The sequence below is a fragment of the Enoplosus armatus genome, chromosome 12 (assembly GCF_043641665.1).
Source record: "Enoplosus armatus isolate fEnoArm2 chromosome 12, fEnoArm2.hap1, whole genome shotgun sequence".
NCBI classification, from domain to species: Eukaryota; Metazoa; Chordata; class Actinopteri; order Centrarchiformes; family Enoplosidae; genus Enoplosus; species Enoplosus armatus.
The window spans coordinates 1,666,175-1,810,353 of NC_092191.1; the positions used below are offsets into that span (position 1 = coordinate 1,666,175).

Consider the following 144,179-nt stretch of genomic DNA (forward strand, 5'->3'; position numbering starts at 1 on the left):
ATCATTTTCTACATCAAAAATCTGACTATTATTTAAGGTTTGCAAAGGGATTTCTTGTCCAAAACAGAAACTAAGACTTACAAAAAATCGAAATCTCAGCATCTGTCTAAGTCACTGTAAAGTCACTCCACTCCAGATCTGTTGTGGCCATTTACATTGAACCTTGTTTTGTATTCAGTATCATCAAATGTTCGTGTGGACTGCCCAGCCCTCTGGATCAGGCAGCAGCTGAGTCAGAACTGAGCGAACTGGGATTATTTTCAGGGCGTGATGGGCACCAGTGCCTGTAGGCTGAGTCAGCGTAACAGAGTGTTTTTGATCAAGACGTCTTCCAGCTCTCGTTATTTAATACTCCTAAAATGTTTTGTTAGACGACATGACTCAGTCTTTCTCTTACAAAGGAAAACACACACTTGTTCGCTTGTATATACTCAACCGGTTTTGCTGCCACGGTCAAACACATGATCTGGTATCACCGGTGACTTATGGTGGCTAATTATAGAAAGATAAGTGACATTGCTGAGTCAGTTTTCTGACTGTGAACCTTCTCTACTTGTGTTACTGTTACGCTGCATCACAGATAAACATTAAACTTTTATCAAACACTGAAATGAATCACAACGTACCTCACCCGCAGGAGGAGGATGTGGTCCTGCGTCACTCACATCGCCTGATGATAATGACTTCACAGCAACTGACTCGAGAGAGTTTTGGGACAACTAAAGGTGCCCTGTGGTGTTTCTCACCCAAACTCATTCTGTGTGTCCTTGAGGTCCAACAAATGCGTTGAACATGTTTTCTTCCTCCTAAATCATTTGCAAAGCCGATCTCTGGAAACCAGCTTTGTTTACATCCGTGTTTTCTTATCTTGCAGTCTTCTTCTTTACTGCCTTTTGCTGGCGCTTTGCTGTGTTTATTGGTGTGTTAGCGCCACCTGTGGGCCAGTGGAATGGTGTGAAATAATTGGCAGGATTGTGTATCGCGTTACCACATGCATGTGGGAAAAGTTCAGTGTGCCATTAGCCACAGAGGCCTCTTTTTAGCTTAGAATGTAAGTTTTTCCTTACTTCAAAACATCTCAAATAGAATTTAGAAGTTTATATATTTTATATATTCAGCGTGTGTGTTTAACTTGTAATCAGGTCAGTCAGGTTTCAAGAAATAAAGGACAAAATGAGGAATTAACAGGGTTTTCTTGTTAACGGTTCTTATGTGGCTGAAATAAGTTTCCACTGAATGAACATTTTCTCTTCATTTTGTTGCTGAGAATACTTTGCAACGAATTAGTGATGCTTATGGAATTCCTTAGACTTAAAATGTGTATTTCTTAAGGACATGACTTCATAAAATTAGTCCAACTAACACAAACAAAGAAAAAACTAAACTCACTATATCATCTGTCCACGTCTCTCTTCTTTGTAGTAGTTTCAATGTGTTCCCATGAGATTATTACTGATAAAAAACAACAGACAAAACTATGAAAATGAATGAAGTTGGAGTAAACTGGAGTCCTTCAGTGCAGATTCATGCCACGTGGCAAGCGTGTTTCTCTGGCAGTGTATTGCTTTATCCTTCTGATCATTATTAGCTCTCCCCTCCCTCCCTCCCTCCCTCCCTCCCGTCTTTAACCTTGAACCTGAGGATCAGCACTGATCCCTCTGAAGCTGCTGTTTGGTTTCTGCGAGCATTTCCTCACCACACGGCCTCTGACGCCCCGTTACTGCGCCCGCTCCACCTGTTCATGGCGAGCAGTTGGCATTCTTGTGGACACATATCCATGAAACCCCACACACACATACTGCACACACAAATACATGCCACAGGATTGCTGCCTCTGTGTCTGGTTTAGCGTCAGTATCTGTTCACAGCATGTGGAGCGGCGACGTAAGTGAATGTTGCTACAATATCAACGCCGAGCAATAAAACATTTTTTAAAGGAGAGGCCATATTTTAGGTTTTCTGGCAAACATAAAACGCTGCTGCAAATTGCATGTGAGTGTAATTCACAGGAGACATGCTCGGATATAGACATGATGTATACTACACAGGGACTCAGATTCAGATGGTCTTATTGAGTCTTTGTTGGAGTTGTTGAGCAGTTGATGACCTATTTTCCTCCACAGCTGGACGTCTCTTTGTTAAACTGCTCTGTGTTGTTGCAGAGAGGAACTTAGTTTGAGGCGTGAAGGAGATTAGAGGAGGATTATGGATTGTTTATCATCAGAGGTGTCAGACAGAAATAACTTGTATAGGGTGTTTGTATGTGTGTGTGTGTGTGTGTGTGTGTGTGCCTGGTTCCAGCAGGTGCTGGTTCGCTGCACTTGACCTTTGACCCCACTTTTATGAGGAGGATCACATGTATACACGTGAAACCACACACACACACACACACTCTGATAAACAATATTTATGGGTGTATTAATACACACCGAGATGCTTCACTCTATTAGCTCTATTAGCGCTCACGCAGGAAGTGTTTATGTGTGTGTGTCAGGTCGAGAGGGAGTGACCGACAGCTTGTTGTGCCACAACGTCCAGCTGACCTCCTTCTCACACTGTCATGAACTGTAGCATCAAAACAGTCTGCGTCACACACACAGTCCATGCATCCACAAACACACCAACCACACTTATGTAGGATAGAGGATACAATACACAGTTTGATTTTATCATATTAGTCCTTTCAATAAATCTAAATGAAATCTGTTTTCAATGATTCACAAAGACCCTCGGTTTGAACATAACCATACCAAAGGAGGTTTTACACAAAGCAGGACATGATTGTTCTTTGTGGCACTGACTGAAATCTGCAGCGCAACACTATAACCCATATTAGCATCCAGCTAATGTCACCTTTTGAATTCTCTGTAGGTTCACAAGCGACCCCTTTCACATTGTCTTCATATTGTCAGTTGATTGTCATTATAAAAATATTGATTATAGCCACTTTAAGTAGGAAATCAGGGTTCAACCATTAATGTGTCAGCTTGCCTCTTGTCCTTGTTGATCTTTGTAAAGAATAACATAAATGTGAACCTCTCGCTCTTTTTTCTACTCAGGAGTTTCTCTCTAGCTTTCCTGTGTCACCAGCGACCCACTGATGACCGTGTTAATAAGCATGAGTCAGTTCACACTGAGGACCTCAGCGTTGCCCAGAGGTTCCCAACATAGCCAATAAGAAAATGTTGCTTGGCAACAAATAAGTTATTTTCCAGTAAACCAAGTTTTGGCCAGTGCTGCCTAGCAACAAACTTTATTTCCTGGAGGGAACACCTGAACCGACAGGTCTTGAAGCATCTGTGTGCACCACACTAATGCAGCTCTCACAGTGTTGAGTCTTTTTATTAGCATACCATGTGGAGAGTGTGAAGTAGGCCTGCTGCCGTAGAAGGCTGAGGTTGTGCTGGTTGTAAGAACTACGAGTTACTTACTTAGTTATCATTTCAACCTCCAGAGCTCCATTATTGCCTTAGCTGTTGCCAAATGCCAAAGAACAGACGTAAAGACGAGGCTTTAGTCCCCCCGTCAGTGTCAACATCAGCAGAAAGAAAGAGGGAGCTTCTCTAGTCGTCACCAACAATCAGCAGGTTGAGACTGTTGTCCAGAGCTGTATTTAAAAAGAGCTGGTGAGGCTGGAGGTTAAAACATTTGCGATATTACAAATTTTCTTTTTTCTTACGACCGGAACTGAACCCAGAAGTTTCGGTTTCACTTTGGTTCTCTGTTGTCAGTCACTTCCTCCTCTCTTGATAAACAGCATGTAACTGCACTGAACGCTGACAATGGACATAAATCACACGTACAATATGAATGTAATTCCATAGGATACTGACACACGTGCTACAACCCTTCATCCAAAGCACCAGCACGAACATGACTGAGCACTTTCTTTCTACCAACCGTGCTTCATGTTACGTTTTTATCTCATCCCATCTCTGCTGTCATTCGCCTTCTTGTCTAATCTGAAAAACCTGCAGTGTGACAAATTACCTTTAAATTGTCAGAGTTACAGCTCTTTCAGACAGATGGATGGAGGACGATCGGGGGGGCAGCGGAGCCCATCGACGCTTGTCAGAAAGCAAACAGCGTTGTGAATTACGACCGGACGGTTTGTCTCTCTGAGTGAGGGATTATCTTCATATGATGACACACTCGTAAACAGTGCTGAGGCGTTGCAATTGATCTCACAGATGCAGTGACCCCCCTCCCCGTATGAGGATACCGGGTGAGTGGAGGATTTACGCGGCTAATAATAGAGTAAACTAGATATATTTCCAGAGAAGGAATTCTGCACGCGGCCTATTTATAATAACAGAATCCTATGATGTATCCCTCTGGGTTTAACACCAAACCCGTCTTAGACTACCAGCATGCCGCTGACCAGGCTGCACAGGAACATAAAGATAGTGTCATCTTGACAGTCTCCTTTAGACTGAGAGAAGGATATGAGGTGTGTGTTCGAGAGGTGGGAGCGGCAGCTGAAATAGGCACAAGGGACTTTTCATTTACTTTATTTTGGTCAACTGCACCTTTTTATTTAGCCTCTCAGTTGGTGCCAAGTGCTCATTGCAACGACATGATGTTGCTGCTCCTGATCGAGCTGGCGGCAAAGCAATCACAGACTTCATCACAGAACTGAATGAAAAGTTGTCTCTTTTCATGCCATAATCAATGCTCAGTGTCGCTGCTGGCAGAGGATACGTAGGAAATATGGAGTTGTTGTGATGTTGTGTTTGAATCAAATGAAACATCACCAGCCCCAAAGTGTCTGTTACCACTTCTAAATGATCTGCAAATGAAACCACAGCTGAGCCAGAACGCAGTGCAGCGGGATCCAATAGGCATAATGTGTACGCAGCTTTTTTCACATGTGCAGCCGCACTCCCCCACACCTGGAAACTGACTTTGATGTGTAAAATCGGTGGAGTTCCCCTTTAACCAAGCTGTGAGCGACGAAACATAACCACAGAAGAAGATGCTTTAGTTGCTACAAGCAGATGTTGTAAGAAAAACTAATGAATCATCAGTGAACATTTTGCAGGTGCTGTCTGTGTGAACGTTTTTTCCGATCTTGTAATTACGTTCATTGAAAGCATTTCTTCATTTTGTTGATAAAAAAAAAGTAATTCAGGTAACAAGTTCTCTCACAACGTATTCACTATTGCGAATGAGTTGTGTATATATGTCATTTCTAGACGAAGCCAAAAGAGAAAAAGATGCATTTTTAGATTCAGCCATCTTTGCGTGAACATGATTCAAACACTTCAACTCCTTTCATCTGGATGTCTCTGTCTCGATTTATAAACTGATGACTGTAACATCAGCTGCTAATTCACAGGGTCACATTAACTTCCTGTTCATAATTCCTTCAGTTGTGTCACGGCTGCAGGTTGAGCTCCACACACCCTGACCTTCCTGCTGTAGTGCACTTGAGCAAGACACTGAACTTCATTCTGCTGTGGCAAACACATCTACGACTACATGTGAAAGTAGCGTGCGGCATCTCTGAAGGTCCCCGTCCAAAACCGTTTCCCCCTTTTACCATCTATTTCAGTCACAAGGTCAGTTTCAAAAATAGCTCACAGCTATAAATCCACTTTCAGAGGAATTGAAGGGTCAGAAGTGGACGACGCAGCTGCAAACAGCGAGCAGTGACTTGACGTGAAAGGTCTAAAGAAGGGCAAAAAACAACAACCGCCGTTTTTCATTTTCGCCTTCTTAACCTTTTCAATATACACTGATAATTATAATGTGTGCATTTTTATTTTGAAGTTTCTGATACTGACACGTTTTGTTCAGCAAGATAATCTTCATTAATGAGCACCACTTCATGCAATCAACAGAAGTAAAAAGCTAACGTTCGGCTGTAAACAAAGTAGACCGCGGTCGCGTCACTTCAGCGTCACCACCACTAAGATTCCAACTTGTAATCTGATTTTGCGCTGACCTGGTCTAGCTGGAGGTCGTGGCTAACACGCCGAGGCTGTAAAGGACGACTAGTAAGTCGATGAGCTTCCGTGTTCAACGTGATGACACTTAATGTCCGCGACAACCTCTGTAGTCTCATTTAGCAGCCGTCTTTTTTAAGACGCGTAAAAGCTTCTAAATGTATGAGTGGGGGTATCTACTGGCGTATTTTATGTCGTAGAACAAAGCGTGAATATCTTTTAAGCTTGTGTTTACCACAGCGAACCAGGCAGCTATTGACAGTACTCTAGCACTATGGCCTTGGGGGGGGGGGGGGCAATCATATTTTGGGGGGGACACGGCCCTGCATGGATTACACCTGACATCTTCACTCTCTGGCTTCTGATTGGTGAACAGTGAGCTCAGGCAGCTCGTGGTGTCCTCACTGTCAGAGTATGCCCTGTACACTGCTCCGACATGTGGAATATGCAGTTTAACAGCAGGACAAGAAGCACCTGACATGACGTTACCCGCTGCCGGCTGTCAGGCATCCTGCCGACCTTTGACCTCGATCTGTGATTGGCTGCAGTGCAGTGACTGGATGTTTGGAAGTGTGACTATTTATTTCTCAGCCACCATGAACCTGTCTCCTCTCGGTGATATCACTGCATGTCTGTGGCCACATGCCGGCGTGACGAGACGCTGCCAAAGACTGTCTATGTTTCAGAAGATGAATCACTGCGGTTAATAGAAGAAGGAAAAACTGCTTTACTATAAAAGGGCGTTAACCTTAATTCTCCTTCTGCTACTGATCGACATCAAAAATGTGATTTCTTTTCTGTAAAATTACATAAATGTTTGTATAATTTCTTTCAGAATTTATCCTCCTTTGCTCAGTTTACTGGAAATGTAATGAAAAAGAACATTAAACATTTTTGCTCTACAAACTGTGGTGGTGAGTTTGGTGCACTTAACAATTTGGTTCATTAAGGACACAAGTCAACAGGGGCTGGTGAACCAAAGTCACATGTCTCACAGGGTGAGAAATGCAAGTAACATTTCTCCCATGTTGTTGAGGAAACAGCTGAATATGCGCCTCAGTTAACTCTCTCTCTGGTTTTTGGAGTTCTAGTTTAAGCCAACAAGGTGTGCATCTTTGTTATCTTCAGTGTCAAACATGCTCAGTTTTCCATGAATGAAGATTCATTCATTGTCGGACAAAGATGCAGTTTTCAGCTGTCTACGTTATTTGGTGGCATCATCGTCAATGGCGTCGTTCTCACATGGACGAAAGGAGTATGTCAAGCTACTCAGCACATTACAGGAAGCTTCCCTGTCTTGTAGTTGAAACAGTTTTCTGATGAACTTCATGCTGATTATTTAGCATGTGCTGTAGGTTAAAGTTGAACCAGGAAGTAGCTCTACAACATATTATGAATATTGACTGATATATCCTTTAATTTCTGCATTTCTTTGACATTTCATCCCGTTACATCTTCATTGTCTCACAGCCCACAAACGTGAACACCATCAGAGTGTGAGGCGGAGTAACACCTCTTTTGTCACTTCCATCTTTGCATGGTGACATAGAGAAGCCAGCCAAACGGGGCAGAACTGATGGTGGGAGGGGCTGGCTATGAGACACCGGTAATGTGATCTGAGGAGAGTGACAGGAGCTCAGAGGTTTGACAGGGCTATAAAAGAGAAGACACTGACCATCACAGCAGAACACCAGTGGACTTAACTCCAGTGACCCACAGCGCTGTTAAACTACTTCACATCCAGGAGAAGGATGGGACTGCTCAGTGTCGAGGAACTGGTAAGATCTGCCGATGTGTGTAAATGTAAATGATAACAGTTATGAGAGGCAGAGAGAGTGACGAAGAGCAGCGGTCGGATTCTTAAAATAAGTGGCGGAAACCCACCTGAAAAACACATGAAATGGAATTTTGCTTCACAGGAAAACGAGAAGCTACAGAATTGATTTTCTGTTTTCATACAAAAAGATTATTTTTCTCTGGTTTCAATTTTTAAAGAATTCTCAAAATGTGTTGAACCAAGACATCTTGTTTAAGAAAAGGAGTTCTTCTGTAAAGTATGTTAGTGACGCTCTGTTGGAAACTGATGATGCTTAGAATAAGTTGACTGTGGAGAAGTTGTTTTAAATAGTTTTTGCATCTACGTGTAAATCATCTATCAGCTCCCACGACAGTCTTGATTTGTCTTAACTTAAGTTAAGTTGAAACTAATTAAACATTAAGATACTAAGGATCATTACCCAGTATTAGTTCCTGCACATTTCATCTCAATACGTCTGTCTTAATATCTGAAATGAGGGGTTCTCTTCCCCGGTGATTAAAGTTCAAGTAGGATAAACTACAAGCAGTTTGAAGGACTACATGAGTGATTCAATAACATACAAACAGTTGTGACTCATTAAAGAGTTGAAGTGTGTGTGTGTTAATGTGTTGAAGCTGTGGTGTGTTTACATTCCTCCGTTAGCAGCAGGACGCTGAGAGCTGCTCATGTGTTCAGCTCTGGACACTAAACTAAAGCTCTCCCGCTGAGCCGAGATGGAGACGTCAGTGCGCTTCAGCCTTTTTCCCAAACTCATTTTCTCATGATCTTTTTTAGGAAGGCTCTGCTCACCTTTTAGCCGTTCAGTTACTGTATATTATTGCGCTCACCTACTCTATACTAAGAAGTTGACTAAATTTATAAAACAATGCTCACTCACAGAGAGACGCATTTTAAATCAGGTTGTCTTTATACTCAGAGAGTACAGCGCCTCCATGTCTTCTCTCCTTCAGGTGTCCGGTAAGAGGTCAGAGGGCAAAGCGGCGGACGACTTCCAAGGAGGCGTGTACGAGGCGGCTGTCAATCAAGAGAAGCGGGATGACCGCAGGTCTCACAGGGAGCTGGGGGGCGGAGGTCTGTCAGAGGAGAGCGACAGTGGCAGTGAGCAGGAGGAGGTCAGCGTGGCAGCTCTCAATGTAAGAACAACAGTGCTACAGCCCTGAATGTATATATTATTGATTTCAGGAACAGTAATTAATAACATAATTGACCTTGTAGGTGTAACGGTAATAATTAGCAGAAGCAGCAGTAATAATATTAGATGCAGTATCAGTAAAGTAGTATTGTTACTAACCGTAGAAATAGCAGGAATAGTAGTTTTTCAGTACTCGACATGCAGAATAGATCCTGTCTATGTTATATTATTACATTATTGGATCATTGAGGCACTTTCAAGTAAAAGGTTCATTATTTCCCCAGAAACCTAAAGGTATAAAATAACATAAAACAAAAATACACAAGTACCTCAAAACTGTACATAAGTACCACGCTTGTGTAAATGTACTTAGTTACATTCCACCACTGGTTAGTTACAGCTGAAGTTGTAAAATATTTGTAGTAGTATTCTCAGAAGCAGTAGTGATGGTGCCGTTAGTAGTATAAGAAAGTAGAACAGAAGTACAGTATAATGTATAGTAGTATAATACTACACATAGTATTAGATGTAAAACTATGAACTATCCATCACTGTTCACAGAGCTCACACTGTAGTTTCATGTTGGCTTTTATTTAATTACAAGCTTTTGCCTCAAAGCGTTGGTGCAGCAGAGGTGATGCAGGTGCAGATGAGGCTGACACAGCACATAATGTTGAAATCCAGCTCTCACACTGGGACCAGGTGACGTTAGTCTCTGGGTCTGTGGTTACATCCTGGGAGTTTGTCTCTTGGTCAGTGCTGCCACCTGAAGGCATTTAGGAGTATAACACGTCTTCCTTGATAGCGATCTGCTAGCAGAGATTATATGAAGCGATGGTGATATCAGTGGCTGCATTGAATGTTTATTAGACATGAAAAAAATAAATAAACACATCAATCTAATTTTCAGTATTTTCAGCATGTTCATTAATTAGCCATATTATTTTTTATTTTGCCAATTCTCTTGATTATTATTCAGTGAATAAATAAAGATTTAAGTTTCTTCTTCTGTTGTTGTTGTTGTTGGTTTTGTTGTTGTTGTTGTTGTTGGTTTTGTTGTGTGCTGAAGCCCTGTGTCTTGTCGCTGCCCTGTCAGACGGATAGAAGCGGAAGGCTGAAGTTGGAGACGGTGGATGACCTGTTCAACATCCTGCAGCTGAGGAAGAGGAGAAGGGAGAGGAAGGCTCCCATCACCAAGAGACAGCAGCCGGAGCCTGAGACTGTGGTAAGATTATATTTCCTACATTTCGATCTCCTAGCAAACATTTAACTTTGCTTTTCACGAGAGGAACAGACACACACTGTTATTGTTTTGTTTGGGATGATTTTCTTCAACCAAAAGGGTTTAATATGTTTTATATTGTAACTCTGAGGATGTTTGAAGGCTAAATAAAGCTCCGCTGAGCCCACATGTGGCCACCTCTGCTGCAGAGGATTCCAAGAGAGTTGAGGTGCTCGAAACTGGCCATACCATAAATTTAAGAGCTACATGTAATGAATATAGTACTTTGTTTTCATGACACTGGAATTATGTTGGAGTTGAGATGGAGCCAACTCTCTCCTGAGCCAGGTACACTGTTCCTTCACCCTCAGTTTATACAGATGTTTTTTTTGCATCAACCTTGCAGCCAGAGACTGTGGATGAGCAGCTGTTTCTGACAGCAGCCATGGAGAACAAACTGCCCGTGGTGGAGAAGTACCTGACGGATGGAGGAAACCCCAACGTAGCCGACCACGTGAGTGTCACACAGCGGAGTCTGCTGCATATGGACATGAAAAAGAAATGTTAACATCTGACAAATGATCATATTTTCAAGAAAAAATACTTGAGGAGCTAATAGTACTTTAATTAAATCTATCTTTTGCTATCTTATCATTGATTTGCTTTTAATTCATCAACTGTTTTAACTTTTAAAATCCTGTCCAGTTCCAGAGAACAGCTCTGCACAAAGCCTCGTTCAAAGGACACGTGGAGGTCATGAAAAGACTGCTGGAGGCCGGAGCTGCCATCGACAAAACAGACAAGGTGAGAGTTTCTTTGTATTTTCCTTTCTTTTTTGTGTCTCTCATATACTATATATATATATATATATATATATATATATATATATATATATATATATATATATACTGTAAACCAGCACACACACACATTCACACTCACACAGCATCAGTCTAACAGTTCGGTGTGTGTGTGTGTGTGTGTGTCAGCTGGAGGCCACAGCGGTCCACTGGGCCTGCAGAGGAGGCAACCTGCCGGCCCTGCAGCTCCTCCTCGACCAGGGAGCCAAGTTCACCTACAGAGACAAGGTCGGTACACATACTGGATTTGGAGGAAGGCTTACTACAGGTCATCTCTGCTGCCAGACAAAAACACATGAAGCTGCGTAGAGTTTTTATTCCCTCATGTGTAACTAAAGGCCAAACAATATGTGCAGCTTTTGAAAATTCTTCCTTTTGGCTCCATCTGGTGGTGGTATTAAAACAGACAGCAAAGCCAAGCCCAAAGTAACACACAAGACACAAGAGGATGCATTAATATGTCTACAGTAGTGAGCGCAAACATACCAGATGTTTTTCTTGCGTTAATCAAGACAACTGAAATCCTCTCGTCTCCTCAGCTGCACAGCACTCCTCTCCATGTTGCTGTGAGGACCGGACACTGTGAGTGTGCTGAGCACCTCATTCACTGTGGAGCAGACGTCAACGCCAAAGACAGAGTAAGGACTCAGACAGACAACGCAGCGCAGAGATCACCAGTCCTCTTACAGCTACATTAGATCACCTGCAGCAGGACATGAAGCGAATTCAACAACACAAACTACTGCAGCATAAATGTGGTGCTACAGACTCATGTACACTTAAAGTTTTATCTCAGCTTAGAGGTAAAGATTTGAACAATTTGTGCACACAAAATAATTGTGTTGTCTCCATTTAGTGCCAAGTTATTGTAGCAGAACTGAGCTGCAGCTTGTTCGGTCTGGAGCAGCAGCAGCGTTTTAGAATAAAGGTGCCAACAAATAGGGAATTCTTTCTGAATTCAGAGCACAAATAATGAAAACATTGGCCCTGATACCAGATACCAGTCCCACTCTGTGAGATGCTGTTGATGAAAGAGTGAAAGAAACACAAGTTGAGCTTCTAGCCAAAAGGATAAATCTCATCACAAACGGTTATCTATGCTGAATATCTGTTTTCCTCCTGGCTGAAGGACGGAGACACGCCCATGCACGATGCTGTGAGGATCAACAGATTCAAGATGATCAAGCTGCTGATGATGTATGGGGCCAGTCTCAACACCAAGAACTGTGTAAGTACAGACCTCATGTATGTTAATAATCAGATTCTGGTATCAAAGCCCACATCTTCTGTCAGAAACTCAGTGTTCACTTCAGGGTCCCTCTGACCATCAAACAAATTAAGTTTTCAATTAAACATGCTGTGGATCCTCAGCGGTCCCCTGAGGCTGAATCCTGATGGTTTTGATGACCCCCTGACTTTTTAGATATCGCAAGATCAAATCTTGACTGTCGCACAGCGCTTTGACACATAGTACTGTGGGTTCCAGTGGTAAAAGTATTCAAATGATTTACTTAAGTTAAAGTAAAATTTTATTAAAATACTGCATTCACAATTTTACTTTGGCAAGGCAAGAAACATTTATTTGTACAACACCTTTCGACAGCAAGGCTATTCAAAGAGTTTCACATTAAGGCAGTGAGACAAGATATAGAAGAAACAAGACAACATGAAAAGACACATAAACAGGACTTATAACAAAGTAAAATAGAACATCTGTCAAATACACGTAGTGGAGTAAAAAGTACAACATTTCTGTCTGAAATAGAAGTATAAAGAAGCATCAAATGGAAATACTCAAGTAAAGTAGAAATACCTCAGAATTGTACTTGAGTAACTGCACTTTCCTCCACTGGAGGAGTGTCAGTTTTGACAGGCGGTCTCGTGTGTTTATGTCTCCCTTGCAGGATGGAAAGACCCCGATGGAGGCGCTGTATTCGTGGCAGAACGGAGCCAAGAGCCTCCTGTGTAACTTCAGCCAGGAGAAGCCCGACCAGTAGAACCCAACACATTCCAGTAAAAGCAGGAGTTCTGCTGGCTTATTGGGGGGAAAAAGCGGTAGAAAAAGAAAAAATCTTCTTTTCCAGCCCGTTCTAGTCATTTCCATTCTGCGGTTCATGAAGCACGCGAGTCTTTTATCTACGACTGTTGATCCAGGTTTGGCTTTGTTAAGCCCCTCAGGAAGTAACTGTTAAGTTGGCTCAGCCGGAGTTTGGAAGCTGGAAGAGAGCATTAGTCATGACCTTCCTCCTCCTGGATCAGGGATCTGAGGGATCTGAGGGATCTGAGGGATCTGAGGGATCTCAGGGATCTCAGGGGGACGTTTCTCATGACATGTCAATTAAACATCTTGTGTACAGTCACGTCAATAATAACTTTATTTGTATAGCACTTGAAGGAGCCTTTGATCAACAATGTGAAATCTAATCAGGATGTTGTTAATAGTGTGATCTTTAGCACTGATAGATTCATTGATCGCCAAATGTTGCTGGACAATGTCTCGGCTGACAACATGAAGATGTTTTTTTTCTTTTTCCTTAATTTTTACTTCAGGCTGAGGTGAAGTCAGAGACGCTGCATCGAGAAGATGACGTATTTATTGATTAATGGCAACTGTCAGTGATCGATTTATTGGCTTTGATTGATTTATTTCAATACCATACACATAATAACTGAGTGACTGTCCAGAGTTCTCGTCAGAGTAAAACTGAAGTTATTTATTTGAATAAAAGTTAGAAAAGGGAGGAACTAAGCGTCCTCTTGCTGGCAGATGATGTGTTTTGTTGTACTTAAACATTCAGATGAGTTTAATCAAGTTCTTTGGTCTTGTGCGTTTTGAGATTGAGAGGTGAGACAGGATGAAGTAAGTTTGTTGGTCAGGAAGACGAATTTGTCCACTTGCACTTCTTCTATTGATGTTGGTGATCTGCAGATTTACACAAGTCGCCTAATCAAATGTCCTTTACAAAATCTACCTTTGCTTTAATGTATAAAGGGGAACTTACAGCTGAGCAAGTGTGCTTGATGGACCGGACTGTGGAAAACCACATCAAGTCCAGTCTCAGTCCTTTTGACTCATCTTGCTCTCGGCTGCAATACAACCTTTTCCTTCAAATTCAAAACAACATTTATCATTTCGAAAATTAGTTTTAAAAGAACACATACACCCTGTGTATCTAGTTTTCCTCAAACCTCAAACATTGATTAGGCATTTGTTGTTAGGTTTAGTCTGGAAAGCCTTTAGACAAATTTGGACATCTGGGGGACCAAACAACAACAAAAGGTCTCCTCAGTGATGCAAAAAGAGCTTCATCTGGTGGGGAAGAGGCTGAAAAGTTGGTTTAGAGGATGTTTGACAAGCGTTTATGTGGATAAAACTTGTCTTGATATATGAATGGTAATCAGATTTTTTATTGTTAAAGATGTATGTAAATTATACCTTGTAGTTTGAATAAAACTGATTTTGACTTGAAACTTTCTTGTATTGCGAGAGAGAGAGAAGTGATGTAGCTCCAGACTCAGTGAATACTGAGCTGCGCTCTCACTGTGACCTGCGAGATGTTGACACAGCTCCACTTAACTCACCGCCTGAAGTAAATATTGTGAAATAATAATAAATAATAGTAATTACTAATTCATGCTCTCAATTTCGTATTGCCTTTGGAGACAGAGCCTGAAAGCAGGAGTCTCACGCCATATATAATAATAATAATAATACTGAAGCATGAATGATTCAATTGATTGTTTTTTTGCCGAATTCACTATTAGTGCTTCCTGTTTGCTGTGTCCCTTTGGCTGTACTATCACTGAATAACTTTGATACTGAACAAAACAAGATCATAACTAATCATATTTCAGTCTGTTACTGAGGACAAGGATACCAGTCATAGAGTTTATGGTCATGTACAAACTCAGGATTGTGAATGACAGTCGGCTCAGTTTAGGTCTCCACTGCTCTGCATGGTAACAGCAGCTGGAATACATTATCTTAAAATGGCATGTGGTCCAAATGCACCGAACAGAGATATCTGGGCACATTTTAACATGTATATCCAGTCTTAAGTTTTCCAATTTTCATTCGTATACAACTTTTTTGCATTAGGGGTGTTTTAGGAATAGGAAGTTCTTGCAGATGTCAGGCCAGGTCCTACAGTATGTTTCAACGTAAAGTTACAGAGGGTGGATAACCCTAACCTGCTGACTTATAACCACATGCATCTCATGCTGTGAGGGTGTTTGTTTTGCCACTCGGGCAGACACATCTTTAACCATATACAGGTGAGGTTTCTAAGCTGATCACAAAAGTGAGCGCCAGGTAGTAAAAATACAAAAATGGTTCAGAGCCAAGGGGGGTGTTGCGAAGATGTTACATAACCTTGCATAGTTTTGCATGATCGTTTTGGTTGACTGACTCAAGATGTACTTATCTTTACAGGCCACAACCATTGAGGATGTCATAATGTTTTAATGTGTTACACTGTGATTGATAGAACGATAAAAAGCCCAGACGGCAATAAATTGAATTTAGTTACTGAGGCTGAGGCTGGAGGCCAGCTGGTTGAAAGCCAGCAGAGTGGGAAGCAGGCTGAGGTGACGCTGGCTGGGGATCAGGGGTGTACTCACCACTAGGGGTCCTCCTCCAACAACCCTTGATGCACTGGAGGATATAGGTCAAATCATATAGTTCGTCCTCAAAACATCTGCTGGTCCATGTTTGACCAGATCATACTGTCACGGTGGGTATGCAGGGCAACGGGGAACTCTGGATTGGACCCAAACGCAGACAGAGGAGGCAAAATGATACAGTTAAAATTGATGAAATACGGTCAAATGATCTGGTTTTAGTTGAGATCCTAGCTGCGGTGTTCTGAACCATTTGAAGACTTCAGTTTATCTGAAAAATTAAAAGTCACCCAGTTTGGAGATACATGGTTTTAACTGCACAGCAACAGCTCTGAATCATTAAGTTTAGACAGTGAGCGTGCTGAGATGTTAAATCTTCCATATTAAACATGACTAAATACACACTGTCTGATATTCTTTATGAAGAGGATGTGATTAATGTATATTCAAACAATGAGGCAAGATGATTTACTTTATCTCTGGTGTCACCCCTGCAGTCAAGGTCAGTTCTTTAATATATATTTTGGCCACTAGATGGACACATAAGACTACTAATTAGCCATTGATGCCAGAGCAACAATATGTTACCTCCTTGGATTAAAGTTGTGTTCTTGTTGTTGCTGTAATTGTCACATTGTCCTAAACATCCATGAGCTGGGAGTGGTACAACATGTCACACGTCACAACTTCTAACTCAAGTCTTATCTCAGTTTAAGGGACAGTGTGTTGCCTTTGCTTGACAATCTACGCATTTCTTTTACCTCTGTAACTTTCCATCTTCCAGGCTCCAAAGAGAAGCAAGAGCATACTGAATGGTGAAGAGACCTATCCAGAAAGTTTTATTTTCATTTTACGTACACGCCTAATTCACCTCTCACAACATTCACACAGAACAGCAACCCACATATGAATGCAAGATAAATTCAGGTAAGATTCAATAAAGTGAGAGGAAAATCAATGAGGAACCCAGCTGACGGTTTGAAGATGGTGAGGTTAGTCCTGGAGTGTTACTCTGTTGAAAGGTCAGAAGCTGTATGTGAGCACATGAAATCACATTGTTGCATGTGTGCAATGTAGTGACTAGCAGCCAAGGATCATTTCTGAAAACAGAGTCGACCATCCACCCCTCTGTAACTTTCCACTCAGGCCTTGGACGGCCCAGTGAAAGATGGGAGAAGGAGAAGAGGCAGCAAGTAAAGGAAAGACCAGCAGGACAGAGAGGAGAAACTTTCCATTGTTTTTATATTCTGTCACTCTCGTGCTAAATGTTGCCTCAAGGTCTGCAAAATGTTCTCTTTATCTTTGAAATCCTGCTTTGCTTTGGATAACTGTCTTCTCAGTGGAGACAGAAACCATGTCAAACCATATCACAGCAAACCCCTGCCTGGTAGAACGGGCTAATACGGAATATCTATTTCCAAATGGTTCAAATACATTTAACATTAAAGTCTGACGTTTATCTTGCAAGATAAATTCAGATAAAATTCCTACTTGGCTTCTGTGCTCCTCAACAAAGGCCTGCTTCCTGAGAAGTGGGATGTGTTCAAACTGAAAGCCCAGCACTCACCGACACATGGTGCAAAAGAAGATGAGAATGTGAACTTTTTAAAAATGACTAAACAAGGGACCTCAGACCCTGCAAGGGGTTGAACAGTGAAGAAATGTAGCCTTACCCACATCTGTTACTGTATCTAGGTGTTGGTTTCTGTCCTGTGAATAACTGGACTGCTTTTAGGGGGGTTGAAATGTTAGTGCCATGACTTTGTGTTAAAGACTCATTAGGATCGCAAGTGGGAACATTTTCAGCCAAAAAAGGCTTTTCAAGGAAGCTCATCCTTTACTCTGCATCAGGTGTGTGGGGACAAAATGTGTTTTACCATATTCTTATCTTTGCTGTCAGTTATGAAAAGGCAAGAGGCACTGCAGGGATTCATAAGCTAATCGACAACAGCACAAGAACAAAAACTGTTTCACTGTCCTTCACTGGCTTTTTTAACTACACTGTATTTTATATCACCTTGTACCAACACTTGATACGAGCTACAGCACATGATACTTGCATTGAGTGACATATTAACACCCAAGATGACGTGTTTTATGGCTGTGCGACTACATATAATGGAAACAGTCTTGATGTTTTGTGAATGTTTCCTGCAAACTCAAAACATACAGTAACCAGCTTGGCACCGCCATCGGTGTGTGAACGAGACCTGATCTGTTAAGGTTGAAAAGCGCTATATTAGTGAAGCCCATTTACCATTCTTGCAGAAAATGGAAAGAAGTTGTGCTGAAATGTAATATAAATGTATATGGTTTATCATGTGGCACCTTGTTTTTACTGCAGCTTTGAGTCATTAAGTATAGTCATAAATTAAAAAATTTGCTCTGGACCATCTATTTAGTTTATAACACTGTAGCCTTTATATCGCTGATAGAGGTAACAGCCAACAGTCTCTGCGTTGTGTTGGATGATGGTGGTGGACTAACAGCTGACAGTTAGCAGACTGACTCCAGTGAAGATGTCACTGCCTCTGATGTCGTTTCAATAATTTGGTTATTGCATACAAGCACTTGTATCGAGATTTGTACAATTATGTATTTAATGTAACATGCAAGAGGCATATGTTACACTAGGAGTGGTACAACATGTCACAATGTCTAACTAAAGCTACACATATCTTTTACTTCTGAGACTTTCCATCTTCCAGACTCCAAACAGAACCAGGAGCATCCTGAATAGTGAAGAGGCCTATCCAGAAGTTTACATTTTATAAACACGCCTCATTCTCAAGTGTGAAGAAAAACTATGAGGAAAAAAACTGACAGTAACAAAAGATAATGGTGTCCTATAAAATCCCAACTGACAAAGCCTCGGAGATACAGGAATTATTTCTCTGTAAATAGTCTTATAATAATGATAACTCAGTTTACTTTGAGGGAGCTGGCTGTCTCACATGCCCTGAGGTCCAGCGGCATAACAGAGCTGAAGACCAAATTATTCTAGTTGTGGGAGAAATTACTCCGAGGTATAAAACTGTTATATACACATACATATTTTTAAAAATATAGTGGGTAGAGTGATACAGTATATAAGTATACTGGTATAAAAAGTTTGGTGTTTTTGGTGTTGATACCATCAAATGTGACAGTCCACACTGCAGTGAGACGGGTCAGAATCGATGGACGACTCAGTAGCACTAAGACACTTCAAACATCACGCTTCTGGTGTAAATTCCCACTTTAGAGAATTAAATATTTCACACGGTCTATTGTACCAGATCGTTACAGTGTTTATTGTTTTATAGTTTCTATTGTAATATCTGCACCCAACACACTGAATTGGAATCACATTTTTTGTAGTTACATATTCATTACACCTTAGTGCCAATTGGGCCTAGTGGCCAACTGCAGTACTGCAACAAAAAAAGAAACAGACAAAGTTACACTGCAGCCCAGTAGCATTTAGCCCAAAGAACAGAAAATAACTATTTCTTATTAAGAAGATTAAATATTTTACTCAGAATCTGAAAAACCTAATGTGCATGTGCAATGAGCTGCACAACACAACAGACAGAGAAAAATCCTTTCAGGCACATGTGCCGGGTGAACAACTTTCATTGGAATGAATAGACACCATCTTGGAACACAGTATCCACTTTTCATAATGCATTCATGTTTTGGATACAGAAATCTGTGAGAAGTGCTTTTAGCTATTTACTGTGTTTATATTATGCTTCAAGAAAACAGATACCGTACACACAGGAACGCTAACACCTTGTGCTAATCATTGGCTCTGATGCCTCGGTCTGAGAGCTGTTTCTATTCAACTTCTCCTTCTCGTTCTGTTCTGTGGCGCCACCTACTGGTGTCGGTGGTTGAGGTGAGTGCTGGGCTTTCACTTTGAACACATCCCACCTCTCAGGAAGCAGGCCTTTGATGAAGAGCACAGAAAACAGGTAGGAGAACAACAAGATGGCAGCAACGGCCGACAGCATTGAGATGGTCTTAACCGGAGCGTACTGGACATAAACACCGTCCTCCAGAGTGCATCCTGGGAAGTGTATGACTGGCGCTAACCCTAGCGATGGGTCTCCACTGAGCAGTCTTAACGTAAATCCCACCAGCATGCCCATAACAGCTCCATAACCATTGGAGATGTTGAAGAAGAGGACGCAGACGAGTTGAGGGAAGACCACGACGTAGGCCACCTCAGCACCAAGGAACCAGAACATCAGGATGCTGTTTTTCAGGCTGGTGAGTGATGTACCAACCAAGCCCACTACCACCACAGCAGCACGGATCACCCACTGAATCTCTCTGTCTGATGCCTGAAGAAGAACAGGTAAACAGCAAATGACTGAGACTGTGCTGCTTTCAAACACCTCCCTCACTGCTTTCTTCTCTTGTTCCCTCCTCTTCCTAGTCTCTTTCTCCATCATGCCACTTTTTTTTTTATTCCATTGATACTCTCCTGCACTCCATTGCTTCTTCAAAATAAATGCCTCAACTTCGCAATAGCAAACAGTAGTTTAGTCAGCTTTTTTTGTTGTGATGCAGAAGAAGTGCATTTTTTCACCTGAGGCCTCAGGATGTTGTTGTATATGTTGACAGTGAAGACAGAAGCCGCAGAAAGCAAAGCAGAGTCAGCCGATGACATCACGGCGGCAGCCACACATCCAGTACCGATAATGGAGATAAAGGACGGGGTGAGGTGCTGCAGGGCAATGGGCAGAACCAGAGCTGCTTCCCCACGCTCATATGGAGATGGAGAACCATAGGAAGTCAGGTTCCAGTCTGAGGCATGGACACAAAGGAAGGAAAGATTAAATAATGGTCACATTATCTGTCTGAGTGATATTACTTCGTAGAACTAAGCACTGTGTGATAAGATATAAGGAGCACAGTTGATCTTTTTACCAAGTCTTACCATTCAGTTTACAACCATGCACAGCGTCGACCAGTGGTTTTGATAGTCGACTAGTCAACTAATCGACTATTCTGTGAAACCCCTACTGCAGACTCTTGGCCATTTTTAAAGATTATCTTAAGGAGGGATGCCTGTAACTGGTTTAAAGGCTATTCAATAGACAAACATCAGCGTGTGAGACTCAAACTCTTAATTCTTGCCGTTACTAAGGATGAGTCATAGGGATCCATTTTTGGCTCCCTCCTGTTTACCATTAATATACTGTTTTGTCTCTACTGTGCATCAGATTCATCTTTATGTTACAAATGACCTTCTCACTGCATCAGACAAAGGACTTGTCTCTATACTTGTTTTGTTAGATCTTAGTGCTGCATTCGACACCATTGACCATCATATCCTATTACAGAGACTGGAACATTTAATTGGCATCAAAGGAACCGCACTAAGCTGGTTTAAGTCGTATTTATCAGATCGATCTCAGTTTGTACATGTTAACGATGAATCCTCCATGTACGCCAAAGTCAGTCATGGAGTTCCACAAGGTTCTGTGCTTGGACCAATACTATTCACCTTATATATGCTTCCTTTAGGGGATATTATTAGAAAACACTCCATACATTTTCATTGCTATGCAGATGATACCCAGCTATATTTATCGATCAAGCCAGAAGAACCTCATCAGTTAGCCAACCTCCAAGCATGCCTTAAGGACATAAAGACCTGGATGACCTGTAATTATCTGATGTTGAACTCAGACAAGACAGAAGTTATTGTTCTTGGCCCTGAACACCTCAGAAATACAATATCTAAGGATATTGTTACCCTAGATGGCATTGCCCTGGCCTCCAGCGCCACCGTGAGGAATCTCGGAGTTGTCTTTGATCAGGACATGTCCTTTAACTCCCACGTAAAACAAACTTCACGGACTGCCTTTTTTCACCTCCGTAATATTGCAAAAATCAGGAAGATCCTGTCTCAAACAGATGCAGAAAAATTAGTCCATGCATTTGTCACGTCTAGGCTGGATTATTGCAATTCCTTATTATCAGGCTGTCCCAATAAGTCCCTGAGGACTCTCCAGCTGATCCAGAATGCTGCAGCACGTGTACTGACAGGAACCAGGAAAAGAGATCATATTTCTCCTGTATTAGCTTCTCTGCACTGGCTCCCTGTAAAATCTAGAATAGAGTTTAAAATCCTTCTCCTCACCTACAAAGCTCTTACTGGTCAGGCACCATCATATCTTAAAGAGCTCATAGTACCTTATTACCCAACTAGAGCACTGCGCTCCCAGAATGCAGGGCTGCTCGTGGTTCCTAGAGTCTCCAAAAACAGAACAGGAGCCAGAGCCTTCAGCTATCAAGCTCCTCTCCTGTGGAATCAGCTCCCAGTTTGGGTCCGGGAGGCAGACACACTCTCTACTTTTAAGAGTAGGCTTAAAACTTTGCTTTTTGATAACGCTTATAGTTAAGGGCTGGCTCAGGCCTGCCTGGACCAGCCCCCTAGTTATGCTGCTATAGGCCTACACTGCCGGGGGACTTCCCATGATGCACTGAGCTTTCCTCCTCTCCCTCTTCATCTTTGCACATTCATCACAGTCCAATGCATGTTACTAACTTTATTTCTTCCCCGGAGTTTCTTTGTGCTTTGTCGACTCGTAGGTCGCTGTGGATCGTGGTCCTGGTACGCCTGGGTGCTGCTGCCGCCATGGGCCTGCCTGACTCTCATCACTACAGTTATTATGTTTAGTCGTGGTTCTGTCACTATTAAAGCTCCTATTATTAATCTCAGCTAATATTACAGCTATTTCTACTGTTAGTGCTGCCATACATCTTTGCCTACCTATCTGTCTGTCTGTCTGTCTGTCTATCTGTGTCTCTATGTCTATCTATCTGTCTCTGTCTGTCTGTCTCTCTCTCTCTCTCTCTCTCTCTCTCTCTCTCCCTAAAACCCAACCGGTCAAAGCAGATGACCCCCCCACCTAGAGTCTGGTTCTGCTCGAGGTTTCTGCCTCTTAAAAGGAAGTTTTTCCTTGCCACTGTCGCCAAAGTGCTTGCTCATGGTGGGAACTGTTGGGTCTCTGTAATAACATTATAAAGAGTCGGTCTAGACCTGCTCTATTTTGTAAAGTGTCATGAGATGACTTTGTTGTGATTTGGCGCTATATAAATAAAATTGAATTGAATTGAATTGAATTGAATTTATGCAGATGATACTGGTTTATATTGTGTTGCTGAATCTGTCTATTTAGCCATTTAGAAATGACAACTCTTAAATAATGATATTAGATTCATATACAAATTGTTCTTTTTGAACGACTCTAAAAGAGGAACGAGTTAGTTCTGTATACACCCCTTGAGCTGAAGAACAAGTTGTCCATGAGCACACACCCACTGAACCAAAGAACGAGCGACAGATTCTCGCTCGCACACATCTCCCAGCTGTAGCAGGGCGGGGGGGTAATAAAAAAGTAAAATAAAGAACCTAAGGAGTCACTCATGACTTGGTTCGCTGGTAGCGGGTGAGTGAAACGAACCGGGTTGCTTAAAAGAACCAGTCTTCTCATCACTACTCCTAAAAGACCTTTCGCAAATACAATTTTCAACATCCAGATAGTTTACATCAATTTTGCACATCTCCACTCTGAGCAGGTTTAATATTGAGGGGATCACATAACACAAATAGTGTGGCATCTGGCTTAATTACAAAGAGGATTGTTGATGCAGTTTTCTTCTCAGTTGTGGACGACAGGATTCATTTGTAGACATGCTGTTATCTCCACTCTCACTGTTTAAAACAATCAGCTCTTCATTTTATATGGTGATTACACCTGGGTTTAAAACCCCACAGTTTGCTATGTAAAAAAAAGAAGGCCACCTTGGTCTATGCCTGAGACCCGCTGAGCAAGTTATGCAAAGTCAAGATGTGGGTGTTTCTTTAGTTTCTCTTACTTAACTCTGGTATTTACAGGTCTTGTTCTTTCATTAACACAGGTGCATAAAAGTCGAAGCTGTTATTACCTGTTGATGCAGCGGCTGCCCCAAGCAGTATAGGAGGTATCCCAAATATAAGAAAGACGAAAGCAGCAACGCAGCATGTGAGCTTGGCTGTGGCTGAGGAAGAAGCCGACAGGGTCCTCTGGTGGAGGCACTGATATCCCAGACTTCCCAGTGCCTTAAAAGTAAAACACTTAGTTGGTTAATTGAATCACTAGTGTGGCATCCCCATTGGGTAAATGCTGCAAAATGTCTGCCTGCTATTATCACTGAGGGATTCATTCAGATGAAAGGGAACATTTCTTAAACTACACAACTACAGTCAAAGAATAGTTAATTTCCCCTTGACATTTGCAGACATACTGTTTCAGATACTAGGCTCTGGCTACAACCTATGGGGTGCCGATTGTAAAGTGGCAAACATTTCGCCACATTTAGCTCCAAACAGCCTGTATAAAACTAAATAAATAAACTATTCACATGAAGGCCTCTATGCTTGCTAACAGTTAACTACACGCATAGTCCTACCACAAAAATACCACACTAGCTAGCTAATTCTTGTCTCATTTGTAACATTCAGCATTTAGATTTAACATTTATATTTCATATTTAACATTTAGATTTAACATTTAGATTTCATATTTAACATTTAGATTTAACATTTAGATTTGATATTTAACAGTTAGATTTGATATTTAACATTTAGATTTAATATTTAACATTTAGATTTAACATTTTGAATTGCATTTGATATATTCCATATTGTTGTTTCCTTACGAAGAATAAGAAATCATCAATTATTATCCAGGTCTTTTCCAGCCCCGGTTTTCCAATCCAGGGAGCGTGTAAGGTGTTGTTCATCAGCGTCTGGCTAATGTCCAAGGAGGAAGGGTTCATCAAAACAAAGGGAACACAGAGCCACTGCAGAGACAAATCAAGATGTAAAGGATTAACACACACAAGTCTTTGATGCCTTGTGTGAGAGTGTGAAAACAAAAAGCCTGACACTCTAAACTAAAAGTTCAGCAAACTCACCAAGCTAATGAAAATGAGGACAAGCTGTATAACGTCTGTGTAGGCCACAGAGTAGAGACCTCCCAGCAGGGTGTAGGTGATGGCCACAGCAGCAGAGATCCAGATGCACACAGTGTAGGACAAATCCAGGACCATACTCATGGTTCCTCCTGTCAAACATATTGTGTCAGTGATATTTTATGACCAGTTGTTGTGGTTGATTTTCTTCTTGTTGTTCAGCCTTCAATAACTTTGAATAAATAACCACTATACTAACGAAACACTGCTTAATTTACTACAAAGTAGTTTATTCTTCGGATTGCAGAAAGTACAGTACACATCTGGAATACAAAGGGCCTGGATTCAGAATGCAGGATAACAACATTTTTGTCTGCATCAATTTTTAAACCATACTAAGCTCCTTCTGATAGGATGGGATGTAACTGGTTGGTCAATAATTCAGTTCAGAATTGTAAACACACAGTTACAAATATATGAATAAGTAGTAATAAGTGCTTACGTATATACCGTACCTAAACCAATTAGTGTTGTAGGCACCCAGGCCACATCAATAGACAGTGAAACCAGGGATAGTCCAGCTGTTAGTAGTTTTCCATACTTGGCATGGAAAGGGTCCATCATCGTCACACACTTTCTCTCTCTCATTGGCTTGGCAAACACCAAGCCAACTTGTTTTTAAAAAATAACAGAGCATATTACAATCAGAAAAAAAAAAAAATCAATTGAGGGGGCAAAAACAATCTAAGTTCTGCAAATTTAAACGCATCAGTTAGTCTTAACCGAGATGGTAAAACGGATACTCATGGATACTCATGTCGCATGCCACCACAATATTTTTGTTCAGTGATCAACCAAAAAACATCAATCAATTACCAATTCTTACCAATGGATTAATTAGTCTACATGAAAAGTTGTCAATTTAATAAAAATGTAAGTAAAGCAGTGGCAGTAACAATCTTCACAGAAATTACGAAATGATCTCTGTTAAGACATTTCATTTCTCTCCTGCTTCTTCTGCCAGTTTCCATCACATTGACATGTAACTTTGTTTTTCAACTGCATAATTACTGGTTATATAAACTGTTGATTTTAAGGAACTAAAAAAGGTATATATACAATTAATCTGGTGGCACACTTCAACCTCCATATGACAGCATGACTCTCAAGTTTATTGGTAACTTCAGGGATACATGCAATCATTTTTGTGGGTTAGATTGTGTAGCATTAACTTTTTGCTACTGTTTACAAGAAACAAAGACGGTACAGACTTCCCTTAAGCCAACCAAATCTGCTGTGAAGATTCATTTTCCTTTTAGTATAGGTCTTCAGCATTTGGGCTGATTTTATAAAAACGCAGATTGGCCGTCTCAAGGGAAGTGAATACAACTGACTAACTGCTGACTGGGAAGACAATGTGTCAACACAAATTTTTGGGGGGTTTCATTAATGTCAAGTTATGAGGCAGCCTAGGTCATTAATATTCCTGTCTAATATACAGCGATTCCTGCTTTTTGACGCAGATTGTCAGGCTGTATTTGTTGTGTTACACATGCAGACATACAGCATCCTGTCAGAGGTCATTTCAAACTCTTACCAATAATAAAAGATGAGCTGTATGCTGTTAACATCATGATTGTCCAGGTTAGTCCCATAGAGGGCGTGTACACCATCTCAGCTGTGCCAACAATTAAGCCTCCTCCGACCCACGTAGCTACAGGATGGATGAACACACAGCAAGACATTTAGTGGACAAACAGCAGCTATTTGGACAGAGGACAAAAGGTTCATCATTGCTCAAATTGACTCGTCTACTGATCATAGACATGTCAGTTTGTTCAAAACATCTTGTTACTTTATGGAAATTGTTTGTCATCTTGCAGCCAGCAGATATAACACAGACACAGTAAAGAACTTAATAAAGATATTTTACATTCTTAGAAGTATATTTCCTTAAGAATCATGACTTTGTAATTCACAGTCATACAGTTTAGGGGTGCTGTCCTCACCTGTCATTGTGAAGATCCCCACCACCCAGCTAATGCTCCGGTTTCCCAGCAGGGCCATGTCCATCCCAGTGGCTGCACTTTTCTTCTGTTCCCTTTTGGACTTGAAAGAAGCCCAGATGCCGGTCCCAAGGACCAGCAGGTAGAACAACACCATCACTACCACTCCTGGGATGTTGACAGCCATGATGGACTGGTTGACTTGCTTTCCCACGAGCTGAAGACTGAGTGACTGACTGAGTGACTGACTGAGTGATTTACTATTTTGGAAAAAAGGGATAACATTCCAGTGAAACAGGAAAAACTAAAACCTCCTGCACCTTTAAAGATACATTAACACCCTCTGGTGGAAATAGTCAATCACAGGGTTGGTTTATTGACAAAGCTTCTTGGATGAGTGGCAAATATTGTGGAGTTCCCACCCCTAATGACGAATGGTTGGCAGTTCTCCACCGGTTCTCAGCTTCAGGGTACAAAACTCCATCAGTGCGAAAATGCACAGCTTGGCAGAGGCTTAGTGAAAGGTCTGATCAAACAGTCTGTTAGTTGAATTCTTGTAGGCAGGATAAACGAGAACTATAACTAATGCTGATACTGGAAGTAAAGTGGTATCAGGTAAGAGTATGTCAGGGTAAGTACTCTTTAAAAAAACTGACGAGAAAATGAGTGAAACAAGATTTAAGTTTAGATTTAAAGACCTCAACATAGTTAGACTGTCAGATGTCAGCAGCAGGAGAAGATTATTCTAGAGAAAATGTCATGGCCGCCTGAGGTCCCCTGTGCCATCCATGTCCTTCAGTTCCCAGGCCACTTGACCCTGAATCCCTCTTCGGGACCCCCTCCACCCACCCTGCTTGGTGTTCCTGACTGGACTGTTGGGATGTCTAGAATCCGCGGGGGGAACGGGGAACTCTGGATTGGGCCCAAACGCAGACAGAGGAGGCAAAATGATACAGTTAAAATTGATGAAATACGGTCAAATGATCTGGTTTTAGTTGAGATCCTAGCTGCGGTGTTCTGAACCATCTGAAGACTTCAGTTTATCTGAAAAATTAAAAGTCACCCAGTTTGGAGATACATGGTTTTAACTGCACAGCAACAGCTCTGAATCATTAAGTTTAGACAGTGATCGTGCTGAGATGTTAAATCTTCCATATTAAACATGACTAAATACACACTGTCTGATATTCTTTATGAAGAGGATGTGATTAATGTATATTGTAACAATGAGGCAAGATGATTTACTTTATCTCTGGTGTCACCCCTGCAGTCAAGGTCAGTTCTTTAATATATATTTTGGCCACTAGATGGACACATAAGACTACTAATTAGCCATCGATGCCAGAGCAACAATATGTTACCGCCTTGGATTAAAGTTGTGTTCTTGTTGTTGCTGTAATTGTCACATTGTCCTAAACATCCATGAGCTGGGAGTGGTACAACATGTCACACGTCACAACTTCTAACTCAAGTCTTATCTCAGTTTAAGGGACAGTGTGTTGCCTTTGCTTGACAATCTGCGCATTTCTTTTACCTCTGTAACTTTCCATCTTCCAGGCTCCAAAGAGAAGCAAGAGCATACTGAATGGTGAAGAGACCTATCCAGAAAGTTTTATTTTCATTTTACGTACACGCCTAATTCACCTCTCACAACATTCACACAGAACAGCAACCCACATATGAATGCAAGATAAATTCAGGTAAGATTCAATAAAGTGAGAGGAAAATCAATGAGGAACCCAGCTGACGGTTTGAAGATGGTGAGGTTAGTCCTGGAGTGTTACTCTGTTGAAAGGTCAGAAGCTGTATGTGATCACATGAAATCACATTGTTGCATGTGTGCAATGTAGTGACTAGCAGCCAAGGATCATTTCTGAAAACAGAGTCGACCATCCACCCCTCTGTAACTTTCCACTCAGGCCTTGGACGGCCCAGTGAAAGATGGGAGAAGGAGAAGAGGCAGCAAGTAAAGGAAAGACGAGCAGGACAGAGAGGAGAAACTTTCCATTGTTTTTATATTCTGTCACTCTCGTGCTAAATGTTGCCTCAAGGTCTGCAAAATGTTCTCTTTATCTTTGAAATCCTGCTTTGCTTTGGATAACTGTCTTCTCAGTGGAGACAGAAACCATGTCAAACCATATCACAGCAAACCCCTGCCTGGTAGAACGGGCTAATACAGAATATCTATTTCCAAATGGTCCAAATACATTTAACATTAAAGTCTGGCCTGCTGAACTAAGACGTTTTATAAGGTTTTAGTAAGTGATTATATAAAAGGTTTTTCCCCACTAGTATATGTTACACAGTATTTCTTGTACAGGCTTAGAGAGGAGAAAGAAGCAGAGGGGGGGAAGGCTATGGTCACTAAAGTGGAAGAAGAAGAAGAATTAAAAGCAAAGATAACAAAACAGAATAGACACTCCAAAAACATATAGATACAACAGAGGAAATACAAACAACAAAGATTAATGTGCCCTATAAAACCACAAATTCAAAGGCCTGAGAGGAACGCTAACACCTTGTGCTAATCATTGGCTCTGATGCCTCGGTCTGAGAGCTGTTTCTATTCAACTTCTCCTTCTCGTTCTGTTCTGTGGCGCCACCTACTGGTGTCGGTGGTTGAGGTGAGTGCTGGGCTTTCACTTTGAACACATCCCACCTCTCAGGAAGCAGGCCTTTGATGAAGAGCACAGAAAACAGGTAGGAGAACAACAAGATGGCAGCAACGGCCGACAGCATTGAGATGGTCTTAACCGGAGCGTACTGGACATAAACACCGTCCTCAAGAGTGCATCCTGGGAAGCGTATGACTGGCGCTAACCCTAGCGATGGGTCTCCACTGAGCAGTCTTAACGTAAATCCCACCAGCATGCCCATAACAGCTCCATAACCATTGGAGATGTTGAAGAAGAGGACGCAGACGAGTTGAGGGAAGACCACGACGTAGGCCACCTCAGCACCAAGGAACCAGAACATCAGGATGCTGTTTTTCAGGCTGGTGAGTGATGTACCAACCAAGCCCACTACCACCACAGCAGCACGGATCACCCACTGAATCTCTCTGTCTGATGCCTGAAGAAGAACAGGTAAACAGCAAATGACTGAGACTGTGCTGCTTTCAAACACCTCCCTCACTGCTTTCTTCTCTTGTTCCCTCCTCTTCCTAGTCTCTTTCTCCATCATGCCACTTTTTTTTTTATTCCATTGATACTCTCCTGCACTCCATTGCTTCTTCAAAATAAATGCCTCAACTTCGCAATAGCAAACAGTAGTTTAGTCAGCTTTTTTTGTTGTGATGCAGAAGAAGTGCATTTTTTCACCTGAGGCCTCAGGATGTTGTTGTATATGTTGACAGTGAAGACAGAAGCCGCAGAAAGCAAAGCAGAGTCAGCCGATGACATCACGGCGGCAGCCACACATCCAGTACCGATAATGGAGATAAAGGACGGGGTGAGGTGCTGCAGGGCAATGGGCAGAACCAGAGCTGCTTCCCCACGCTCATATGGAGATGGAGAACCATAGGAAGTCAGGTTCCAGTCTGAGGCATGGACACAAAGGAAGGAAAGATTAAATAATGGTCACATTATCTGTCTGAGTGATATTACTTCGTAGAACTAAGCACTGTGTGATAAGATATAAGGAGCAGCTTACAGCCGCGCTGTGCCTAAGTACATCCTAGCGTGACTGTAGACTAGGGCATTCACGACTTCTGCTCCAGATGATTAATCGCAGGAGATATGTCGTATTGTTTTCACCCAATAACAATGATCAATTCTGTCAAAAAGGTCTCAAATACAACCAGTAAAAGGTTAACTAATGTAGGCGGGACTAACCTGCACCATGCTAAAACCACAGATGAATGATTAGTTTACAACCATGCACAGCGTCGACCAGTGGTTTTGATAGTCGACTAGTCAACTAATCGACTATTCTGTGAAACCCCTACTGCAGACTCTTGGCCATTTTTAAAGATTATCTCAAGGAGGGATGCCTGTAACTGGTTTAAAGGCTATTCAATACACAAACATCAGCGTGTGAGACTCAAACTCTTAATTCTTGCCGTTACTAAGGATGAGTCATAGGGATCCATTTTTGGCTCCCTCCTGTTTACCATTAATATACTGTTTTGTCTCTACTGTGCATCAGATTCATCTTTATGCAGATGATACTGGTTTATATTGTGTTGCTGAATCTGTCTATTTAGCCATGTAGAAATGGCAACTCTTAAATAATGATATTAGATTCATATACAAATTGTTCTTTTTGAACGACTCTAAAAGAGGAACGAGTTAACTCGATTCACAAGCGGGAGTGAATCCAAAATCCTGCTTCTGTATGCGCATTTGTGCATAATCATAATCAATTTTGCACATCTCCACTCTGAGCAGGTTTAATATTGAGGGGATCACACAACACAAATAGTGTGGCATCTGGCTTAATTACAAAGAGGATTGTTGATGCAGTTTTCTTCTCAGTTGTGGACGACAGGATTCATTTGTAGACATGCTGTTATCTCCACTCTCACTGTTTAAAACAATCAGCTCTTCATTTTATATGGTGATTACACCTGGGTTTAAAACCCCACAGTTTGCTATGTAAAAAAACAGAAGGCCACCTTGGTCTATGCCTGAGACCCGCTGAGCAAGTTATGCAAAGTCAAGATGTGGGTGTTTCTTTAGTTTCTCTTACTTAACTCTGGTATTTACAGGTCTTGTTCTTTCTTTAACACAGGTGCATAAAAGTCGAAGCTGTTATTACCTGTTGATGCAGCGGCTGCCCCAAGCAGTATAGGAGGTATCCCAAATATAAGAAAGACGAAAGCAGCAACGCAGCATGTGAGCTTGGCTGTGGCTGAGGAAGAAGCCGACAGGGTCCTCTGGTGGAGGCACTGATATCCCAGACTTCCCAGTGCCTTAAAAGTAAAACACTTAGTTGGTTAATTGAATCCCTGTCAGGTAAATGCTACAATATTTCTGCCTGCTATTAACACTGAGACATTCATTCAGATGAAATGGAAAATTCCTTAAACTATACAAATACAGTCGAAGGATAGTTCACCTTGACATTTACAGACATAGGCTGTGGCTACAACCTGTCTGATTCTTATCATGAAAAACTATCCACAATTTAAATATTTTTTTTATTTAACATCATTCCAAATATCTTTATCAAGACTAGAGTGAATTGAATATTAAACCTGCTCAGAGTGAATTGAAATATATACAGTATATATATACTGAATATATATATATATATATATATATATATGTCATATTGTTGCTTCCTTACAAAGAATAAGAAATCATCAATTATTATCCAGGTCTTTTCCAGCCCCGGTTTTCCAATCCAGGGAGCGTGTAAGGTGTTGTTCATCAGCGTCTGGCTAATGTCCAAGGAGGAAGGGTTCATCAAAACAAAGGGAACACAGAGCCACTGCAGAGACAAATCAAGATGTAAAGGATTAACACACACAAGTCTTTGATGCCTTGTGTGAGAGTGTGAAAACAAAAAGCCTGACACTCTAAACTAAAAGTTCAGCAAACTCACCAAGCTAATGAAAATGAGGAGAAGCTGTATAATGTCTGTGTAGGCCACAGAGTAGAGACCTCCCAGCAGGGTGTAGGTGATGGCCACAGCAGCAGAGATCCAGATGCACACAGTGTAGGACAAATCCAGGACCATACTCATGGTTCCTCCTGTCAAACATATTGTGTCAGTGATATTTTATAACCTTTGTGTGAATATTACAATTTCATATTCATTGTTCTAGTCATATTTACACAGCATAGATACGAATTTGTATCTATTCATGCATTTATTTTACTTAGAAATATATGTTTATATATATGTGTGAGTAAAGTGCTTATGTATATATCGTACCTAAACCTATTAGTGTTGTAGGCACCCAGACCACATCAATAGACAGTGAAACCAGGGATAGTCCAGCTGTTAGTAGTTTTCCATACTTGGCATGGAAAGGGTCCATCATCGTCACACAGTTTCTCTCTCTCATTGGCTTGGCAAACACCAAGCCAGCTCGATTTAAAAAAAGGACAGAGCATATCACATTAGAAAAAGAAACTCAAATGAGGGGGCAAAAACAAAACAATAAAAAGGAAAAATGATATGGAAGGACGGGCTTGGTAGAATGTCGTAGACAGCCTAGATCAAAAATCTGAGTTGATTGGGCTCAAAAGTTGGCTCCTATCTTGTCCAGGCTCCCTGTTGCTGCATTCCAACCATCCTGCTGGCTCGCTCCTCCTTGACTGATGCTCCTGGATCAGCACCCTCCTGTCGTTTCCCTGTGTCTTGTGGTAGCGTGGCGTTGTATTGCCCAAGCCAGACCTTCCATCTGTCCCCGTGTCCACCTGCACTTTGTGCATTAGCATTACCTCTGCCACCCACCACATTCGTCCTGTTCTGGCCTCGATGTCAGCCTGGGAGACGTTTGGGTCACAGGATTCACGGTATTGCAGCATCTTCCTCGTGCAGGTCATATTGGAGGTCTTCAGCAACTGTGGCTAATTATGTTTTGTAAATGTGCATCTTGCCGTCTCAAGGGAAGTGAATACAATTGACTAACTGCTGACATCATTCATGTTAACACTGATGTAATTTTTGGGCGGGTTTCATTAATGTCAAGTTATGAGGCAGCCTAGGTCATTAATATTCCTGTGTAATATACAGCGATTCCTGCTTTTTGACGCAGATTGTCAGGCTGTATTTGTTGTGTTACACATGCAGACATACAGCATCCTGTCAGAGGTCATTTCAAACTCTTACCAATAATAAAAGATGAGCTGTATGCTGTTAACATCATGATTGTCCAGGTTAGTCCCATAGAGGGCGTGTACACCATCTCAGCTGTGCCAACAATTAAGCCTCCTCCGACCCACGTAGCTACAGGATGGATGAACACACAGCAAGACATTTAGTGGACAAACAGCAGCTATTTGGACAGAGGACAAAAGGTTCATCATTGATCAACTTTCAGTGGCATCATCTCATGATAAGATCATACCATATTATCGTAAATGGTCTTCACCTATATAGCGCTTTTCAACCTTAATGGTCACCGATGGAGACCGAGCTGCTATGCAAGGTGCTGGCCTAATAATTCAATCAATCACTTTAGTTGTTTATTGATTGTGCATCTGTGAAACAAAAACACAAGTTTACAAGGCAAGGCTCATAAACACAACATAAAATTAAAATGTAAAAACAAGTTTACATAAGTTACATAGTAACTCCATCATTAAAAGTGGCAGCTTTTAGAATGGAGAATATACAGAATATACTGTACAAAAAACTGCAATGTTAGTTCTATTACTGTCTTTTAACCTGGTTGAGGTCTGCTAGTAAATGCAACTTCAAATATTAGCAGTTTATGCTGCTGAGAGACAGAGACAGAAGAGTCCTGTTGTAGGCGCAGATCGGCCGGACACTGGTGAGTGTGAGTGCTTTTATCACCCTACATGTCGTTGGCTTGTTGTTAGCTGTGTAGTAAAGATATTATCTAAAACCCTGCAAGCACTTCACCAGCTGTGATGACACCAGGCCCTGAAGTATCTTGCCTTCTAAAAAGAATTACTGACAGTGCGTTTAGAGCAACCTCCATGCCTCTGCCTTTCATGGGTTTGTTAACGCTGGTTTAGAACACTAAACCTCAAGGATAACCTTGTTTTCATGTTCCTCATTCCTGCTAAAACCCTACAACCACTTATTAAACCCTCGTATTTCATAGCCTATATTTCACTCGGCTGTTGTGGGACTGATATTTACATTTATATTCACAGACATGTCAGTTTGTTCAAAACATCTTGTTGCTTTATGGAAATTGTTTGTCATCTTGCAGCCAGCAGATATAACACAGACACAGTAAAGAACTTAATAAAGATATTTTACATTCTTAGAAGTATATTTCCTTAAGAATCATGACTTTGTAATTCACAGTCCTACAGTTTAGGGGTGCTGTCCTCACCTGTCATTGTGAAGATCCCCACCACCCAGCTAATGCTCCGGTTTCCCAGCAGGGCCATGTCCATCCCAGTGGCTGCACTTTTCTTCTGTTCCCTTTTGGACTTGAAAGAAGCCCAGATGCCGGTCCCAAGGACCAGCAGGTAGAACAACACCATCACTACCACTCCTGGGATGTTGACAGCCATGATGGACTGGTTGACTTGCTTTCCCACGAGCTGAAGACTGAGTGACTGACTGAGTGACTGACTGGCTGAGTATCTTAGAGAAAAAAGGGGATAACATTCCAGAGAAACAGGAAAAACTAAAACCTCCCCCACCTCGAAAGACACATTGATTTTGTTGTGACTTGTATGTAGAAAACTAAGATACAACACTTTAGATGTTTTATGTTGTCTGATGATTTGTCTGTTTTTAAGCCCTGGTCCTTGGAGAAACAATGTATTTTTCATAGTTGAAATTACAAATAAGCATGAACTTAAACTTAGACTAATTATTTAATTCAAACTAAATTATTCAAGTAATCAACAGCTTTTGCTCACTTTCATGCGGCGCTGAACTAAACTAGTTACAATAAACACCCCATTGCCATTGGACCTTTGCATGAGATAGTCTGATTTCCTCCCAACACAGGAACCACAGAACATGCGCATGCGCAGTTTCTGCTTGAATTCGATTGGTCCGTTTCAAACTCAGACCGCGGCTGTGTTGTTGTGTTTAGTTAGCTCAACGTTAGTTAGCAGTTAGCAGCACACAAAAGAATATTCGTCTGTCTCAGAACACAACTTAATGTCCCAAATATAACCGTCAGGTAAGTGTTGTTGTTGAGTAATAGCCCAGTGGAGTGTCATCGTTGAGTTCTTTTCAGAAAAGTAAACGGACATTTGTTAAACTGCTTGTTATACTTAACGTTAACGATTATCTGTTGACAGGTGCGGGGCTGCTAGTCATCTGAAAGGTTTCCGCTAACCAGCTTGTTAGCTAACTTGGCTTGACCGAGAAACGTGTAACTAGTGAGCATAATTTGAAACGATTCATTTTAATATATCGACTGAAACAGATGACTTTAACAAAAGGACTTGGTTTTTGCTCAGTAACAACCCCCACACCACTTTACGCAACACTTTATTCTGAAACGTTAGCGTCAAAGTTTGATCATTTTCAGTTCACGTTAAATGTCTGCGGTATGTGAACCAACGGCTGGTTAACAAGGCTGATTTAGCTAACGTAAAGAGTTGCTTGGTACAGTCCCTGGCGATTTGTTAATGTGTCGATATACAAAAGTGCCAGGTTTTTGAAGGGCGTTGCGTTACTTACTGTACACTCCCTTAATTTTGTCTTTGTTGAAGGGCAAAGTTAGTGCAAGTGAGGTCACTTGACCTTTTGCCTTTTTGATACTGTTTTGGTTTACTCTTTTCCTTGTTTATTTATTGCAGGATGATGGAATCATGCCTGAACAACAAGGCTGACAGACGGGAACAGGTAGAGGGCGACCATTTGAAGAGAGACCTCTCATCAGAATTCAGCACCATACCAGACTCACAGGTAAAATCTGGTAATTAGGGGTCCAAGCACAAAGTGCAGGAACCCTATTGTTTTTGTATTGTTCATTATTACCATTGTTGTTGTGATTATTCTTCTGCTGATGAAAGGCAGGTGTACAGTAATGACTAATAATGAATAAACTGATCTTAAGGACGTCTGTGTCAGGACAGTGTTTTTGTGGTCATAACATTCTCAGTCTTGTTTTACACAGTTGAAAAAAATGTCTCTTTTTCAAGTCTGTCTTAAAACAATAGTCAGGTGCCCATTTAAACATTGAAACAGGTTTTCCTTGCTGAAACCATTCATCCTGTTCATAAAACAGGTTTCCGTGAATACAGCCCCTTTTTAGTTTCCAATGGAAGTGTTAGGGGACAAAATCCATAGTCCTCGTTGAGTGTAAAAAAACAAACAAAAAAACGTATCTAGAACTAAAATGAGGCTTCATCAGCATGCGCATGGTGTAAGGCAAAGAAAGCTAGTCCAGTACTTGGATGAGCCAAATTGACAATCGCTTGCTTTCAGTCAACAACTGGAAAGTCGGGCCACATCCACACTAACATTAGAAATTTTGAAATCGCCATGTGATTTTCAGATAATTTTCTAAAAGTTTGCAAATTCCCACTGCATTGTTTTCTTAACCTGCTAGGGAGATGCACACTTTTTAAAATGTATGTTTATTCGACCTAATGCCAAAAAAGTCTTGTCTTTCACTTTCCTCTTGATGTTTGCAGCATTCCAGCATCGAGGAGAGAGAACACCTTCAGGTCTTCCTCCGCATCCGACCCTTCACCTCAGCAGAGGGCGATAATGGAGAGTCGCAGGTAAAATACATTAGCTGCTTGGTTTTCTGCTTGTCAAATCTCTGTTTATGGTTTTTACTCAAAGTACTGAAATTTCAAGACCCTCCCAAGAACAAACTTTGCTTTATAGTTCAGGTTTTCTGCTGTAATATTCTGTAAATAGATGTAACTAAAAGAGAGAAAATAAATTTTTGTCTTGTTTGTCTCCCTTTTTTTTTTGTTTTTAATAGGACTGTGTTACCATCGAGCCCCCTGACACAGTTCTGCTGAAGCCTCCCAGTTTGTCCCTCTCAGCGAGGCTTAGCACTGACAAATCCCTTCCACAGACTGGGCAGCGCTTCCAGTTCTCTCAGGTTGGTGTTTCCTGGCAGACAAGAAAGCTAAAAAAAAGTGGTGCTCCCATTCAAGAGTAGAAAGTAGCATGAATTTAGAAATAAAAGTATGTACAAAATATAAAAAATGAGAAATAGAAAATAAAAATATACACATATATTGATATTTTCTTCTTGTTCTGAATATATCGTCACCTGTATGTGATCCGTTTGGGTCTTCCTTCATTTTTTTCACGTAACAATAAGGTCACAGGCCAGAAGAGGTTGAGAAATGCCAATATGAAAGGTGGAGTGTTTTTATTACTTTTTATTAAAGAGTTCCTACAGTTGACTACTTTTTCCTTCCTTTCCTCCCTCCTTCCTTCAATAGGTGTATGGTCCTGAGACAACACAGAGAGAGCTGTTTGAGGGAACAGTAAAGGATTTGGTGAAAGATGTTCTCGAAGGGGGAAACTCTCTGGTTTTCACTTATGGAGTCACTAACGCTGGGAAAACCTTCACATTCTTAGGTCTGTTCCACTCTCTCTTACATTTAAATAGTCCTGCTATTTAAATTAAATTTAAAATGACTGCTAAACTCAATTAAGTTAAAGAAACTGCTGAAGTTTGTAATGTTGTAAAGTGTTTTTTAGGTCAGATGCAGGAAAGCTCTTTTTCAGCAGTTCTCTGCAGCTTTTTGCACGACACCCTGTATGACGGATCTCATGTGTCTGATCATTGTAATAGCCACATGGAGTTACGCAATTTTCAGTTTAGCTCAAGCTGTGTCTATCTATGTAGTAAAAGCATAATTTACATTAGGTAGGTGTTGTAACTTTCTCATTGTAGATTCTGCTTTGTTTGGTGTGTTGGTACCACATACCAAGCTCACCTAGCTTGCCTAGCTACCTGGTACGCTGTCAGGAGATCTCTGCCTGATGTATTGTCAATAAAAACACAATAGGAGCAGATGAAATAGTGAGTGGGTGCACTTCTTCCCTGCCTGTGCTGAAACTTATTATTAAAGTTGAAGTAGGGCTCTACTTAGTTGAAGCATCTGGTAGCATCAGTGCATAGCTTTTTTTTTAAAATGTCATAATGACAAAAGACTTTTGTACAGTAGCGTTTTCAATCTAATAAAGCCTATTAAAAATATGAAGTTTTGTTCTTGATTTTACAATAAGCCAACAGCTGCTGTCAGATCCGGTGTTATCATTGCACTGATGATAATGCATGCACATATCTGTCTGAGGACGAAATGACGCTGTTTTTCAGACATATTTCTGAGATTTTAATGATAATAGAAGGACCCAAACAATATGCTCTTGTCACTCCAGGTCCAGATGCTGATGTTGGTATCCTGCCCAGGTCCCTCGATGTAATTTTCAGCAGTATTGATGAACAGGTTTTCTCTGGGATGAGCATTAAACCTCACCGCAGCCGAGAGTTCACAAGGCTCACCAGGGAGCAGCAAGCTGAGGAAGCGATGTTCAAGAGAAACCTCTTCAGACAACTTAAAGAGGTAGCCTGTCTGTCCGAGGCTGCCTTGGACATTCAGACCAGCAATAACTGGCAGCATGTTAGTAGAGCAGCAGGATGCATTCAGGGGCGGTACTGTAGTGTAGGTCACCTGTGTTTTTGCAGCACTCAAACACGCAGTCACTGTAGTTATGAGTAGTAGTAGTTATGAGTGAGTGAAAGGCAAGCCATTAGGCATTCTGTGTAGACAGCTGCATTGCTTAAAATAGATGTGTATCTATTGTGCATGAGACTGACAGCTGAAACGCCTCCTATGTAGGCAAGCCTTAAGGCCTTTGATGGGGCTGTGAGAGGGCACAGGGGGGGGACACTGACCAGATGGTGAAGTGACATTCACAGCTTACTGTGACGATGGAAAGGGTAGAGTCAAATTTCATTCAAGTTGACGTTGGCTCCCCATCAAATTTAGACTTTCTTGATTCTTGTGATTCTTTAGGGCTTCAGTATGTTGGAAACCAACTAGTTTGTACAATGTGTTGTCTAAAGGCAAAAGTGTTTCCACCTGTTCTGAATGGCCACGCCCAAAGGCAAAAAGCCCGCTAACTCGTTGCCTCCCTCTTTCCTCTTTCAAGAATCCTACAAATGAGGTTAAGGGTGCTCCTTTATGGTGATGTTTATGGTGTTGCAGAGGTATTACGTACACTATAATTTACTGCTTAGTGTAAATCATCGTGTAGCTCTGTAATTTTTCCACCATCCTTTCCTCGTAAAGTGAAAATGGACCTCAGCTCAGGAGGAGCTGCCTTTTTTGATGGATGGTTTTGAAGTGTTTGTTTTTCATGTCTTGTTTTATCAGCTTTTAGTAACTACTCTTGTGAAGCGCTTTGACATTGCTGTAAAAAGTGCTATATAAATAAACTTGTATATTAATAACTGTAAGAATTTGTGTCTTTGATGCGTTTTTAATATTTTCATCTTTACTCTTTGCCTTTTAGAGTGAGAAGAGCAATGCCAGCTTGTTAAACTCGACCAATAAGACTCTCCTTGAAGGCAAGATTTGAATTTGTCTTACAATCTATTGTTTAGTTATTGTTTTCTCTGCAGCTGCACATCTGACACTGAAACTACCTGTGCACTGTACAATCTTTTTACTAATTCTGACTGACAGCACAGTCAGTGCAGTAATGTTGTATTCCAAAATGTATTGTTTAACCACGGGTAAGGAATGCATTTTTAAAATTCTCATCCTGTGTCCGTGTACTGTAGTGTGTTTCTACAGGCCATGATTTTGAACGTTTGTCTCTTTTGCAGGCCCCTCCACGCTGTTGACGGCTGTAGCAGCGGAGGACAAAATCAGCCCAGAGGTGGAAACGCTCACTAAGTTCTCCGTTTGGGTTTCTTTCTGTGAAATCTACAATGAAAACATTCACGACCTCTTGGAGGTGGTACCCAGCGGGGCCCTGAGGAGGACCGCACTGCGCCTGTCGCAGGATGTCAAGGGCAACGCTTTTGTCAAAGGTTTGAAGGGCGGGGGGGCAAATACCACAATACTTGATTGAAGTCTGAAGCTGTTTAGCAAATATTCTATATACTGTGGCAAAAAAAAATTCAGCTTTTTACACTTTTCCTTATAAGCAAATTTAAAATATACATAAACACATTTGCCTGTTACGGTTTTCCTTGAGCCATATTTTTGTCAATATTTTAAAATAAAAGTTTTTTCTCTCACCAAGCCAGGTTTTGGTTCTATGCGTTAAACCTCACAGATTTGTGTGTGCGTTTGTTTTTAGACATCCTGATTTGCTTTGCTGTTGTTCAAAATAAGACATTATTTATGGGTATTATGGGTATACTTCTTGTGCGAATGAACCCTCTACATTTTCTTTATGACTTTGCGACTTGCCTATGGAATGTTGGTGAACGAGCAGCCCCAACATGTTGAGTTTATGAGTATCCTGTTTTTGTGCATTTGTATTTAGATCTGCGTTGGGTTCAGGTTAATAATGCAGAAGAGGCTTACAAGGTTATGAAGCTGGGCAAGAAGAACCAGAGTTTCTCCTCCACCCGGCTCAACCAGCTCTCCAGCAGGAGGTAGGGACAACATCCAGCAGCATTTACAGATATTTCAAACCGCAACTTAACACTGAGTGCAAAAGTTAAATCAGCATTAATTCCTAGATCACCAACTTTACTTGCAGCTTGGTATGTTACGTGGAGTACATTTGTCAAAGATATTGTACCTTGACAATATTCCTCTTACGCCGGTCCCATGCCAGACCATTTTTATATTCTTATCCCATAAGTCAGATTCAACAAACTGTCTTAACTGCACAAACGTGTCGTAAATTGCTCGTTTCAATCTGCTCATGAGCAGGTGTGCAATTGTTAAACATGATCATAACCATGTTCAATGCCCCAAACCTTTTTATATGAAGCTATTCTTTATGCACCATGTGTGGGCAAGTTTCATTTACAGGAGAATTGACAGTCATGGGAACAAATGAGAGAATATATTCCATTACAGGTGACATTACATGTTTAATTTTACAAAATTTTATTTTATTGTTTTTATTTTAGTTATTGATGTGAGTAACATTTACTGCAAATTAAAAAAAGCATTATAATCCTTAAATCAAACGTGTGTTTTTCCCCCGTTGAGAAAGGCAGATTTCAAAATGCAACAAGATTAGAGAATGCGACAAAATTTAAATCACTTGTACATGTCATTCAAGAGCAAATACGAGTTTGATTCTTGCATGAGTTCCTGTGAACATGGGAGTGGCAGTTTCTACCCCCTCAGTCTTCTTAAAGCCCTTCTATCCTTTCCTCTCTTTACACATTCTCACCTTCTTATTCTATCACTTTTCTTGCCACTTGCTCAATTGTGGTTGTAGTCATACTGAAATACACGTAAAAGGTCTGAGCTGAGCCACTTTACAACTATGCATTTTATTTCTCCATGATTTTGTGCTTATTTCTTCTGGTAATTTCTTCCTTAACAGTCTGTTTATTCCATTTTAATACAAAGTTACTGAAATGTAGGTTCGATTTCCTTTCTCTTTCTGCAGTCACAGTATTTTTTCGGTTCGCATATTGAGGATTGAGGATATTGGGAGTCCGAGGGTCCACGCGGTCAGCGAGTGAGTAAAATGTTAGATTTAACTGGACTATGTAAACATGGTTTTGGGTGTGTAACTTTCACTGTGTTGAAAAAGTGTGCAAAATAAAAGTTTAGTGAAGCATGAAGTGTTGAACATGAATGTACAGCATCTGCTTTTTGTATAAGAGCTCTCATCCTTTTATGTGGATAAATGTTTGTCCTCAGGTTGTGTCTGTGTGACCTGGCTGGCTCGGAGCGATGCGCCAAGACCCAGAATAAAGGAGAGCGTCTGAAAGAAGCTGGAAACATCAACACCTCACTGCTCATCCTGGGAAAATGCATCAACGCACTTCGACACAATCAGCAGGCCAAGTGAGATCATTACCTGTCCGTCATTCCCTCTCTGTCTTCAAATCAAAAGATTTCACGTAATATGAAAGGGTCACTCATGATGTTGAAATCACAGATAGTTAACGCCCAACTCCGAAACTCTGTCGAGCTTTTTTTATCCTCCTTTTTGCACGCTGCTTTGGTTTAGTGTGTGGTTGTATTGTGGCTCTCCTCAACCTCCATAGACAGCTGTTTTCAGCAGCAACAAAGATAAACCCACTGTACACAACCTACCGAAACAGCACCAAACAGCAAACAGACGACAAAGTTTGCGACTAGCTGGGGAAGAAAGTGGAAATGTTGCCAGATATTTTTCTTAGGAGTGAGTGGATTTGATGAATGTAAGTCCAACATTCAGTGTCTGCTAGATGTATAAATAAGAAACGGTTTGCTTAATAAGCTGGTGATATGTGGTGGCTGTCAGCTTATTTTGTTGTTTTTGTACACCCTAGTGGCCAATAATTGATTGATGCAACTTTAAATTGTAGATCTTTGCAGCACAAATAGTTGAGAATGCACATATATCAATGCCAGCTAAGCTGTTTGTTTGTCTGTTCCCTCCCTCAGGCTGCTTCAGCATGTTCCCTTCAGGGAAAGCAAGCTGACCCACTACCTGCAGGGCTTTTTCTGTGGTCGAGGAAAAGCCTGTATGATCGTCAACATCAACCAGTGTGCCTCCATGTACGACGAGACTCTCAATGTCCTCAAATTCTCTGCTGTGGCACAGAAGGTGCATACTCATTTTCATTTTCTCTCTTATTGTGCTTTGCTGTCCGAGCTGCAATTCAATTAGAGTCTTTATCTTTTGCTGTGCTGTGCAATAACACCAAACGTACATCAGGTACATTTGTCCATATATATTACTATCCTTATCTTATGTGAATAACCAAAGTGCAACATCCACATCAGATTTAGGAACTGATCGAAATTCATAAATGTTGCACACTGCAGTGTTAATGGTTCTATTATTAATTTTCCTCTTTTTTGCTTCTGTCTTTTTCCAGGTTGTGGTTCTGTCCACCAGGCCCCTTCCCATCATGTCCCAGAGGTCCAGCAATGAGGTATCCTTCATCATCAACAATGCAGAGGGGAAGGCTCCTCGGGGCAGCAGGAGGAGCTCCCTGATTGGCTGGGATAGTAGCCTGGAGGATGTACAGGTGGGGTGGAGGCGGGGTGACCTCATGCTTTCCTTTATTACAGTTTATACTGCTGCAGTTTGAATCTTCCCTTACTTTGCTTGAAGTATCACTAGATAAATCTTTGTTGCGTTGTTATTAAAATCTTTTTTCCAGGAGGATGAGGATGATGAGTATGATGAGGAAAGGAGCCTGATGGAGGAGCCAATGGATCAGACCGGCAATGAAAATGATGATAAAATTCTCATCTGTAAAAGGGCGCACCAGGTCAGTTCCTTAGCATTTTAATTTCAAAAGGTGCTTTTAACAAAGAAGTTGCCACTAACTGCTTAAAATATCATTAAAGGAGATAAGCAGATATTAAAAACTTGCACAGAGAGTAAGAAGAATACATTTGGAAAGTAAATAAGAGTGGTAAGGTAGATTATAACCCAGAGTAATTAAAAGATTCTTCATTCAGGACTTTTGGAGAAGCCATAGTGCTTCACTAAACTTTATTTTCCACTGTTCCTTACTCCACTTTGATTAGACAGGAGGTCTAGAGAAAAGAAAGGTGTAAAAGAAAAAAATTACTGACTCCTATTTTCTAGCTAGTAATTTTCTTTGAGTTGATTGTGTGAGAAATGAGCATTTGTTTCCATCTTACTGCTCATTGGAGGACGATCAGTCAAACAGTGTATGTGCAGTGTTGAATTTCATGTTTTCATTTGCTCTCAAAATTTGAGTTTCTGCCAGTGCAGCATTTTTCATTGCCTGTTCATACATAGATAGATAGATTTAATCAACTGGTTTTTAATAAACAGGACATGTACTGAATATATGCAGTGGTATTCCTGAAAGAAGTTGTGTCCTGTTCCTCAGAGGCAGGCGGCGCTGCTGAAACAGCTGCAGATACAGCTGAAGAAGGAGCGAGCGGAGAGTCTGCTCATGGAGGCGAGAGTCAGAGAGGAAATCAGCAGAGAGTTCTCAGAGCTCTTCTCTGAGATGCAGAATGACTACAAGTGAGACATTTTCTGTTTATATACGTCTGGGAAAGCTCTGGGTCTGATATTTAAATAATACAAATGTGTGTGTTTGGTTCAGTGACCGCCTGGCGAGGGAGAGAGACATCTTGGAGGAGCGAGCAGAAAGGAGACTGGAGATCTTCAAGAACCTCATTGACAAAATGGCCACCGCTGGACCCAGTCCAGACGCTCAAACCATGGTAACGCAATCTCTCTTTTCCTTGGATCACACTCCATGTATTGCGTGTTTTGTTTATTTATTGGCTGATTAAATGTTATGCACGCTAAAAAAAGAGTTTTGATAACAAAGATTTAATGATTAAAACATGACTGAAATGGCACGTAAGCAGAGGCTGTATTTGATACCTATCACATTACATCTTAGTGACAAGATTCTTGTGCTACACTCACACTTCACACACCCAGTTCTCACTAACAGAGTTTCCTTAATTATTGAGTTTGACCGGTCTTTGACCTGCTTCTGCCTACAGCTTGTCATTGAAATAATAATGATGCTTCTTGGAACGACTCTATTTGCTGGGAGAGCAAAGGGAATAGCAAGGTCTCTAACATTTCATAAAAGCACAGACAAGTTATTTGATCTCTTTTTGACATCCTTTATTAATTACCCAAGGAGAAATTTGTATGTAGCTGCTCAAGCAGGTATGGGTTAATTATCTCTCCAGGACACTCTTGACAGGTGAACTGCCTCAGGGCACCAAACCTGGATGTCCTGACTTACGGGATGTGCTCGCTAATCTCCCTGAATAATTTCTCTGATGTTTGCTTCCTCCTGCAGGACAAATCTCTGGACTCCTACTCCTCTGAATTGGCAGGCATTATGATGGCCACTGAGGCTGCTCATAAATGTCTGGGTTCAGGCCGAACAGGGACTCAGGGAGACAGAAGAGACACTGTAGAGGAGCTGGAGAGGAAGGTGTTGGAACTGAATGAGTACCAGAAGAAAGTCCAAGAGCAGATTGCTCACAAGCACAATGGTAAAAACACCTATGAATCCATGAATGTCTTTATCTGTTCGAAAGGCAGATGTTGGATACAGATGGAGGAGGAAAATACAAACTGAGCTCCTTTCACTGTCATAAATGTAAATATTCTAAACATCCAACAGCATAAGTTCATGACCTCCGTGGTGTTTTCTGTTACACTCGGCACACATCTCGGATCAGTTCAGTCATATCACAATTATTTCCTCATTAGAAAGAGGTTCCAAAGAAAACTGTTCACAGTGCAGTCTGTGGATTAGAGTTACAGAGACTTCTCAAATCCAAAGAAAAAACAACTATTTGCATGGTTTGGTGCCACTAATGTTATGTGGGAAATAGGTTATTTTGTAATTGAGGAGAACCGAGTTAAAGGCATTAGTTATCCTCAAACCATGAAGGCCATGCATTCACAATTACTGACAATAGCAACACATTTTATTATAGAAATGTCAATAATTCAACAGCCTTCATGCCAGTATTGTAAGCTAATCTCTTCGATGGTGCAAAATGGTAAGTGGCTTTCTGTGATTTCCAAAATTGACAGTTTGACACCAGTGTGTCACCTCCGGCCTACTTTCCACATCCTGTTTTATTTCTTTATCTTCTGTGTTATTTCCTAGGTGAAGCCAGTGGTGCTGATGAAGAGAAAGGGAGGCTTCTCTTTCAGCTCCAAGAGAAGTCATCAGAGGTTGCCCGGCTGGAGAAACACGTGGGAGACCTGCAGAGAGTGTCAGAGCTGGGCTCACAAGGTCGCTCCTCGCTGGTTGAGGAGGACAGTCCACATGTGAGAGAGCGGCTGCAGGTAAGAACCCTGAGCCAAGGAGCACCTGACCAGGAGGAGGTGCCCTGAAAGACAAGAAGCAATGTAGTAGAACCAGTTGTCACTGAAGGACCGGCTGAATTAGTATTATCTCGGCTCTTACGGTATTAGGCTTCGTGGTTTGTTTTTTCTTCTCTAGATGTATTCATTTCCCCTCATCATAGTTATGCAACTCTGCTCATTTATGCTGCCACAGGCTAGTAATGTTGACCAATGAGCATCTCCTTTTTCAGAGGTACCTTGGCAGCAGGAGGGTAAAATGTTTCCATTTCACTTTGTGCACTCACATTTTTTTATAGGTTCACAGAGTTAAACCAATGACCTGTTCACAAGTTCACCTTTCTAACCCCCAGGCTGTCACTGGCCTACATAGTGTTAGCCTGATGTTTGTCATAGGGCCCAGCATGTACGTGTAGGGCCGGCTCATATCTAGGTTAGCATGTAAAATATTTAACATTTATTGAGAAAGGAGAAAATATAACATCATTTCAACTCAATATGACTGTTTTAAGTTTGCCTGGACACTAGAACATGACTGCAGTTCTCAAAGGACTCATTTGGCCTTGACAGGTGATGCACCATATTTAAATTTTATTCAGAACCAGCCACTAAGCCTTATTCTCATTCTGCCAGTCACCGGGAATTTTTCTAAATGGGCTTAAAACAAAGGCACCAGTTGCCACCTGGAAAGTATGAAATCATAACACTGATATACTTTAGGAAGTGGTCGACAGTAATGTAGGTTATATGACTTCCTATGTCATTAACATTTATGGGTGGCCCTTTTAAAATAACATGCCTGAGATCACTGATGAGACTTGTTCATCTCTGTTTTCAGTGACACTCTTCCCACCCTGGTTAAGGTTATTCAGTGCTGTTTAAATATTACAATAGGAATAAGTCAATACTCCTATCACCTAGGAGGCGTTGGCTGCCCTTGAGAAGGAGAAGAGAGCCAGAGAAGATGCCCTCGCTGCTTTGGAGTACCAGACTTTGGGAAAAGAGGAGGTGCTGGCATCCTTAGAGGAGGAGAGGAAAGCAAGGCAGGAGGCCCTTGCTACACTACGGGAGCTGAAGCAAAGCAAAGACGAGACGCTATCATCCCTTAAAGAAGAGAGAAAAGGCAACGAGAAAGCCATGGCAGCCCTTGAAACCGAGAGAAGAGCCAAAGAGGATGCCATTGCAGCCCATTCAGAAGAGAAGCAAAACAGAGAGGATGTCCTTGCTGCTCTTGGTGAAGAGAGGAGTGGCAAAGAGGAGGCTCAGTCTGCTCTGGAGGTGGAGAGGAAGGAGATCAGCAGGCTGGTTGAGGAGAGAGAAAAGAGGCAACAGGAGGGTGATGCACTTCGACAAGAAGTCAGAGAGCTGACTGCCAAATTGGAAGCCGTAGAGCACCAGGTGGGCTATATTACGATTTTAATCTTTTGGTCAAATTAAACTGTAAATCCACCACCCGGCAAAAGAGGGGATATAGCTGAAAACGGCACAGCGTAAAATGTTTAATTATTCATGACACAATGCTACTTTGTGTAAATTACCACAGGTGACCAGCAAAACGGAGAGAGCTGAACAAGTGTTACTCCAACTACAAACTGCTCAGGCACCACTGGACGAACACTCCAAGGAGATCCAGGAGAAAACTTCCCAGATCCACAACCTGACGCAGGAAGTTCAAAGCCTGAAACGGGAACTGCAGACTTCAGCAGCATCATCTGGTGGTGTAGATGATCAGCTGAGAGAAGAAGTGTCGGAGCTTAGGAAGAACGTGACTGAGGAAAAGGAGAAAAATGAGAGCAAGCACAGACACATACTGGAGCTGGAGCAAAAGCTAGCACAGGCAAAAGAACAGTTGGCACACAAACAGCTGATCTCCGACCAGCAGCTTGGACTGTTTACTGAGAAGCTGAATTTACAAGAAGCAGCTTCAAAACAGGAAGTTGAAGATTTGAGAAAGAAGCTTCAGAAGCAGGAAGAGAAATCGCAGCAACCACTGGAGGAGCTCAGGTCCAAGCTCGAGTGCCAAGAACATGCTTCCAAAGAAGTAGAACAGCTGAGAGCAGAACTTGAGGAACAGATACAGCAGGTAGAGGAGCTCAATGAGAAGCTGCGGGAACAAGAGGTGATATCACAACAGCAGTTGGAGGAGTTAAAACACAAACTGAGTGAACAAAACGAAACCTCCAGCAAACTTTTTGCTGATCTCAAGCAAAAGCTCAGTATTCAGGAGCAAACTACAGAGCTGCTCAAGGTCGAACTAGAAGAAGCTAGGTTTAAAGGTTCAAGCAGTTCCTGTAGCTCTGCTGCTGAAGAAGATCTCAAGAGGTTGAACTCTGATCTCCAGACTGAGATCGCAGCCCTGAGGACAGAGGTTTCCAGCAAGGAAAAAGCAAAGGTGTCTCCCAGCCAAACTGAAGCTCAGCTAGCTTCTTCAGAGATGGAGAGAATGCTAAAAGAAAAGGACAGACAGGTGGAGGAGAAGCTAGCTGAGTCAGAGAAAGCATCTGCAGGGAGAGAGGCAGAGCTGCAGAAAAAGCTGCTGGAAAGGGAGGCACAGGTAACATCCCTGCAGAGGAGCCTGCAAAAGGCGCAGGAGCAGCGGGAGGACGAGGAGAGCCAGGCAGTCCAGGAGGCCCGGCACAGGGAGGTAGAAAGGCGCAGGGAGCTGCTGGCTGTGGCACACGAGGCTATCGCTCAGAAGGATGCAGAGCTGGAAAAGAAAGCAGAAGAGATCAGCAGGTAAACCGTCATTTCCTTTAGTCATTCAGTTTCCTTAGTATTTTTAATGGTAGGCTGCTGTTTTCCTGGTGTTTTCTTTCCGATCTTTTAGGACTTCAGTAAAGAGTCCTGTACTATATTTCCCTCTCTAAGTCCCTTGATAAGACAGGTAATACTTCTGTTTATTACAGACAGTAGTCACTAAATAAGTTCATGTCATTTCAGGTCTGTGTTTCTTCATTATTTATTTATAATTATAGGCTATAAACAAAGAATATTTTACATCAAAACAAACTATTTCCAGAATGTCTAGTATAGTTGAAAATAGCCGAGATTAATAAAAGAGCCCTAAAAAACAAAATGTTTGATATCTAAAATATAATACTATGATAATGGACTCCCATCAGAAAGCAGTTTGTTGCTACACTGGAGTTTATTATCATTCCCTGAGTTTCAGAGAAAACTAATAAACTTTGAGAAGCAGTATGAAGAGCTGTGATGGTGTTCTGGATCACAATGTACTATCCTGTCTTTTTTAAAGCACTGGTAGCAGTTCATTGTTATCTTGTCTTACTTTCCCAGACTAAAGGAAAATGCCAAGCAGGACTCTGAGAAAGTCAAGAGCCTCAGCCTCGACCTTCAGAGGAAAGAGGACAACGATTCAGACCTCAGAGAGAAACTAGCCGACTACAAGAAGCAGATCCAGCAGGTCCAGAAGGAGGTACACGCATCATTAAACACAATCTCAATCATGACAGAAGTGAAAATAACCGCCAATCAATTTTTTATGTTAAGAAAGATAAAGATCAACAATATATCTTCGTCAACCTCAACTATCAATATCAGTACTGGCCTCAAAAAGAATGTGTCTGTCGGGCTACAGTGGGATATTGAACACGTTTGTAGCTCATTGATATAGACCCAGTGTGTAAAGACACGAGAGCGGAGACATTCTGGTCTCATGCCATCTAGAATGGCAGCAGATTGTCTCCAGAGGACACGATGGAGCCGAAACATGACACGGCTGCACACGGCGGACAGTGTGGGTTATTTAAAGCAGAGCGAATTACTTTTATCTGTAATGTTGTGTAAACTTTCGTTCACTGCTTTTTTCCTCTGAAGATCTCGTCCATGAGAGAAGAAGAAAAGCTTCTGAGGCAGAAGGTGGCTGACATGGAGAAAGCCAAGAAGCAGCTTCAGTCTGAGCTCGCCAACAGAGACAGAACCATCCAGCAACTCAAAATGGTGAGATAATCTGTCTTTCACTGGATTGCACTGGCACAACTCCACCTACTTCATAGGAGAAGGCATGGAGAAGGGACAAAGTCTGAAGAGGTCCTTATATTACAATGTCTTGACCTCTCACATTTCCATTTACCAAACCAAGTCTCTGAAGGCTTTAGCTCCTTTCGCCCTGAAAGAGCAGCACCCTCTTCCTGTTGTGTGCCAGTAAGCAGTCCAACGGATTTCCCTTTGACTGCCTCCATACTGGAATATTGATGTGCCATCGTAATGCTCTCCTCCTCTCTTTATCGCCTCCTCCAGGAACAAACATCCGACGCCAAGTCTGATCAGACACTGCAGCTCTATCAGAAGGCCTGTAAAGGTAAACGATGTGTGTCTCTGTGTGCGAAAGCATTTTGTCAGGTTTGTTGAAAGAGACCTGACATTGAAATCAGCATGGCCACTCTTTTGTAGGGCTGCAACGGATTATCAATCTATTGATCGATATGTTATTTTTCTGATTAATCATTTGGTCTAAAAAATAGTAAAAAAAAAAGACCCCATCACAAGTTCCCAGAGCCCAAGATGACATCTTCAGATTGCTTGTTTTGTCTGACTCACCGGATGTAGGCTGTTGGGATAAGTCTGCCGCTGGCCGACTATTTCAGTCGGTATTCTCCTCCCCTCCCGTTATCTCCGCTTTGCAAGAGCACCTCCGCTTCATCCTGGGCTTAGCGCCGCCGCCCAAGACGATTGTGATTGGTTCAAAGAAGTACAAACAAGCCATAACGTTTTTTCCCATGTAACAGAATGATAATTGGTTCAGCCAGACCTTTCTCCAGCACTGGCTATGCGACACTAGACCAACAGAAACCAAAGGATATTCAATTTACAATCATTTAATGTAATAGTGTCATAGAATTCATAGTTACCAGTCTTCAAGTATGTCTGTCCTGTTCTCAAACTGAATCTCCCAAGTGTCTTTTCTGGTGAGACGTTTTTGCAGCCTGTTTATGGAAGGGCAGTGAAAGGAGAATACCTCCCTCAGGGATCAACATATTATAGCCAGAGTGGCGTTCTGAGTGTAAACCTGTACCTGGATGGGTGTGTTGTTGTTGATTTATAGACCTTGAAGCCAAGGAGCGTGTGATGGAGGACATGCGTTTGGCTCTGACGGAGCAGGAGGACACGCAGGAGCAGATGGAGCAGGCCTTGGAGGAGAAACTTAACCTCATCCAGGAGCTCTCCGGTGGTAAGACAAAGGATCTGAAAGATCAAGGAAAGAGCATGAAAAGCAAATTTGACTTTGTGACAAGAATGTAAATTTCATTGTTTTGAATTAAAAAGGTGTTTGGCCCATGGACAGCTTAGTCTAATCCTCTTATCCTGCAGAGAACCGAGATGATTCTGATTCTGATTCTGAATGTTCATAAAACACACTAAATGCAACTGAGTGGATAGTGAGACTGCAGTAAACTTGTATTTTCTCACAGCAACACTTGTTTACACTGAACAGGTGTATGAAAAAGTATTAACTCTCTGGTTTTAACGGTTTCAGAAGTGGAGAAATTGAAAGGGATGTTGTTGCAGCAGAACCGTGGAAACCACATGCACCGTCAAGTCGACAGCCCATCAGATGACCTCAAACTGGCCAAACAGGAAGCTGCCCAGGTTCAGGAAAGCTTCAAGGTAATGAAGAGAAGTTATTTTCACATGTTGTATGAGGTGGTAGGAAATGTGTGTTCTCAAATGCAATTTGATGGAAGAAAACGTTAAGAAGTTTACATTCAATAGGAATAGTTATGATTAATAGATAATTAGTTAATCAGCGTTGAAAATGTGAAAGACATTTTTCTGTGAAGATTCTCAGTCATCCACAAAGTACAAACAGTATTTGTACATCCTCCCTTGCATTTCTCTCTTGCAGAACTTAAAACAGGTCCTCCAACAAAAAATGACAGTAAATGGACAACTTGCCTTCATCACATAGTGTTCAGGTTCTTTAATAAGAACTAGTAAGACTGACTGACTGACTGTTGTCAGATCAGGGTAGCTTGTCTTATGTTTCTAACACTTTTTTTGTTGAAATATGCATATATGATTAACAGACATCCTCATTTTGTTTGCAGTTGTGTACAGAGAAACACCAGACCGAACGCAAGAAGTGGCTGGAGGAGAAGCTGTCCCTGATAGGCCAAGCTAAAGAGGCGGAGGACAAGAGGAACCAGGAAATGAGGAAGTTTGCCGACGACAGGGAACGCTACACTCGGCAACAGAGCCAGTTGGTAAGACGACGGTGAACATGCTACAACAACATGCCAAGCACTAGCTGAAATATGTAAACATGCCACCATGCTAGCATTAATCTCAAAGCACAGCTAAGCCAAAGTACACTTGCAGCGCTGAGAGCTGTTCAGCTTAGACTGATGAAAGTTGAACCAAGTCTGACAATGTCAAGCTGAGTGTGGGATGTCTGAAATGGCCACTGTACAGAACCATTTTGATTTGGGTAATATTATGTTTTTCCCCCACTCGTGGCAATGGTCTAAGGAAAGCAAAATTCCCAATTTTAATTTGTCCAACAGATTTGTTTTTTGGTGTTTTAATGATCGTTTCAGCCTCACTGGTGTGCTATAGGGCTCTAATATTCTTGTTTCTCAGTACAAAACCAGTATTTTCCACCACCAGGAGTCCTTGTCGTCCCAGCTGGCTGAGAAGGAGCAGACCATGGAGACGTGGAGGAAGGAGAGAGACACTCTGGTAGCAGCTTTGGAGGTCCAGCTACAGAAGCTTCTCTCCAGCCAAGCAGAGAAAGACAACCTCATCCAACAGCTACGCCAAAATAACACACAGCCACCACAAGAGGTCAGTATGGCATAATGATGATGTCTCTCAAGTCAGATGACATCCTTTTGATGGATTATTCAATCAACAAAAGCTGGGGGCAGCAGCATTAGAACCCAACAAAATTCAACAGACAAGAATTCCTTGAGATTACTCTCTACTAATTGGTTTCTGTAATGTTACACAGCAGAGGAGCGCTTTTGGTGAGAGATGCTTTCAGTTTTGTCACATTTTGGAGCAGCTTATCCAGTTTGGGGTCATTCTACTCATTAGTCTTGCTTTCCTTTCCCTCTCTGGTAAATTTCAGGAGTTTTAGTAGGTGAACCAGCATTGTTACCGTGGAGCCATATCTTCGTTCCACTTATGTTACGTTTCAGTATTTTGCACTTTGCTGTCTCACATTTTGTCCTCGCGGAGCTTTTGTGTGGTTTTCAAAATTATATAATTTCTTTCATTGTGACCAGACAGTTTCTCCGAGATAACTGTGTGAAGGGCAGGCTGTAATGATTCACCAAATCAAATTAATGCTGGGCTCAATGTCTGATATGGCTGTATTGATTTAAACATTTGTATTAGGCAAAAATTTGGAGAGAATTGCAGCTTATTTTATGCAGGCGTCTCTGTACCGAAAAGCCACAAATAGTATGAAGGATACTGACTGAGTGCAAACCTGCCGCTGCAGTGCTAATCATACAAGGATTATTGTCATGTATTGAATTAGATTATGTAGAGAGGTGTTTCTTTTATTCGCTCCTCCTCATTTATGTAACTGGAGGACTTTTAATATAATGCAATGCTAAACAGAAACCTCAGTAACTATAAGGCGTTGAACTACCCAACTGTGTTTTGTCCATGCAATGGTTATTAGTAAACTATCAACTAACCCAAAAGTTGGCACTGAATGCACCACATTTTGCCCCAGGATCATCCTGTTGTCTATCAAAACCAATGCATTTCATTATTTTCAGGGTGAGATGAGGGTTATGGAGCACAGTCATAAGATAAGATACCATAAAATAAGATAAGATAATCCTTTATTAATCCCTCAGTGGGGAAATTTGCATTGTCCCAGCAGCATACAGGATAGTGCAATAGAGACATAAGTAGAAAGAGAAGATATAATAATAAATAAAGACTGAAAGAAATGAAGGTAAGGGGATTATACTGGATTGCACATAGAGGTGTGGGTATTGCACCATTTTTACATTCAGAAATATGTACATTCCTCTGTGTGTGTGTGTGTGTGTGTGTGTGTGTGGTCTACTGGGAGCAGGACTGATTGTAAAGCATCGCACAATGGAAGCAATTCCGTCATGAGTTTCACACACAGAAAACATCGTCAGTGTCCATGAACTTCCTGTTACAGAGTGGTGACTGTGGCGTCAGCGTAGCGGAGCTGCAGGCTACTCTGTCTGAGAAGGAGGCAGAGATCCTACGACTGAAGGAAGCACTTGAGGCCTCAACAGCCCAACAGGTGGACACGGTCACACAGGTCAGTCTGTGTACCCCTTTTTGGTATCAAATAACAACCCCCGCTAGCTTTGTGGTTTCATCCTTTACAAAGAATAGCAGCAGTGGTCACCTTGAATTCATGTCTTTTAAAATGTTTTTCTTATTTCCCTGTGACAGACTAAAAGGAATGAAAGCCCTGCTACAGTGGTTGGGAAACCCCAGAGTGAAACCATTGACAGGAAGTCAGGAGGAAGGAGGAATACCAGAGCATCAGTTGGCAGTCAGGTAAGCTCATGAGATGACATGAAGATGGTGTGTGGTACACTTCACGAATCAATCAGTCGATCGTTTTTCCATAATATATTACAAATATATTTTTTAACATCAGCAACAATACGCATGACATAACAACACAACATTGATTGGATTAGAGTCACTTTACAGAAATGGTGCCTGATGATTTGAGTGGTGTCACACTGCTTTACATTTATTATTGCTACACAATTTCCACTGCTTGAAAGGAAAAAAACTAATCTCCTGTTAAAGTGATGCTTCAGGTTGTCATAATGGTGGTTTGAGGTAGTCTGTACATTGGGAGATATCGCAGTGAGCCAGCAGCAACGCTCCAAACGTTCCGACAGTCACGCTCACTTCACGCAGCGATTGGCCGGGTGTGCAGAGGTGGGAAAGTCTTCTTCCACACTGCTACCTAAGTCACTTTGTGTTTGTACATATACACGTGCAACAGCATCAATGCCTGTTGACAGGCTTTTCACCCTGCCTTTGAGTGAGGCCATTCACAACAGGTGTGAACATTTCTGCCTTTTAGATGTGGTCAGGTGAACTGTTTTGCCTTAAGAGGCAAGTGAAGGCCCCCAACAACTTTGCATAGCCGTTGTATTGTCAACAAGTCAAGACCCATATAGGACCAACTAACTTGTTTTATTTGCTATATTTTCTGCAGACATAGTTTTTCTTCACTTAAATATGTGATAAAACTACATGTCTTGGATTTAATTGTGCAGGATCTCAATATTTCTCTTTTTAACATACCTTACAAGACACACAGGTACATACGCCATCTTACACAGGTGTTGATACTGGCCGTTGTGGCGACTGACCTCAACACCTTGTAGTAACAGACCGACCAGCCTGTATCCTCAGACCTAGACACATTTCTCTCTTGAGTGACCACGATGTGACCCTTTACCTTAAAATCGTGTGCTGTCCCACAGGGCTCAGCTGGCTGTCCGTCGGTGCTAGACTCATCTGAGATTTCCACAGAGAATGGCAGGACGAGCCGCTTCCCCCGGCCGGAGCTGGAGATCTCCTTCAGCCCTCTGCAGCCAAACCGCATGGCTCTGCGACGCCAGGGAGAGGAGAACGCAGTCACCGTCAAAATCACCCGCTCGGCACGCAAGAGGAAGAGTGGGGAGATGGAGACGGTAAGAGCCAATCAAACAAAAAGCAGCTTGTCCACACATTCACCAGGTGCTGGAACATTTTTCATATACAAAGTAAGAGATCAGTGAAAACTATTAATTATTAATGAATTAGCAAATTCATCAGTGTGGTGGTTTAAGTTTGACTGGACTGATCTGAACTGTCTTTTTCCCTTCATGGCTGCACTTCCTACTATATGTGTCCAACTACAAAAAATGGATCCACGTGAAAACATCCCACTGAACATTTGTACACGATGTTTTCCTCTAGCTTCCCAAAATAGATCCTCCCTAGATAACTAAAAAACAACAACTGTGCAGCATAAGCCCCAGAGATGGGCTTTTTCAGTTATTTTCAGAGATGATAGTTCATTTTTCACACACGCTCTGTAGAGAAAATGTCACTGTGAAACCTTTCCCTCAGCTGCCATCAATCCAGCACTGGTAGAGCAGGATCGTATTAACGTGTACTTCTGGGAATGGAGCACCAATGGCAGTTGTAAATTTGGCACTTCTAACCCAGTACATAGCAAAGTCAAACAGTTGTGATGTGTAATAAGTTTGGCATTTCCCATAAGTACGTTTGCACTGGTTTTGAAATAATACAATGGCATATGGACTGCAGGTATTAGAAATGTTTACAGTGAGGTCGTTATTGTGTGCGAACCACGTGATCGCAACATCTTCGGTTTTAAATCCCTCATGACCCTCCTTTCTGGTGATTTCTCTCTTTTGCTGTTCAACTCTGCTGTAGCTATAGGTTTTATATGTAATGGAACACAACTAAGCTTATAGATGTAAAAGTAGGACTACACGATTCGATAAAAATGAGAAGTGTCAGTGACTGCAGATACTTGCTCTTTCACCGCATTTTACTCACACATGTTAGATTTATCTACAAGAGTGTCCTGCCTTTCTCTCCCTGTGCATACTTGTCATTTGTTGATGTTGTACAAAACCTGTACAATAGAAAATGCATCCAGTTTAAGAAAGTAGAGACACATTTCAGCGTTTTTCTTTTTTTAATTATTGGCCTCACCAGTCTTACCAAGAGCATTATGCAATTGCCAGAAGCTCAGCCAATGCAGTTTGTATATTGTGAAGGCTATGTGTGACCAGTACAAGTAACAAGGTCAGCAAGCCAATCCCATCTGTGCCATTTGGCAACAGATTACAGAGTCTTGTTCTGTGAAACCAATTGAAAGTCACACATTGTCTCCGAGTAATCCCAGAACAGACCAAAGAGGCTCCATGGAAACAAGACCAGATTGTGAGACTGGTATAGAACAGTGAAGCTGCACTGGAGGGCGAACAAGGTAAAGGTTGTTTTAAGGACATCATCTCACTGGAATTTGATTAAATGCAGCGAAGGAGCTGCACTTATGCTCATTTGTTAGTTTCAACTAATGCAAGGGAAGTAGGCTAAGACCTCTGCTACATTTAGCTCCCAAAGGCATGTGACTCATGCAAATGCTAATATGAGCACATGTATAAACATATACACAACTCAGAGAGAAGCATGCATTTTAAATAGAAAACTGATGTAATGTAAACATATACAAAGGTGTACAAAAAGAAGGAAATGCACAAACCCATATACAGTATTGTAGAGCGCACACTCCAGTATGCTTGCACCTAAACTGACACTATTTGCCACACAATTACAGTACATATATGATGATGATGTCATTCATCATTGTGTCATGCATACTCGCATGGGTTTACAAGACACCATGAATGAATAAAACCAGATCCAAAAAGCAGCTAATACATTCTTTTCAAATATAAAGAAAACCAATGCATGTCATTTTCATAATCAGTTTTTCACACCTTTATGTCTACAATGTCCGTCTCGCCTTAGTTAGGTAAAAGTTAAACACACCAGAATTAGGCTAGCTATTAGCTGTATTTTCAAATTCTGGCATTCTTTGTCCCTTTTTCAGAAAACTGCCTACCCCAGCTTTAACAGTACACCACCACCACATAGTAAAAACACTTGCATGCATGTACCATCCACATGTGGGTGAGAGAAAACATTCTCATTAATCATAACTACCACTCCCCCCCCCCCCGAGAACACATTGAACGAGCATCCCACTCAGAGGAACACAAGGTCAGGTACAGTTCACTTGTCGCATCACTGTTCCACTGTCACTGTCTGCAGAGGTTAACACTGTTTGCAGCTTGTGTCGGTCACTATTTTCCTTTTCTTTTTCTCTCTTTGGCAAAAGCATCTTGAAAACAATCATGTTGGTATTTGTAAAAATACCAACACAAGACTTTTGTTGACAGATGTAAAGTATAAGATCTTTTTACAGAATGATTCCTACTAATTATGTCTCTTTCGTTTGTCCTCAAGATTGTGGACATAATACATGATCAGTCACTTTTTTCCACTACATAGTTCCAAATATGTCAACATTAAATCATTCTTGCTTGCACAATAATGTTCTATATCATCATTATATAATAATTTTACAGTGTTTGCTGCTTGTTGCCAATCTTGTAAACACTGAATTTCCCTTGTTTCCTCATAATCCTTAGTGGCAGTATGCTTGGGAGGTGCCGATATATTCGGAGCGCTTAGGCGTGAAAATACCTTATGCCAGTAATTCATACTAGTACGTGATCAGTGTTTTAAGTTTACTACTGATAAAGTTACTTGAATAGCAACAGCAACAAGAGCCATCATTAAAGTAGCCAATCTTGTGCATGGCAAACCGAAGAACGAAATGATGATATAAAGATAACATCAAAAGGACAAATAAAGGAGACTGGCCGCGGTCGAATAGTCAAAGAAATGACATGCTATGTCTTTTCCTGAAGACTTTTTTCCTTGACCTTAATGGAAATGTCGTGAGAAAGACTTACACTAGGCGTCATTATGCAGCTGTGGATGTTATTGATGTGGTCACTTTAAATGTTTCTGCTGCAAGGAATTTTGGGACGACATTATCTGCTTTCCTTCTTTTCTTTCGTAAAGGATGGTCCAGTGTACCCTGTGCTGAAGGAGATAAGAAAGGAAGCGCTGAATCACCTCTCCATAGCATGTAGAGAATTCAAAACATCTGGGTCATTTCACTCAGTTAGGAACCTTCCTAAGTAAAAAAAAAAAAAAAAGAAAAAGCCTGCTTGACAGCAGCCTGTTTTGTTTGATAGTCATGGTTGAGATGAACTTTGAGTGTTGCAGCTTTCAAACGGTTAACTTGCAAACAAGTTTTTATCTTGCATATTTTGTGTGATATAACATCACAAGAGGCAGTCAAAACGCAACACGTGAACTGTGTCAATGCAAAGATTTTTGGCAACACCTACAGTACAGTAGCATTTTGTTCTTTTCATCTTTCTCATCCAACTATAACATCTTTACATTCCAAGGAAGGAAGGAATAAAGTATGTACATGTCATGTACACAAGTTTTTATTCCTGCTGTATAACAGTATTTAGCCACCTTTTTCGGGTGGGTGTTGGTTGTGGTTATGTTGCCATCCCATCTTAGTCCAGGTTGGCAGATATAAATCATTTCGACACGCTCGCTCAGGGACTTGTTGGCAGTATTTTGACAGCAATTTTCACACCTTCAGTGACGAGAACAAACTTCCCTGAATAACTTTTTGTTGCCAAGGGCAAGGGTATGAATACTGCAGACTATCAGAATACGTGTAGACTTTGTTATATTAAAAATAATGAAACTGACTGAGCTGAATCTATTTAAAATGATCTTATTCTTAAGGAGATTTGGTTTGCAGTGATTTAGCAGAAAACATGAAAAATACCATGGGTAGAAGAACGATGCTCATACGTGTCACACACACATCGTCACATTGTCGGGAAAAATCTGGCACGTATTTAACATGGCACGAATTCCGTTCTATTTTTCCATAGGTAAAAACTCTACAATCTCTCGAAACAAGATTTATAGTTAACTGAAGGTTAAGCCACCTGCCCTGTTGTTGCTACAAAATGCTGTCAGCTTTGCCCTCTAGAGCAGTGTGTAAAATCTAATGTCTTTAACACTTAAAAGATGTCAATTTAATAATAAATAATGCCACATTTCATTAAAATTAACTAACTAATTAACTCTGGTTTGCACTTTAAAGTGTGTGAATAGTGAAATAGTGGGCATTTTGATTGTAGTCGACTTTGTATGTATGTAAATGTCCTTTAGACTCACATCTTGACACTGCAGTCATCTTCATTCCACTGAAAGTTTCCTTGTAAAAGATAGTTTTTCCTCATTCAAACAGATGGTCTAAGGAGTTGTATGTTGTACAAATTGTGATTTGTGACACTGGGCTGTATAAATAAGATAGACTTGACCCTTGCTGAATAAAATGCGTAGCTCGTTTTGAGATGGTACCAAGAGGAAAGCTATTTAGAAACTGAATCAGGCAACTTTGTGATGCAGCAACTTAAAACATGTTGCTCACTCAAAAACACAAAATGTTTCTGATTAACACTAGGATAATACTTTTATTTGATACTTAATTTAAAGATTCAACATGTTTTTGTTTAATTTAACAAAAGAAGCTTAAGTTGTCAAATCTTAAATCTTGTCTAAACACAAGCAGCTGTAAAATAACCTTGTCTAAATAAAATGAAGTCTAAAATCTGAGGTTTAAATCTATAATAAAGGAATTAGAGGACGTAAACAACATGACTAGACATTCAGTGCCCTTGTTTTGTTGTAAGGTGGTACTGAAGAGAAACTGGGAACATTTCCTCGTAATGCAATACGGTCTCGATTACTGGATAGGAAAATGACAGCTATAGTTATAATTAAAACAATTTTGTGTGCCAAACCTGGTTTTATTTATTTTTTCCAGAATTTTAATAGCTCCTCAGGAGACTTAGAGCAGCGAGAAGAAGAAGGACACCCGATACTGTACATCTTCCCTCTTCAATATTTTAAAGCCGTCAGTAGTGAGAACTGTGTGAAGCAATGTGCCTACATGCTCTTACAAAAGCTCATTAGCTGGAACATATTAGGCCCCGTTCATGTAACAAGTACTCCCCCAATGTAACTCTCTTTTGACTCTGTGTCCTTGTACCCTGCTGGTATGACGGCATTTTCTTTTGATACCAGCAGTGGGAGTATTTATACAGGGGTGAAAGCTCTGCGATGAAACCCCAAAGTAATTCCACTAATGACTGCCGTTCTGCTGACTGAGCTGGGTTCAAGAGAGAGAACTAGAACAGAAACAGAGGGCGTGAAGGTGTCATGTAGATGTAGGTGTTTGCGCTGGGGAGTGGTTCTACATCACATCCAAAGTGATGTGACGTTACATCAGATTTTCATCTGGGGCACATGAACACATCCCTTTTAAAAAAGGGCAGTAAAAAAAGACTTGAAGATGGGAGACAGACAAATTCTCTGTGGGTATAAAGATGTTTTTGTTGTCCATAACTGCATGGCCATAACATCTTTTAAAAATCTTTTGCATGTAAAAGCCAAAATGTTTCAAGGGCGCTTCAAGCGAGTCTCCAAACAGTGGAATTAAAGTAAAATCTAAAGGAACCTAACATTTGGATTGCCATGCGTGCTTTTTTTAAATCATGAAAAAAGTTCTGCTTCATAGCGAGGTCTGTCTTTTTTTTTCTTTTTGTACACTTTGTTCTCTAACCAATACCTCTATTCATGCTACTGCAATGACCCAGTTTCCACTTGGAAAGCAATGGAGTCGACCTCACCTGAACACATGAGAAAAATGATACAGGGGGTTTGAAGTTTGAAGGGCCCAAGGGTCATGAGAGTGTCAACACATCAATGACTGTCAGCCTTTATACAGTGGCAGGCCAAAAGAAGTAGGCTGAATTAATGTTTTGTACCCAACAACAGAAAAAGCGAGAGAATAAGGTGTAGAGAAAACAAAGGGGGAAGGTGAGCTTTAAACCAAGAGAGAAATGAGCCAAAATAAATTGAGGAAAAGAGTGCAGAGGGAGGTGAAGGCAGCACAGAAAGAATAAATTGAGAGAGATTGGTTGAGGGTTAGAGGGGGGGGAAATGCCAGCCAGGGAGGAAGAAAGTGAAATGAAACAAGACAGGGAGGAAAGACAGACGGAGAAAGACAGCAGAGGGAATACAGCAGTGGAGTGGAGAGGAGGGTTGGAGGAAAAGAGGAGATCGCAGGGTGGAAAGAGGAGCAGGGGAAGATAAAAGTGGCAGGCAAGCAGAGTTGAAGCAAAGATGGGGGTTGGTGGGGGGAAGTTAGATGGCAAGATGAAAGAGGAGGGATTGTGGGTTAGGGTGGTTGGATAGCAGCAGAGAGAATAAAAATCAATGGAGGAGGGTAAAAGGAGAGCAGAAGAAGCTGACACGGCGGTGACGGTTGCTGCTGAGAGAGTTTGGATCTAAGAGGAGTCTAACTGCGCAGCCTGTACTTAAAGTACACATCCATTAACACAACGTCTCCTTCATGCTCTCGCTTTATCACATGCAGTCACATTTTGAAATGAAGATGCGAATACTCACTGTGCCACCGGAAACCCACCGACTGGTCTTCTTGTGAGTAGACAATGTAGTCAATAAGTATTAACTCTCAGACACGTGGTGCAAAAGTTACATTACCATCTTTATATATGCTCAGTCACATATCTACACTCTAATTAATAAAGTAATACTTTAGTGGCATTGCCTATAGTTATTGCACTATAGAAAACCTTTCAAGCTCTAATGTCTGTAGGTATGTTTTCTGCTTGCATCATTACATGTAAACAAAAAAAACCACCCAGTATAAAGTGACACAGCCTATAATTACTGAAATGTACTGTCCCCATTCACACAGCATGTAATTGCTCACAGCGAGTTCTGACTGTCCTTCTCCCACTCCTGTTACACAGCCTGTAATAGAGGCTTTCTAGTTCCATCACAAAACGTCTACCAGTCATCCTCACGAAGGGAACTTTGGAGAAATAATAGTGTGGAAATAACTGCTAAATACACACTGTAACAGCCAGGCAAGACAAAAAGACTATTCTGGTGAGTTAAGATTTGCCCAAGGAGGTCTAGTGTTTGGAAATTTTACGTGAGTCACCAGTTGTGTTGGAGAATTTTGACAGAATAAGAATCCCTCCTGAACCCTTGCCAAAATTATTCTGGGTAGATAAGTGTTCACTGTAATAACAGTAATAGTAATAATTAATAAGAGCGTATAAATTGACATTTAACTGTCAGATTTTGGTAAAAATGCATGTAGTCCCAGGATATTTTTAAAGACCCTTTTAAAGTGATATTTTTAAAGGATATTGGCATAGAATCAAGTGACTCTTGGTCACTCATCCTGCAGAAACCCTTCAGTGACTCAAGTGTATGCTACTTACCTAGCACCAAACGGCAGGCAGATAAAGTTTGAGACTAGCTGGTAAAGACCGAGTAACGTCTAACAGCTAAATAGTCAAATACTTTTCTCAGGAGTTGGTGGAGACCAAACCAAAGCTAAAAAGAGAGTGACTGTTGGACTTGGATTGATCATAACATGACTCTTAATGAATGATGATGTGACTTTCCTTCTGCTGGATGTGTAAATAGTCAATTGTTAACAAATACAACTTGATAGGAGAATGGTGCGTCAGGGCTGTGTGTCTGCATTAGTCTCTCTGCCTCCTAGAGTCATTCACAGAATCTACACTACGACTAAGATTGTGTTGTTGTTGGAAGAGTTTCCTGAATGCAAACCCCCCCCCCCCCCCCCTCCACCATGTAAAAACTACCAAAATACTATGGATCGAAACCACAAGAATGATTCCAAGGACCACCTCTGAAAAAATAGAAATTACATATTCAGATTTAGTTCTTTTGAAACTGGGAAGATGTTCAGTAGGCACTGTTTGTTTATTGCATGAAGTTACTCAAAGCTAATGTTGCTCCAGGGTGAGAGACGTGCAGTATGTTCGCCAGAGGGCGTTTTTAGATCATCTGAAATTGACGCATAGAGCAAGTCTCTTTCTCATCCCTTCACTCAATCTCTCTCTCTGCCAGTCTGTCTGCCAGCGGGATCTTGGCCTATCCTTGATCCAGCCGGGAGTCAGCACGGGCCCAGGCAGAGAGCAGGTTCACCGCTGATTAATGGGACAACACTTAATAAATAGGGCCTCACAGAGGGCAGGGAGAGAGTGAGAGTCAGAGCACAGACAGGCAGACACACAGACGAACAAACTGTGAGATCCTCAGAGCTTTAGTCCAGAATGGCAGATTTGCATTTTTTTTCAGGTCAGGCAACTGAAAACAACAACCCATCCATCTTGCTCGGTTTCACTCTTTAGCTCTTCATTAATTGGATAGAGTGGGTTTCTGTCTGGCTGTGGATGTGATGCATCAACACAAATGTTGAAGAAGGGGAAAGTGATGGAGGAGAATATACCGCATTAAATAAACTTGTGTAGTAATGGAGCTCAAATGGCTTTTCTTCAGTACCTTTTTACTAAAGCAGTTAAACGTGGGATTTTTGGTTTTGGTTCTCTTGAATCAGTGATTGATAGATTATAAGTTCCTTGAATATGAGACTTTATTGCCTGGACGTCACATAAAAAATCCCTCTGTAGAAGATTTACATTTAGACAATAATTTATTCTCAACCGTCTCTCATTTTTAAGCAGGTTACTGTGGAGGTGTTGAAAAGGGCAAACATCCTTCATCTGATGGATCCAAGCATCCTCTACTCTGTCCATCTGTCCAATCTGTAGGGGTTTAACAGTTCACAAAGATGATTAAGTCTTGTGGTTTGGGGGTCACAGTTAAGTGTGTTTTCAGTGAAGTTGGCAATACAAAGAAATTAAGATAATCCTTTTATTAATCCCTCAGCGGGGAAATTTGCATTCTTATAGCAGCATACAGAATAGTGCAATAGCAGAGGCGTAAGTAAGAAAAATGCTATAAAAGATATAATAAATAAAAACAATAAAGACCGTTAGACAAATTCACAGAACAAAAAAAAAAAAAAGGTAAAGTACTGTAGATGAAGATGAACATTGATTGTCATTTATCCTGAGAAGTTGTCGGCCAGTGTAGGTTACTTCTCTAGAGCTGCTGGATGTTACACAGTATGTACAGGCCTACATGTAGGCATATAAAATGTGTTCTACATCTGCACATTGGTTGATGTCACTGAGGGGGTTCCAGGGAGTCCACATGTTGCAGGTTCAGTTACACATGATGGAATGAACAGCTGTTGTATGCCAGATGTTTAATGGTCAGTTGACACATATGACAGTTTATTCCTCTCTGTTTGTCAAACAAGCAAAGCCGTGTAAAGAGGAGCGCATACCGTCTGCCTGGAGTTTTAGAATGAAAGCACATGGGCCTTTGTGTTTTTTAATGGGTTTGGACAACAATGGCGTTCCATGAGGCATAAATGGTAACAAATTGTGGCTACACAGACAATACTTGTTGTGACCAAATCATTGTTGGTTTTATTTTAAAGGGTAACAGCCTTACCCTTTAACCTCATTTTCAGGCTGTAGTTAGTGGTGGTGTTGTATTTCCTCCATTGTGTTCAGCCCAAGGGAACAGCACAAATCAGCACTAATGGAGCGTAACTGAAAATGTCTTGTGGCCACAAAAGACACAAACCTTAATGCCTCCAGAAGCCTCACCAGCACTTAAATCTTTAACAATGCTTCCATTTTGATTACGTGTTTTCTTCTTTCAGTGTGTTCCTCATGACACTTTTGTGGCTTCCTCCCAGAAGGCAGCGTGGTGTACGTGTATATACACTCACAAACTGGCAAACAGGGATGTAAACACATACATATTAATGTCCTCCCTCTGTGAACAATACAAAATGTATACGAGTACTATACATCAAGACACATGAGGGAGCTTATTGGTTTGAACATTTAACATTAATGCAGCAGGGAGTAGTGGGCCTCTTGATGAGACTCTGCACCCCATGGTGGCATCAGTAGCACTTTATATACAATCCCACCAGGACCTGAACTATATAAACTTTTAATGCTTCCTTTTAAAATGACATGAAACATTGAACCATGTCGGTGCTTCTGTCCCGTTAGTGTCTGAACAGGTCATGACAAACTCAATCTAACTAAAAAGTTGTTTCTTTTTTCTGTCTACCACTTCTCTTAACAATGTTAGTGCTGTTCAAAGAGTGCTGTGAACAAATAAACTACAGCTATTATCAAGCAGGCAGCCATACATTGATGACTTCTAGGTTCTAGTCAAACCCCATTCACTAGAAACACAAAAGACTTTGTACAGGAAAACAATCTTAAAGGAACATTTTGCGAAATACGCTAATTCACTTCCTTCTTGGAAGTTAGATCAGAAGAACGATACCACTGTCATATCTGTCCGGTAAATATGAAGCTAAAGTCAGCCGCCAGTTAGCTGAGCTTAGTGTCAGAGGAAATGACTACACTTTTATAAATTATAACATCATTAGTTTATTCTTATAATATAGTTAGTATATATCGTTAATACTCTGACAGCGTGACAGGCTTGTTTTTAACCAAGTTCTTTTTGTTTTCTCAAGTCTCGTATTTTCAGGAGGAGTAAACGACGGACACGAGAGGTACATTTTATTTTCTTCTACTAAACAGCATCATGTGATCAACCTTCCATATTCACCAACACACAAACATTCATCATCACAGTCTTCATCGTCATTTACCACATTAGTATAGCTTTCACCTCTGGGCCAAATATTGCAGTGCTACCAAAAGGCTTGCTCATCATGAATGCTTCTGATGGCCTGAATTCCTAACTTTCCTCACAGATCCAGGAGAGAGTAATGGGAAAAGTGGTTTTCCACACCTCCAGTTCCTTCATTGGCTTTGGCCAACAATAGATGGAGGAATGGATGAGTGACAGGAAGGATATGATGCAGAAAACTGTCTTACTCTCTCTCCTGAGCATTACAGTAGGAAGAGTGAGGCTACATTCACTTGCACATAATCTGATTGCAGCCAATAACCAGTATAAGGCATCACACCAATGAGGGTGTTTACATGGGCTGCTTGTTGAAGTGTTCCATTAATTTTCCCGTTTCCATGCTACAGAGCAAAGTATGACTAATGCCTGAAGACGCCCCCTTCACATTATATGGTAATGTCACAGATTCCCTCCAGTGTTCACCCTCAGAAACAAATTTCTTCCATGATGCTAATTTGGTTAAACCTTGTGGTGCAGAATAGGGCTGCAACATTGGTGGGATTCAACACAAATGTTGGGGATGTGAGGGATATTTAATGAGAATGAGATTCCACATGTGTTATTGTTGGGATCAACCTTGCATGTAAATATGTGGTTGATAGGTGAGTAGTGAATACAAATGTTACATGGCTGAAAACATGATATTAAAACCACTATGTGAAGAATTTGAATATCTGCTGCCATCAGAATAATCACTGAAGAATGCTTCACATAGTGGCTGTAACACGTCCACAAAGGTTGTTTGTTGTAAAATGTGGTTAAAAACCTGATACTAGCCTCTGAGAGCAGAGCTTGTGTCTGAAGTCTTTCATCGATTTGCTCTGGAAGCAGCTTTTCTTTCTGTATTTGCACCATGTTGACTACAGAGTATTCACAAAGAAATGTAAGTAGAGCTTTGTTGCTGTTGTTGCCACAGACTCTGGACGTCTTTGGGGGAGTAAAATCTAGCTGTAGCATGTTCCTGCCTGTTACAGGGAGGTCAGAGTTGAGGTTGAGCCACAGGGTAGTGCTCCTGGAAATTGTTGGGATTCAGTTTCTTGTTCAAGGACACTTGAGCGGTTAACTCGGGGTCGAAGTGTAAAATTATTATTGCAGGGTCGCTTGTATGACCGCAGGCCCACACTGCTCCCAGCTGAGTGTGGAGTAGCTCCTGGAATTACTTCTTCCTGCACTACTGCACTTACAAAAATTGTCCTTACCAATTACAGCTTGATAAGATGTAATAAAGGTGAGGCTGCACAGTCCAGGCTGAACATTTACAGTACTGCGTATGTACGTTTCCCACAGCTTTCTGGATGATGATTGTGCTATGCACAATCCATGCTCCATCATTTTATACATTGGAGAAAACATTTCATTTAAAGCATAAAAACATTAAGTATCTTTATCTCCCACTGTATCTTTGAAAAGGTTTTCAAACGCTGGTGACTGTTGTGTTCCTCCCTCTGCCTATTAGAGGGGTTTCTATTAAAGCTCTTATATAAGAAATACTCAGACTGGCAGCTTTCATGCTCAAGTTATTCAAGGGAACTTTCTTGGCTTCTGCTTCATAACATTGTTGATCTTTGGAATATTATTTTCCCTGTTCCTGTTTCCAGGATCCACAATCTGCCTGATGTATCAGCATCAGAATTTATATTAGCAAATTGATAACTTAATTTTTAAATACAAATATAGGCATTGGTCCTTCTTGATTCAAGTATTTATTATTAATTATATTTAATAAACCCTAGTGAGGTTTACTTTTCACTGCTTGTGACATCAGAAGCAGTGTTCCTTTCCCTGCTTCATGCTGTTAAGACATTGTTAAATGCAAAGTAGAGGCTTCCAGACCTCTTGGCAATTGTCTTGTTTTTAAAAGTAATTACATTGTCAAAATCAGTGGAATCATTTAAATATAATTGCCACCTCTTACATCGAGCGCTGGCATTTCATCCATGTGACACCCAGGCAGGGAGTTGCATGGTGAAGTGGGTTCTTATCTGATGGGTTTGACATCTGTAGGCAGTGACCCAGCAGTGATACGGCAGCCGATTTCGTCAGCCACCCAGACTTCTGCACCGTTCCATTTTTCTCAGAGATAATGGAGTGCTGGCAGGCTGAAACATGCAAACTGGCACAACGTGAACACACACCAGCAAATACACTGCCTCACCTTTTACTCTTTGAACACAATGGTTTTCTCCTCCGTCTTCCTTAATTTTCTCTCTCTCTTCCTCTGTTTCTGTCCTTTAACCTCTTGCAGTCATTCCTCCCCCTCTCCGTCTCTCACGATGCCTCGTCTCTCCCTGCCAGCAGATGACTTCTTAATGATTTATTGTCAGTGGTGTGGCGCTTCTTTAAAAAGCAGCCATCGCAGCTGTCCCAGAAAATCTTCATCTGAGTTTTATGGCCCTGTCGACAGAAAGAAGTGCACTGTAGAGTTGGTCTGTCATACACACTGATATATTGTACTGTATACTTTATTTTCCTACAGTACAACATGCAGTCTTTTTTCCTTTCTTCTCTGTTCTAGTCCTCCAAATCACAGGGAGGGTGTTTAGATGAGTCAGTCATCCGTTATTGCAAGATAATGATTGTGGCCGTCCAAAACAAAATCATTTTCTGCTGTTAGTCATTTCAATTTCTTCTTAAAGAAATACGTGTCATATATTCTGGGCTAACTTTTTGTTTTCATTTTAAGCGGTCGAAGTGATGAAACAAGTAGCCACTATCTCAATGTTCTGTACACTTTGCTATCCATATCCAAATCCATGCATTTTCTCCTCAGTTTGTCAACCTCAGTGTCTGAACTCAGTCACTGAAGGTGTACCCAAATCATTTTCAAATGTTTAATTCACTCCAGCAAAGCTCTGCAACGTTTCGCTGTGGTAAAGGGGAGCCGCGGTCCAACACTAGCAGCCCGAGGTGGACAAAACACTGCAGTAAAGAAAGGATTGGATTTTCAGCAATCCATTAAATTAGCTCGGAACATCTCTTAGAAACAGCGTTGCCATTGAAAGTATTCAGTGTCGTTTGAGCGAGTGCTAATATCAAAACGATACCTTTTTTGAGACCTTGAAGTTCACTCTACTTTTTGAGAAGATTTGAGGAGAGGATGTATGTGTGTGTGTGTGTGTGTGTGTGTGTGTGTGTGTGTGTGTGTATATGTTTGTTTTTTAATTTAATGACTACATAAAGTATATTTCTATTTTTATATTTAACAAATGCATTTTTTTCTGATTTGGGGATTTGGTTAAATTAGTCACTGGGTAATTAGTATCCGTCCAAATCTAACAAGAAACCATCTACTTGCAGCACGTCTCTGCCTCCCACTATCTTCAGCATCTTTCTTTGTCCCCAGTCTTGATTCACGTTATCTCATGTCTCATTTACTTTCTTCTCACGCTCCCTCACACACACACACACACACACACACACGTTTCATCTTGTTTACTTTCTCCACACACTCCAATTACGGTTTATCGCCATCACCTATCACCACTTATCTGTATCTTTCCACTTCTTTCTTGCTCTTTCACACATACATGCACACGCACACACTCCAGCTCAATTATGACCTTCACATTTTTTATCTCTACTTCCCTACTTCTCTCTCCGCTCCCTTCTTTCTTCCTTCCTCAGATTATTTTTAAAAACGTCCACTGAGTCACTGATGACTCCTGCTTTTCCCGCCATGCCCACTCCTCTGTGCAGCAGGTTAGCCACCCTCTCAGGTCAGCCTCGTCCCCAACGGCTAGTTATGAGTCAGAATCTCTTCATATGCAAGAGTAAAGCATGTCCAGGGATTTGTTGTACTGAAACTAATGCAGGAATATGTTGCCAAATCAGTATGCTGGTTTTATTAAGTTTATTTTGTTCTTACACCCCCATTTTATTCTCCTAGTTTGGGATCGTCAGTTCTGGTCTTGGTCACCACTGTTGTCTTGGGTAAGATGTAGAGAGGAGCCCCCATGTGGGCGTGTCAAGCAACATGTAGGCCAGTTGTTAATGTAGCATTAAACTGGTTTCCAAACCTTGTTACAAAGACAGTTGTGTTTGTATGAACACACAGAGCTGGGAGCACTGCTGTTTTACACCCGCACTGCTGCGCACCCCCTGGGGTAAATATGACAGTCAAATGGTCGACGAATAAAAGGGAATGGTATTTTTTGATCCTCAGTTTGACAAGTTAGTAAGTAAAGCCCAGGAATCAGTAGAAAAGAAGACAAACTAACCTGAAACCTAAAAACGGAAGAGGCACAGATACCAAAGACCTCCTTCATTTGAATCTTGTGTCTAGAGATGGCCTGTTGGTTGTGATGGTAGCAAATTAAGTGGGGGTGTAAATGTTCTTTGGAAAGTTTCCCAGTACATCTTGTACGTTGTCAGTTATCAGCTATTTTGTGGAACTTGAAGAGGAGAAGAAGTTTCATTGGAGGCTGATGACATCCAGGAAGGTTGAATCATTTCTAAGGGTACTGAACGTGAAATAAGGTTCACATTGTAACACAAAACTCAAACTTTTCAGCAACTTGGTAAAATCATTCTGTGTACTTCACGATGACTTGAAATGGAATAAAGTGTACAGTTCTTTAACAATCCCTTTTTATAGGCAAGAGCAGACCAGTAGCATGTGAAACTGAATTTTAACCCGTGAACTGAAGGCTTCTCTAATCAAAACTTGAAAAATGCAGTCATTCTCCGTATACTCATACGTCATCGCCATCATGTCACCTCATCGCCTCTCAAAATGTCAGGTGCCTGCAGGTGAGCTGGTTATCCTTGGAGTGCCTGGGGTAAAAATAGAGAAAAATGAACGCTAAAAAAGATTTAACTTTACTTTCTTCCTGAATGCCAAAGGCTTCCTTCCAAAATGATATTGACCAGGAACTGAAGAAAACATCTTTGACACTTGTATTTGTTTTCTTTGTTTAGTCTTAATGAAAGGCTTTCTAGACATGGTTGAATAGTGCTCGTCACCAACATCAGAATCTTGTTCGATAGTGAAAACTGAAGATGAATTGTGTGTTTCTCAGACACCCAGACAATATATTTTGACTGGTAGCAGTTGAGCATGTCAACCCGCCTAAATTGGAGTGTGTTTTCTCTCCTTGAAAATTATTCCAGCTGGTAAAATGGTAAAAGTGGAATTGACCGACCACTGAGGCACAAACTGTCTGAATGTTTTTCTTCTGATGGCTACTGTAACAGTTAACGACCGGCCCCATCTCGTCCAAACTCTCCCGTCATTATGAAGCATTTTGCGCCTCTTTCTATGCCCTCTGTTCGTCGGCCTCTTATTAATCCTCTGGTACAGATGTTTTTGTTTGTTTGTGTGTCTTCATTTTGTGTGTTTGTGTGTGTGCTGATAGGAAGAGGTGGCGGCAGAGAACAGAAGGAACACGCGGACCAAACTGACGCCAAAGCTGACCCCACACCAAGAAGAGGTGACAACCAGACGGACACGCATGACCATGAACATGTGCTCTGACACATCCTGTACATGTATTTACATAAAACTTTCATAATTGATGCCTCAGCGTAGCAAGACCTGCTTTTGGAGAATACTAATTCATCATACAGTAGGTCACTGCACCGTACTCTTACATGAGGAGGTCACATTTGTTTTGCACGAGGTATCCTGTCATTCTGATTCATGTCATTTTTCATTGGCTAGCTTAATTGCTTAGATATAAGGTTGCTCAAGTCAACTTTGCTGTGGTGAACACAACAAATGTCCTCTGCTTTGTCAAACTGCATGTGTGAACCACTACAAAGTACAGTAGTTCAAAGTTTAACCATGAGGTCGTTTTATAAATGACATGGGACATTTAGGGAAAGAATTCTCATTCATCTTAGTTTTCATTTCACAATCGGTGGATCATTTGATCAAACTGGACTACCTCACCTGCTTGTACTGTGAGCCACATGGAGCTTTTTTTATCCAGTGTAGATATCCAGTGTACATACTGACAGACTAACCACGGTTCACTGTCGTCTGTGATCAGATCTCTTCCCCAGCGGGTCGCCATGACTCCCAGAGCAGCATGCGCAGCAGAAAGGAAGGAACGCTGCAGAAGATCGGAGACTTCCTGCAGAGCTCCCCCACGCTGCTCGGCACTAAAGGTTAGTGTGTCAGTGTGCGAGATATTTAACTTTTATCTGGGGGATTATGAGAGTGAAGAGTCGAGGAGAGGAGGTTAAATATGATGAAGCAGCATAATGATCAGTGGAGGGTTGAATGATCAATAACGACAAAACAAATCCCTTTCGAGCTGATGACATTTCTGAGCTGCACACTTGTGTATTTCTACAGTAAATGCACATTTCATTAAATTAATTCAAATTTAAGATAAAAGTGAGGAGATTAAGACAAAACAGATCAAACTGAGGAAAGTTAGCCTCACAAACTTTGGAAATATAATCATCTTTATTCTGTTTCACAACAGATTAAAAACCAACAAAAATAAAAAAAAGCAAATGGAAAAATCTCAAGCTTCTAGATACAAAATACAACTTCAAATAAAATGGAAGAAATAAAAATGTAACTATGTATAAATCAGAAAAGGCTCTCCAAGAAAAATATGTTTACTCCGTCAAGAGACTTCAATTTGAAAGTGTTGATTGGTTGCAAACTCCTGTTTTGCTCTGGTAGACAGGCTGGGCATGCAATTCTCTCTCGTCATGTTTTCAGAGAAATTGTTCTTAAGTATCATCAAAAGGAAAGTCAGAGGGTGTGATTCATGCTGTCCTTCTAATTCTGATGAGCACAGGGCTGCTGCATTTTAAATGATCTGCAATTTATCCAAAGGCTTCTTGGAAGAAAACACTGCAGTAATCAAGCCTGTTAATGATGAAAGTCTGCATCAGGCCATCAGTATCTGTGCTTTACTGATGCAATATTCCAGAGATACTAAAAATCAGTTTGGGTGGTATTTAAAATGAGCTTCACCATACAAATCGTGATCAAAAAGAACGCCAAGGTTACCAGCTTGGGGCTCTTCATAACCAGGTCACCCACCCACCCAACACACACACACGTATAAATAGTATATCCTCCCCACTGCATTCTGATGCTTTATATTCATTCACCTGCTGTCCTTTACTCCAGGAGGCAATCACATGGTCCAGATGGGTTTTTAAGAATTTCTAAATTTCACAGTTGAAAACCTGTGTGCAGAAACACAACGCAGGACACACAAGGACAAAGCTTTGAGTTCCTGCCGGAGTCATTTGGCGAAGGATAACGCAGGTTTGACAAAGTAACCGGGCAAAGGCAGAGTGTGGACGCTAATGATGGCTTAGAGGAGAAAGTTAAGACAGGGAACATATTGGAATCAACCGGAGCCACCTCTGTGTTTTCTCCTCGGGGACCGGCTCTTTCACTCGGTCAATTAATTGTCGCCCCGGGGTGCCGACGCAAGGGTGCTGTCGCCTGCCAACATCTGATCCTCCCTCCACCTCTCTCTCTCTCTTTCTGCAGTTCCCTCCTCCTGTCCCTCAGTCCTTCATCACTCATCTTCACTCCTTTTTTGTCTTTTACAACTCACTGTTTCTTTCTTAATGGTTTCTCCCCCTCTCCGTCCACTCTCCGTCCTGTCCCTCCTCCTTCCCTTTCTCCACCTCCCTGTCCCATCTCTTCCTCTTCCTCCCATCCTTATTCCCTTCCTTTCTTTCTTATAACTCACAGTCTCCTCATCTGATTGATCTCCTTTTTTTTAAAAAACAATGAAGTTGTTCTGTCTGTGTATCAGTCTGACAGTCTGTCTACCTGTTGCCATAAATCTACTCTTACATGATTTATTCACAGTAAGATGGATACAAAGAGAACATTTAACAGCATCAAACGGTTCCCTCTAAAGTAACCGTTCAGCGTGTTCCTCTTGTCTAAAATTATCTCTGTGTCTGCAGCCAAGAAGATGATGAGTCTGGTGAGCGGTCGCGGTGATGCAGACTCTGCAGCCTCCTCTTCCTCCCTCAGTCTGAGAGCCAAGAAGAACAAAAGGAAACTCTACAGGCCTGAAATCTCCTCCCCCATGGACATGCCCTCACACCCAGTAAGTCTTGGACACACACACACACAGAAATGTCATTAAACTTAAGCTCATCATCGAACTCTTTATTTTTGGTGCAAACAACATGGAAGTATGGAAAACTGTCAACTTTGCTCAGACAAGTTATTTTGATCAGATAGTTTCTGATTTAAATCAATATTAGACTATTTTACTCAGGCAAAGTTCTTACGTACGAAAAGTTAGAACGTAACGTAAGAAGTTTGACAGATTTAGCTTTACAGGGGTTAAAGGGGACTGTAGAAACATGTTCATATTCCTCAAAATAAGGTATCAATAAAGGTTGTGGTTTGGTATTGGTACGAAACTCAAGTATTGTATTCAAAACATTTCCGAGCCCCAGTCCAGAATCACCCAAACAGGTTTAGTCACATAATGGTTCTTAAGCTACTTGCACTTTCTGCAACAATTTATGCAGGTTTGTGCCCAGTAACACAAACAAAAGAGCGGTCCCTGAAACTACAGTAGTGAGATCCACAGCTGGTAAAGACTACCACTGACTTACTCTTGCTGATACTGACAATCTTAGCAAACATTGTTTATGTAGGCTGTTCTTTCTCTTCTTGTTGTAGATCATCAGCAGAGAGCCAGAGGAGAAAGACAGCGATCATCAGATCATTAAGAGGCGCCTTCGCTCCAGGATGGCTAAATAATTAGTCTTCATATAGTACTGTACACTACCTGTTAGTTTTGCTTCACACTGTCTTAACAAATGAAGGGAGCATTGCGGACCATTTTTCTGTTTCACAAAGGCCGGAAAGTCCCAAAATGTAGAAACATGTCTTCTTAGTAATCTTATTTAATTTGAAATCCTATTCAATAATAATTAATAATAATAAGTATTCAAATACATTTTTAGAGTAAAGTCACTAATATACAGCAGGTGATGTTGAATGGTGGCAGTTAAAGGAATCATTTTGAAAAGTACGTTTATTTATAGAGTTAGATGAAAAGATCTGAACTCATTTTTGTGTGTTCAGTGCGGAGCTAGAGCCAGGGGTCACTTAGCTTAGCTTAGCATAAAGTCTGGGAGCAGAGGGACATGGCTAGCATGGCTCTGTGAAAAGTTGATAATCCACCCGCCAACACACTAAAGCTGACTAACATGTTGTGTTTGTTTAATCCACACACAACCAGCGGTGGCTGCAGTCTTAAAGCACAGACATGATTGGCATCAGTCTCGTCATCAAACTGAGTGCAAATGAGCATGTTTCCCAAAATGTTGAACGGATGTATAATTTAATCTGGTTGGTAGAAAGTATTGATTTCTCACTCAATCTATTGTTTACCATGAAACGAGTCCAGAGTCCCTGCATTTACTCTTTTAAATAGTAAGCACTCTTAAGTTTATGTATCTTTAAGTACACGTTCTTTACTTTTATGTGCAATTTTGTATTGAAATGTCTGGGCTCTGCTGGAGTATCTGTTTTTGTATTTGTTTATTTTTACTTTATGAGTAAGCCTCAACAGTTAAAATTCAGTGTCACTTATCAAACCTCTGCAATGTTATGCTGTTTGTGAAAAACGGACACAACAAACTATTTTTATTTTTAATCTTATAGTGAACCACCAACTGACTGATTTAGTTTCTGAAAGTGAAATCAACAAATCTGGTGAAAATGTCTCACATTGTTCTACGCAACTTCTTTTTCCACGTTTCATGTCTGCACTTTACTTCTTTCCTCGAACAAATTTAAGAAAAGGAACAAAATGTGACACTAAGGCTCGATGGAGCAGGTTAAAAAACGGTTCTACTGTGTACTTACTCAACGCCTTCATGCTGTCTGACTGCTGAAAGCAACAGGACTGATGTTCTCTTTAAGTCACTATTTCTGTTCTAGATGAAGGACTGCTGAGTGTTTTTCTTTTGTCCAGCAACATTTTGTTGAAGCTGCTTGAGTTTAAAAGTTTAATGTTTCATTCCTGATGTTTATTTTCTGAAATTGTGCACTTTTCTCTATTTTCACCCTTTTTGAAAAAACCATTTCGAGCATTTCTGTCCGACCACGTTTATTCTCTTTTTGTACCTACGTTCTAAAGGTCGCATCAGTCATTTACCAATTAAAAATACATTTGCTTCTAAAATCTGCTGTTTTCTTATACTCCTTGAAAAATGCTTGATTTTCAGCATAACCTGGTGTTTCATCGACACTATCACTCAGAAATATTTTAATATTTAAAATGATGAAAAAGCGACAGAAGAAGAATTAAAAAGAGAGCTGATGGTATCAGATCTGCGGCCAGGTGTCTGTCCCGTTTGCAAAGGCAACATATCGGCCTGAAGGTGGCGCTAAAGGAGGGTTGAGAGTTCAAAAATGAAAAAGCTTCATCCTCTGGAACGTATGAACGCCTGCAGACGGACTGCTGCAAAAATGTATACTGTACATTCATCCACTGTCATTTTAAAGTTTGTGCACAGGCTAAAGTTGTAACTTGATTGAATTAGAGGAAAGGTCAGGAAAGGGTAACGACCTCTACCTGTTTCCTCGTCCTCCGGGGACCTGACATTTTATGGCAATCTGGTCGTCTTTCTCTGTACGGACCCACCGAGCAACAATCACCGGGAGAAGTTCGGCTTGTATCATCTGAACCAGAAGCTGCTTTCCCCTCTTCTCTGTTCTGACCAGCTCTTATTTCCACGTGAACTCTGAGAAGTGGCCGACAAAGAATAATTAAGTGTCTAAGAATGGAGCCCTCAGTTTGTTCTAGCTTTCACAAGCTGTCAAAGTTAAAGTGCGTTTGTCTCGTGCAGCCCCCCCTCGCTGCACAGCTGCTGTTAGTGTTGGGGCTTTCAGACAAATTAGGTGAAAGAATCAGCACATGATCTTCATACTGTCTGAACTGTTGCTCTTTACTTTCCAGGAACACTATTTGAGTTATTACATGAACAGGCTGGACGCCGAGGCTTTCAGCTCACACTCCTCACTGATGGGTGATGTGGCAAGAATTTAAGTTTATTTGCTGGTAACTGTCATCAAAATGCCCAACATGTATATTCAGCGCTAAATGTGGAGGGGGGGGTGGGGGGGGTAGTTGTGAAATGAGTGCTCACACACACACGTCCAAATGTGTGTGTTTTTTATATCTGCTGCTGCTGACGTCAGAGATGTTCGGGCCATTTGTCCAAACACTGACGGTGTTACTAACTCACACCGTTGCCCCCAGCAGTGAAGTGGTAGGGGGGCAGATTATCTGTGGGTGTTTTTGTGTGTTTTGAAAGGCTCTGCACCCACAGGTTTATTTTGTAGAGTGGAGCATTTTCAAAACAGCGAGAGGTTCAAGCAGCAGGCTTTGATGGTCAAGTGAGCGTCCAAAATTGAACCCAATTTCATTTTCTTTCTCACTCTTGCAATCAGAGTCTGTCGGTCTCTTCAGTTCAGTTCAGACTCGAGTGACGTCCACCACTCTTTTCTCCGCCTGTCAATCACAGCCATCAAGATGCTCAGGTTTGTGTTTTCTGCAAACAACGAACGTGGAGGAAGCAGTAGATGTAATCATTTTAATAATATCTTCTTTTATGGAAAGGATGTGCACTGTTGGCTGTTTCTCATGACAAAATAAAGTCAGCACCTTTTCAGACAATAAAAAGTTGTGAACAGCCCAATGGAGCTATATTTAAAGAACAAGCTACTTTACTGTGTGCATTGTACATTGACTGTCTGTGAACACACCTATTTTCACTGGAGCTGATGTCAGACCAGCAGATGGCGAGCAGCATGGCGGACTCTGATGAGGTCACTCAAACAGACCAACGAGCAGGAAGTCAAGTGATCACATGACTAAAGAAGTGTCCACTTTATGTAAAGCAGTGTTTCCATAACATTTGTGACAGCTTAGACACGAAACGTATGATCTGTGAGCAGCTCTGAAGAGGGATTTTCTCCTGTAAACCTCAAATTATTTCATTTTAATAATTATTAGATGCCTGAGAAAAGTCCAAGATTAGAGAAAAGTCAGAAAGAAATAATATAAAAGTGTGTAACACAATGTTTTTCTTACTTAACTGACTCACTGTGCCGCAACAACTCTTTAGTTTTGTACTTTTTGGAGGCAAAACTCAAAGTGCGTACAACTACAGTAAATACAGCAGATAAAAGGTGAAGTACATATTTTGTATTCACAGCAGACAGTTTGGATAACATACATTTCCTCTTCCAAATAAGTTTGGTGTTTCTGGTTTCTGGTTACAACTTGGGTCTCATTTTCTTCGTTATGGCCACAGCTCCTCTTGCTAAAATGACTGTACAGGTGAAGTTGATCGCTGGGGTCTGTGGACACTGAAGTCTGAGGACGTGAGACGATCAGACAGGTTGGTAACAAACAAATGTGAACCTGTAAAACGATCACCCAAAACTATACGTCTCATCGGATCAGGTATGATGTCAACCATTTCAACGCTACACGGCGACGAAGTGTTGGAGCGTGAAATGAGGAGACGGAGTAAGAGGCAGGTGGAACTTCCAGAACACGGTAATCATGAAGAAAGTTTTGGATCGAACTGTAAGTGAGACGTCGAGCACAGTGCAGATTATGGAGGCTGCCGGGGGGGGGGAAGCAGACATATTTGCATGTGGCCTGCCTGATGGTTAGATTGTGATTATAAAGGTATGAATATGTGGTTTTGAAACGGCTGCAGTCTGCATTTCTCTGCCTCCGTGTCACATTAGTGCTGTCAGAAAGCCTCCATGCAGCAGAGTGCCGACGCTGTATGCATGTCAGAAAGACTTTAATCCAAAGACATCATTAAGAGGAAGCCTCGTAATCACCGTACAACAGAAAGAGAGAAAACGACAGCCACAGAGAGTAAATGGGGAGGAAATGCAAGAAAGACGGGGGGGAAACATCCGGGAGACAGTGATGACAGAGAGCTTACAGAACAAAGAATAAATGAGACAAGTGGATGAGAGTGAGCAAGGGTGGCAGCGAAGGTGAGGATTCAAATAAGGACACTGCATCCATCCGCAACTGCAGTTTTTCCCTCATTTTCTTCCAGCTCAGGTTCTTTCACAGGACGGAGAGAAAAGAAAAGCAGTCATGTGTTGTGTGAATGATGGAGAGGCTGCCATGATGCAATTTTAGCAATCACTTCCCACACAGCTGGGCCCTTTGTGCTGTCTGAACAGCCCTGCCTTCCTGTTCGCAACCACACAAACACAGCAACATGAATATGTGTGTGTTTGTGTGTGCGCGCTTCTGACTTAGCCTACTTTAGGGGACACATTTCAGACTAAAGACCAGTTAATTGGGGATGGCTTGTCCAATTAATATCTATCCAAATGAAGGCGATTCCAACATTTGTCTCATCTGTTTGGTGATGATAACATTTTAACGTTCACCACCTTTGTTGCAGAGACTTGAGAAAGGCGGACTTTGGAAGAAAATAACGATGATCGGAGAATGAACACACGTTTCCAAAAACCTTAAATGTAAATCGTCTCAAAAACTTGTTTCTGAGTCTGAACCGAATGTAAACGTGGAAATCCTTGTGGCTGTTGTAGCGAACTGGATAGGAGAGAGGATCTACCTCTGGGTCGGGATCTTCTTGGGTCAAAAACTTTGGATGTGTTTAATATCTACCCAGATTACATACTGACCTTCCCAAACAAGAGGACCTTAAGTAGAACTTGCTCCGCTGCTGTTTCCAGACTCAAGAACTTTCAAGCTCCAAGATCCAAAACTGACGGCCATTATTAATTTACAATTTAAAAAGAGACCCAGTCCAAAGTGCAGCCGGCGCTGTGCAGCTGTAATGATCAGTCAGAAATGTATCTGCAACTATTTATAAGTAGTTGACTTTTTTAGTCAATTTTTTCAATTGTTTCAGTCACTTTGAGAAAAAACACAAGTGTTCTCTGGTTTCTCTCGTGAAGATCTGAAGCTTTTCTGCCATGTATGATCGTAAACACAACATCTTTGGGTTTTGGACTGTTGGTTGGACAAAACAAGCACTTTTAAAACCTCTTGAACTCTGGGAAGATAAGATAATTATAACTTCCCGGTTTGTCACTTTTTGTGACGTTTTATAGACAAAACAATGAATGAAGAAACTAATCAGACGATTAATCGATAATGAAAATACTGGACTCAACTTAAAGTTACCTAATTTTTCTCCTGTCACCACATGATTAGAGTCCGCTTGGATCCATTCGAGTATCACACACAGATCCTGAGACCAGCAGCAATACAGCGGGACCCTACCCAATCCAATTAGACCAAATCATTTGGACCAGTGGTCACTAGGAGCCATGTGGCCCATGAAGACCACTACTTTCAGGTCATCTTTCTGGCTGACTTACCGGCCAGTTTCACTGCCTCAGCTGCCACTAAATGATAGAGGGAGACAGCTTCAGGCATTTCCAGACTACGTTCTGTTTGATTTGAAGTTTTTTGGAAAGCTGTAAGAGGCTTGCACATCTTTTTCTCGTTTTTACACTTTGTTTTATTCACGGATTAAACAAACAAGATATAATGAGTTAATTAGTGAACTTTAGGGGCTGGTAATTGGATTACTAAACTAAGCTAAGCTAACTGGCTGCCTGCATTAGCTTCATATGTACCGTACAGATATGAGAGTGTTTCGCTACCAGTAGAATCATTTTAATAAAGATGCTGTAAGAAGAACTTCACATACTTTACATCACGTATGGCAACTTTGAAACCAACGCTGCTGTGCTCCAGAAATAGAATAATTCAATGTAGTCGTTGTTTTCCATTAATTTCTCTGTTGTGAAAATCAATGAGCAGACTTGTAATCCATCACAGTGAACATGAAGTTTGCATTAGTTTTGGCCTCATTGTTGTGTGTTTAGGCACAGCAGACCTTTCAAAAACTACAGGAAAATAACTGCACAGCATATATTTGAAAAAGTAAATGCAGTTTCTAAGTATACATGATTTGTAGTTAAGGAGCTAAAACTTGTCCTTTAACACTTATCTTAAAAACCAAATTCCTCTGAATCGAGCAATTGGATAAGAATACTTTTTAAATTCTTTTTTGAAATATGATTAATTGTTGTACAGTATAGAATAATATAATAATTTTTGATATGTCATCTAAGGACTAAAGTTACATGCTGTTACAATGCAGCACAATGTTGTGAACTGCCATCATCCTTTTTGTTGATCATGTGTAAACTGGTGTGTACCATACTGGTTTGTTGGTATGTATTAACTCTTAATCTGCAGACTTTTCTATCTGACACTGGTGCTGAAAGTGCTTCTTTTCTTCCAGACAGCCATTTGTTTCAGTTAATCTCAATGAAAACAAATCTGCAGGGATTTGAACATTTCTGCCAAAAGATAATCCATTACCAAATGAACTATATTTTCTTCTTAGATGGGCATTAAGAGTGTTTACGATTCCTGATGACAATTCCTCAGTTATTTCAATGAACGAGCTGCCTGCAGAGTCAACCTGCGTCTTAGAGAAAATATTTGCACAACTTTAAATCCAACCTGCCTAAACTTTGTCCATCTGGCACCAAATGTGATTAAAACAAAGCATGAACAGGTTTTACAAACATCACACACACACACACACAGTGCACAGGTGGTTGGCCACACACACACACAGCCAAGCACAGCATGGATGTATTAAAAGATCCAGACAAACAGACAAAGCTCCCATCTGGACCAAATTGCCCCAAAACCGCAACGTCCTGCAAATACCTTTTATCTCCAGACAGAGACGTTAACCCCCTGTGAGGGGAAATTGGGTTCATGCAGCAGCAGTAATAAGATAGAGCCAGAAAAAACTGGAGATGAATATGAAAGTAGCTTTAAGAGAGCTTGAGGGTGTTAGGACTCACAGCCCTTCTTACACACAGTCTCCCACTTTGGAAAGTAGTCTCTTTCCTGCTGCTTGTGAACATTGGGCGAGTCTGACAAATTCTCAATTCTAAGACTCAATTACCATTTAATATCTGACATCACGTTTAGTTTTCCATTTCCTTGGGATGAGTTGTTCCTCCCCTCCACGTTATATTCAGTCAGGTAACGTTTGTCATCTCTGTAAGTAGACATATTTATCACCTTCATTTGCCAGAGCTAGAAAATGGCAATGTCACCATTCTCAATCCAACCGACAAAGCTCTGATTGGTTGGCGTTTTTCTGACCAGGAAAACCTGATTTGTCCTCATTATTCAGGGAAAAGAAGACAGCAGGACAAGCTTATACAGCTGAAACGGTCTTGTTGACCACATACTGGATTTCAAAGTGTGGACCGATCCGCTAAAGAGGGACACAGCTAGAGACTCACATTTTCAGGTGTCGCAATGTTGTCCTTGGGTGCCACAGTTGAAATGATGATGTTCTCACATGGACAAACAAAAACCACGGTACAGGAGAAAACACGCCGGGTGTGAACGCACCGTGTGGGCGGCCTGAGTGGGACTGAACAGCCCCCTCCAGCAGACCAGTTCCGGTGCTGCACGACTGCAGAGATGCAGGAAGAGGTGCTTGACAATCCCATTAGAATCCAATTATTTCTGACATTTTTCAAACAACAATGTCAGAGGTTTGACTCAAACTGCTTCAAACTTCCCTCACTGGGAACTGTGCTATCAATCACACAGACGTATGTGTCACTGCTTTATCTATCATACTGACATTTTACCTAAACATGCAGTTATCATGCCTCCATCAGTTTCACTTCTCTTCAGACGGGGAGATCTCCTCCATCCAAGTAACAGACTTTTACAATTCTGCATTATTTATGTTCTCAAATGGTAAAATTGGAGGTAAGAGCTGAATGTAGGACAGCAGTCAATCCAGATGGTTGTGTCTCTTCCACCACCCAGACCTGGATTTTGGCTGCACTGAATGGCTGGCAGAGTGTGTGTGTGTGTGTGTGTGTCATTATTATTCAGCCAGTCAAATCTCTGAGTACAGACAAACCAGCCGCATTTAAATGGTTTATTGATTAAATATCTGTCTGTGTCCAAATGCAGTTGAATAATGCAGCTTCGTCAGAAATGGAACAGAAGAGCGAATAGTGTTTAATCTCTTTACTGCGCAGCCAAACAAACGTATGTTGTTTTAAAGAAGAAGTCGTTGCGTTATCGCGTTCTTTTCCTCGACCAACATTGTATTCTAACGGGACACCTTGTTGTGTATCATGTGTTTAAACAAACTGCAGCCACCTATCAACACATGACACCGTAGCATCCCATAATAATAACCCGGCTGCCTCGACTGTTCGTCCATATCAAGCTCAGATTCACCTTTTCCTAATATTGGCCTGACAGATACTCGTGCACGGGCTCCATCAGGGGTCACATGAGGTCAGAATGTTCCCAAATCCAACCTGAAACCCAGATAATGAAACCCAAACATGAAACCTAAACCTTCGTCAGGAGGCGTCTGGGGTTTGGGCTGCGTACCAAAACTTTAACCCTGTTGACACTTTGACTTTGGGATCACATGTAGTTTACAGGATGAAAGATGAACTAAAGTAGTTGGATGATCCTCCCACATTTACACCCCAAATCCCCAAATAATGTCGAAAGTGAACATTCTGTAAAACAAGATCTCACTGCTGCATTGCCATGTAGGGCTACAAGGGCGGGGGGGCTGTTGGCCTCTACTGATCCCCCCATTCCTCCCCTTGTAATTAATTCAGTTGAATTTTATTTAGAAGTATGTAAGCACATGATCACAGGGGGGCTTCTGGTTAACACTGCGGATGTTTTCTGAGTAGATTAAAGTGAAACCTTTAATTTCTTCATTTGATTATCCACATTCCAACAATTATCATCAGGTAACGGTACTGAGAAAATGCACGTGACACTTCGGTTACTTTAAGTTCTGCCTGCTGTGAAGTTCTGTCTGTCTGTCTGCGTTAATCAGCTGATTCTGGAGCACTTGGAGTCCTGGTGAAGGTCTGTCAGTCTGAACCTGATCTGAACTGCAGGTAGTCGAATTCAGCTGAACTTAATCGACTTTAGCACTTGAGGGCAGAAGACAAAGAGAGAGCCTCCGTCACTTTCCATTTTCCCCCTGGCTTCATCCACCACCACCACCCTCCCTCACCCTCTTAGAGCTCTTCCCCAGAAAGCCTCCCCATCACTCCATCCAATATTCACCAGAAGTGCTCCAATGTCAGGAGGAAGGCGTGTGAGCGAGTACACTTTACTTGTTCCTGCAGCTTTTAGCGGCCCACCTGAAATCCAACGCGGTCAGATGAGGTCAGAGAAACATCAGGAAGAAGTCATCAGCTTGTCGTCACATTGTACTGTAAGTCCCTTCGGCTTTAAGGGTTAGAAGTGAACGGGGATCAATCTGAACCCTTTGTCAGACGGGTGGGATTATAAAAAAGGACTCTTTATAGGTGGAACTGTACATGCTGAGAACACTGAGCTCATTCTGCACTCACAGAAACTCGAGTTTCAGTTGTTTTAAAATAAACTTTCTTGGCACGAATGGTTAAGTATGAATACTGCAAAAACCTTTCAGTTCATCTCAAGGTAATTACTTAATTAGACAGAAAATAGAAAAAGCTATTAATCCGTGTAACAAGAAAAGAGTTGAGAAGAAACAAATTAAAGACATCAAACTGCAGCAGTTCGGGTAATGACTTCCAATATGTTCCTATTATCTTAAGAGTTTAAGAGATTCAAGAGTTCAAGAGTAACTTGATGATTTGTTCATGAGTTTGTCTCATGCTGAGGAAAAACCTTCCAGCAAAACACACAAGACGGTTATTTTCCCTTTCATCGTCTCTGAAACTACAAGAAGAGAAACTCAAATTCCAGGCTGCTGTTTGTTCTTCACCTCAACATATTCTGAACGTCTGAAATATAATTCTGTATGTATTTTAAACAGACTCTCGTGGGTTTTAGGCATATCAGCACATGGACTTTGATGAAAAAACGAACAAAAAACAAGTTTGAATAAAATTACTTTACATTTAAATTGTCCATTATAGTTTTATTTCTTACATTTTTTACCTGTTTGTGTGTATAAATAGAGAAACAATATTTTTTACAACCTTGAACTGTTCGATCATAATATTTGACTGATTATGATGACTGATATCTTTACATGCGTCTGTATCCTCAGACATGCCTGCACCTTCACCACAAGGCTTCAGGGCAGCCATGCTGTCGTTTCACTCCACATGACCTCCATTCCCATCAGCTTTCATCCATAAAGAGTGTCCATCATACTGCAGGGAGCAGGAGGAGGTGAGGAGAAACACACACACACACACACACACACAGGTTTGATGCTGTTTGTCAAACTGTACAATAAAGTTATGATTTCTCAAATGTAATTGATTTCACCGTATTTCAGGGTTTAACTGATTTGTAGTTTAGACGACTTCGCTGACATGCAGCAGCTGAGCTGAGTGCGAGTAGCGTTTCCATCACAGTTAGTTTTGTGGTTCGGTCATTTTGAGAGACTCGTTTGGTAAAAGTTTATATCTTCAATACAACACGCTCTTATTCTGAGGAAGGGACTTTAAGTTTTGACTGGTGTTCATTGGGAAAAGTCCCTTTCACTTTATTGTGACTGAGCAGGAGAGGCTACACCCAGAACTGTTTACTCTAAAGCACGGCCCTGACATTTGATTTTTTTAGTAATGGTTGCTGTTATTGTTGTGGCAACTGGCCAATTAAAACTCACTTGTCTGGTCAGGTTTCATCAGCAAAGTCAGTGACTGAAGAACATGTTTATGACTCAGTGTATGAATGGTTTTCACTTGATGTTGATCTAATGAGATTTCTCTGTACACTAGGTCAAGCTCTCTCCTTGTTTCTTTTATCTGTGTTCCCCGGGGAAGTTGACTGTTTTCATGCAACATCCAGCTTCACAATGAAAAGAATAAATAAAAATAAATTGCACATGGGAGCGCAGGAGGAGCGCAGCTTCTGTCCATCGTCTGCTGTTGAACTCTTAGCAGTAATTCTGGGTTCTGAACACGCTCGACGAAACCCTTCCTCTGGAAAAATAAATGTTAATGTAATTCAGCGCACTCAATCACTGAGATTTCGTCTGATCTTTGACCCTGACCCCTTTTCTCTTTTTTTTCCTGTCCCTGACCTTGAATGGTGCAGGCTGCTGGTGTGAATAAAAGGTGTCAAACACAGGTTCAAGTACATTAGTGGGTGAGAAAGCGTCTTTTTCCACTTAGAGTACATCACACTGTGAAGGTGTCAGGTCCATATGGAATAAATCTATATAATCTCTTGTCTATAGCAGAGCGCAGCCATCTGTTCAGTGGTGTAACGCCCATGCGAGGTGCCAGTTCGCCCTACATCATCATGTGAGTGTGGAGGCAGTGGGAAATAGAAACAGGGGTAAACCACACAGTTCAGTCGTGATCAGATAGAGAGACGGAGATTTAAAGAGATAAACGTACGTTAGACAGAAAATGGTTCCGATCCAACGGCTGCAAAGATGATCAAATCCTCTCTGGGAGGAAGTGAAACTAATATATAAACAAGACTACAGGTCAAGCTACAGCGTTCACTGCACCAACAGTGATGATTTATCTCTTCTCATGCCGGTACGGACGACACAAGATTTGTCTTTCCAGATGGTCACGGGGTCAGGTCAGGTGATCGCGGTGCCTGCTGTAAATTGTCCTGCAGAGAGTACTGCGCCCTGACCAACAGCAGCCTGCAGCCTTTCATGACCTGCATAACATCCAGAGGTGACTACGGCTCTCTCTTCACAGCATCTACGGTGTTTCTGTGCACTGAAAAGTACTCGTGCTCATGTTGGCCAGCATCATGGAGCACAACCTGTGTTTCTAATTTATTTGAACTTGTTTGAAGCTTTGAAAAATCCTACCTGTTTACACATCCTGACTGGATTTTAATTCATTCTCCTTTGTGGCGTGAGACAGCTGTTTTAATGTTTATGTTGGTTGTTTTTTGTTATAACAACGTATTTATGCTGCTTTCTTGGTCAGGTCTCTCTTGAAAATGTTTTTAATGAAGTGCTATGCTCACAGTATCAGCTGATTCTTTTTGAACTCATCAATTAATCATTCAGTCTGTCAAATGTCTGAGAGCCCAAGGTGACATCTTCAAATGCCTTTTTTAAAACCCAAACATAATACATTTACAATGCAAATTATTACATTTGAGAAGCTGGAAACAAAGATTATTTATTATATTTAGCTTGTTAAATGACAATTTACAGAAGACCTATGGAGTATTTTGAGCTTCCAGAGTTTTGAGAAAAGCTGTATTCAATGATAATTAGTTAGGACGCTGATAAGCTTGATGAAAATATATTCATGCATTTATTATTCATTTCATTTGCGCTTCATTTATCCAGGCTAGCTCCATTGTGACTTCTTTTCCAATAGAGAATAGGCTGAAGCAGCATTAGCAGCGTATTTAATGAGAGGCCGAGCAATGACAAACACTTTCCACCTAAAGTCACAGTGCTGGAACAAATCATCGTCTTAATTATGAATACATTCTGAGTCTACTGAAGAGGGTTAATGTCACTCTAATAAACACATACTACATTATAGTTTTTCCATCATCAAACCTCAGACTTTGTCCCTTTGTATACCAGCATTATTATTGGACACCCTGCAAATTTGCTGTATGATTAAAGAGTTACTGACTTATCATATTTCTTCAGTTAGACATTAGATAATATAAAACATCTTGGTTGACAAACAGCTCAGTATAACTGAGAGGTGCTAATCACTAGTTTCAAGTCTTCTTCAATGCAGCATGATGTTTATTTTATAAATTATGTTCCCACTAAAATAGACGATAAAGCGTATGGGTACGCTTTAGGGCGGGGCTACCTTGTGATTGACAAGTCGCTACCACAGCGACCTGTCAATCAGGATAGAGGCGTCCGGTTGTACTAAAAGACGCTCTAGGAGTCGGCTGTTCATTTACAAGCTAACTTTGGAGCCAGGTGAAGTCAGGCTGCCGGTACAAGTAGCCCTGCGTAGTGTCTTCAGGTTCTCAGATCTGCAGCTCCACCCTCTCGTCCAAATACGGTCACTTCTGGTTCCTAAAAACCAAGCAAACCTTTAAACTACAACAAAATGTGTCGAGATCAAAATGGAGGTCTGTGGCGCAGAGGCATAAGGTCCATCAGGCAGAGGTGGTTTGGGTCTGCGCATGGGATGACTGAACTGTGCATGCTGTGAAAGGTAATGTTATAGACAGTATTATTCCAGTGCTGCAGTGTTTTAAACCTCTTCAGTGCCTGTGGCTGCTCCTCCTTAGAGCCCGGTCTCATAATGCAGAGATTTCTCATTTCCTCTCTGTTCTGCTCTGCTGCTACTGATATGACTGTTTACCCATGCATGTTTATTCACACGCGCACATTTCTTCTTAATAGCTGACTGCAAAAATGGTCTTTTATGTGTTTACAAACCCCCCATTTGCCCTTGTCTTATTTATCTCCTTTTCCTCTTTGATTCATCCCATTACTACCTGCTACTGCTGCTGCTGTCGCCCCATTTCCCCTCAGGGGTGACTACAACTAATCTAGTCTATTGATATTTTCCAGTAGCTTCATCTTGTATAATCCTAACAAACCGCTCTGAGCTCTCTTATATACGGTTTTCAGTGTGTCAACCCCCGAGGCCTCAGGATTTACAGATGGAGAGTGTGTGCATCCTTATCTGGCTGTCTTTATATAAATCATTCGTACTTGTGGTCTGTGCCCTTGAAGAAAAGGCCGTGCTCCAGATCCATTATAAAGATGACTTCCAATACGCCCAAAACAGCAGAGAGATGAGTTTTTATTCATCCCCAGTAAGGGTACTTTCTGGTAAACTTAGAGAAACCTTCACAAACTTAGTCACAGCTGGACTCCATCCTTGCTAATGTGTCCTTAAACAAGACGCTGAATCCCCGGAGAAGACATATGAAGATTACAGCTACAACGCCAAGTCAGGGCAGAAAATACAGTACACCTGAGGTCACAATGCAGGAAGGGCTCTGTCTGCACCTGCTGCCTGATTTACAGCTGTTGGGAAACGTAATGCGGCAGGAATATGTCATGCAGCTGACAATAGGCCTTCAGTCTTTGAGTTGAAACTCCCTTTTGTCCTATTTCCTTACATATTGTCAGTCTTTTAAGGTCAGCCTCAAATAGATGGACAGAATGTGAAGTGAACAAGTAATTTAATGCTTTCATTTTCAAGTTTCTTACATTTTTTTTTTTCATACCTGAGCCGGCAGAATTTATATCACCGCAGATGATTGGAAATTGCAGGATCATATTCTGCATTTTGCACAGCGGCGACACTTCCAGGGTTACAAAGCATCATTCCCAGTGGATTTACACAGTAGCATGAATGCTAAAAACCCATTCATGTTATTCCACAGGTGCCCTTGGGATCAAAGTGGCCACCAAATGGCAGATTTCATGTTAATTTACATTCACAGGACAACATAGGTAACCTTGAAAGTACTGAAGGAAGGAAGGTCGGGGGCGTAGAGGGCAGGATTTGTACAGCCTGCGGGGACGAGGCAGTAATGAAATCCACATTAAAGACAGTACTGAACTCGAGACAACGGTTAAGTCCATTTATTTGTGCAATAAAAAATATGAAGATCCTTTTTAACAAGATGTAGAAAACACCTCCTCCATCTCCTTCAAATATTTAAGCTACAAGTAGGGGGCGCTCCAGGGGCTCACCGTGTAGAGCACATACCGTCTGCTGCATTAATGATTATCGCTTATCAACTTTTAGCTGAATCATATCGTGATGACATGATCTTATGTTAATGTTCGACAAATTTCTGCTGCCCAAATGTTTCAAACTAATATTAATAACTAATATTATGATATACAGTGTATTGGAGCCACCTTGTACTACTTGTTTGCATCAACGTTAACAAATAACCAAAATGACAAACAAAAAGACTAAAATCAAACTTTGCCTTTAATACAGAAATGGACCTCGATGTCGCTGCACTAGCGCCTTAATTCTAGCTCCAACTGTGGTGATTAAGTGAGTTGGATTGGGGACTGAGGTTCAAGTGCTTCTATAGTTTCATCCTGCATTCACTGTGCTGTATAAGTATTTGAAATGTTCTGTATTATGTCATCTCAACAATAATCTTAATTTTCGGTTGAAGATGTGACCAATGAGGACAAAGCCGTGCAGCATGTTCCTTTCATTCAGGAAGTGTTTGAACTTGCCGAGATCACATCAGAGGAAGGGGACTTATTATTACTTCATGTAAAACTACTACAGATAGAATAAAAACCTATAGACCTTCGTAATCCTGCTACGCTGAGGCGAGCGACTTATTATCAACGCTATCTGATGTTTAGGTATATATGTATGTACACAACTGTATATATTGTTTTGTTTACTCTAAATGGAAATGTTTGTTTGTGTAGCCTGACGGGGCTATAACTTACCAATAGATGACCTTGATGAGAACGTGCACATGTTCGGTGTCAGTGTGCTGCTTCTTATTAATGACACCGAGTGTCCTTGTTAAGTTCATCAGCTCGAAGGCGTGAAACTGAAGGAGAAAGCTCTCCATTCATTACAGCAACTCCTTTAGGGCGGCCGTTCATTAAATATATCCTTCGATAGCATTTTCCTAGTTATTAATCTACATTTTTTTCTCCATATGAATGCAATCACATTTAGGCTCTCCTAAAGATCTAGTGCTTATTACAGACGCAAATATCTTTGTGAATACTATTGTGTTGCGACAGTTATTTAGTGGAAATGATGAATGATGTGAAGCTCATTCCTCATTAAAAGACCTTAAAAAATGACCCCAACATCTGATTAGTCAGCTAACTGGCTAAGAGGGGGCAGCTTTACACTCCTTCCATCTTATTTATTGAATTGCACACGATGTACAATGCCTAGTGAAAGCACATTTATTTTTAGTGCTCGCCTGAAAAGTGGAACACAATCAGACGTAATGTTTGATCCAGACTTCACTCTTCAGGGTTTCAGAGGATGCGTTAGAAACCATTCAGTTGGATTTCTCTTGGGGAAGAGAGTTGGAGTTGGAGTTACAGAGCCGCAGGATTCATGCCATCATCACATTGTCCAAACTTCTGGCAGCTCGTCTTCTCCGGGCCTCGGGGTGTTTTCAGAGGGCAGGTGGCCTCTGCAGCAGGGATGTCACAGTCATTCTCACGCTTTTGGATACTGAAGGCAGCAGGGACAACATATCTGTTCGCCACATGCTGCATGATGACATCCACACCACGAAAGTTGATATTGTCGATATAGTTGTTTTGGCTCTCTAGTAACTTATAAAAGGGGGCTCTTATTCCTCAGTGTCCTCTGTCCAAGTGTAAATAAACTTAAAGAAAGCCCACGGTTTCCTTTTATCTACCTGCAGGAGGTGAAAAGAGACTGAAGGTACTTTTTGCAATTGTTTGTTAATGTGTAGAAATGATTTAAACGCCCCTGCTATAAAAGCTATTACGACACAACTGTGGGACAGTGTGGTTCCCCTGTCTACTGAAATGATTTGCAAATGCTGCTGTGATTACTATAGATACGGTATCATTGTCCCCTCTGGGCCCATTAGCATTGTTTTGCTTTAGAATAATAATTTCAATTACAGCTGCAACAAAAATCTCCAAGCTGCCATCACAAAAGCACAGAGGAGAATTGAAAAGAGACCTAATAACAAAGATATCCATGGTTGAAATCGCCTTTTAGGGCTCCCCAGGGCAAACATTTGTTGTTGGACCCCTTATTGACCATAATAATGAGTCCATTGTGCGCTACAAGCATTAATCAACACACGTCAAATGACATGAAGCTCTGCTGCGTGGCCAGTGTGTGTGTTGCAGGATTGCTGTTAAACATGGCAACACACATGACAATCATTTCTTGATATGATCACGTTACTCATTTAAAGACACAAAAGAGACAACCCCTTGATATTGGGGGTTCCACTTGTTAGTAGAAATACTTCTTCCAACACTAACACACTGGAGAAGGTTTGAGCTGCTGCCAGCTGGCCTGCACACACTCCAGTTCTCACCACCACCACGATGCAATCGCCGTTTTACTGTTTAAAAATTGGGTTTTAAACCAATGTGGCAACGAGTCAACAAAAACAGCCATTTCCTCTGGCCTGTTGAAAGATGTGAAATTGGCTTGCTGCTATAGTACGTGTGTGTGTGTGTGTGTGTGTGAATGCTGCAGCTGCCTGGATTAATAAAGTCTATTTTGGCCAGACCGCTGAATCTAATGAAAAGGCATAAAGCTCTCCCATATATCCAGCTTAATGTTCACTATATTCCACTTTGGACTGTAAATCCAGGCCATTGCCGCCATACAAATGGCTGTTAATGCTGAGATGACTTTTCAAACCGATGAACCTGTTCAGCTACATCACAGTGAAATAAGACTTCAGTCACGAGAAAGGCACCTAGGAAAACGTTTTGAAATTAAGATGCCCTGTAATTTCAAAATAATAGTATTGGGTTTGAACCGGCTCCAAGAGTGGAAGGTACTTCAGCAACAGGAGGAATTATTTATATAATCAAGTGCATTTTTTATCACAGAGTAATTTCAAGGGTCATAAATAAACAACTTTGACTGAATCGGTGCAACATGACAGTATATGAAAGGACAGACAATAACGCCACACACACTTCAAGACTTCAAGAGAACAGTGAGGCGACAGAGAGGCCTAAAGGTTAGAGACACGAGAAATTCATTCTGGGCTCCTCAAAGTCGTCCCACGCAGAAAAAGCTGTATGAAGAAATTACAATAATTTCATATATTTTCAGAGACCAGGCTGAATTTAAATCTGAGACAGTTTATTTAACCACTCGACCTTTCTGACAAACTGAATGTCACATTATGTACTTAGATACTTAGAGAGTTCTTAGTGTAAGAGAACACAAATAATGCAGATTGGGGCTTAATGAAGACTTCACTATAGTAAGTTAAGTATTGGTAGGCAACAGGAAGTGACCCAATCATCCGACCCGACCTCCTCCCTAAGAGGTTCTGTGGCGCCAACAACAACCACTACTTCTGCCTCTTCCAAACAACAGTGATAATTAGACATCACTGATGAATATATCCAGTACACACACATTAATGAAGCCAGTTTAATGTTTTAATGCACTAATTTTCCTCTGTGGACATCCGGCTAATAATACTCCTTTCAATACAACTGCAGTGATTGTGACTTTATAAAGTTGCAAACATGTAGAGGTCTCCTCACTCGGTCTCTGAACAACAGGGTCTTTAAAAGAACGGGACCTTGTGACTAAGACAGGATGAGGAAGACAGGATGAGGAAGCTGCAGTAGAACAGAGAAGTCGCTCCTGACTGTGAGTTGAGTCTGTTTATGAGGATGAATTGCATGTCACTTAATATTCTTTAATCTGAATTTATGCTCTTTCTCTGTTTGTTTTCCCTGCTGAGAGTTAGTGCTCGCCTGAGAGGTGGAACACAATCAGACGTAATGCTTGATCCAGACTTTAAGCTCCTCTTTCAGTCCTCCACGACCCAGACTCAGGTTGACCTCGAGAACAAGCCAGAATAATGAAGTTGATAATTATTTCATTTGATGTGCTTGTCCTGAATGGGAAAAATAAGAAAGAGTGTGTTTGTCTATTATTTTCTGTCTATCATCAACAGCCAATAGAAGTTCAGAGTGACTTAGACAATATAATATCATTGATTCTCTGCGGACCTGTTCAAAGTCCTGAAAGTGGGATTTTGCTGCAATGCAATGTTTGTGTAATGGTGTAAAAAGTGTGAAACCTGCCTTTGAAATTTAGCTTTTAATATACTTCACAGTATATTGTTAGGTGCAGGAAATCAAAGCTTAAATTGCCTAATATGGTTATGGAGCATGGAGATGTTGTCAGGTGCAGCTTTTAGGAATCAAACGTACACATCCAGAGGAAAGATGGAGCTTTGTCCCATTGATTTATACACAGAAAGATGTTGAATGAATAATCTATAATGATGTAAGTATTGAGTTCTTCTGCAGCCCACCAGTAGAGGGCGATAGAGGGACCACCTCTCAGGTATTCCACAGGTACTTCAGAAGTCAACACCACTTTTTGCCCCTTTTACTAAACTACACAAAGACACAAGGACAGGTTCCCTTTGAGAATCAGAATGAGGATCAGAGCTGATGTGGATAAAGAATAAAGTCTGGCTGAGGGAACAGAGATTTCCTTGTGAGTCGTTTGAGTAGGCTGGAGAGAAAGAAACCATGTCAGGGCCATTATCCCTGTCTGGGCAATTACTACTTTTTCTCTTTGTAGTCTCAGTCACAGTCTCTGATCCTGCAAGATGTAATTTGTTGCTCTCTAACCCGAGCTTTAAGGATGAATTGCTCTCCAAAGCTCAGCAATCAGTCTGTCTTACTGTATCTGAGCCTCAGATCTCGAAACTAACCAGCAACTCATTAATCAGCACGTGTGAACGGGACGAAAACATTAGCGGCTGCGGTCTCTCCAGACCTGCTTATCAAAGTATGCAATGTCACACACACATACACAAACAAACACACACTGCGGACATACAAACCAAATGCACGGTCGCACACACACCTACATGCTACATATGCAAAGTCACAAATGTTATAATGCATGTTTAGACAAGAGCGAGTAATTATGCATCATCATATGCATAAAAGAGAATATTACCAAGATGCCGTAATATTGCATGTTTGCATAAATTCCAGACACACACACAAAGTGGAAAGATGGTCGTAGTTAATGAGGCGACGGGGGTAAGCTTTCGTTCTGCATCCCCTCTTTGTTTACATGGTGTAACTTCTAATTAATCATGTTATCACAAATGAATCACGTGCCTTTGTTGAACAGCCTCTGCAGACCATTTATCATCTTAAGAATGGAGCCTTCTGGGTTGTAGCATGCCTTTATTTTTGAAGGCAGCTGGATTTTTCTTATAGAATAGAGAATGTGCTTTAATAAGACGGTACAACAAATAGAACCAGAAGATAGAGTGACATGAAATGACATTGGAGTTACGAGATTCAGCCATTTGTGCAGTGTTTCTGATACTTTACAAAGCAGGAATACTTACATTACAACTCCGCATTAAATTTCACTTCACTACGGCAGCACATAGGAATTATGGGCAAAAAAGTATCATCAGCAAATACTTAAAAGTATCAAAAGCAGTAGGGGAACCTCACGATTCAACTCAAAATCGTTTCAGAGGGGAAGATGCAGGCTCTTGCTTGCCGTGTACTTTAGTCTTTAGTCAATGCAAAATGAAACCTGGCAGCTAAGTTAACTGGTCTTGATGACAATCATTATCTGACAAACAGAAAAAAGCAGGAATGAATAAATTACAGTCAATGAATAAATTCATTTTCTTCACACAATCAGAATTTGCTGAATGTTTTGGCCAGGTTGTTTGACGGTGCTGGAATTCAAAGCTAAAGATTATGGTGAACAATATATTCACTTAAAAAAACACTTTGCAAAGCCAATTATTAAGTTATTAAATCCAAAATGTGCCCAAAATATAAGGTATATTATACTTATTAGATTATTAGTACTGAGACATCCGCATGTAAGCAGCATTTCTAAATTTAAGATGATCAGGGTGGAGCTTATCTGAACTCTTTTATAAACTAGTGGGTTTAATGTGCTATAGAACTACATACCATATTTCATATGCTCATTATAATCATCATGTCATATTTTATATGCTCAATACAACAAGGTATGATATTTTACAGTATATGCACATTTTATAACATTATATAAATGTTTAACGTTACAGTTGGTTAGTTTGATGTACCGTTTAATGTATCACATTTCACTTTCTTATCATAACAATGTATTACAGGTTATATGTTCATTATAACAATATATTACACGTTATATGTTCATTATAACAATGTATTACATGTTATATGTTCATTATAACAATATATTACATGTTATATGTTCATCATAACAATGTATTACATGTTATATGTTCATTATTACAATATATTACACGTTATATGTTCATTATAACAATGTATTACATGTTATATGTTCATTATAACAATATATTACACGTTATATGTTCATTATAACAATGTATTACATGTTATATATTCATTATAACAATTATTACATGTTATATGTTCATTATCACACACATATGTTCATTATAACAATGTATTACATGTTATATGTTCATTATAACAATATATTACATGTTATATATTCATTATAACAATGTATTACATGTTATATGTTCATTATAACAATGTATTACATGTTATATGTTCATTATAACAATGTATTACATGTTATATGTTCATTATAACACACATTATATGTTCATTATGACAATGTATTACACGTTATATGTTCATTATAACAATATGTTACATGTTATATGTTCATTATAACACACGTTATATGTTCATTATAACAATGTATTACATGTTATATGTTCATTATAACACACATTATATGTTCAGTATAACAATGTATTACATGTTATATATTCATTATAACAATGTATTACATGTTATATGTTCATTATAACACACATTATATGTTCAGTATAACAATGTATTACATGTTATATATTCATTATAACAATGTATTACATGTTATATGTTCATTATAACAATATGTTACACGTTATATATTCATTATAACAATGTATTACACGTTATATGTTCATTATAACAATGTATTACATGTTATATGTTCATTATAACAATATATTACATGTTATATACTCATTATAACAATGTATTACATGTTATATGTTCATTATAACAATGTATTACATGTTATATGTTCATTATAACAATGTATTACATGTTATATGTTCATTATAACAATGTAACAAACACATAATGATAGAATGTAGAAAGTAACTAGTAATAAAATAAATATATTGTTACTTTATGTGAAGGTTAAAGTGGATATACTGAGTACAGTACAGTATTAGCTCCACTGGGTTCGAGGTAAGCAAAACTTAAGAACCATCTTGCAGGAGAAGTAGGTTTTTTATTACCCCATAAACACATAATGACCATATTACCTGGAGGACACGTGCAGGAAGTTCATCGGGATATCGGGATGGATCAAACCAATGGCTAAACCATTACTTGGCGTCTGCTGAGACGTCTGCAAGGCACATGTAGAGGGGGAGGTCAATTCTGTGTTGTTGCAGTTTCCAGAGGTTTCACAGTGATCGTATATATCACTGAATCCACCTTTCGTGACCATTTCACCCTCAGCAATAACCTTTTCAGCACTGTTACATCATCGAAACAGTTTTTAACCAGGAGTGCGAGGAGGAAGCTAATGTTCACAAGGTCGAAACCCGTCATCCATATTCTGGCCAACGAGTTACTAAAATGGCTCCATATTTCTTCCTTTCTGCTGGAAGCGGCTCTCGGCTGCAGCGCTCATATATTCTCCCTAGAAATCAATAGCTGAGGCTGGCTCTGCTCGACAACTTGCTTTCTCCTCTCTTGTCTGAGAGATATGAGGCCTAGCGGTCAAACGTCAGCTCCGCTCTCGCTTGGTGGACGACTCCAAGCGTGAATTCAATAAACTTGAGTCAAGTCGGATCTCTTCAGTCCGTTCTCTTTGCCCCTCTTTCTTTGCCCTGCTTCTCCCTTCTTATCTCCGTCTGAAGGAAGCGCTGAGGGAGCCACCGTCCGTGGGGACTAAAACTCAAGTCAAATCACATCCTTTTCCACTGACTTTTCACAAGTCGTTTGTTTCAGCATCAGGATGAAACTTTTTTTTTCTCTTCAAGGCCTTTCAACCCTTGTGGCTAGTACAAGTCAGACGATGCTCCTGTACTATCAATTACAAGTTTCAGGGCCTGGATGTGCTGTAATTTGAATGTGGGAGACCGGAGGATAAAAGTGGGATAGCCCCATTGGGATGATGCCTCAAACTCTTCATTTCCATTCAACCCACTCAGCTTATAAGATCCCTTTGGGTTGCAGTGTTGGAGTGGAGAGGATCCATCTGGCGGGTGTAGTCCACATAAACCCCCAATTCTGTAGGTTTATAGGTTGAGATGAGGTTCAGATTTGAGTTTCACATGTACTGTAGCTCCAGATATGAATAACGTTGCTGGTACTGTTTTATATCTTGACAAAAAAGGGGCATTAAATGAATGTGAGGACTAATTCCTCATAATTTCAGTCTCTGGTTAGCAGACAGTTCAAATGAGGAGAGGCTGCTAACTGGAGGCTTCTCAGTTCAGATGCTGCGAGTGGCCTGAGGTTTAGTGACGGCAGCCAATCAGATGTCTAGCTGTCATCCATTTTCATTTGTGGTTTCTTTCCGCCTGTAACCTCAGTCTGACAACAAACATAATGTGCCCCAAACTAAACCTCTGAGGTGGTGAAGGGACTAAACTGATCCTCTCAGGGAGCATTTCTGCCAAGGTCGCCTACTAGCCCCCCAGCAAACTCTTGATCAAATGCTTCAGGACGTAGATGGTTGAGGACAGGGTTAGGGGCTATGGTAAGGGTTTTAGGGTCTTTCAACTCCAGTAAAGGAGACGATTTACATCCAGCCTGGGAGGCTCAACTCAGGACAAAAGAGTCCCCTGAGTTCTTAAGGCAGAGGTTCCTTCCACACCATGCGCTGGGCCCAACAAGCACCACCAGTCATATGTGAAAAAACCTAAACCACAAACTTTTGTTTCCAACCTGTCCTGAAGCTCTCATCCAAACGTTTTTATCATCCAGAGTAGAACCGTGAGACAGACGTGACAACACTCGGATCGGCAGACTGTGGATTATGATGGTGACAGCTCTTTCAGCATTATTGTAACTGTGATGGCAGACCCTACATAGATCTACCAGCAGACCATCATCATCACTTTCACCGCCCGTTGAATATTGAACCAGGACTGTCTTCCAAACTATTTGTGATGTCACAAATCATGCTCATAGGCCCGCCCCCTGAAAATCTGTTTGTCAATGAGCACCAAAACGTTTCAGCAGATGAACATGAAGACAGCCTTCTAGTGTCAAACTCTGCACAGTGAAGCTCGAACATAGACTCGTGCTTAAATAGAATCATTATTCATGCAGTAAGATTACACAACAGGAAATGTTCTTAATGAAATTCACATAGAGGCATTGTCATTAACATACAGCAGCACCACACACTGTGACTCATATTAGAGAGACGGCAGGACCTCATTTGTTCTGCATGTATTCCTTCTTTGAGTGCCTGAGGAGTGAGTGGGTGAATCCACCTTAAAATGTACGAGAACAATTGAATTCTGGATGGTGACGGAAAGGAAATGGCCTCAGAAAGAAAAGAGGAAACTTTTGTATTTGGCCTCGGGAGACCATCGTGACACTTTGATGAATGTCGTCTGCTCAGAGAGGCACTAAGAGTCTGAGACGGAGGGATGATCCCGAGCAGGTTCTCTGCCCGGGGCCGAGACCCACCAGGCAGCTGCAACAACGTGTTAGAGGGGCTGCGATATGATTCATGTGATGAATCATGAAATGAAATTTGTTTTGCTTCCAAGATTTGTGACAAATGTGTTCTGTTTTAATGAAATAATACGAATCTGTAGCCACCAGCTGTTCAAATACACTTTGGATATTTGCAGATTTTAGAGGTCTGTGGTGATTAATCAGGCAAAATAGCATCAGCATCAGTGCTCTGAGCAGCAGTGGCCTGACGCTCAGTGCGCTGGAACAGGAAGACAGACTTATGATAAGTCTTTATCAGATACAACACGTCCCTGATGGCGACGAAAGGATGTCTCATTCTGTTTCTGGGTCTCACCTTATCTCTGAATCGCATGCATGCACACTTTCTGTTCAAACCCTTTCTGGGCTGATGCACTCATTCATGTTTGTCTAAATGACTTGCATGGTGTTTATGCTGTGCTGGCTCCCAGACAGCACCGCAGAAAATGATGAGCCAGGAAGAGAGAGAATTACATGCCATAACATTGTAATTACAAGGTTCCAGCTGGGTTCAGTGTACTTTTGAGATAATGAGTATTAAAGTTTTCACCTCCCACAGACCAAAACGGGTAGAAACTTTTTAATTAATCGCTTTTACCACATGGAAAAAAACAATTTCAAAATCTTTCCTCAGACACATGACAGTGTTCATAGAGAGGTATGCTGCAAGTGAACAAAGCACTACAAAATGCTTTGTTCAAAATGAAAATTATCATCTTGAGTCCAGAACTATTATATCTGTGCTATTCTTAGTCAAACTATGTCCATATGAAATGTTAATCTTGCTCATTTTAATAAATTTCACTTGAAACATGCTCATACAACTTCGCGCGACACACGTTTACAGCTTTGTCTGGAGAAAAGAAAGTCAAAATGATCTGCAAGCACAGTAAAATGATTTCATTATAAACAACTGAGCAACAAGTGAAATAAACCTGCCGTAATTCTCACAGTCTTCTGCCGAAGTTTGTCATTTTCTGCTTGGTGATCACTCACTAAAGTCCCACTGAATAGAAACAGAAACGTTGTGGGATGGTTGTTCCTAAAAAGGACAGACTGAGGTGGGTTTTTGACTTCTATGTTTCTTGCACCCTCCACAACAGTTTGTTTCAGTCTTATTATTTGCAAACTTGTATGAATTGTGGTCTGCCCTCCTGCCTTGCCCTTGAAACATTAGATTCAGCTGTGACAGTGAAAGCTTTTGAACATTTAGACAGACCTGCCGATAGAGACTTAATGTTGCTTTAAACCTGAAAACCTTTATCCTCAAACTACAGCAAAGAAAGCTGAATCTCCCTTCACGGTTGTTTATTATAACAAGCAGAGTAAGAAGTCATTGACTGAACAGGTAACATGTAACTAAGGTACTATTTACAACCTGAAAACCTGATCAACATTTCTCAATATGGAAAGTGTCTCCAACCCCAACAAACGCTCCAGTTACCAAGTTCTGCAATAAGATAAGATTAAAGAACAACATCAGAGGTAGTGACGGAAGGAAGGTCACCAAAATCATTATTAGGAATTGTCCTCTCAGGAACATGATCTTCTGTCAGTGTGTTGGATTGGATGAATGTGCCAACTGATCACCATCAACATATGTGCTCAATAACAACATTCAAACTTCAAACTGTCCTCAGGTCAGTGTGTGTTCAGTTTGGACAATATTCACCCACTCTACTGAAACTTGGTTTAAAGGACATCCAAGATAAACACACACACACACAAAGTGCTGGCCCTGTACAGAAGGAGAACAACATAATGAGTCTAAATGTGATGTAACATGATGGTGAACAAAAACAAGCCCTCAGCCCTTCAGCTCTCTTTAGTCTGTCTTTTTGCAAAAAACACAACCCTTCTTGAACTCTTTCCCTTGTCTTTGTAACACTCAAACTGATTTAATCAAACGCAAATGGAAGCATGTTAACCCATGAATCTCCATATACACACACACACACACACACACAGTCTCCAGTGGAAGTGCAGACACCTGAAAATACGTCTGTGTTTCTGGGTCAGCGGGAAGGAAAGTGCTAGAGTGTGTGATGTAGCGAGGTGGAGGTCTGGAGCAGCGCTCCGGGAGGACGGATGGATGATTCCCACGGTTTGATGTTTACGCTACACTGATGCTCAACTGGAGTAAAGGCCACCACAACCACATGTGCATTGAGGGAAGTCTAATATGGATCTCTATGGATCATTTATATAAAAAGACTTTGATATTAGAGGATTAAAGGCTGCAGTGTCATGTCTCGTCATTTACGTCAAGTTAAGTTACCGTTTTTGTCTCGTTTAGTCGTGTTGTCTTGTCATTTCTTTTATTTTGTAGTAACTGTGTTCCCTCTCGTTTCAGACCACTTGACTTCCTGCCCTCGTGTTTCCCGCCTTTGTGATTGTCAGCCCCGCCCTGATTGTTTCCACCTGTGTTCACTCACCTCTTGTTTAAATAGTCTGCGTCTCCCTCTGTCTCGTGCCAGTTCGTCTTGTCGTCAGTGTCATGATAACCAGCTGTAATTCCACGTCTAGATTTCCTGTTAGTCCCTGTGTGAGTTGTTTCAGTGTTCTTGTTGTTTTGTTCACTTTGCTGTCTTGGTTTTCCCAGTTTTGTTCCTCCACTTGCAGGAGTGATTCTCTGTTTACTTTGTTAGTTTAAGCTCCTTGTTCTTAGGAGTGATTTTGATTTATTACTTTGTAGAGATCTCTTGCCTGGTCAAGCTTCTTATTTTGTTATCAATAAAGACTCTTTATTTGTACTTTGTTTGAGTCGGGCGTGTGGGTTCATTTTTGCCTTGCCCAGTCGTGACATGCAGAGTGTTTCTGGTATTTTGTCCTAATGTGACATCCACAATTCAACAAAAGAGACTTGGACTGCGTGCTGTGAGTGAGCAGGAGTAATGCCAATAAATGACCTGAAGGAAAGCCTTGAAAGATCCTGAGGAGGTGGTGTTGTGGTCTGGGATGAGTGCTGCGTGGCCTGAGCTTTCTGCCATTTTTTCCCCCTCATCTGAATCGAGGGTCTAAGGACAGAGGGTGTCGTATGCTGTACAGATTGTAAAGCCGCTTGAGGCAAGTTGTGATTTGTGATATTGGGCTGTATAAATAAAATATACTTAACTTGACATGAAAGCCGATTAGCTGATGCAACTGCAACCTGATATGCCTGAGCTAACTCATCCTTACACGAGGTGAAAACTGTATAAAACACTGAATGTATGAAGACTATGTGGAGCAATGCATGTTACTCTTAGATGAAGGCAAAGTTCTCTCATCTCCACAAAAGAGCCAAAATGAAAGTGACTGTAGAGCAGCTGAGCTCAAATCAATATAAAAGGTTTAGTGAAGAAAACACAATAAAAATATCTTGACTGTGACTATTTGTCTTATACATGACAACATTGGGTGTTTCCAGTGAAGCCAGAATCACAAGAAAAGACCAATATTTAATATGACCCTCTGAAAAGAGACCTGCTTTGCAATAAGCCAACAGCAAAGCCCCTAAAACCACACCCACACCACCAGGGGAAATATGAGACCAGTTCAGAGTATTCCTGTTATACCACTGAGTGCATCAGTGGCCTAAAGCATTACGCATCTGCCAAATAACAAAGACATTAGCTCGACTGCCGCATTGAATTCAATTCAATACCAATGCAAATAAACATGTAGATGCAACCAGCAGACACGAGGCCACAACCATGCAACGGAGTAAGTAAACCTCTGCTTGTGGTTGCTTCTCCTCCTTTTTTTGTGGCAACAGGAAGGCTTGATGGCAGCATGTCAAGAGGTTTGTGCAAACAGTTTAACTGGAATTAGAACTGGACCACGCTGAGGCCAGCAGCCGGTGGACCCCCGAGCGCCTGCGACACCACGTTTTGACCCAGACTGACCGGCCCCAGATGCCGCATCGTCTCTCCCTGGAGCGATCGGGTGGAGACTCGGCTCAGTTGGGCCTGATTTGGTTCTCCAAGGGAGCTCAGCTGTGGAGCAGTCTGCTGTGCACTGATGCCTTATGAGGAAGTGGAACACTTTTACTCAGTTAGAATAAGAAGAATCCATTAACATGATCTCCTCATCTACAGAGTCACACTTTCATGTCACTTTACAAACAAATTTATCACCTTCCATCCATTTCAGGAGAGCCTACCTGCTTAATTATTATATTGATCTGGTCAAACTCTCCTCATCCCTCAATCTTCATCATCTCCTCTTTAAACCTGCTCGTGGCAAAAGAGCCTCGTCTTCTTACGCGAATCCCGTCTCTGAGAGTATGCAGAAGATTTACAGGGGGCCTTTAGGAGAATGTGTCAGACATGTGTACAGTAGAGGCAGTCATCATCGGGTAGACAAAGGACTGAGTAATACGTATTCCCATTACAAATTAAGGAGAGTACCAAGTTCCAACATTGATCAGTAGACCACTCAAACAACTTACTGAGAAAACACAGAGCAAGAGGTTTGAGCCCACATCTCCTCCACCGGCAGTAAGAAGTTCTGTAACTGTTGTTATAGTTTCTATCTGCTGATCCTGTTTGTTCCACGTTTGATTATCAGCTGAAACAGCAGATTAAAATGCAGTGCTGTTTGGCAGCTGACATGGTGATCCTGCGTATTGGCCCTTCACAGCAGCACATAACAGAATGTAACAGTTACGGATGAAAACTGATCTTCTCTAATGGCAGAAGTCCCAGATCAGGACCGCCGCCAGAATCAAACTGATCGTCAGGCCAAATGACATCCTGCCACCACGTTTCAGCCAAATCTGTTTCATGTGTTACTTTCTAACATGTCATGTTTAGGCTGCCGCTGGCCGCATACTACTAAATCTAATTTGGCATGTTCGCACAGGAGTACCAGCGGGTTTACAACTCCAGTCGCTGCAGTATGTGAGCGCAAGCTGGTCGGCCGACGAGCCAGACTTGTTGATGCTTTCACAGACCCTCGTTCACTCCCTGCAATGCTCCCTTGCTGACACATTTGGCTGAAACTTGGAGAGCTGAGCACACTTCTCCTACTCTTAAAGCTTCACACTGGCTCCCAGTTAGAGTAGAGAACAGACTGCTGTGTTGCTGCCAGTTTATAAATCACTTAGTGGCTTAGAGCCAAAAACATATGAATGCTTAAACTTAATAGTGCTTAAAGAACGTGAAGCCAGCGGGTCCCTTTTATCTGTGGCCAGCAGTCATTCGTTGTTCTTCCAGTCCGAACCAAACATGGTGAAGCTGCACAGATGGAATCAACTTTTATCATCTCAAATCACCTCATTAACTTTAAAATCTAAATTAAAAGAAACCGCTGGTGTCCTGTGCCTCGGATTAATTTACTCTACTTTAATGTATCATTGAAACTGTATCCCTAGTCTTTAAAGGATATTCTGTATGCAAAACTAACATACCCATCATCAAATGTTCACATGCTAAACTAAGATGGTAAACTTTATACCTGCTCCACATCATAATGTTAGCATGTTGACATTCGCACTTAGCGCAAAGCACTGCTGTACAACCTCACTGAGCCGCTAGCATGGCTATAGATGACTGCAGTGAAGCTGTAGCTGTTTGTTAGGTTGTATGAATGAGTTGTAAAGCACTTAGATTTACATCAGTGTGTGAGCAAGTGGTCATCGCAGTCTTTAGCTGAACTTCTTTTCCTTTTTTTCCTGTTGACCACTCGTTGGTTTGTTTTGCAGGAGCCTGCGAGTTGCATCCTGCCCTCATTATAACTCATGTCTGCTGGAGACACCGTTAACAGAGAGTATATCAACATTTGCCCGCAGTGACATGTTTCACAGCAGTTTGACAAATGCTGAAGAACAGGCCACTTTCAGCTACTTTTGAAAGATGCTGTCAGCCTGAGAAACAGAGAGAAAGACACGAGAGGAAGCAGAACTTGACAAATAGACCGTGTCTCCTGAATGCTCACACATGACAGACAAAAGTGCAACGAGAAAAGAAGTTTTATTCTTAATAAGGCACGAGGAAGCTCAGGTGCACATGGAGAAGCCCACCAATACCCTCCCCACCCCTCCTTTACCGTGAAGTGTCACTCCGAGTAAAGTCACTCCTGCAGCTGTGGAGGACTCTCTGTATTAATAGAAGGGTATAAATAAGCATGTAAACTGGCAGGAAATATCTGCCACTGTAGATATTGATAGACGCATTATCCTCTCAGCTGTTGACTTAAATTATGAGCAGTTTCGCTGTAACTGGAAAACATTCAAACAACAGAGCATGAGCTAAAGACAGATTTTTGGTGCTGTTGCCCTCCTCAAGGCTACAATGGAAGCAGTATATATGGCGGAGTTTTGGCAAAACCATAACAGTTTGAAACATACAGTGTAGGGAGGGCACTTCTTCTACTTTTCAATGTCAGACTACTTTCTCCTGCACACAATCCTCTCCCGGCGGAGAAAAACTGATTTCAAAGAGCACATTATTTATGGATGGAAATACTGTGCTGTGCTCATTTTGTGAGCTGAGAATGAACATTATGGTTTGTGAAATAATCAACAAGAAAAGACAAGAAAAATTATTGCAAACATCCCTGAAAGACAACGTAGAAGAACTTAATTGAAATGAACTTTATGAATGTTAGATTAACATGCATGAAAACAAAAATAGAAACCCATGCACGACCAGACAGATGTGTTTGTTGCAGGCTCACAGTTCAAGCATCGATGTATTTAAAAGGCATAAAATTTATTCATTTTGTTCCCTTACTATCTGCTGCTTGAATCTCTGAATAAAAACCGGTAGACAAGCTGTCCTCGAGGCAAACTGGCCTGTTTACTTTCAGACTGTATGGCCTGAAAAATGCGACTACGAGTTTCCGTTTTGTTAACCTGTCAGCTATCATTAATTAGTCTATTACAAAGGTCTGGCTCCTGTTTGCTACGCTATTTATTTTAATAACTCATCAAATATTTTTCTCCTCATGCTCTGTTGTTGCTGTTTGTGCTGCTATTCCACAAAATAAACCGTTTGTTGGAGGCTTCTTGGTCATTTTTTAATTCGTCCATTCTAAATAGTACAGTTTAATCTTGTCTGTGAAAGGTTCATGATCAGTTAACGAGGGTCGGCGATCACTCAGAAAATAATTTCTAAATTAGCACCGCTAATCTGAAGCTGGCTCAACACAAGTCAACATCATCCAGCAACGCACTGTGTTGGCCAATCAAATCAACCCTGTACGCTAGAAATTACGTTTATATGCTTCTAATTTGCAATTTGAGTTTCATTTACGTATCTGGCAAGTCAAAAAATGTTCATACTGAACGTACAGCAATATGTTTCATTTGTTTTCCAACAGTATTCACAACACAACATCTGCTTTTAGCCACTAAAACATGATTCACCTTCTTTCTAGTCATGTTTAGACACTCGCAGCGTTTGGTTGAGTTGGGGAAAGATAATATTCTTGCTTTAGTACTGAATAAGTCAACTGACATGATAGGTTTACTTTATGTGCAGGATGCAGACCCTGGTCTCCAGCATGTGTGAAATACACTTTCTTAACTTCCAGGCAGCAATTATGCTTCCAATCAAAACGTAATTGGTAAAATTAATTAGTCGTATATAAACATAATCATTTCTAGGAGACAGGGTTGATCAAATACATTCAAGTGCGCATTCCTGCTAGATTGCTTTGTATCGTGTGTCTCGTAATTCTGCTGTTTACAATGAAGAATTAAATAACTGTCACTGAGATAAATACCTGTCACTTGTTAAATTCTCTTTCATAGTGTTAAAAGCAGTGATGAACCTTCGCATTTCATGTCCTCACCGGTCTGGTCTGAATGATTCCCGTCAGCCGTGGAGGAGCTCGCTGCAGCTGCTTGAAGCCTGAACGTTTGGTCACCACTAGAAATGTAATTTATTCCCCGTTCACAGCTACATTTTCCAAACTGGGCCAGAAATCTGAACCAGCAGGATCACGATCCCACGTCAGCACTGTTCAAGCAGCCCAGTGGTGCCCAGGTCTAATCTGCATTACAAAGACTTCAGAAATCAGGTGACCCCAGGTTCCTATTGCTCTTGTCAGCTCAAACACACTCACTAGTCACAATCATCAGTATATTGTATTGTAGAGTTTAATTAACAATGCAGCCTTAGTTTCCTAAGAACAACTGCATGACAATAGTTCTCATTTTAACCAGCTTAATTTTAAACCACTGTATCACATGAAAATATAACTACATCACTACATCATACATTACTGTACATCACACCATTCTGAAATTTCGCAGAACTTGATAAATTCTTGCAGGGGTCAGAAATAGATTGATCTCCCCCATAAATCCACCTTATTAATAAGTTGCCCATGATTAGTCCTGAAAAATGTGCAAGTGAACAGATGACTGAGGACTGTATACAGAGCCTCTCACAAACCGACTACCAGGCCAAAAGCAACTTGGTCATTTAAAGCTAGTCATCAGCGAGAGCAGACAGCTCTATTGATCAAGAAGCTCACACATTTCACGACCCTGTGATCTCCGGTAATTTGTCCGAGACTCCAGAGACACGCTCTCCTCCACAAAAACTGAACTGTGCTTAAAAATGTTGTCGGGCTCAGAGCGTCGGAGGGAGAGAACTGGATATTAAAAAAACACACACAACTGTGCCTCAGCCAGACACTTCACCCATCTGCTAATGCAGGCGGATGAACCCAATTTGTGACAGAAGGATCAACGGATGTGACAAATGTGCCCACGCTAAGGCTGTCAATCAAGTGCCATTAACTGCAAGATTAATTACAATTTATCCCGTATTTCAGTACATATTGAAATCCCATGATGCACCGCTTTTAACTAAAACTCACCATCACAGGTGGGAAGCTGAACGTGTCTGTAGCTGCTTCCCCCTTTAGGGACTGCATGGTATGAAGCTGACAAGGCCTGTCTGCAGAGCTGCAGAGCTGCAGAGCAACCTGCTGCAAGCGTCTCACCAGATGTAGGCGACACCAGTGCTCCTCAAAGGGAGACGAGGACGCTGAATGCTGAATTTGTTGAAACCACACTTTTGCTTAAGCCTGTCTTGCTTACGGGTTTTCCAGATGACGGGTATTTGAGTACATGGACAGGAATTCTATGTGGAATAAAACTCAATATCTGCAGCTCTAGAGGCTCCATGTAGTGATTAACTAATGCTAAACTCCTGCATTACCTCAGCATAACAAAGGTACATATACTCAGTAGTTTCAGTGCTTGTTTACTTATGTAGCCCACTTTAGTTTACATAGATGATCCACTGTGTCCCATTGCCTTTACTTCAGCGTTTTCTCTTGTGCAGAAAGCCTAAATCTTTATTTAGCCCTCATTTACTTATTTATTAATTCCTTATTTAGCAGGGACACTGCACAGTACATGTATTGCACCAGATACAGCTACAAGCTCATGTTCATCTGTAGTGAACCGGCCTCATCTGGGCAGAGGCCGGTTGGGAATGTATTGAAAATGAAATGAAGACTTATTTACTTATTTCATTATACTTATTTACTCATTTACTTATTTATTACAGATTACAAATTCAGTCTCTTGGCCTGTTTATTCTGCCGATATTACTGCAGTTTATTTACATGAATATTAAGATAAGATTAAGATCCTCCATGTAAACAAAGTTTTAAACAGGTTGTTTTTTCACAGTTTTCTTCAGAGACTTAGAAAGTCGGTGTACTTAGTAGGCATTTGATATGATATTTATAACAGTGTATATAGATTTGAACAAATGCTTGTGTAATAACTTCAGTTAAATATATATATTTGTCTTTTCAGGGATTCTGCTTCAGGAAATAGGAAAAAGTTCTGAATCATATCGAAATCCTCCAAATCATAAACAAAGATTGATTAAAGTATCAGCTGGAAGTTCTATTATGTTGAAGTAATATCAAAGCTAAAGCTAAAGCTAAAGCTTCCTCCTCTGTCCACTTTAGACGCAAGGGGAAAAGTGTCGAGAAAGAAGCAGAAAGGTTTTTGTAAAAGAGTCCAAGGTGCCATCGAGCGACGTCCTACAGGCGTGATGAGGCGAGAACCTGCCGACGGTCTGAATCCCATTCATGGGTTCAAACTCATAACTGAACCCACTTGAAATGAAACCTGCAACTACCATCATGTCCAGGATAGATTCATCTGCAGATTCTTTTTGATTGTTCAGTCTGTAAAATGTCTGTAAATAAACAAAGATGATGTGTCCTAGTGTTTGTTTTATCTAAAACCAAAAAGACTATTATATATACTTATATATTGTATATATTACTTACAATTAACTGTTGCCAATTGTTATTCTGTTGATTGAATGATAAATGAATTGCATCAGCTCTAATTATAACAGTATAGATACATACGTTGGCAGTATTCAACACCAACAGTCCACAGTATAAAGGCTGTTTGTCCCGCTGCATGTTGAAAAATACTGAGAAGGTGCTCCGTTTGATAAGTTAGATTGTTGGTAAAGAAGTCCCTCTGAACCCTAAACTACACATTTTGAATATCCATATTTTTTCCCTGTTGTATTTTATGCTTATCTTATCTCAGGGACTATATTTGATTGTAATGCGACCAGGGCTGCAGCTCCCACTGAGGACAGGGAGGTTACAGTTTGTCCTCAGTGTTGTTTCTGGAAATAAAAGCTTTAACGACCTGTAGAGGAGTCCACGATGTAGAATCACACGGTGGGTGTTTTTCAGGTGTGATTCTGGTTGATGATTCTAACCAAGTATCCTAAAAGGTGGCAGTTCATTAAATCATACAGGGAGAAATAATTGACAGAGTTGAGCTCGGTGTCTACTTGAACATTTGTCATGGAAGTGGAAGTTGGACTCCTGACCTCCTCTGGAAGTCTGGAGGAGACGAGACAGATTCAGCTGGTGCTCAGAGAGCAGCTCTGTGGCCCGGCAGACTGATTATTTCTCCCGACGCTGATTGTTGATGCGATTTCAGTTTCTCAGCGCGTCTCGTTGGAATCATTCAGCGTTAAAAGAGCATCGAGTGATCTGACCTCTGTCAGCCTGATAAACAGCACTGAGCTCATTTCACGAAGTTGGGCTGTAAATCTGTTCTAACTTTAATTGTATATATGATTCATATCATTTAAATCATTCGGTTTGAAACTTCAAGGAAGGAACTGAAACTCCACAGAGACTGAGAAGATAAACTGAATTAAAAGAGGGGGAAAGAATTTTAATCCTCATCGCAAACTGTCAATCACAGACAAGCTGTATGGCCAAAAGTATGCGGACACCCCTCCACATATAGTACTTTTGCGTACTATAAGTACTTTTGTTCCAATGAAGAGCAATCTTAATACATACAGTTATATTTTATACAGTAGTTTGCTTTCAACAGGTTGTGTTTGTCTCTGTTTCATCATGACAAAGCCCCCGATGCACAAAGCAGCTCCATGACGTGACTCAGCCCCATCCAACACCTCTGGGATGAGCTGCTCCGCCGACTGTGAGCCAGACCTGATCACCCAACACCAGAGTCGGACCTGACTGATGCTCTGAATGGGAGCACGTCCCTGCAGCAGCTCCAACGTCTGGTGGAAAGACCGACACCAGAAGAGTGGCGGCAGTTACAGCAGCACATTAACAGACATGGTTTTGGACTTGACGTGTTCGACTCAGTTAAGGGTATGATGTTCAGGTGTCCACACACTGATGGCCATGTTGTGTACGTAGAGCAGAGTGTTTTCATGAAATCAGAGTTGTTTTTATAGAATGATGTTGCTTCTCAGGAACTTTTGTTGCTGCGACTCTCAGACTCAGACGCCGGTTTCAACTCTTCCCAACACTCAAGAGAAACTACACCAATCAGGAAAATTGTGTTATTATAAAAGTAACTTTATGATTTGCCAACAACTTCTGAACCCCAAAGTCTAGAATCACAAAAAAAATGCAATTTAAGACTGAGCACTATTTTGGAAATTAAAAGCGTGACCCAAAACATTATAAGTAACAGTGTCAATCAAATCAAGGAGCAAACAAAACAAGTCAAAGCATAATCAGGACAGGAAAGTATTAAAGGTAATAGAGAGGAAGCTGAGGGAGAGGCTGAGCATGTGTGACGTGATGGAACCCAGAAACAACAGCTTGATGAAGATGGAAGGATGATGGATGTGATGAAGAAGCACGTAAATTGAAAACTGAGTGATCAGTTGATGTTGTTATTGTTGTTGTTGTTGTCAGAAGTTGATTGAAACGGTTTTCTCATTTGAAGAGATGAATTGCAGAACCGCAGAGACGAGATCTGAATGATGAAATGAGTCTTTTTATTAAATCAACTTTGTGTCTATGTTCTCTTGTTTTTGTGCTTCTCATGTGTGGATCATAAACTCAGTTCTGAAGCCCGTTCCACATTTAATACACTCAGACCTCTGAAGTGCCTCATTTTTCTGGGATCTCGAAAGACAAAGAAACATGAAGGCTGAGAGAAGAGGTTGGGTCAGACGTCACAGAGTCATGTTTGACCCATTGCTTTATGGGTAAATATTGGCTGTTATTAAGGTCCAATGGTGAGAAAAGGAGAAATGCTGTAAATTCTCAAATAACAGCAACAAACAAATAAATACTTTACATTTCCACAGCATTCATTCAGTACAACAGTGGAGTCGTGTCATGCTCACCACTCTGCTGCTCGCAGTTCGTCCTTGGAACAAAAATACTGTTTTCATTCACCATCGAACTCTTATTGACTCGAGGGTTTTAAGCTACCATCAGTGAAACACAGCAGAAGTTTCAAATTGAAAGCAAGAGGAGGAGGGATTGTAAAACTGTGAATTCACAGATGTAACATAATTACATCCAATTATCTAGGTGCTAATTAACGTGTCAACATGGACAGATCGCTGTACGCTCTTTTCAGGTGAGTTAATGTGCAGCAGGAAAACATTATTTATCTCAGTGTTGTCTTTTCGCTGTGGCTCCTTTGACCTAAGTGAGTTTGTATGTTGCACACATCTGACTGCTTTAGACTGTGTGTGTGTGTGTGATTGATTATGTTGTGAATTCACCTCCATATTTGGGGGCAAAAGTCTTCATTGGCAGCATCTCTAATTTACTGCAAGTCTTTCATCAGGAACATTTTGCCTTTGAATTCTGTGTCAATATTAATATTTACATAATTGGGACCACAGTACATTCAATGTTGAGGCCTGAATATAGACATTTTCTTGATAAATATATATATAAATATTCAAGTTGTGAGGCTATTGAAGGCTTGCTTGAGTCCAAGTCCAATCTCAAGTCCTGGTGTTTGTGATTTAAGTGTGACTCAAGTTCAGGTCTGCAGTTCTGGTATTCACTCATGTAAATTCTGCTTGAGTCTCCGGCTCTTCATCTACTACCCACTAACCGCTTGTTGTGGTGGTGCTGATGCATCTGCTACAACTTATGCTCATCAATCCAGCTGTGCACACGGGACTCTTTACGCATACAAACCAGGGCGCCACGGGGCAAGATGTCCTAGTGCACCTAGCCTCATAAATAAGGACTTTAAAGAGCAGTACAGCCCAGTTAAAGTCCAAAAGTAGAGGACCACTGTGACCACTCACACTGATAAATTTGCCCTATTTACTAAACTGGACAGCATCCATTTACCTTGAAGGACATCAAGAATACAGTTCTCTTTATGAACAACCTTTATAAATAAACTTTTAAACAATGTTTGGCAGAGTAAACGTTAAGCTCTCTGCGGTGAACGGCAGTCTGACTCTTGCTTTCTGTTCTGGAGGCAGATCTGTGGTCAGACTGTGAACCTTCAGTAGATGGAAACGAGCTGTTCTGGACACTCACAGTGGATAATTGTGCTGATTTAAAAAAAAGAAATCATTAAACATTTTCCATGATCCCCTTGTGGTTATGCAAAGCAATAGCTAAGAGGTACAGATACTGTAAGTCAGAGTGGACTGTCACCTCTGCAATGCTCACACATCCGGGTCATTCTGTCTCTAGTTGAAATGAGTGGTGATGTAAACAGTCGTCATGTGATGCAGGAAGATGGAGACATTTTCTAATTGCTTAAATGACTTTTGATGACTTTGAATCCAAACGTGCTCGGAGGTAAAAATGTAACTGAAGACGTTGCTGTCAGGAAAGCACTTGAATTAATCTGAAGGATTCACAACTCTGGTTGATTCATTCATTTGTAAACAGTAACCAGAGGAAATGAAAAGATGCCAGCATGTGTGCTGGGGGCCGTCCATGTCACTTTACTCACTTTAGACTGTTGTTTAAAGTCCAACCTCCGATAGGTCCATTAAAATAATCTGTAACTCCCTGCAAATACTCCCAGACACACATTTGACCTGAAGTCCTTCATCAAAACAAATATCTCTCATGATGAGTTAAAAGGGGACAGTAAGAGAAACAAGAAACGAGAGGAGCACGGGAGAACAGATTGGTCATTAACACTGCTGCTGTCATGCTAAGCCATTAGGAGCCAGCGCTCCTCTGCAGAGCCGAATAGAAGACAACAGTCATTATGTTTATAATGCTGAGTCGAGTTTGATTTAGTCCGCTTTAAAATCCTCCATTAAACCTCCCTAAATAGAGAGGGTCTGTGTTTTATCGCTTGGCTGTGGGGCATGAAGCGCAGAAGTAACGTCTCCAGAGAGACATTGCTGCTTTTAGTATTAAGCCCAAAAGTGTGTGTGTGTGTGAGAGCTTTAAAGAGGTTTGTGTGATGATACTTTTACTAACTTTGTGTGTAATTCCAGAGGACTGTGCGGGGACGTGAAATATATCTCTGGGGTTTTATCACATTACTGCACATTACATAGATTTAAAGTAATAGGAAACTCTAGAATACAACAGGAGGTCTGACAGCCCACGGCTTGATAACCTGAGAACATCCGAGATTCAACCATGGTCCAATCCTGTGCCTCGAGTCAGCGCTGACTCTTATACTGTCTGCGTTTAAGACCAACGATCTGCCATAACCACCAATATGTGAATGAAAGACACTGACCGCTTGATGTGAGTCTGGTTTGATTATCTGCAGGATAACTTTAAAACTTGTTGACAGATTTTAATTAAACTTGATGGAAAGTTAGTACAGAGCCCAGGGAAAAAGGAATTAGCTGGATCCTGGAAGGATTTCTTTGTTCATGTGTCTGGATCAGTTCTTCCGTGGGTTATGGTCCTGTAATGAAATGCAGTGATTGATGGATGCCGTGAGTGATTGATTTAATGGCTGTCAGGCATAATTATTGTAATAAGGGTATTGCATACTAGTTTGCTGTTGTCACATCATGTCACGCTGTGCTTTGATTTGAAGCAATTTTGCTGGACAAGAAATGGCAGACAAGCTTAAAGGAACTATTTTCACAGAATGAATAGTCCTGTAATAATTTGGAGATCATAGATGATTCATGTAAATCTGAGTTTACCACAGTGTTTTAGTGGAACATCTGTCAAATTAAACATCAGCCATCGTTTGTTTTCTTTTCCTCCTAGAAGCGATTCTCATCTTCTCAACTGTCATGAAAAATCCAGACGGCAGCAGAGGGAATGAAGGAAACTTCAGCGTGAAATCATTCGCCGTGTTAGAAAATCACAAACTGTAACATCTTGACGTGTCGAGGCTCACATCAACAATCGTCCTGTCTGATTGAGTCTGAAGTCACTTTCACTCTCAGTTGTAGCTGCTTAGAGAAAGTTACACCAAAGTCCTGACCCATTACCCTTTCCAAAAATAATCACGTTACCTTCTAAGTGACTGTGTGAGAGCAGAAATTAGTTCCGTACCTCAAAGCTTCAGCCTCTCTGCTCCTCGTTTCACAGGCTGACAATTTATTCCATGCATTTCCATCCAACTCAGTGCAACTATTTCATGGTGGCTTCCACTGCGCTGATGGACTCACACCTGTACGGCTTCCAGCTACTGCATGAAACACAACCTGAATACATATCAAGGACAAGAAATAACGGTATGGAAGCTCGTATGTTTAGCTTTCTGCATAATCCTACGTCTTTAGACTGAATATAAAGTCGTGCTGTGTCTCCGTCATGTGATGTACCTCTGAGTGTGGCTTAAAAACGTGTTCATGATGCTTTTCATGTGAATTAGCATCATTAATAAATGTTGGGTTTACATTAGCAGTAACTTAATGCAGCCAGTCAACAGTGAGGCTGATGTTGCTGGATTCTTGTGAATCCCTCGTGCGCTGGCAGACAATTTAGGAGACTAATACACTGACGTTTGTTTCTCTGCTTTAGTCAAAACTGTAATTACAAACGGTAACTTTGTACTTTGGGGGCCCCCAAATGGCAGCAAGAAATAGCTTAAATATTATATTGATGATCTACACGATTTTCATTTTCTGACTAAATCAAACTGACACTAAAATTGAATTTGTGCCGAGGGGGTGAATCTCTCGTGTCTCAGTTCGTGGAGATGAGATTCTTCTCTCCAGTGGAGCCACACTTGATGATTCAGGCTGATTTCTGCAGCATTAGCATTGTGCTGAGGGACTATACGCTGAAGTACCTGGCTGAGAGAAACTGGTCACAGAAATGCTGATGAGATGAATTGTCCCTGTGAAAATAAACTCAATGTAAAGTGGTGAAAATGTAAAAATATAATGACATGGGTGTAGAGGAGTGTTAATTATCCATCTGCTCTCTCTTTTTCTCTCACACTCATTCCTGTTCATTATTCTGCTGGAGCGATATCACAGCCTCTCATCCCCTCCTCTCCTCTGCAGCCTTCCCTCTCCTGTTGCTGGGATTATTTTGGGATGACAGGAGGCTCAATGGGACGGCGGGGGTTTGGGTTTGAGTCCAGCTGAGAATGAGAAAGAGAGGAGGACGAGGACACGGAGGAGGACGTGGATGAGGAGGCGGGGACGGACTGGATAATGAAATTGACGCCACGAGAAGAGGATGCAGTACGCCTAATGGTATGATCAGTGATCTAAAGGAAAAAGAGGACGAGGTAATGATGAGAAATGGTGTTAATTTAATCTGGATGGAAGGGGAGGAGACAGAAAAAACGTCTGTTGTTTCATTATAGTGTTTCCTCTCTCTATCCGGTCTTTATTTCTCTCACATTGACTCTAGATCAGTAAGTCTTATTCTGTAGTTTTCAGTTTTTATATGTTTTGTAAACCAGACAAAACTGTTTTTTTCTTTTCACTAACAAGCAAAAACGCCAAACATTCTCTTTTTCCAGCTTCTCAAATGACAAGATATGCCGTTTTTCTCCGTTTATATTTGTGTAAATTGAATATCTTTGGCTTTTGTTAGTCGGACCAAACAAGCACATTGGAAACATCACCTTAGGCTCTCGGAAACTGAATGGATAAATGGACTAATGAATTAATGGAAAAGCTAATTGAGCGCTTAATCAATACAGAAAATAACCATTAGATCTGGCATTACATTCGTTTACTTCCTCTCAGTCGAGCAGGGAAGCGTTCAGAGATTCAGACCAACAGCCTCATGCAAAACAACAAGTTTGGACAGATTTATTTGGTAATTACAGAATGTTTTGGACGGTTTCATGATTTAAACTGACTTTCACTTTAAACTGACTTTTTTTAGAAGTTAAGTAAGAGGAAGTGTTTGAACAGGATTTGGACTCACAACTCGCAGACTGACACAGCAGATAAGAACTGACTCTTCTTGAAATACTACGAGGTTATTGTCAAACTCAAACAGGCAAGCAGTGAGGTCTGGCAAATCCAACAAGGGCTCAGCAGGTAGGGAGGTAAACTGAGGCCGAGGTCAAAAACAGAATGGAATGAAGCCCAGAGAGAGAAAACAGAAAACAGACCAAAGTCTCTGAGGAACTGGGGGCCACATTGTCATAGTTTTAAAACAGAATGTGGTTCTTTTTGAATTCTTAACACTTCCTGATTCTGTTTATTACTTGAACAAGAAAGGAAACCAGCTTATGTTGAAAGCCCTTTATTTCCACTGCTAAACTCAACAGGTGCACATTTCTGACAGCAGACACACTGGGTGTGGTCGAAAGTGCACCAGACTTCAAACTAAAAAGTAGAAATCGATGCTGCAGAACCAGAGATATCGTCTTTTTTAATTCCACGCATTTCTCCTAGTCAAAACCTGTGCCTACATTACCCACAATGCAACTCAACCGACAACAGTTTGGTTGGAGATTCTGGTGTGTTATGCTAGTAGCAGGTAATGTAGCCTCAAAACGCTAGCCTCAAGCAGAGAGTTGGCTAAAGAGGTCTGGCCCCTCCCTGGACATGCTGCCCCCCCCCAGGACATGCTGCCCCCCCCCCCTACATCCTGTCAAATGGTCCATTACTAACTAACATACTCACTGGCACATTTTCAGGATGAGAATTTAGTCTTCAAAATGTAAATGTAATTTTTAGATGTTGTGGTAAAAAACAAAAAGACAAACACTGATTTCTCATTTGATTTGGTTGACTGATGAGTTGCAAACCTCCACGTTGTGTGTGTGTGTGTGTGTGTGTGTGTGTGTGTGTGTGTGTGTGTGTGTGTGTGTGTGTGTGCGTGTGTGTGTGTGTGTGTGTGGGAAGCACACGGCCGAGCTCTCGGTTCACAGCAGCACGTGTGTCACATTACTGATCCTGCTAAGAGATTATGGGAGCCCACACAAATCACACCGCCCACTGTGGCAACACACACACACACACACACACACACACACACACACACTCACACACACACACACACACACACACGCACTCACAACTAAAAGGAGTGTGTGTTTTTTTAGTGTTTCATGTGTAAGTGAACAATGCAGCTGTGGGCTTGTGAGTAATGAGTCTATCATCACTCAAGAGAAAACAATGTTATGTGTGTGTGTGTGTGTGTGTGTGTGTGTGTGTGTGTGTGTGTGTTTCTCAATGAGTACGTTAAGGCAGGCATTTCTACACGGAGATGATGAAGCAGTCCTCGTCATCACGTTCAGGGTGTAATCATGGCAGGTGATTCAAAGCAGGAATATCACTGAAAAAAAAAGATGACTTAAAGTTCTGATAAAAGACGGTTGTTGGTTGTTGTGAAGTGGAGCAAAACTCAAGAACACACTGTGCCTTAATGAATTATTAGTGTTGTTGGATAAACCCAATGGATGCACACACACACACACACACACACACACACATTTGGTACCACAAACATTTTAAAAAAGAAGAATATGACATTTACTGTTTTGTAGGTTTGCGAGTTGGTTCTTGGTGAATAAATAAGTCACTGATATTTACAACCTTTCATGTCGCTCAGGTGTCCAAGTTGGACGAGCTTCAACAAACTCAGTGTACTGAGTCTAACTCAGGTAATTTAGTTCTGCCTACAGAGCCGAGAAGAATGTTTGCTCAACGGAAACTCCATGTGACATCGTCTGAGAGCTGGGGGCTGAACGTAATTAAAATTTAAATTTTGGAGTGATTGCCAAAACTATTACAAACTACTATTTACTCATTTATTTCAAACGTAATTTGAATTTTAATGATTAACAACAGCAAGCTTGAGTGAAACAAAGTCCAAAGGGAGCAGAGTCGACCGATCTGCCGCAGTAGGCAGTGAATCCAGGTGCAATTTGACTTTCGCATGTGCCAGTTTGATGTGTTTGTTTATGTGTGTGTGTTGTATGACAAATGAGTCATCAGTCATCCTGCTCTCAAGTGAATGAGTGCATCAGTGGCGCTCGCCAAGAGAAGTCAACAGACCTAAGCGCTTGTTCCCCGCAGAGAGGAGATCTGGCAGCGCCGTTGTGATCCCGGCTGTGTTTTCTTGGCATGGTTCAGGTCAGAGAGGAGCCTGCAGGCTTCCAATCAACCCAACGCCGCACTGATTAACGCACCTCCCGGGCATGGTTTAGGGCCACTGAACACCTCAGAGATCCATGTAAAAGTGCAACCAAATAAAAGGCCATTCTGAGTGATCATCTCCGTCCTGGCAGGAGCAGCATGATGATAATGGAAATGTAATCCATGAACATATTGTACAAAATGTCATTAAATTCCATGATTCTGCTTAAACACAGGTATTACGAAGATTTCTCAAAGGAGGAAGTCAAAGTCCACATGGGGAGGAGGTCCGGGTGAACGGACAGATCAACAGATCCAACCACGATCATTCCTCAACTGTAACCGCACGTTTATCATTGTTGCCATAGCGACAAAGCATGGTTATGGCTACAATAATAAACACGTGGTTAACAAAGTCACTCTGCTTGAATGACGTGTGTTTGTGTAGTCTGTCCTCTATCCAGGTCTCCATGGTGCAGAGGAGGACGTCCTCAGGTCCTGTCTGTTTGGCAGTCCCTCCTCTCTTGCTCTTTCTGAGGTTTCTTGCTCTTCTTCCCTGTTAAAGGTTTTTTCTGGGGGAGAGTGAGTGGAGGGTCTAAGGACAGAGTGTTGTATGTTGTACAGATTGTAAAGCTCCTTAACCCAAAACCATGATCTTTCCCTAAACCTGACCAAGTCGGGGGTTTTTTGCCTGTTTACTTTAATGTTTTCACAGCATAAAACAGTTATTTTTCAACAGAGATCTGTAACACTTTTGGAAGACAAATGAAGTCGTCCTCCTGATAGAGGCGTGAAATTAGAGAACGCTTCAATGTGTTGTCCTAGGGGGCATCAAATCATGTATTCTGTAGTTTAATTAGGAGGACTTGTTGTCTCTTTCTGTTTTTATTTCCTGACAATGAAATTAAAAAAACCTTCTGCTTGCGCCAATATACCTTTGCGTGGCCAGACAAATGAATGCTAGAAGTCTACAGTATTCCCTCCATCTTGGGACTAATGTTACCTGCTGACCTGTTCACTGATCTCCTGTGTGAATGAAACCTTAATTAGACTTAGATGCACATTTTTGCTGCTTGATTTCTTTCTTGCTGCCTCTATAGAAAGCAGAGGCATTTCTCTAATGTGTAGAGGATGGTTTTAAAGGCCCGTCCAGCGCTGACTTCAGGTTTTGCTTTGGTAAATCAGGACATAAATCTTGACCTTTTAAGATTGCATCTGGCTAACCAGTGACTTCACTGATCCTCTCTGATAACATCAGCACTGCCATTGACATGCAAACTTCCTCTGTCTCATTCCTGCCGGGTGGTAGAATAAAGCAGGGGTGTACATTAATACCCTTAAATCCTTTCCATTTCATATCCACTCAGTTCCAGAGGACAAGAAAGAGTGACCTGTGTGAGGTGGATGAAGTTGAAATTGAAATGAATTCTATATCTAATCTGATCTATGTGGGTGATGAACGCAGGCTGCGGCACTCTGTATATTATATAATACATGTGTTCCTGTGTGCAGCTCTTGGTGGTGTCTGCGTAGTGTTCCTGTTGTTTTGGTAGTTTGACATGAATATCCTGATCAGGACCCTGTGGTCTGAACCCCCGCGGTCTCCTGACTGGCACTGAGACGGTGGTCGTCTGTTCCTCCCACTGCAGAAACCCTCAGCAGGTCGTCCTGTTTTTCTCTGCTTGACTTCCTGTTTGGTTTTGTTCGTTCTTCCCTCTCACAGGGAAACACAGAGAGTTTCCATATAATTCGAACTGATTGGAAGCAAACCTTTCATGAACCAGAGGAACCAGTGGGAGCCACAAGAACTGTGTGCGAGGGCAGATTCTTCAGAAAAACTATTTTCAGTCATCCCGAGACACAACATCCATTTTTTTAAGCCCATGAAAACTTGGTTTCAAATTATTTTCTGTAACATTATATAATCGTGACTAAAATAAAGCAAAAACTCCAAAATGATAAACTCCAGTTTCATTAATGCATTTCTCACTTTGTCACTTTGTCTCACTGAATTCTTTGGTGTCGTCCTGTATTTTATTTGCTTTTGCAGTGTCTGTTATCTAACTCAGGCTGTGAGAAAGGTAACTTCAAAACAAACCTTCACTGTTTGGTCATAAATTAAGACGCATGTCTGCACCGAAGACATGAGGAGTCTCTGGAGAAACACATACTTTTACACCTACTCTGAGGTGTGACATGCAACAGAGTACAAACACACACAGAGTGTTTGTGACGAAGTGAGACCGAAGTGAGGAGCGATATCCGGTGTGTTCGTTGTTACTCAACATCAACTAAAGAGGCCAAAGATGAGCTCCATCCTGACAGAACTAAACTCACATTTATATGTAAATCTACTTCCTCAATTGAACTTTAATGAGATTCATCACATTAATGTTACAGAGCTGTAGTGTTTTTAGCTGACACTCTTCTATCCCGAGCTGAACTGCCTGAGAAAAGCTTAGGTTTCAGTTTTAATTTCATTTTCAATTTGATCTGTTTAAGTTATCTTATAGTGAGAATAACTTTGTTATAGCTGTCAGTGTGAAATGAATGCTTACTGCTGCTTACTGTCCAGTGCGTTTCCTGGCTGTAATTATCTTATTATTCAATTAGTCCTTCTGGGAACAGAGTCCTGGGAAGGGCCCCCTCACTCTAATGTCTAATCATTGATGTATTAATTGGTATTTTCCTCATTATTTCCCTACAAGTCTCATATCCTGCAAAATTGGGAGTGAAAATCTCCTTGCTGATCTGATCTGATCTCACAGTTCATTAACTGAGTCTTGATGACGCAGGGAAAGAAACATGGGAGGAGGAGAACAACTTTAATCCTGTATCAGCTGGAAGCAAATTAAAACCAAAGCTTCTGATCGAAACATCACCGCAAGCAGGAAAGAAAGAAAAACACACACATGAAGGTGGAAATGATATCCATAAAATGATAGAACAAATTATGAAAAAAGAAAAAACCCCAGAACAATGACAGACATGAAAAGAGGATTAGGTAAATACATATAATCCCTTTTCACCTAATCTGACATGTTTTTGACAGCAAAAGATTCTGTCAGCAGATGGTTTTATCCTGCATGAGTAAAATTTAACAGCCAATACCAGATGTGACCAGATGTTGAAGTGTGTTACAAGGTCACTTTGTGAGAGTTTTCTTTTTTTTTTTCACATGTGAAGCTGTACTGACTGTCCTTTTTGTTCTTTATCACGGCACCAATCAGTTTCTGTTTCAGAGCACAGAAGGTTCCCCAGTCATTCCTGTGTTTAGAGGTAGTGACCAACAATGAATTGATCCTACTAACAAGTGTTAACTGTGTGTCACAGCCTGATATATCTTCTTCCTCTGTGTCATAGAGCTCCATTGTTGTTAAAAACTGTAGTTTATTTCGACTCAGTCCCACTTCTTTTCATAAAGAGCAAAACCATTAGTTCAATTAGAAAATATAGAATGTTGCTAGCCTTATCCTTACAAACCATGCTGTATAATACGTTCTGTATAATCGTTATGTGTCTCTTACTGTTATTGTAAAATTGTCTGTCAGTAAATGAACAAAGAAGAGTGTTGATCTCGCTTTTATTTACGGCAAAACAAGTAAAAGTGTTGGAAGAAATTGAGTAAGGAGTAAAGAATGGGGGGCAAGTAAACTTGAAGGCAGAATGAGGAGGATTTGTCGGTTGCGGTTTGTGAACACAACATTCAAAGTTGAGTCCCACCCTCACACCCTGAGCTGTTATTAGCTGGGGGGGCTACACACCCACTGCCCAAAGGTTGATTGTCTTTCTACGAGTCTACGCATTGTGTTTTAGGACAATCCTACTCCTTCTGTCTTTAAATGAAGAGCAGAACCTTTGGAGCTGAAGTAGAACTGATAAACAGGAGCAGCTAAAAAACTTGAGGCAGCATCTGCTGCACACTGGACGCCGCAGAGCCCTTGCTGCCTTGTTTGTTTGTTTGTTTGTTTGCTGCATCAGCTCATTCTAGCTTGCAAGAGGTAATTATTTAGCCTATTGTGTAGTGTACCCTACCAGATGTAAACACCTCAAGGTAAATACCATGAAAATCTGCATCTTAGTTTGGCAGGCCAATATTAGTCTGTCTGTATTAATTTCATTTTGTTTATTGAAGCTGAGCCACTTGTTTTTATGAAGGTATTTTGGGTGTGTGTGTGTGTGTGAGTGTGATAAAGGAGTTTTTAATTCCACTGGTTGAATATCAAAAACTCACCGGAAGGACAGCAGCATGACTCACTTCAGTTTTTCTCTGATAAACAGCTGCAACAGCTCTTTACCAGAGTGGGAAACAGAAAGAGGCACCAGTGTTACATAATGTTGCTTTAATGACCACAGTTTGTTTTTGACTCATTCAGAAGAAGTGACTCAAAGGGTTGTGGCACACATACTTTAAACTCTTGAGAAAAGAGCAATCAAAAAAGGGTTTTTTTCAGCCCCACAATGACATGAAATGGTGATGTGTGTTCAATCTCTAAACATGTCAGCACCAAGCTGCCAACAAGTTTCCATCCTCTGGGAGTGAAAACGAGGTTCAGAGTTCTGCTTCAGTACTGTTTCACAGACATGTTGCATCTCAAATTTCCTGTTTTTTCCAGTTCAAGCGCCTGCCTCTACTTTCATCTCTTGCTTGACATGTGTCTGTCATCCACCCCTGCTGCATATCTGCTCAGAAAACCTCAAGTCATTTACACTTCATAGGCGTACCTCCTATGGAGCGCAGCTCTGCGGTAGGTGTGATGTGGTTTAAGCTGTTATGGCATGACTATGCTGCTCTGGAGAGTGTATGTGCTGTGATAAGGCTGTAACTGACACACGGACTACCTTGTAATCACAATCTGAGGAGTTTGAGATGAAGGCGCTGGATCCCGGCTGGCAGCTCATCTAATGCTTTCTGTCTGTAGTAAAGTCAGGAACGGCTTAAGATCTGTGTCATGAGGGAAATGTAGAAATGTAAAATGCAAGTTGTCTCTCACGTGGTCTGTTGTCCTGCTTTGGCCTCTTCTTCTCTGCACTTTATCTCCATTAGCTCTGTGGTTAAGCATGACCAGATAAAGGACAGGGCCTGTGCTTTGTACGCTGTCCACAAAAAGGCTGCCACATGTCAGCTTTTATAGCTTAGAAAGCTTTCTACACGTCTCCATTTGTTCCCACACTGCTGCTGACTGATGGTCTGTCGCTGTCAGCTACCAGCCCCAAATTGTTGGTATTGAATTGTCTGAGTTACTCCGCATCAGTGTCTTTTCGTCCAGTGGACACATCAGGCAGCAAATTCTAATCAGCAGCTACAAGTCTGTTACATCAGCACAGAGAAAACCAGGACAAACAAGAAGAAATAAAATAAGAACACCATCATGGTGCCAAAAATACCTATATCTATATCCAAGGTTTCTAAAATGACATTAGCTGACTCCTATCAGAGCAGGAGGACAAGTCCCGGACAGCTCCTGCATCCCTGAGAGTCCCGGGATCAGCACCTTGGACAGCGGTCAGGACCCCCCGCTGCAGAGGGATCCACCTGAGCGGGGCAGGACAAGCTCATTCAGTCCAGTACAAACGCCCAGCAATGAATCCTACCTTCTTGAGGGTTTTGATGTTTAGAGAAGTGAACATTTATTTAGCCATTTGATGATTCACTTTGTGGTCATTTTAGAGTCTGTAATTTGTGGTGCTGTCGAATTTGATTGTTATATACTGAGAGGTTTAATATTTAGTCAACTGTCTATGACACAAATGGGGTTGACACACAGAAGCACTGCTCGACTATGTGTCTATCAACACCGCACACAGAAATCAAGGGATTTTAGTCTCTTTAGTCGTTTTAAAGTTAACTTCCTTCCTCTTTGGTGTGAAGGCACTTTATACAAAATACTCAAAGCACAGCTAACACATAGTTCTGTACTACATTTCCTGTCATCTTGATGTACATTCTGATAAACAGCAGACTAGATGTACAATTATTGTCTAATTTATTTATATTAATGTTAACTTACTTACTTTTCTTGCATCAACAGATTGTATTTCAGTCATTGTATTAATGTTCCTTTCGTCTTCTCCTTCGTTCACCGCTCCCTCTCATACTAAGCTCCACCTCTGACTTATTCCCCTATTTGCTTTACACTGTTATAAATAAAATAATATCATCCAATCAGTAGTGTGTTTCTCTGTGTTTTGTAAATGGGATCCAATCACTCACATGCCAATCATCTCATCTGCTTTGTATCTGCCAATCAATGCCCTTTGTGGGTTCTTCATGCCATTGGAGGCCTGTATTTATGCACATATTCATTTTTTCACACCTTTCTGTATTAGATGCCTCCTCTCTTTTCTTCTGTGTATTATCATTGACCCGTTTGGGAAGCCTAAACCCCCCCACCCCACCCCTTTCCAAGTTCCATGGGTTTTCCCCATTTCTTTTAAACCACAAACCATTTTCTTCTGATTGAAATTCCTCTTTAATTCCGGCAGGATGTAGTCTTGTCAGTGCTTCTCTCAGCTTGTGATCGTGTTGTTTGTCAGCCCCTCCCATCTACATGGCACATTACACCTTCCAGCCCATCAGACAGCGATCTGCCTTTGAAAATGTTCAGGTCTTGAAGATCTTCCAAAAGGGAGAGCATTAAAGTGACGCCTGCCAAATGGGGTCAAAAAAGTGGCGAGCACTCAGCTTTCTGGGACAGGTAGTGTCTGCCAAAACTCCTGACCAGGCACCTCGAGTGAACACCTTTGATCCATTCAGCTGCGCCAACAACTGTTCTGCTGAGTAATGTTCCCGACTCGCAGCCTAATTTCACTTTGTTGCGTCTGCAGATAGTCTGTTGTTGCTGTAGGCCACTGGTACCACGCGCACACAATCTTTTCTTCCTTTCTCTTGAGCCTTCACTCTTCTTCAGCTCGTCCTTTAGTTTTTCTTTAAGTGGAATTGGGATTCCTTCAAAGTTTGCTGACACTAGCGGAGATAACGCTTGTTAAAAGGAAGCATGAGGAACTAGAAAGTGCTTCTAGTACTAATACTGATGAATGAATGGTTCCAGAACAGCAGGAACAATAATCAGTGTGTCTTTATTTAAAAGCAAATCACAATTCATAACAACACATTTACATTAACATCAGATAATAACTAATGTATATGAACAATTTGTAAATTATAACACATTATAACTTTTTAATTATAAGTTTTTGAACAAACAATCATACGATATGTATAAAGAGGAGAGCTATAAAGATTTAGAAATCATTCACAGGCAACCTTGTATTGTTACTGTTACTGTATTTAAAACTGCTAAAGACATATGATTATATTGTACTGTTATACTGTTATACTGTGTTATCAAGCAAAAATAGCCGTCGTTAATGTCCATTAATGTATTATGTCCAGTGTCTTTGTTATTCAGGTTCTCGTCATTGAATTCTGACTCTGATTGCCTTCGTTTACCCGCCAGATGTTTTCTTTTTCTGTCTTACTTCTTAACACAGATTGACGCATCTTGTCGTACTGCAGCTCTCAGTTTCAGAAATGGCTTGATTGCCTCCTAACACCTCCTCCTGTTTGTTTTTCTGTCTCACTTCACTGGAATAGTTTTGATGGGTTTTTTTTCTCAGATCACCTGCAGCTTCTCAAGCGGAAGCTTTGATCCACATCTTGTTAACTCCTCCTAGAACTGAGCGTTTGGACAGTTTGTGTACTTATAGCTTTCTGCTGCAGAGCCTCATTAGTTTCTCTGTTTGAAATATTACTCCGAGCCTACAGACTGAATGCCCTCTACTTTCCCTTGTTGTAGCGGCTTTTCAGCCTCAGATAACTGACGAGCTTCTACTTCTCCGTCCGGTGCATTTACTCTGAGTCCTGAAGCAACGAACAACATCTTTTAAACCCTTTTGATTCTTAATTGAACCTGTGTTGCTCAACATCACAGCAGTTAACATTTCCACGGGATTAAAGAGGAAAAGAGTAGGGGCTGGCGCACCCTCAGCATTGTTTCAGACTTGACAGATGACTTTGAGATGTTGTGATGGCCAAAAAAGGAAAAGAATTTAATTTGGCAAACAAATGGTCTCAGAGACAGCGTGATATTACAGCAGATTTTCAGCAGGCGTACAATAAACGTGACACCGCTACAACGTCTAAATGTAAGTTTATGAGTGATGGAGAAGTCAAAGTGATGGAATTCTGTTCAGTATTCACACTGTAACTACGTCAGTAATCCCGTTCACACACTGGGACACAGCAGTGGGAATGAGATGACTCCCTAATGGGAACGGATCACTGCCTCCGGGGGAGAAAACCAAGTGTGGAGGAAAGGAAAGCCTGACACTCTGACTTTGTGACTTTGACATGTCACTTCTCTGCTTGTAAAAATATCCCAACTGAAGTTTTAGGAGCGCTCAGGTCTTTGTAACTTCCAGAGTTTGATATCATGAAAAAAAAAGACGTGTTATTTTTGTCAAACGAAATTGCAAAAGTAAAACGTACTCGACGTAAAAGCTGCTCTAATCAATAGTTGTGTGTTTAAAACTGCTCAAATGAATACGATTAATGTCAGTGATAAACACCCAGAGTCTTTCAGTTCAGTGTTTTGGATTCACTTCCTGCAACTTCTCTGTTTTGTTCAGCCTGAGCGCTCTCATCAACCCTCTCAACAAGCTCCATAAAGCCACTGAACGCTACCTGCCCAGCAGCAGACAGACACAGTTAGAGAGCCGCTGGTGAAGAAAGAGGAACATCTAGCAGCCAAAGGGCCAGATATCTTTCCCAGGACTTTAAAGGGGCTTAAAGGGGAGTGAGTACTGGACCTACGTTGAAGAAACAGACTCAATTACTCCTAATGTTGCTCTGTGTTGGCTGGATGTGCAAACAGGTAATCTTATAATAAGATAATAATGTGCTGCCTTTAAGGATTATAACTTTAGGCACAAAATAGTGGGGACGTATGGTGAATTAAGCATTTAATTTTATTCAAACACTGTTGTTTACTCCTTTCAAACTACTAAATGTAACGTGTTGGAAAGCTATGATGTGATTCTTCATCGCAATCCAAACCAAGCAAAAGGAACAACCCCAAAACGTACAGCAAGGGATTATGGGTATCAAAAAGCTGCTGTTGGCGTCTGATAGTCAGCAGTCACTCACGCATGTGACGCTGAGCACAACAAAGCTCATCCGTTATGTCCTCTCAGCTGGCAGTGTGAACACCAGAGTGGGTCAAATACAGAAACAATCTGTGCATCGCTGCTCTAGAATCTTTAATGACAGATCAGAAAAATGTGTCAATAACAAGCAGCTTTTGAGCGACACGAGGCAAATCCAAAAATGCATCAACTTCAACTTTTCCACTCCGGCTCAGATCAAAGAAAGTGAGCGGCACTGTACTCGTGACAGCAACGGATTATACTGCTGCGCTAAGTCACTCTGGATAAGCGCTTCGGCTGTACCTCATGTATTGGTGGCAGGAATGAAGTCAGCTGAAGAGGAAGCAAGAGACACAAAGAGTGACAGACAAAGGCAGCCACAGACAGACTCTGAGAATAAAGCAGAAGCAAGAGAGGAGTGAAGGAAGAAAGAGACGGAGCGACAGGGCGAAGAAGATATGAAAGAATGGCTAGTGGGAATGAATGAGAGCTGTGAGGATGTTTCCGGAAGCTGTTTAAGAATTAATCCAACAGCGAGCGGTAAACAGAGCACAAAGACAACATGCCCGGCCGCAGAGCTCCCTGTGCTGAGGCAGCTGAAAGGGAATATTATAAAGATGCAAATATGGCCCATTTACTGAGGTGCAAAGGCTCAAGCTCTGGCACACACCACCTAATAGACATATAATCACACACACTTTGTACTTTGTACTATACTTGGGAAGACCATCATTGGCATGAAACATTCCCTAGCTCTCTGTCCTCACACTATACCTCGTTTTAAAAGATAATTCTGGTTTATTACAACAGTTTTTTATCATTCCTGATCTTTATGATAACAGTAATCGCTGAGATCGACATAACAAAGTTTGACGAGGCAAGAGACACAAGCAGCAGGACGATCAGGCAGACAAGAAAACCACTAAACCAGTTTATTTGAGGTAAAGCTGAAAGTGAGTGCACCTGAAATCCGTAATCCCTCGATAATCCCTCGTTGCACTGGAAAACCACAACTATGTGGGTCAAAGCTGAAGCAGGATTGAACCCAGAAGTCAGTTTGATGTTACGCCTTCACTTTCTCCTCCTAATAAGTTTGTCTCACCTGTCGGTTTGTTTACAATCTGTCTGAACTTCTTCGTACTCTGTGTTCCCAGAGCCTGGAGGCCAACATATCGTGTTGATCAAATTAACCTCTGATGAAATACATACTTACTGTATGTGGTCAGCGTCTATCAAATCTGATTAACTACAACGACGCTTTATCAATCTTTAACTTTGATTATTGCTAATACAGCCAGCAATATTAGAATGATATACAGGCGTCACAGTGCGGATCTGATAGGCACAGCACACGTTTTGATCAATATGAAAAAAGCACTACGTCAAATGAAAATGTCATCGGTGGGATGGATGCGTGGCTCAATATGATTGATTAGGGAACCGCCCCCCGACATAAATCAGCCAACAGGAACACAACGTCAGGCTGAATGAATGAAGTGAAAGGAAATAATAATTCAGTCTGATTATCAGGCGACTCGAAACTCAAATTGGTCCTCACTAAGATAGAAATACACGAGCACACACGTCCCTAATTCAGCCCACTCTGAATAGATTACCCCTCCTACATTTAGAGGCTCGGGGCGTTAGCCATTAGCTCTCTCCTGCAAGCCGATATCAAACCCTGAAGGACTCCAAACATTTACAGTCACATAGGCACAAAAGAGCTGTGGGGAACAAAACGCTTCCCCACAGGAAAACGTCTTCACGAAGGCGCCCCCATATTTTCACAGTGTGCTCATTTTCCCAGGCGAGCGCTCGATTCCACTGAACCTTCAGGGTGCCGTCTGAATAAACTTCCATTAAAGGTTTCAGTCTAATAGTGAAATTCCGTCTGTGCTGAGAGGAGCATTTTAAAAAACAAGTCACCTTCACATGCGCTGATTGCTGACTATGATTGCAACTATGAAATTGCGGGACGGCATCAAAAATGCCAGCTTATTCCACTGTGGTAATTATTTTAGCTTTTGAGCGTTGCCGTCTCACAGCGGATGCTTAATGCCTCCCTAATAATTATTAGTGTGAGAGGGCATCCCACCATCAGAAGGTCACCAGTTTGATTCCAGGAAGTGTCCGCTGCCATAAAACTGTCCTGAAGCTAAAGAACTACTGTTCTTTCTAAGGATTTGTCCAAGTTTGATGTACCTGAATGTCACTCTTAGTGTAGTTTTGTTTGATTTATTTATCTATTCATCTTAGGAAGAAGTGTTATTGTTAAATAAAGCAGGAGACGTACGTGTTTCTGTGTTGGGGAGCGAAGAGATTTAGCATTATTACATTGCTGAGTGACTCGTGGACTAGATGTGTTTTGCTGACCTCTACAGACACTTTGGGCAAAGTTTAAGTTTTCTTGACCTGTTACACTCCTGTCAGCAGGACAACATCGTCTGTCTGTGCCTTCCAAAGCTGTTTCAAATCAGTTCAAATACAGTTTTATGACGTGACAGCCATGTGACTGCCTCCTTTGCTCCCGTCACAATTCCTGTGGCTGCTGTCACTTGAACATATGTCTGTTTGGGGCGAGACTCCGTGAACCTACCGAGCCTCACACACCTGTGGTGAAGCTCATTGCTGCCAGGTGAAAACAACAATGACTGGAGACAGCAGTTAGGAGTGACAAGGATTGTAGCGCAGAGGAACATGGGCTTTCTAAACTGGCAGAAAATGGTAAGAAATCCGTTAACATCCGTTTGGCGAGTGTGTCCCTTCTAAACAAATGACTAAAATCATGTTCTTAGAGACGGAAGCAGTAACATGGGCAGTGACCAACAGCTCTCACGCTCAGTTCTACCTCACTAGTGTGACCAAACCTCAGGCTCACTGTGAGGAAGCTGCTGCACAGTTCAGCACCACGGACAGCTCCCCAAACATTTAACATAAAACCACTTCAACAAGAAAGATTTGAATATTCAGTCTTCTTCTCTGAACTTGATGCAGTTTGTAGTGACGCTGCACTGGATTCTGAGCTCATCATTTCCTCCCATATACACAGATGTTAAACTTTACTTAAACTTGGGTGTCGGGTATACCACTTCATGAAAGTCATATCCTTCGCTATCCTTGGCAGTAAATCTGATTGTTCTTCACTACTGTCCCTACGCTGACAGTCACAGAGGAAACTACAGAGGCAAGGTTATTTAATGTCAGCGGTACAGAGATCTTAATTAAGCCTTTGACAGTCGAGGAGCGTGCGGCAGACTTCAGCTGTCATCTAAACTCTGCTCCGGTGTCACTGAGATTGATTGTGATGGTGTAATTAATTTTTGAACCAGGTTACTCACAAAAAGGCATTTTAAATAATGGCTTCTCCTGCCCAGAGATGGAGTGTGGGTCAGCCCCCCTCACTCTGCTTTTGTAAGATTTTAAACTGAAGTTTGTGTATTGAATTATCATTTATCGTTATCATGTCATTTTCTCAATTCATGGTGCATTGTTTTTATTTTTCTCAAGCTCTAGAGACTGGAACGCACCATTTGATAAATGCTGTTTTCAGGTGGGTGGAAGCTATAGCTCTAGTTTTCTATTTTTGATAAGCTTCTTTTCTGAGAGAAGCTCAGCAGGAGTATCCTTACTTGATAAATACTAAAGATATTTTGACATTGTCACGTGCTTATTTATTTAGATGGATTTTAACGTGTCTGCATCCTAAAGGGGCTCTGGTTCTTAGTTTAATGTTGTTGTCACTGTGGAGACCAGAGCCGACACATGCTGATTTAAATTTAATGCAGGTATGAATGTAATTAGTTTCACCAGAACATTTAATTATGTTTAATTTCATTGCATGTCCTATTGGGGTGGATAGCTATATTTCAAAATAAAACAATGTATACGCTTTACAGTATGTGGCTGTTGCCACTCTGCACCTCTTCGACTTTCTTGCTTGGAGATTCAAGTCAGGTCTCTCCTCTCTGTTCAGTGATCCATTATCATCATGAGCTGTTGTGATTGGTTCAGCTGTATGAGTAATGTGATTGGCGGAGAAATTAATGATTCATGCTCACATCTTCCTATTTATATTTCACTACACCCATTATTTTGCTAACCCTAACTCATAAATCAACTGAACATCATTGAAAATTGCAGGTGGCTATAACTTCACACGTTAATAATGAGAACATTATTTTCTTCCTTCACAATGTTGCTTTTGTGACAATAAAACAAATTGGACACCTGTCACCTGTCAGGCTTGATAACAAATTTAGCCAATAACACAATGTTCATTGTGGTTTGTTTAAGGTTTTGGCCTTTATTAGAAATAAAAGACACATGCAATTGAAAGAATGAGTCACAGTAGATCTCATTGTCATGGGGGGAGATGAGTGTCAGGTTAATGTACCTGCTCTTCAACCTCTACATGCAGCTTTACTGTACTTTGCCTGCACTGCTCCAATAACAGACAAAAGCCCGTGTCAAATGATAATCTTCTTGGGATTCACTTTTCCAAAGTACCAGTGTGGCACAAACAGGTTGCTGCGAACATGAAGCACTAATGAAAGTTGTCTCCAGGCTGTCCTTTAGGAGGCTGCATCTATTATTTACAGAGCACAGCAGCTCAGTGTCCCTCCAAACTCTGTCTGAATACTGAAGAAATAAAAAAGGGCAGCGGACGGAACATTTTCTTCCTAGCACAACAAGAAAACACAGCATGTCCTGTGGTAGCTCTCTGCACCCAGTGAATGAATAATACACACAGAAGTGATACGGTGCATAACAAGGAAGAAGAAAACAAAGAAGCACAGCAATCAGGAGAGGATTCAAACAGTGTAAAGGTGACTTGAGGCTCTTTCTGATGGCCGCACAAGAATTTCAATTTTAAGAAAAATGGACTCAAGGTTACTTGAAAACAAAATGTGCATGCATTTTGACATACCCGTCTGACTTTGAATGTAAACACATTGTTTTAGATGAAAAATACATTTTCTGGATCCTAATCTAATGATTTCATTTAAAAGAAGAGCCATTACAATGTAGTAAGTCCCTTTCACATTCAACCCTCAAATGAAGAATAATTAAGTGTAGCAGTACTTTTTTAAGATTCATAAAGTGATCATTTAACTGACTGACAGCGTTAACTTATATAGTTAAATATTAATTATTAGTTTGACAAAATATTCTTAGCTGAAGGCCCACATACTTTTTCCAGAGCTTTCAACCACATATGTGCACAAACTGATACTAGCGGCTGCCTGGAAGGAAGGAAATCTTTACACTGATGGTTGGAGTGTAATGATTTGTAGTAAAACATACCAAACCACCAGTACTCTATGTTCTTTAAAGGATAAGGCTAGCTTTATTCAATATTTTTGTCATTGTCAACTCTTAATACTCTCTGGCCTCCCTGCCCTGTGTGTGGCTCTCAGCCTCGAGCCCATTGGTTCCTATTGAAGACATAGAGCTTTACAAACAGCGTGCATAGCTTCATTTTTTAAAACAGGCTCAGTAATTTCCCAAGGCAACGTTACTCAAAGAGTTCTTTAGTTTCCTTTCTATTTCCAGGTCTCCATAGAGGAGAGGAGGTTGTGCTGGAAGTTGTTAAACATCCTCCTGGATCCATATTCTTCATATATGTTCACAATCTATCTATAAGTTTTGTCATCCCGATTGTCCATACTGTCATTTTTCTGTCATTGTCCCAGTTAAGTGTTTATTTAGGGAGTCTAAGGACAGAGGGTGTTGTATGCTGCACACACTGTAAAGCCCCTTGAGGCAAATTTGTGATTTGTGATATTGGGCTACATAAATAAAACTGACTTGACTTGACTTGACAGGGGTAAGTATTACATTTGTTAGACAGATTAATCCACATTCGGTGCTCTAATGAGTATGTGGAGTCACAATAAACGTGATCCCACAGCAGTGCTGCTGAAACAGCATGATGTGGTCATGTCACAGACGTGTTGGTTCTGTGTTATATTAGTGTTACTGTCAGGTTGTGTTGCATCTGCCTCTCTCTTTGTCTCTCACACACACACACACACACACTCACACACACACACACACACACACACACACACAGACTTGCCAATAGCACTTTCCTTGTGCTGTTGTAATCATGAGGACATTTGCATACAGCAGACTCATTCATTCCCTAAAACCCTGAAGTCAAATCTTAATAATTATCCTCATTGACCCAACATCTCTCTCACACACACACACACACACACACACACACACACACACACACACACAGCCCTACACACAACAAAGACGTCTGCTCTTTCTGCTATTTTTGGCCATAATTAATCCATGAAGGATGCTGTTTTATGTCTCTTAGCGATGGCCACTGGTCATGTGACCTGACAGCTCAGGCAGGAAGTGTTGGGTGCAAAGATGCTGGACAGCCGGTCACTCTGCAGGGTGTGTGTGTGTGTGTGTGTGTGTGTGTGTATGCATTTCTAGCATTCATGCACTTGCGTGTGTCTCCTTGTGTCTGTTTTTGTGCAGGAATTTCAATATATCCACATTTGCATTTATGCTTTGGTGTGCGTGTGCGTATTTCAAAGAGGTGGGCCACTGGGGACGTAAATAAGCTCAGCCAACACATGGGGTTCACTTGATTATGTAAGAGCAGAGAGTGATGTTGCAAGAGAAAGAGGGAGGAAGATGAATGGAAGGAGGAGAGGGTGAGAGAGGGGGGGGCGCACTAACAAACCAAACTATTGGAGATAGCTGTGACTTATTTTTGCTGCTCTAAAAACAAATAGAAAAAAGTCCACTAAATGGAGCCCAACAAGGGACTCGGTGGAAACTATTTTAGGTGGGAGGAAAACATTGCCGTGTCCTTTGTGTCATCCCAAGAAAACTTTCCTAAAAAATAGGCTACTCTGCTTGTTTCCCACCAACAGCAGCAACAATCCTTCCTCATAAAAGTATCATGTCCTCAAAGGTTTAAGTGGAGATGAAACGGTATTTTGAGAGTATCTAACCTCCGTATCGTGACGTATTTCTCAGTGAAACAGGAGAGGCAGGCGGGACATAACGTAGGGAGGAATTTGATTTGAGCGTTGAAAAGTGGGCGTGTCGTAACCGACGCACCATGCTGTTGTTAGCTAGCTAACTAATGAATCTTAGCTTTGTGCTGCTAAAAGTTGAAGATTGATTGATGGGTGGACGTCATGATTTGGTTGGTTCAAGCTTGTGTAAGCACATGTCATTTTTTTGTATTACAGGAAGAAAACATAATGGGATCTTGATAAAGGATACAAAGAAATGTATTTTGTGTATTTTTTGGCATATATTGTTCAATAGGTGCACAAAATGGCCGGGGATGTGATCTGACGCTGATTTGTGAGAGAAAAATGTGGCGAGCGAAGATCTAACACGTCTATCAAAATGTAAAACAGTGTTATGCATTATGGATCTACAAGGCACACTCTTCCAAGGGGTTAACATGTTATTGTGAGAACACCTGTTTCCGAAGAGATAGTCCTCAGACAGCCACACAAACATGTTACATAAGATTAGCTGACATAACTTCTCATGCTTCATCAAAGCATTAAAGGAGAGACTCAAAAAAACTTAGTGAGAAGGCTGCAATCCTGTTGGCAAGCTATTTTGACTGGGATGTTGATGGTGATGGCTGTTTAGTGCGTGGAATAACACCAAGCTCTTGAAGGACACATCCCCAAGAAAACAACAACAAAGAGCTGAGCATGTTTCTAAATTCAACCCTGGAAAACTTGTGGAAGAGGAGAACACACAAGTGAACCTGCAGAAGAAGAAGAAGCGTTGCACATCATCATCATCATGGAGTCTGCAGAAAACAAAGACGTTGCACCGGCTGTTAAACACAGAACAGCAAACCTCAATGAGGCCATAGCCTTGTGGGACGAAGACCGGGCAGGACAGGACTTCCCATTGTCCCGCCAACACACATTGGACAGAAGGACTGGTTAAACTCCTGGGATGACATTGTTTGTGTTGGCAAAAGGCATAACGTCTGCGAGACCACAGCTCTCAGTTTGTCCTGACTGAAAGACCTGAGATGTAGCGGCTACTTTCAGTCCAGATCTCCTGATGTAGACTCCTTCTCCCAAATCTACATGTACATGAATATATAATGTCTTCATGTGTATAACTGTATATATTGTGCTTAGTGTCATTGTTGTCTCACCAGATACTTAATCTTTACGGGATATTTTGGGGTCTTTTTTTCTACAGTGGGAGGAAGTGGAGACGCGTCGTCCATCTTTATATATAGTCTATGGGTCATACACTAAAGCCCACTTCTTCACATTCTCCTGACAAGCTACCACTTGTGGTTATATGAATTATGACTCTCAGAAGCAAAAGGTAAAGTAGAACGACGTTATATCACAATACTGTTTAGGAGGAGGTCGGGTGGATGCTTTAATTTACAAATGTGTGACTTCCATAACAGACCAGGTTTCACATCACATATCATATCTTCGTCCAGCAAGACGGCAATCTGTCCCAAATCTCAACCAAGTTTTAGTTGCTAAACATTACCAGACCTTAACCATAGAGAACGCAGATCAGAAACCACTCATATGAGCCAGTTTTGGAGCAGTCACATGGAGAATTGGTCAAAGAATTGACGGTTTAACTTGTGTCATTTAGGTTTGAGGACTTGCTAAAGATGAACAGAGTGTTAAGTGCTGACCTGTACTGGATTGTTTTGAGTGATCGTCTTTCTCAAGGACATAATGACAATAGAAATGACAAAGTGACACATACTTTAACATAATGACAGCTGGCTTGTTAGCATGACAATGACTTGATGATGAAATGATTTTGTCCCCATTTGGGAACTTTGAGTCTTTGAGTCTTTTCTGAAACAAAGGAGGCTCCTCTTGTTGGCAAGAAAGAAGGAAGTCGAGAGTAGAGAGGTGTAACAGCCAAGCAGCAACCCTCATGTCTCCTAAAAGGTTTATATACTAATACTTTTTGCCTTATACATTTAGGAGGAAAGGCAATTGCAGCATGGATTATATTCACATATTGTCCTACATATTTAGTTTTAGGCTTGTAAGACACTCTGGTTAAGCTTGAAGAAAGATCACCATGTTGCCTAAAAGCTGATAAACACATCCTGTCTTGTGTCACCATTTCACCACGACCACCACCGTTACAGCGGGAGGAGAGAAACCAGTGAGGCTGATTTTAATGAGATAAAATTACAACAACAACTGCTGGATTACATGTTGCATCTTGTGAATCCTGTGAATCTCTTGTGTGCATGAAAGCAATTGCACTTGCAGACTCCACCACTAACAATAACAAACGACTTCATAGAGAGGTAATTATTTAATGTAAATTGCAGAACAAATGCTGACCACAGACAGTATCAAAATTGGGTTGGATTTCATGAAAATCTTATGGGTTATAACTTCAACCAAATGTTGTGAGTTAAAAAACATTAATCATGCATTAGCCCACTCTTGTAATAGGCTAATGGCATCCAGGGAATCTTTTGTATGCATCGAGAACAAGTAAACAGAGTCTAGAAAAACACACAGAAATAAAAATTAAACTACTGTGGTTTTGTATATTTCTTGGTTTGTTTTGTTTGATCTGATCTGATGAAATGCAAACAAATTCAAGCTGTGACACATTTATCATGGATGAGCGATACAGACACAGATAAGTGAACGTTTCTTAACACATTCTTTCACAAAAGAATGAAAAGCCTGAGATCCATTTTCCCAGAGAGAGAGAGAGAGAGAGCTGATGTATATATATAGAGAAGGAGACAGCTTGTTGGGAGAGAGAGGTGAGAGAAGAAGCAGGGAAGAAGGAGAGATGGACATAGATAGAAACAGAGATGCAGCTTTTATTTTGGTCTCTGTCCAAAAGCGACTGTTTGGTTGAGCTTTTATATTCTAGAAATAGGATCGTCTTCAAGGGCAAGACAAGTTCAGGGAGATATATTTGGGCAAAGAATCCAGAGCCCACAATCGTGCACCCAAGCAAACGATACAGTTTATTAGATATACTGCGTGGCCAAAAGTATGTGGACGCCCCCAAAACCTGCACATATACAAGTATTTGTAAAAATGTCATTCCAAAACTGTCTTTCTGGTTTCAGACTTTCTACCATATCTCTGAACCTGGCTGCAATTTTTGGGATTTGTTCCCATTCAGACACAAGAGTTACAGTTCATCCCAGAGGTGTTGGGTGGGGTTGAGGTTAGGGCTCTGTGCAGGCATTGTACTCATAGAGTACATCCATCTATTTTGCCTCGTCTCATTAACTCATTAAGACGCAGCTGCTTTGCAATGGCGACTGTTGAGAAGACGTTTGCAGTTGAAATGTTTATGATAAGGAGCCTTTCTTGAACTGGCTTGATGTATTAAAGTCACCCTCCACTCAAAAATACGTTCTGCTTATTGTTGCTTCACTTGGGTGTTTGACCTTTACTGCCCAGAATGATGTTTGACATTCATCTGTTGAAAGAGGATGTTTCTCTTTGCTCACCTTAAGTCAGTTCAGTATAAGACATCTGAGTATAAGCAGGATTTTATGACGTCACAACTGACGGAGACGGAGTAGAGGTAACATTGAGATAAACAATCTCAAAAACAGAAATGATTACTCAAAGCAGAGTGTTTTTATGTGTCTTAGCAGCAGCATTTCTTGACGCTATCCTTAACAATCTCCACTGGCAGCGGAAACTTGTAGGAAAGAGCAATTGGAGCTTTTACAGTTTCCATTGTTGCATCTCCATAGTTACATTTTAGAGCAGGCGCATGTCAGCTGCAGGCGAGCTACAGCATGTGTGTAGGCTCCATAGCTGCAAAGACAAAGGAACTGACTGTGGATCTGAGGAGGACCAAGGCGCCGATGACCCCTGTTTCCATCCAGGGGGTCAGTGTGGACATTGTAGAGGATTACAAGGACCTGGGAGTCCACATAGACAATAAACTGGACTGGGTAAAGAACACTAACGCCCTCTACAGGAAGGGCCAGAGCCGTCTCTACTTTCTGAGGCGGCTGAGATCCTTCAACATCTGCCGGACTATGCTGAGGATGTTCTATGAGTCTGTGGTGGCCAGTGCTATCCTCTATGCTGTTGCATGCTGGGGCAGCAGGCTGAGGGTGGCGGACTCCAACAGACTAAACAAACTGATCTGCAAGGCCAGTGACGTTGTGGGGGTGGAGCTGGACTCTCTGACGGTGGTGTCAGAGAGGAGGATGCTGTCTAAGCTGCGGGGCATCTTGGACAATGTTTCACATCCTCTCCATGACGTACTGGTCGGACACAAGAGCAGCTTCAGTGGGAGACTCATTCCTCCCAAATGTACAACAGAGCGACACAGGAAATCATTCCTGCCTGTGGCCATCAGACTGTTCAACTCCTCCCTCTGAGTGTCAGACGCTCAGGAAGAGACTGGAAATCTGTATCTACTTCACCTGTTCTTATACTACCTCACTATTTATTCTAAATGTTTAAGTGCAATACATGTATAGTGCAATACATATATAGTCATACACTACAGTGCAACACATCCATACATATATATACATTGTTACTGTATATATATATATATTTTACCTCACTTCACTTAAATACTGTAAATGTGTATATTTTTATTTTCTATTTCTTATTTTTATATTTTAGTTCTAAATTATGCTACTTTCTACTCTTGAATGGGAGCACCGGTACTGTACAAGTATTTCTGATTCTGATTCTGATTCTGAACCCCATGATACACAACTGACTATAAATCCAGCTTTACCTCGTGGCTTTGTCTGACAACTTTTCAATTCATTCTGAACCAGACAATCAACCACATCCGCTTTACATAGCAGTCAGGGTCTGTTCTCGCTCAGGCTCCACGTCCTTCATTCTGGGTAGCAATACCATGAACGTCTTCGAGGAGAGACTGCGAGCCATTATCCTCATTTGTGCAATTAACTCAACAGTTAGCTTGGGGAATACATCTCCAAGGACACACAAAGGACACAAAGTTCTTGGAGAGAGATCGAATAGGCACGTTTCACTCCGCTATTCAGAACAGGTATGAACCCGCTGTGCGACCTAACTCATTTCATGCTTTCTAAACCCTTTAGATTTCCCATCATTTGAACTAAGGGACATAGACCAAACGAGGAGAAATAACCCAAGAACAAAAGTAAACTGAAACATAAGGACAGGCGGGTCCACGTACGTCCAGAGCCCAGAGTCTCGCACTCGACAGACTCTACAAGTTATTAGATAGTTAAGCTCCAATCTGCATCTCATCAGCACTGTGATATTTTGGGCTGATGTGTTCACATCTCTTAGTGGAACTCACTGTGAGTGAGATACATATTTTGAATATTGCCACTAATGAGCAACTGAGAGCTGCACAGAAAGAAAACGATGGTCATTAAAAGCTCCTTCTCCTCCTCCTCATGAGTCTCTTTGCTGAAGCTGAAGCAGGTAATCACACATGATTTGTTTGGAGGTATTTGGAGGTCTGTTCATATGTAAATGAGGATTTTAGAAAAGGAAGGTGAAACTATTACAGCCGCAGCAGGGCTCAGAATATCATTTATGGCCATGTTGAAATGTAGAACGGAGCTGAGGCTCTCCGCCAGGAGGTCAGTCCGAGATGATTTACAGTCTGAGTTGATTTATAAAATGCTGAAGGGCATCTTGTACAGTTTAAAGCCACCACAAAAAAATATCCTTTTGCGTATTGTGAAGAGACTCTATGCACGAAGGTGGACTTACTGGCCTTTGGTTGATAGCCCTGACATTACACCTTGATCTGATCCCTCAGTCGTGTGATAAGTAGTGGTTGTATATGGGGGAGACGATAACCACTGTCTCTTGACCCATCAGACTTTTTCTTTATCGGGATCTTCTTTTGGCTTAGATGTAGATACATGGACAGAGCTGCAGAGGAGCTACAGCAACACAACGTTACTGGAAATCTTTTTCATAATTGGTCCCTGCAGTTGATTTGATGCGACTGTAAAGGAGCTGTGAAGACAACCACCACCACCAAGAACATTTAGAACAGTTCAAATGATTAAATATGTCCAAAGATAAATAAACTTTTCCAACCGTCTTTCCACCAGCCACAAAGTTTCTTCTTTTCAAGATTTCTTCCTTTCAAAGTTTGTCTCCAGTGTCTTTAGCTGTTGCCATTAGAGAGTATTACTTTGACAGCGTCTAAGCTTGGAGAAGAGGCACTTACTGTACCTGTAGACTTTCACAAAGTTTATTTTTCTGTAGAGAATTTCTAGCTGCTCTTATTGCTGCATCATGTCTGCTGTCTTCTTTCAGCAAACACGACACAATCTTCACTTTTCTAGTGTCTGAAAAACACTTAATCGGCATTTCAAACTGTGTGTGTCTTTGGGTGTTTCGGACCAAACAAATTTAGATTTTGACTGAACGTAGCCAGTAAAGCTCCTTATTGACTCATTGGCTCATCAGCCTAAACTCACCAACAGAGAGGAGCTCTTTAAACTTCACATCATTCTGCAGTGTGCTGCGTGAAGAGGGAGAGAAAAAAAAACATGAAAGGATTTTGCCTTTTAATTGGAAATTTTGGGTTACAAAGTACTTTGAAGATCCCTGCTGCTTCCTAAGCAGTTTCTCGGGTGTAATATTCCTACCGACCTTGACCAAAGGCATATTTATTTAGGGATCGTCTACATGTCAAACTCCTTCTGGCTTCCACTCACACTCGCTGCTTAAAAACCCTTCAAGATGCAGAAGCCTGACGCTGCTTTTATTGGATTTAAGATTGTTTTTTTAATATATTTTGGACTTCTGAATTACTTTCAGAGGGTGACAGTGAGAGAGCTCACGACACCTCAAGCTTTCCTGTCCCGCCTACATTGTACAGTACAATTTATCAGAATGAGGACTTTTTCCTGAGGCCCCCTGTTTTTTTATTTCAGCAGTTAATGGGATTAGTCTGACTGAATCCACCATATCATTCCTTTAACAGAGTCCTCTGTGCTCAGCCTAACACCAACTACTGCCATGACTGCTGCATGTGATGAGGAAGATGTGAACAGGATGTAGAAATGAGTCACGGACAAAAAGAATATACACAAAAAGGAAAAGAAAACCCCGATTCGACAGTGGCTTCTGAATATGTGAAAAGAGACAAAACATAGCGTAGCGGCTGTGTGTAGAGAAGGAGATGGAGGGATTTCAAGTAAAGGACACTGTAAGCAAGCGTTGAAGCTTGTGAATGAGACAGAGAAAGAAGAGATAGAAGCAAGAAGAAAAAGAGGTAGAATGTGTGGATGAAAGAATGAGATAGAGACGGAGCAGGACAATAATGGTGACAGGAAATCAGATACTGTGATCGAAACAGAGGACGAGAGGCAGAGTCAGAGGTCTGGTTTGTGTGAGTGAAAGAAAGCCAAGGAAGGAGATAGCAAGCGCCGCCGCTCGTGAATGAAAAGTAAAGAAAACTAGAGACCATCTTAAGATGGGATCAGAGCAGCCGACCCGTGAGTACTCTGTAGTCTTTACTACATTATTACAGTATTCTCAGTACTCATGGGTCGGACCACACCCATCTTCAAGATCTGCCTTCATTTTGATCTCAACTACACACCTGTAACAGACAGGCAGACATATAAACACCACACAGACTCACAGGGTGAAAACAATACCATCCACACGCTGCCGCAGCTGGCAATCAAATACGAGCAGACTGAAGCGAGAGTTTGTGAAAGCGACAGAGAACAAGAGATCAAATTAGTAAATGAGTGAAAGACGCACAACGACGGATGAAATCTGAATGAGGCAGAAGAAGATATATTGAAGGTGTTTAGATGAACGATGAGAACAAAGAAAATGTCAGAGGAGGAACAGGATCGAGCTCTTAAATGTGAGGAAAGATGACAAAAGGCAAACAGTTTTGAACCGACATCCTGAACGTATTCAGGTCACAATTGCAAACAATGCAAGTGGCAGCCTCAGATGACTCCTGACATGGTTTATTTTGGGCTTGTATTCACACAGCCTTTCAGTGTTGGTGCAGACTTTCATACGAACATCTATTCATCTATCCAATGTTGTACAATTTCCCCCCCCGGGGATCAATAAAGTGTTTCTGATTCTGATTCTGTAAAAGTCTTTTCTGGGAAGAAAATGTATGTGTGTCTCACGTCTAAATGAGGTGGGCTGTACATTTTAAGCACTTCAAAAGCACAGACTTTCACAGGGACCAAGTCAGGCATTATGCTTCTGCATGTCCTGGGGATTTAATGGAGAGAGGGTCTATTGTATGAAAATTGATCATTCACAATCTTTTATCCAATCGGACATGCTTCCCTTCTTGCACTTCAGTACTCTACGTGTGTGTGTGTGTGTGTGTGTGTGTGTG

General features: G+C 41.2%; 4 protein-coding genes across 4 annotated transcripts; 2 read left to right on the forward strand and 2 right to left on the reverse strand.

Annotated features, from left to right (window-relative positions):
• Positions 1-7,699: 7,699 nt before the first annotated feature.
• On the forward strand, positions 7,700-12,978 carry LOC139294495 (ankyrin repeat domain-containing protein 1-like). The gene is made up of 9 exons (XM_070916405.1): positions 7,700-7,726; positions 8,718-8,900; positions 9,996-10,124; positions 10,528-10,635; positions 10,827-10,925; positions 11,111-11,209; positions 11,521-11,619; positions 12,111-12,209; positions 12,886-12,978. The coding sequence occupies exons 1-9, from the start codon at positions 7,700-7,702 to the stop codon at positions 12,976-12,978; spliced, it is 936 nt and encodes a 311-aa protein (XP_070772506.1).
• A 6,390-nt stretch (positions 12,979-19,368) lies between these two features.
• LOC139294555 (high-affinity choline transporter 1-like) lies at positions 19,369-26,749 on the reverse strand. The gene is made up of 8 exons (XM_070916470.1): positions 26,566-26,749; positions 26,154-26,270; positions 25,072-25,227; positions 24,560-24,708; positions 24,302-24,445; positions 23,549-23,702; positions 20,178-20,395; positions 19,369-19,929 (listed from the first exon to the last, which is right to left on the reverse strand). The coding sequence occupies exons 1-8, from the start codon at positions 26,747-26,749 to the stop codon at positions 19,369-19,371; spliced, it is 1,683 nt and encodes a 560-aa protein (XP_070772571.1).
• A 2,324-nt stretch (positions 26,750-29,073) lies between these two features.
• On the reverse strand, positions 29,074-34,727 carry LOC139294556 (high-affinity choline transporter 1-like). The gene is made up of 8 exons (XM_070916471.1): positions 34,544-34,727; positions 33,346-33,462; positions 32,443-32,598; positions 32,110-32,258; positions 31,852-31,995; positions 31,321-31,474; positions 29,883-30,100; positions 29,074-29,634 (listed from the first exon to the last, which is right to left on the reverse strand). Exons 1-8 carry the CDS (start codon positions 34,725-34,727, stop codon positions 29,074-29,076), a joined length of 1,683 nt encoding a protein of 560 aa, XP_070772572.1.
• Positions 34,728-35,976: 1,249 nt separating this feature from the next.
• On the forward strand, positions 35,977-75,178 carry kif20ba (kinesin family member 20Ba). The gene is made up of 34 exons (XM_070916137.1): positions 35,977-36,084; positions 36,816-36,905; positions 37,115-37,237; positions 37,587-37,725; positions 38,533-38,717; positions 39,670-39,724; positions 39,986-40,192; positions 40,654-40,765; positions 41,743-41,814; positions 42,000-42,146; positions 42,732-42,894; positions 43,169-43,321; positions 43,457-43,567; positions 44,162-44,301; positions 44,384-44,504; positions 45,104-45,302; positions 45,929-46,110; positions 47,050-47,526; positions 47,672-48,864; positions 49,426-49,564; positions 49,966-50,088; positions 50,389-50,449; positions 51,194-51,319; positions 51,626-51,756; positions 52,197-52,352; positions 52,756-52,932; positions 54,278-54,403; positions 54,541-54,648; positions 55,599-55,808; positions 66,293-66,331; positions 71,826-71,900; positions 72,462-72,579; positions 74,365-74,510; positions 75,098-75,178. The coding sequence occupies exons 1-34, from the start codon at positions 35,977-35,979 to the stop codon at positions 75,176-75,178; spliced, it is 5,793 nt and encodes a 1,930-aa protein (XP_070772238.1).
• Positions 75,179-144,179: the final 69,001 nt, after the last annotated feature.

What these genes read in the sequence shown, in the direction of transcription:
- LOC139294495 (XM_070916405.1), top strand. Translation starts at nt 7,700, where the DNA reads ATGGGACTGCTCAGTGTCGAGGAACTG. An exon ending in CCATCGACAAAACAGACAAG is followed by an intron (nt 10,926 to 11,110) that starts GTGAGAGTTTCT and finishes TGTGTGTGTCAG; the next exon opens with CTGGAGGCCACAGCGGTCCA. An exon ending in GTCTCAACACCAAGAACTGT is followed by an intron (nt 12,210 to 12,885) that starts GTAAGTACAGAC and finishes TCTCCCTTGCAG; the next exon opens with GATGGAAAGACCCCGATGGA.
- LOC139294555 (XM_070916470.1), bottom strand. Translation starts at nt 26,749, where the DNA reads ATGGCTGTCAACATCCCAGGAGTGGTAGTGATGGTGTTGTTCTACCTG. An exon ending in GGGGATCTTCACAATGACAG is followed by an intron (nt 26,271 to 26,565) that starts GTGAGGACAGCA and finishes TCCATCCTGTAG; the next exon opens with CTACGTGGGTCGGAGGAGGC. An exon ending in GGCAGCCGCTGCATCAACAG is followed by an intron (nt 20,396 to 23,548) that starts GTAATAACAGCT and finishes TCCATGCCTCAG; the next exon opens with ACTGGAACCTGACTTCCTAT.
- LOC139294556 (XM_070916471.1), bottom strand. Translation starts at nt 34,727, where the DNA reads ATGGCTGTCAACATCCCAGGAGTGGTAGTGATGGTGTTGTTCTACCTG. An exon ending in CAGCTCATCTTTTATTATTG is followed by an intron (nt 32,599 to 33,345) that starts GTAAGAGTTTGA and finishes TTTTAAATCGAG; the next exon opens with CTGGCTTGGTGTTTGCCAAG. An exon ending in GGCAGCCGCTGCATCAACAG is followed by an intron (nt 30,101 to 31,320) that starts GTAATAACAGCT and finishes TCCATGCCTCAG; the next exon opens with ACTGGAACCTGACTTCCTAT.
- kif20ba (XM_070916137.1), top strand. Translation starts at nt 35,977, where the DNA reads ATGATGGAATCATGCCTGAACAACAAGGCTGACAGACGGGAACAGGTA. An exon ending in TGGAAGCCGTAGAGCACCAG is followed by an intron (nt 47,527 to 47,671) that starts GTGGGCTATATT and finishes AAATTACCACAG; the next exon opens with GTGACCAGCAAAACGGAGAG. An exon ending in TGACCCCACACCAAGAAGAG is followed by an intron (nt 71,901 to 72,461) that starts GTGACAACCAGA and finishes GTCTGTGATCAG; the next exon opens with ATCTCTTCCCCAGCGGGTCG.